A 124,899-nucleotide genomic window follows, 5' to 3' on the forward strand; every position below is an offset into this window, starting at 1 on the left:
AACGACGTTGACATGAATGAGTCCAAACTCGACTTTTCTTCTACCCCTTTCTGGATGTAGTTCATAAAAGGCTGGAACTTTTGTTCGTAGGCCTTGAGCGCCGCCGCAATGCCATCTCTGCTACCACCTCCTTTACTAGCATCTCCACCACAGTGTCTCCCGATCTCGCCAGCCAAGATATAGGCACCCACCATGGCGCCGGTAGTGCCCATTCCCGTATGTACCGACGGGCAAAAACCCGCATCTCCAAGGAGAGTTACGCGGCCGCGCGACCAGGAGTCCAGCTTAACAAGGCCCAGGTGCTCGCCATAGAAGTTATCGGTGTCTTTGAGGGACTCCACGAGCTCATCCAGCTTCCACCCGGCGCCTTTGAAAACCTCTGCCAAGGCCGCCTTTTCCTCTTCGATGCCTTCCTGACAAGCAGTCCTGAGTCGCCCTGTATCAAGCCTGCAGGCAAGGTATACCTGGATCTCATCCGAATTGCTCCGTCGAGTCAACACCCATCGGATACCAGTAGCAAGGTAGAAAGTGGCCATGTACCCCTCTCCTTCTCGCATCGGCTGAGGGATAGTGAAGTATGCGATGTATTCGCCATCGCCAATCGGGACGAACGCATCCGCAGCGCCGGGTCCGAGCATCATCCTGCGTGTTCGTGATCCCTGGCCATCGGCACCAATCAAGAGATCGTACCTGCCCGTCTTGCCGTCCGCAAACTTAACCTCAACGCCGCCTTCTGTCTCCTCAAAGCTTTCGATCGACGTCCCGAAGACATACTCGACTCGGTCCTTGGTTACATCATACATAATACGACAGAGATCGCCCCTCATTATCTCATACTCGCTAGTGAAATTCTGGTTTCCTTTGCCAGAAGTGTTTGCCGGGAAGTAGCCGCGTCGCCTGCCAGACTTGTCGACTACCTGGATGCCCTGCTCTGGAGCGGCTTTGGCACGAAAAGCCTCGTCGAGACCCATGCGTTTCAAGACCTCGATTCCGTGGCCGCGAAGATCTATCTGGAGTCCTGTGGTCCGTAGGCTCGAGAACCGTTCGACGACGGTGACGTCGTGGCCGAGCTTTGACAACCAAAAGGCTACTGCATTACCGGCAATACCGCCACCGCTGACGAGGATTTTCATAGATGCCATGGTTTGCTTGATATTATGGGCGCTTAGGTGGTAAATTGAAGCAATAATAGATATAATTTTATAACATCCGAATGTTTTGACTTAACAGGCAGCAGAGAACGCCCGAACGAAAGGTCATTTAACACAAGGACAGGCCCGAACCTCCCAATATAATGAAACAGTTTGCTTTGACTGGAGCTTGAGGAACGGTAGTACCGGAGGAAACCTTTCACAGCTTATATTATTGAGCACTCCCATGATTTGGAATTTGCTGTTACCCCCGAACCGAAAATGGGTATACTGCGTCGTAAGCTCGTTCAAGTCATCCATCTGTTATCCCAGTAAATCAAGTGGCTATACAGATAGCTGAAGACTCAATGCAGGTCTTAAATCCTTGAAGCACCACATATTGGTTGGGTAGTACGTACAGCTAAAACTTTTTAGGGGTTATTTGAGAACATAGTGGACGGAGATAAACACACGGCCTATTGGCTTCCTGTCTCGGACTTAACCATTCAAACAAGCTCAAAAGACCGACGAGACTCCTTTTAAACACCGGCGATTCCCAATCATCGGGAAATTCACACTTGTCGCACAATTTGTTGCAAAATCCTTCATGAAGAGTAACCCCAGTGTAAGGCCGCTAATCCGTAAGTGCTGCAAGATGCCACTATTTGTCGAGAGATTTCGAAGTTGCATCTGACACAAGACCAGAAAGAACCTTATCCCCGCCATGTCCGAACCCCTGAGCCCCGCCTCATCTGTGAAAAAGCGACGAAGGCCAGCTCTTTCATGTGAGCCATGCCGACGGCGGAAGGTCACCTTGTAGCCAATGTGTGCAGTCAAAAATTGCAACCCTTCCAGCTGTGTCTCGTCGCACACGCGGCGCCTACCCGGCGGCTTCCTTCCCTAGGCAATCTTCAACGGGGCTTTTAAATCGAGTACGGAGCATCCCGAGTAGCTTAAGCACTCACGCATCTTCAGTTGACGTGTCACCCAGCTCTACCCACCTCTCTACTACCACCCATCCCGGCTCATATGGCTCGCCGGTTGTGGAATCGGGTGAATCCCATCAGGAGGAAACACTTTGCCACAAAGACTTGCTCGATCGCATCGAGCAAGTCTTTGTGGCAAAGTAGCTGGCTATCGCCAAGTCAGAGGGAACGACTAATTCACCACCTCCAATTCCAAACGTAGCTCCCAAAAAGCTAAGTGGCATCATATCGAAGACACGGTTTTTGGGAGGCACTCACTAGACGTACTCGCACGGAGCTGTATGTTATCATTTTTGCCGAGTCTAGCAGCGAAGCTGACCTTTGCAGTTTGACGACATAGCTTATCTATTTGCTAAGTCTACTAGACATCCCTCGGGCTGTTCTTATACTTCCTCGGAGCAAGTAGATGATATTACAGAGATTATGCAAAAATGCAAGGCACTCGCCAAAAGTATGAAGGCAATTCCGTACTCTCAATGGCTCGCAGTAAGTTGCAACCTCCTCCTTTTACTCTTGACTACCTCTAATGCCTCTCATACACCACCTGGGGTTTAATGTATGCTAACTTACTATTCCTATTCAGAATCCATGTTTCAGAGATGCTGTTCCCGAAAAAAATTGCGGATCAGTTGGTTAATGCATACTTCAGAACCTCTGAATCTATATAGCGAATCCTTCACATCCCGTCATTTCTGAAGGAATACCAGCAGTATTGGGATCAACCCGATGTGGCGAATCCCGTATTCATCGTCAAGCTCTTACTTGTCATGTCAATAGGGGGGTGCTTTTATCAAGGCCCCGACTCTACACATTACCCAGTAGAATCAAAGAAATAGATTTTTGCCGCACCATCCTGGCTATCTACTCCTTTTGAGAAAGCAAAACTTCACATCTCTACAGTCCAAATTCAATGTCTATTAATTATAGCACGCCAATACTGTTCAATATCTGGCGATGTCGATCCTACGAACGGCTATGCAAATGGGTTTCCATCGTGACTCGGCAGGTTTGCCGAAAATAGGAATACTTCAAAGGCATGATCCAACTATCAATTGGAAGCATTTATGACCTGGGTTTAGCTCAAATCCTGAGCTCAATACTGAAAAAACCCTTCAAGCCTCAGTTACCCCTATTCAGGTCCAAGATTCAAACTTGTCCCAGATCAAGGATTTTGACCAAACTATGGACGATATATCATCTCTTATATGGATTAAACCTTTCCAACCTGTCCTAGAGATAGCAGCTACTTCAGACTTGGAGAAATCATCTCAGGAGGTCATTTTGCCTTCAGCATACCAAGACTACCAACACCTCTTTGACAAGGCAAAGGCATCAATTCTGCCAAAGCACCAGCCTTATGACCATGAGATACCACTCGCAGAAGGCTCAATGCCTCCCTATGGCCCTATCTGCTACCTGCATTACAGCTGAAAACTCTCAGAGAATACCTAGATGAGAACCTTAGTTCTGGCTTTATCAGACCTTTTCCCTCACCAGCAGGAGCTCCCATTCTCTTTGTCAAGAAGAAAGATCTCCTTGCATCTCTGTGTTGATTATAGGGGCCTAATGCAGTCACTGTTAAAAACAGATATGCTTTACCCCTTATCCCTGAGCTCATGGATAGGCTCTCTTCAGCAAAGATCTTTACCAAGTTAGATCTCAGGGGAGCTTATAACCTGATACGCATCAAGGAAGATGATGAGTGGAAGACAGCATTCAGAACACGCTATGGTCATTTTGAATACCAGGTAATGCCTTTTGGGCTTGCCAATGCACCTGCTTCTTTCCAAGCTCTCATGAATGATATTCTAAGACCTTACTTGGATATCTTTGCTGTTGTCTACTTAGACGACATTCTTATATACTCTTTAGACACTCATGAGCATGTTCTACATGTTAGACAAGTCTTAGAGAAGCTATCTCAAGCACAACTCTTTTGCAAACTTGAGAAATGTCTTTTCCATATGTCTCAAGTTGATTTCTTGGGACATAGAATTTCAACAGAAGGCATTCAGATGGACCCTGAAAAGACAAAAGCAGTACAAACGTGGCCTATTCCTTTCAGCATTAAAGAGGTTCAGTCTTTCCTTGGGTTTGCCAACTATTACAGGAGGTTTATACCAAGATATACATCCTTGGCTTTACCCCTTACTCAATTACTTCACAAGGACACTTTGTATCACTGGGATAAGACACAGCAAGATGCTTTCGATGCTCTTAAAGGAGAATTCAAAGAAGGGAAAATGTTACTACACTTTAACCCCTTGAAACCTGCCACTCTTGAAACAGATGCCTCAGATTTTGCTATTTCTGGAATCTTATACCAAGCTCCAAAGGACAAACAAGAAGAGCTACAGCCTGTGGAATTTTACTCAAGAAATCTATCAGCAGCTGAACAAAACTATCCCATTACAGACAAGGAACTGCTTGCCATAGTATGTTCTCTAAAGCATTGGAGATGCTACCTTGAAGGGGCAAACTATCCTATCACTATTTACAGTGACCATTCAAATCTCTTGACCTTTACAACCACTAAACAGCTCAATCGACGACAGGCAAGGTGGTCTGAACAACTAGGAGGTTTTGACTTTGTTATAAAACATGTCTCAGGGGCCAAGAATCAAAGAGCAGATCTCCTCTCAAGAAGACATGACTACCAAGATTCTGCTAAAACAAGCAATACAAAGGCCCTGCTAACCTCTACAAAGCTTATAGCATCTTTAAGCAACCCTCGCACTACAGAGGACTTAGAGGGAAACTTATCCCCTCAAGACCAAGTTGCCCCCATTACCTCTTCTCAGAAACCAGAGAGCTTTAAAGACTATACACCCTCAGCAACACTTCTTAAAGCATTCAAAGATGCTTACAACCACGATCCCTTTGCCAAAAGAACTTTGGAATACCTCCAGAAGAAAGGCTCCTCTCTTGAGAAAGTTGGACTACTAAATTTCTCAAAAAATCAGCAAGGACTTCTCTTATTCAAGAGCTATATCTATGTCCCAAGGGATAAACGATTACAGCTACACCTCCTACAGCAGTTCCATGATGCTCCAGCTGCAGTGTAAGGACACAGGGAATACGGCTCTCCGTAGGTGCATATGGGAGTGCGAGTCGGAGGTGATGCTGTATTCTATCCTATAGGTCTACTACGAAGGATACAAAAAAGATGAAGGTGTCACCCTGTATGGCTGTTCCCTTAAAATACCCGAAACCGCTCCGACTCAGCTAGCTCCCTGTTTGCCTAAGGCTTCCTTACGTTATGTGCCTAAGGCTGTCAGTCGCGACTGACCCGTAACGGCCCCGAGTCTCGATGGCGCCACGTGACGGCCGTAACTACCCCGAGTAAGGAGGCATCCTTACACTACCCCCCGCCTTGAGAAGGTGCTTTGTCCTCAAAGCACGCAAGCCGAGTAGCTGCCGCGACGAGCCCTTGTTTGGGTTGGTGGGTGAGGTGTGGGCGCCAAGACTAGAATGCCCTTTGTTTGTCCAGAAGGCTGATGGTGGGCGGCCGTATAGGCACTGGAAGTGGTCTGAATCCGTTTGCGCAAAGTCGCGTCTTTGTTGTGTGCGCGGCGATTAGTGTTGCGAGGGTCCGTATTGGTATCGAATAGGGTCCGCGCGGTATGTGTCGAGGGGGAAATTTCGCGCTAACCCGATTCGGACGGCTTTGTTATAAGCCAGAATATGAATTCGAGCTTCGCCCAGAACTTGTTGTTTTCTTCACAACAACGACGCTGAGCCCCCCTCCCGAGACTGGTAAGTGGCCCTTCCGATGGTACAGCTGGATGCTAACAGGTTGTTTTTAGATACAAAAACACAACGAACGATTTGGTAGGTGACGGAACCGCGCTGGCGCGGTGGTGATAACTTGGGTTGGGCTGACGGGAAATCGCAGATTTCCAATTTGAAGATGCCGGTTCCCCCTCCTCCCGGCGCCCTCACTGTGGCTTTCCGCCAGCAGTGTATGCGCTGCGTGCGCGCCAAAGGGCGCAAGAAGGACGGAGATCCCGCCGTCTCGTGTGTGTGGAGCTTGGAAAGCTCCAAGTGTGAGCGCTGCGTGGCCCAACACGCAACGTGTGTTCCGGTGGGTTCTCGTTTGGTTTTCGGTTTTGTGGTTTGTCTGTCTGCCCGTCGCTGACCTCTGGAGATAGATCTCCTGGTTTGCTGGCCCGGAGTACCAGAAGCTCCTGGCTACCGAGGCAGCAACCCCTCCCGTCCCCGCCGCCATCAAGGCCGCTGCGGCGGAGATTGGGCGTGTGGTCACATTGGCCACCGCCAATATGCCGAAGTTCCGCTCCCCGGCCGAGCTTTCGGCCTATATGGAGAGTTGCGCCCTCCGCGCCGCCGTCGAGGACGGTCTGGAGGTAAGTTTTCCGTTTCCCTTGTGTGTTTTTGGTTCTCGCGCTGACGACCGTAGCGGGTCCGCCAGGCCGTGGCCGTCGTGGGCCAGAAATCGGCCCTGATCCTGGTGAACCAGGAGAAGGAGATCGCTGCCCTTGATGGGGTGGCTTCTGCGGTGGATGCAGTGGGGGAGTTGGTGGAGAGGATCCCCGACGTCCTCGCCGCGGCGGCGAAGGTGGGCGGTGGTGGGGGGAAGAAGAGGAAGAGGGGGGCGGAGGTGGAGGAGGAGGGGGTGACCGTCGACCTTGGGTGATAGGCCCTGTGTCGGAGGGAACTCGGGCGTGGTCTTTCGCGTGGGGTCACTTCGACCCTTCGTCTCTCATGGTGGTAGCGGCTTGTTGCGACGCCGGTGAGACGTTTGGGAAGGGTGGCTTCCGCAAGGGCTACGGCTCTGAGGGTGCCCTGGCTTAGAGGGTGTTTAGTTTAGTGTCGTAGGTAGCAACGACGCTGTTTTCCTCTGCTTTGCCGTGCCTCTCGTGATCGTAGCTTGGTTTGCCTGTCTCCCATTCCGTGATCCAGCCGGGTAGGTCCTGCGGCGGTCCTGGCAGGTTTGGGTACTCCGCGTGGAACTCCCGGATTTTGTAGGGGGAGTTCTTAAAGTTTGAGGCGGGGTACCATTCCGGGTCCGGATCGTATCCGACCCAGGATACCTGGTATTGAAGTTGTTTTCGCCGGATCCTTACAGCGAGGATCTTTTCGACCTCCCACTCCTCTAGGCCGTCTACGACTTCGCTGCTTGGCTCAGGCGCTGCTTGACCGGGCAGCGGGTTATTTGGAGCCTTGATGAGTACGTCTGGAGAGAAGACATCGTGTATTTGGGAACCCTTCGGTAGGTCTAGTCGGAAGGCGTGTCCGATTTGTTCGAGTACCGTATAGGGTCCGACCCATTGTTGCCCCAGCTTACGGCTAGGGCGGTGATTTTTCAGATTCTTGGTCGATAGGTAAACCTTGTCTCCTACGTCCCAGTCAATGGCTCATCGGCGTCGATTCGCGTATTTAGACATATCCTCTTGTGCTTTGGCCATGTTCTCCTTTGCGTAAATCCATGCGGAGTGCATGCGGTTTGCTACTGCTTTGGCTTCCTTCTGGTTCATGACTTCCCTAGGGGTCGTGGCTTTCGGGGTTTCCCAGTCCCAACTGGTGCGCGGATCAGTTCCGTACTTGAGTCGGTAGGGGGTCATTCCGATCGAGGCATGGGGAAGGGTCATTTGCACCCGATCCATGATGGGAATGAGCTCGCTCCAGTTATCCTGGTAATGTGATACGAAGGGCCTCAGTCTCTGATCGATATACCTATTCATGATTTCCGTCTGCCCGTCGGTCTGCTTGTGATAGGCTGTCGACAGCTTAATCTTGACCCCTATGATTTGGCAGAACTCTCGCCAGAAAGCTGATATGAATTAGGGTCCGCGATCACTAATGATCGACTCTGGGGTGTGTCCGAATCGATATATCCATTCGATGAATAGCTGCGCCATTTGGCGGGCATCGGTGGTCTTATGACACGGTATGGACACCGAACCCTTACCGAGTCGGTCCATGAACACAAGGATGCTGTCGAATCCGTGTTTATCCTTTGGGAATTCCTTAAAGTCCATCGTTAGGTGTTGCATGGGGTATTCGGGTACCGGTAGGGGGTGTAAGAAGCCTTGCTGCTTCGTCACGCTAGTGTGAGAAAGTCGGCACGTCACGCAGTTGCGCACATATCGGAGGCAATCCGCTTCCATTCCGACCCAATGATACTTCGGGGCGAGTAACTGATAAGTTTTCCTGCCACTAGGGTGGGCTACTGATACTTGATCGTGTGCTTCCCGTATGAGTTTCGTACATAACTCGGTGTGCCGGTTTACGCACAGTCGACCTTTGTATAGCAAGAGTTGGTCCTTCATTATAAACCCGTTAGGTAGGGGGTCTTTCACGCGAGTGTCGGTAAACGACCTCCTATTATCCGCACAGAGCGCTTCTATCAGGTCAAAGGGGACCTGGGTGTTCGGGGCGTCCATCGCATTGATCGAGGCCACGTACGTTTGTGCTAATTCGGCACTGATTCGGGAGTGTAGTCGGGCTGGGCCTAACAGCACCCTCGCACGGCTGTCGAGTTTGACCTTCTGTTGCGTAATCAGGTCTTGCTCTCTTCGGCTCAGTATATCTGCCTTCTGATTGTTCTTGCCAGCAGTATACGCAATAGAGAAATTGAAGTCGGAGAGTAGCTCCATCCACCGAACCTGCTTCGCCGTGAGAACCTTCGTCGACATGAAGTATTCCAGCGATCGGTGATCTGTATAGACGTCGATTCGGTGGCGTACCGATGCTAATTCTGGCCTCCATTTTGCGAACGCTTTGACGATGGCGAACAGTTCCTTGTCGTGGATCTCCCAATTGATCTCATGCCCAGATAGGACGTGACTGTAGAAGCTTACAGGATACCATCGCTTGTCGGGGTGTTCCTGAGAAAGGACACCGGCTACGACTCCATCAGAAGAGTCTGTTTCCAGCTTCGTAGGCAATTCGGGGTTGAAGTGGTGGAGCGCCTGCACGGCTAAAAGCTGTCGGCGCATTTCTTCAAAAGCGTTCTCACATTCGTCAGTCCACAGGAACGGTTCTGAGGGGCTGGTGATAGTGGTGAGAGGCTTGGCTATTTTCCCGAAATTTCTGATAAATTGGCGGTAGAAGCCGCAGAATCCAAGGTAAGACTTCACGCCTGTGACAGTTGTTGGCCGGATCCAATTCCGGAGGGGTTCGATCTTCTCGGGATCCGCTTCGACACCGGTAGTAGTCAGGATATAGCCTAAATACTTTGTCCGGGTTACGTTGAACTCGCATTTCTTAATGTCGGCTTGTAGTCCTGCTTCTCGAAGCCGTTGGAGGACCTTATGTACGTGGTCCATGTGTTCCGCGGGGTCCTCGGAGTAGATTAGGATGTCGTCTAGGTAGGCAGTACAGAAGTCGTCCAAGTATTGCATAAGAACGTCGTTCATATACCTCTGATAGGTTGCGGGGCCGTTCGTTAGGCCAAACGGCAGCACTTTGCATTTGTAGGATCCATACCGAGTCCGGAAGGTCGTGTACTCCTCGGAGTCGGGGTCCATTCGTATACGATGGAAGGCTTGCCTAATGTCTAGCTTCGTGAAGATTTTTGCTTTCGACACCCGTCCTAGTAGTTCGTCGATACGCGGGATAGGGTAGGGGTCATTACGGGTAAGTCCGTTCAACTTCCGGTAGTCGATACAAAATCTCAGTTTGCCATCTGCCTTCTTCACGAACAGTATAGGGGAGGCAAACGGGCTATTGCTATTGACTATAAAGCCCTTCTCGAGGTTCTCTAATAGGTATTGCTTAGTCGCCTTAAGCTCTTCGGTGCTTTGTCGGTATAGTGGCGAAAAGGCATTTGGTAAAGGGGCTTCTAGTTGTATCTTGTGATCGTATATGCGATGCGGGGGAAGCTGATCAGATTCCGACTTCGAGAAGACATCGGAATAGTTGCGGTGCATATGCGGAAGCTTGTCCCGAATGAGGCAGAGCGTTTCCTCGTCCTCGGCCGCTTCCCTCTCTCGGATGATCTGGTCGATCTCGTAGATGCTTGTCGTAAAGAACTCGGAGTCGCTTCGTATCATCTCATAGTGGAAAGCGTTTGCGCCAATCTCGCAAATTTGGACCGGCGTGAAGCTGCGTACCAGGGTCTGGCGTCGGGAAAGAGAGAAGACTCCGCTCCTCCCATGATTCTTTCTCTCATATGCGGATGGTCCGTTTCTTGGAGGTTTCGCCTCCACTTGCCCTAAGGGTCCGTCTTTATAGGTTTCCATGGGCGAGGCTCGTGTCCTTGGGGTTTTGGGGTGCGGGTGGGTCGTTCCCTCGTCTCGCACCGGGCTCGGTGGGGTGATCATAATAGCGTCACGATGGGCCGTTATCACTTTCATTGGTATCGAGCGTCCGCCCTCACGTCGTCTGTCGTCATGGTCGATGGCATCGTCCCGCCGGTTCGCATCCGATTGATGGGCGGGGTGACGTATAGACAGTTCACGCGAGTGGTAGGGCAAGGTGATCTCTTTGCTCCAGCTAGGAGTAGGCGGGTACTCCTTTGGCCATACTAGCAGCTCTTTGCAGAGTCGAGTAGGATTCGGAAGCGGCTAAAAAGCTTCTTCCCAATTATCACATCTTGCGCTCCGAGATCTAGGAGCACAAAGGGGCAGTTATATATTCGGCGTCCTTCGACTGTCAAGTGTAACCGAATATACTCCGATACGTAGCTTTGGATATTTCGCTGAAATCCACGTATGGGTACAGAGTAGGGCAGTTTCCGTATGGGGCTCTGAAGCGCTTTCGACAACCGTTGCGCGAAAGCTTATTAATGACGAGGTAGCCATTTGATCCTGTGTCTGCGAGTGACTTCGTTTGCACCCCGAGTCCGTTCATACTCAGGGTTGTATCAACGAGAAATTGGGAGCCTCCCAAGAGCTCTCGTAAATCCAGTCCTTGCAGATCACATTTGCGTAGACCTAGGAAGGAGCCTTTCCCTAGGCCTCGTCGTTTTCCTCCAGGGACGCATCCGACTGGTGGGCGACTGCTTCCTCCCACTGCTCTTCGTCCTCAGGGGCTTCGCGGTCAATCTCCTTGACGGTGGGGTTGAGCGGGCATTTGTCTTGGAAATGGCCCGGCTTGCCGCACTTGAAACAGTTCCCGGACGTAGCCGGCACGGCGGTCCGCACGCGGCCTGTAATGTCCGGCTTGGGGCCGTGGGCGTAAAAGGAGTCCTCTGGAAGGAGACCAGAGGCTTCTTGTAGGCCTCAGCGGTTGGGTTCTTCCGGGCTCAGCGGGTGTGAACCTAGATGAGCTCAGACGAGCGGGTCCTCGGGAGCTCGACTCGCCGCTCTTGGACGGGAAGCTTAGCTCGTTGTTCCGGCATCGCTCCTGATCGAAGGCGGTGAGTTCTCGGACCATAGTGTGGTAGTCTCCTTCCATTGACTTTTGATAACCGCTACGCGGCTACGGAATTGAGGGTCAACTTGTTCCACATGTACCGAAACCATTCCGACTCTGTGACCTGTCCCGTAATAGCTGCACTTTGGAAGCGAGCTTTGAACTCTGAGAAAGTCTCGTTGGTATGTCCTTTCTCTCCCATTTGGAGGTCGTCGAAGAGGTTCCGGGCCTGTCCGTTTCGTTGCCAGTGAGGTAATATGAACCCAACAGGTCCATCATCTCGTCGGCACTCCGAAACCCATGTGTCGCGGATAGGTATTGGGGTTCGAGGTATTTCTTTGCCAGGCCAGTCGTAGTCCCCCATATCAACGCTCTTCTCGAGACGTCGGTAGGGTAGTGATCCTCATTGACTACGAGGCGGTCCCGAATGGACGCGCTCCATTGCATAAAGGTATGTTCTATCCCATCGCTGAGCGGCGTAATCTTCTCAGAGATGGTGGATTTCTTGTAGCGATTCGGAGGGTCTTCGGAATACATCCTCGGAATCGATGGAGAACGAGTGTTTCGAAGAGGCGGCAACTGAACTGTCTCGGGGGTGTTTCGCATAGGGGAAGTTCGTCGCTNAACGACCTCCTATTATCCGCGCAGAGCGCTTCTATCAGGTCAAAGGGGACCTGGGTGTTCGGGGCGTCCATCGCATTGATCGAGGCCACGTACGTTTGTGCTAATTCGGCACTGATTCGGGAGTGTAGTCGGGCTGGGCCTAACAGCACCCTCGCACGGCTGTCGAGTTTGACCTTCTGTTGCGTAATCAGGTCTTGCTCTCTTCAGCTCAGTATATCTGCCTTCTGATTGTTCTTGCCAGCAGTATACGCAATAGAAAAATTGAAGTCGGAGAGTAGCTCCATCCACCGAACCTGCTTCGCCGTGAGAACCTTCGTTGACATGAAGTATTCCAGCGATCGGTGATCTGTATAGACGTCGATTCGGTGGCGTACCGATGCTAATTCTGGCCTCCATTTTGCGAACGCTTTGACGATGGCGAACAGTTCCTTGTCGTGGATCTCCCAATTGATCTCATGCCCAGATAGGATGTGACTGTAGAAGCTTACAGGATACCATCGCTTGTCGGGGTGTTCCTGAGAAAGGACACCGGCTACGACTCCATCAGAAGAGTCTGTTTCCAGCTTCGTAGGCAATTCGGGGTTGAAGTGGTGGAGCGCCTGCACGGCTAAAAGCTGTCGGCGCATTTCTTCAAAAGCGTTCTCACATTCGTCAGTCCACAGGAACGGTTCTGAGGGGCTGGTGATAGTGGTGAGAGGCTTGGCTATTTTCCCGAAATTTCTGATAAATTGGCGGTAGAAGCCGCAGAATCCAAGGTAAGACTTCACGCCTGTGACAGTTGTTGGCCGGATCCAATTCCGGAGGGGTTCGATCTTCTCGGGATCCGCTTCGACACCGGTAGTAGTCAGGATATAGCCTAAATACTTTGTCCGGGTTACGTTGAACTCGCATTTCTTAATGTCGGCTTGTAGTCCTGCTTCTCGAAGCCGTTGGAGGACCTTATGTACGTGGTCCATGTGTTCCGCGGGGTCCTCGGAGTAGATTAGGATGTCGTCTAGGTAGGCAGTACAGAAGTCGTCCAAGTATTGCATAAGAACGTCGTTCATATACCTCTGATAGGTTGCGGGGCCGTTCATTAGGCCAAACGGCAGCACTTTGCATTTGTAGGATCCATACCGAGTCCGGAAGGTCGTGTACTCCTCGGAGTCGGGGTCCATTCGTATACGATGGAAGGCTTGCCTAATGTCTAGCTTCGTGAAGATTTTTGCTTTCGACACCCGTCCTAGTAGTTCGTCGATACGCGGGATAGGGTAGGGGTCGTTACGGGTAAGTCCGTTCAACTTCCGGTAGTCGATACAAAATCTCAGTTTGCCATCTGCCTTCTTCACGAACAGTATAGGGGAGGCAAACGGGCTATTGCTATTGACTATAAAGCCCTTCTCGAGGTTCTCTAATAGGTATTGCTTAGTCGCCTTAAGCTCTTCGGTGCTTTGTCGGTATAGTGGCGAAAAGGCATTTGGTAAAGGGCTTCTAGTTGTATCTTGTGATCGTATATGCGATGCGGGGGAAGCTGATCAGATTCCGACTTCGAGAAGACATCGGAATAGTTGCGGTGCATATGCGGAAGCTTGTCCCGAATGAGGCGGAGCGTTTCCTCGTCCTCGGCCGCTTCCCTCTCTCGGATGATCTGGTCGATCTCGTAGATGCTTGTCGTAAAGAACTCGGAGTCGCTTCGCATCATCTCATAGTGGAAAGCGTTTGCGCCAATCTCGCAAATTTGGACCGGCGTGAAGCTGCGTACCAGGGTCTGGCGTCGGGAAAGAGAGAAGACTCCGCTCCTCCCATGATTCTTTCTCTCATATGCGGATGGTCCGTTTCTTGGAGGTTTCGCCTCCACTTGACCTAAGGGTCTGTCTTTATAGGTTTCCACGGGCGAGGCTCGTGTCCTTGGGGTTTTGGGGTGCGGGTGGGTCGTTCCAGTGTCTCGCACCGAGCTCGGTGGGGTGATCATAATAGCGTCACGATGGGCCGTTATCACTTTCATTGGTATCGAGCGTCCGCCCTCACGTCGTCTGTCGTCATGGTCGATGGCATCGTCCCGCCGGTTCGCATCCGATTGATGGGCGGGGTGACGTATAGACAGTTCACGCGAGTGGTAGGGCAAGGTGATCTCTTTGCTCCAGCTAGGAGTAGGCGGGTACTCCTTTGGCCATACTAGCCGGCTCTTTGCAGAGTCGAGTAGGATTCGGAAGCGGCTAAAAAGCTTCTTCCCAATTATCACATCTTGCGCTCCGAGATTTAGGAGCACAAAGGGGCAGTTATATATTCGGCGTCCTTCGACTGTCAAGTGTAACCGAATATACTCCGATACGTAGCTTTGGATATTTCGCTGAAATCCACGTATGGGTACAGAGTAGGGCAGTTTCCGTATAGGGCTCTGAAGCGCTTTCGACAACCGTTGCGCGAAAGGCTTATTAATGACGAGGTAGCCATTTGCTCCTGTGTCTGCGAGTGACTTCGTTTGCACCCCGAGTCCGTTCATACTCAGGGTTGTATCAACGAGAAATTGGGAGCCTCCCAAGAGCTCTCGTAAATCCAGTCCTTGCAGATCACATTTGCGTAGACCTAGGAAGGAGCCTTTCCCTAGGCCTCGTCGTTTTCCTCCAGGGACGCATCCGACTGGTGGGCGACTGCTTCCTCCCAATTATCTTCGTCCTCAGGGGCTTCGCGGTCAATCTCCTTGACGGTGGGGTTGAGCGGGCATTTGTCTTGGAAATGGCCCGGCTTGCCGCACTTGAAACAGTTTCCGGACGTAGCCGGCACGGCGGTCCGCACGCGGCCTGTAATGTCCGGCTTGGGGGCGGTGGCTGTGAAAGGAGTCCTCTGGAAGGAAACCAGAGGGCTTCTTGTCTGCCTCGGTGGCTGGGCCTTTCCGGGGTCCACGGGCGTGAACCTGGATGAGCTCAGGCGGGCGGGTCCTCGGGAGCTCGACTCGCCGCTCTTGGACGGGAAGCTCAACTCGTTGTTCCGGCGCCGCTCCTGATCGAAGGCGGTGAGTTCTCGGACCATGGTGTGGTAGTCTCCCTTCCATTGACTTTTGATAACCGCCACGCGGCTACGGAATTGAGGGGTCAACTTGTTCCACATGTACCGAAACCATTCTGACTCGGTGACCTGTCCTGTAATAGCTGCACTTTGGAAGCGAGCTTTGAACTCTGAGAAAGTCTCGTTTGTATGTCCTTTCTCTCCCATTTGGAGGTCGTCGAAGAGGTTCCGGGCCTGTTCCGTTTCGTTGCCAGTGAGGTAATATGAACCCAACAGGTCCATCATCTCGTCGGCACTCCGAAACCCGTGTGTCGCGGATAGGTATTGGGGTTCGAGGTATTTCTTTGCCAGGCCAGTCGTAGTCCCCCATATCAACGCTCTTCTCGAGACGTCGGTAGGGTAGTGATCCTCATTGACTACGAGGCGGTCCCGAATGGACGCGCTCCATTGCATAAAGGTATGTTCTATCCCATCGCTGAGCGGCGTAATCTTCTCAGAGATGGTGGATTTCTTGTAGCGATTCGGAGGGTCTTCGGAATACATCCTCGGAATCGATGGAGAACGAGTGTTTCGAAGAGGCGGCAACTGAACTGTCTCGGGGTGTTTCGCATAGGGGAAGTTCGTCGCTTCTCAACTTCGACGGTGTCCACCGGTGGCGTGGACGGGATCCTGGTCTGGGTTGCCGCTAGGTTGGCTATCATTTCCTTGATCTCCTGCATCTGGATCTCGAGGTTTGCCATTCGATCCGGTATGTCTTCGGTGGGTGCAGCAGTCCCAGCTGCAGCAGTGGTTTGTCTCGTTGGCATTCGTGACGGTTGACAATCATTGTCTTGGGGAATGTTTGAGGTCATTTTCCTCATGTTGGTTCGGGGGTGTATCGGTGTCGATACGAAAGAGTTTGACTTCCGGTAGCTCGTAGCTATCAACACTCTTGTTCACAATTACCTCTGTGCTTGAGGGGGTTCTTAAGGATCTCGTATCCTATTCGGCGCCAACGCGTCGACGACTTTACCAGCTTGCTCTGCAGGATCAAACCCTGATCCACTGGTCGTCCGTGAGTTCTCTGGGGTCACGGCTATTTGAAGTCGTCAGGTCTCAGCTCCGTCGCAGTTTCCGAGTCGCGGTCGGTGGTGTAACGGTAGTTCTCCTGAGTCGTTCCAGTGTGGGATATTCTTTGAGTACGGCCGTCCCCGGCAGGCGTGATCTTTTTTGTATAATGTAAGGACGCAGGGCACCGTATCACGAGAAGTGGCATATGGGAGTGCGAGTCGGATATGAGTCGGTGCAATCCTATAGGTCTACTACGAAGGATACAAAAAAGATGAAGGTGTAACCCTGTATGACTGTTCCCTTAAAATACCCGAAACCGCTCCGACTCAGCTAGCTCCCTGTTTGCCTAAGGCTTCCTTACGTTATGTGCCTAAGGCTGTCAGTCGCGACTGATCCGTAACGGCCCCGAGTCTCGATGACGCCACGTGACGGCCGTAACTACCCCGAGTAAGGAGGCATCCTTACACCTTATGACTCTATCCTTGTGGTGGTAGAAAGGCTCACAAAAATGGCACACTTTGAGCCTTGCAATGAGACTATCACAGCTTCTGAACTTGCGTGGCTATTCCTCAAGGTGGTCTTTAAATATCATGGAATTCCTGGACACTAGATCTCAGATAGGGGAGCAGTTTTCACTTCAAACTTTTTTAAGGAGTTCTCTAAACTCTTAAACATGGAACAACGCTTTTCTACAGCTTATCACCCTCAAACAGATGGCCAGACAGAGAGAGTCAACTCTGTACTTGAACAATATCTAAGAATTTATACAAACTATGCTCAAGACAACTGGGCAGATCTTCTCCATCTTGCAGAATTTGCTTACAACAACACAATCTCTAACACCACAAAAGAGACACCTTTCTATGCAAACTATGGTTATCACCCTAGGTTTGAAGTGGCAGAACTTAATTGTCCTGAAAATCTCAAAAACCCTTCTGCTACTGAAAGAATCATCTACCTTAAGGGCCTCCAGGACTATCTCAAGGTCCAAATACAGCGTGCACAAGACGAGCAGGCTCAGGCCTTTAACAGGGGGGTGGTTGCACCACAATTCAAAGTTGGTGATCAAGTCTTTTTGTCTAGAAGACATATCACAACTACTAGACCATCAGACAAACTTGATACTAAAAGACTTGGACCCTTTAAGATCACAAGGACTATTGGCAAGAATGCTTTCGAGCTTGCATTACCACCTACTTGGACTATCCATAATGTCTTCCATGCATCTCTCTTGTCTAAGGCACAAGAAAGTTCCTTAAGACCACTTCAGTCTCCTCCACCTCCTGTTCTGATTTTGGATCAACCAGAATATGAAGTAGAGTCTATCCTTGACAAAAAGACACTTAGAGGTCAGGACTACTTCCTCGTTAAGTGGAAAGGCTATCCTACAAGTGACAACACTTGGGAACCTAAGAGAAATCTAAAAAATGCATCCAAGCTGATTCTAGAATTTCTTTCTAAGAAAGCCACCTGGCTAAAGGGCAAGCACACAGCTAACAAACGTCCTTAAGAGGGGTATCATGTCATACTGACATTCGTTGCACTCAGTTTGCTATCAAACTCAAGAGCAAACTTGGAAATCTCCTCCTCAAACCTACAAGTCACTATACATATTTTGGCTTATCACACCAACAACAAGAGCAATACTACTCAACGATTGCTACAACCATCTATGATTCATTACACGTCATCGCTCCTTAGTTACTGGGCCGATATTACCACATAGCATATCTCTACAACCCTCTATGATTCATTACATGACATCACTCATACTACCACATGACATATCTCTACCAACTAGAGGCCTAGGAGCATGAACGATAGCTCTAAAAGCTCCTACGAACCTCTATGATTCATTACATGTCATCGCTCTTTAGTTACCCACAAGATTGGTTAAGTTATCACATAATTTGTCTATGACATAATTTGTCTATGACATAATTTGTCTATGACATAATTTGTCTATGACATAATTTGTCTATGACATAATTTGTCTATGACATAATTTGTCTATGACATAATTTGTCTATAGGGGTACTCTGACCTTGGACCTCCTTTTACTTCCTATAGGCTACGAACCTAATAGATGGTTCTATGGGATTCTCTTATGTCGACTACAGTTACCAAGCCTGGTAAGTCATGGAAAGTCTTGGAAAATGAGAGAACTACACTCCTTTAGCATAAATAGGATTGCCCTTTCCTTAAGAAAGGGCAAGCAGACAATACAGTAAATCGACTATCACATACTTCCACGTCTTTTCCAAGCTTCCAAGCATTCATCTTGTTACTCCTTGTTTCTGAAAAGTCAGTGAGGTGTTAACCTCTGACTTACCCCTGAGTTCCCAGACTCAACATTTGTTGCAACTTGTCTGAACCACTTCACTACATCACACACCTGATTGCTGCGTTGTGGAATAGTCTAAGCTACAACCCTTTGGCTCTGTTTCCTAAGACAGTGTGTTGTCTTAGTAAATTCATCCCTTCCTTGGGTGGCTAGATTCTCACATCTGATGCACCCACCATTACAACCTTGCATAAATACAATTATTCACTCTCGGCCCTCCTTATACTTGTTCCCGCCTTCAAGCTCAATAACTATCTTGATATGGCGGGGTATTCTCTCAATCCACGCCTGGATTTGCGCTTGTGGGACGTCCTCCCAACAGCTCTCCCATGACTGTATCCCTTGCGGCCGGCTTTTTGGTGCCCCTTTTCGTGTTGTTCTTCTCTTCATCCACGGCCAACATGGTTCAATCATGTTTAAGTCAGGAGAGTTAGCACACCAGAATAGTCGATTAATGTCGTGAATTGAGAATAGCCGCTCCTGGATATATTGACTATGTGACGGTGCATTGTCTTCTTGCACGACAGTCTGTGGCCGGTCTTTTCTGCACTCTTCTGCGAATGGGAATAACTTTGGAAGGAGAATCTTCTGTTGGTAGCGATACCAGTCTATCCCGCCTCCTTTCCCTCGAGTTAATTTTCCGTTTTTTTGATTGCTGTGGTTTTGGTCCTGGTAAATTCTATAGTCCCATCCGTTGAATCCCATTTGTAATTTCCCATTGCTCACGCATAATTGGCTCTAATTCCTTATTCATCTCTTGAACTTTTAATTCTGCTTCTTCTCTTTCTCGTTTGGTTTCTGGTATCCAACAGTGGCATGGCCCCTTCTTGTCATATGAGAAACATGCCCAAAACATGAACTCAGAGTATCCCTTCCACCGTTCTCGAATGCAAGATCGTAAAAATGCCTCTTCAACTTTCCGCCAAATCCGATATCCTCCCCGTCTATGGTTTAAAACAACAGAAGTTTCATCTAACCATATGACATTTTTCCAATCCTCAAGTGTCCAATCTTCGTGGTCAAGGCACCACTTTAGCCGTTGTTCTCTCATTCTCTTCGTCAATCCAGGCTTCCTCGTCGGTTTCGTTTTCCGATATCCTGCTGTTTTCAAGATTCGCCATATGGTAGTTGAAGAAATATCGAAACCGTTGATACTAAGTTCCCCTGCAATATCAGCGCAAGTTTTCTCACGGCCATATCTATCTCTGCATACTTTCGAAACAGCCTGATTGACTGTTTCCTCTGTCTGTTGTCGAGGGCGTCCAGAGCGAGGGGCGTCTTCTAGCCATTCATCTTGGAGAGAGAATGGCATGTGGTTTGGGTCGAAACCACGCTCAATTGCCCGAGTGTAAATCCGGTTTATCTGTCGAGCAGATACTCCTGTCTTCTCAGCTACTTCAGCTGTTGTCTTCCCTCCGATAGGGGATTTTAAGGTCACGATAAGAGCCCGAGTTGAGAGACTTGTATTTGGCGCCATGATTTTAACGTTCCACGTTTACGAGTCACAAAATGAGGGGTTCATAAGATTACCATTTTATGCAAGGCTTGGCACTACTAGCTCGGACACGACTTTTGAACTTGACCTCCGTATTAACTCGAGAGACATAATACTGTATCCACAATCCCCCATCCTCGATATCGACGCCTTTCCTATCCCGCAATAACTAAAACACGGCTCGCACCCCGCAAATACTAATAATACCCGCCGACTACAGTACTGGTGTGCTACTGCCCGGTGGTGGCGGCATGCACAGGCTCAAGAAAAAAACCCAACAGCATACTTCGGAGCCACCACTAGATCTTCAAAACCTCGGCATCATCAATCATAAGCACACGACTCCCTCCCGCCACAAAGAAAAACCCCTAGAAAAAAACTACATATCGACTTACCCATGCCCCTCCAACTCCCACCACATCCCCAAGTAACAGAAACCCCCCTTCCAGCCCAAAAAAGAAATCACCCCCATAGCCGAGGATGAAACCCTCCCCACATCTGGACTCCACCGGACCCCCCTCGAGCCCGGCCCCCCCCCCCGAGACCCCCGGCCCCATTATGCGATTTTCCCCTCTTTTTCCCCTCTTTTTCCCTTCTTTTTCCCTTCTTTTTCCCCTAACTTTGGGCTGTCTCTAGGCCATCAACTGCCAACGAGTTGAATCCATAACTAGTACGGAGTACATGCGCATTATGTATCATGCACATATGTAACCCCGCAAAAAGTCACCTGATGAACACCCGTCGATCCTCCCAGCCGTGGCGGAGTCGTGTTGGTGATTGATTGAAATAACAACGAGTCCCCTCGCTCTCCCCCCAGACCGATACCGTTTTCCCCGCCCGCGCGCGTGTGTTCCAGATCCTTGCGTCGCATCTCCCGCAACGACGACACGACGCTCGCCTCAACGTGGTTAATATGCCCCATCAATATAGCCTGTACCCGACGACGAGCGCCGTGGCGATGACGATGCCGGAGCCGTTGACACCGACGAGTATCTCGACGAGGCCGAGGTCGAGTACGAGCACGAGCGCGACCGCGAGCACGAGCGCGAGCGTGAGCTTGTCGAAGGGGAGTAAGAGGGGGGGTAAGGGTAGTAAGGGGAGTGGGGGGAGGTCGGCGGCGAGGAGGGATTGGATTGAGTACGAGTATCCAGCGCCGGAAGGGATATCTTTTGGGGGGAAAGGTACGTCTGTCTATCTGAGCTGAGCTATCCCGTCTCTCCCGTCCTGTCCCTTCTATTTGTTACCACAGCTGCCGCCTATACTGCAATTGGGTTGGTTTGGTATTGTCCATTCCGGCGCGGCGGCGACCAACCGTTCATAATCTCATAATACCAACCAGATATACCCCCCCACGTCAAACACAAGCACCACAACTGACACGCACAGCAGAACGCGTCCCCCCCGCCGTCGCAGTCCTCGCCCCCGCCTTCGCAGAAGATCCACTCCTCACATACCTCCTCAACTCGCTCGACCCCGTGGCTCGGCGCGCTTACCTCCCCGCATACTTCACCGCGCTCCTCACACAAGCGACGCTGAACGGGGCATACGTCCTCGAGCACTCCAGCTGGGAAAGCTGCATGACCGTCCTCCCTCCAGGAAGGAAGCTCGAGAACCCCTTCACGCTGCTACAATCGGGATTAGTGGGTGTATTGCGAAAAGTCGGATTATTGTGTGTCACGCGGATGCTGGGCGAATTCGAAGGCGCCGTGAATAAAGCGAGGAAGCACGGGCTGGCGAAGGGGGAGGTGCCGTATTATGTCTTCTTCATTGGGACGCGGGCGGATTGCCGCGGGAGGGGGTTAGGGGCGGAGTTACTGGCTGAGGTGACGAAGAGGGCGGGGCAGGAGGGGAGGAGTGTGTGGTTGGAGGCTACGACGGAGGAGCGTAGGCGGCTGTTTTTAAGAATGGGTTTTGTGGATGTGGAGGAGGTGGTTATGGGGAGGGGGAAGGTTGGGCCGAGGGGGTATGAGATGGTTGGGGGGCCAGGGGTGAGACTGTGGTGTATGGTTTGGAGGAAGGGGGATGTGGTGGTGAAGATTGGGGATGGGGAGGATGAGGAGGGGGAGGATGATTAGGGCGTTGGTTAGAGAGGGGTTACTGTTATAGGGGTTCGGAAGGCCGGCTGGCTGTAGGGTTTCGGTAGGGATGGGCGGGTCGGAATTTGGAATTCGGGACGACTTGGTGGTTTCGGGCGTGTCTTGGGTCTCTGTTCTTTGTGGCGGACGGGTCGGCGCTGCCCTTGGAACCAATCTTTTGTTGGCAAGTTCGGCTTGCTCTGTTGTTCTATTTTCGACACCTGGGGTAGGGTGTGGGAATGTGTTTTACGATAGCTGGTGGAGTCTTGCCATTCTTTTTCTTTTCTATTTGATACCACTAAGCTGTCAATGCTACAGCCTTTTTTATTCTATTATATAGCCAATGAAGCTATTAGTTATTTTATGAAGGTCTTTCTTGGGCTCAATTGATTCTGTGTTATTATCTCTGGATACATTTGAAATGACTTACCTGTCTCTAACACTTTTCATCCATCCCGAAGAATACAGCAAACCCGCCTCACGCCTCACGCCTTGTAAGCCTCACTCTCCTAATACCAGGGCAAGACAAACAAAAGTACCTCAATCGATATCCCCCCCCTAACCCCCCACCATCCTGCACTCCCATCACACCACATCAGGGTTAGCACAAATACTCAGGAGTACTAGGTCACGTGTAAACCACGTGATTTTAAAATTAAAGAGCTTTATTAGTATAAAGGGCAAAAACTCGATATACCCAGTAAACTGGTAAGAAAACTCCATCTACCCAGTCGGCCGATAACCCTCCTTTGGAAAGGTTAACAATCCAATGAGAGGCGTACTCTCATTTGAGAGTACATTCTCTCATATGGCCTTTTTGAAGCAATTGAGCTGGCAATATACCAGCTCAATTGCATGGTAAGTCAGGGGTCAATTGAGACCCCCAAACCTCCTCCCCCTTCCCTTCCTCCCCTCCACCACAGAACCCCGCTGACACCTCCCAGGCTCCCTCCCTCCTCCGACCCCCTCGAAACCCCCCTCGGAAAGCCCTCGCGCGAGGCACAAACTCCCCCGCCTCCCCCGCCCCTGCCTCCTACGATGGCCTCGCTAGCAGAACTCGCTGCCCCTGTCGACGGTAGCGAGTTCCTCGACTTGCACGCTTGGTCCCGTGCCCTGGACGACTGGGCCGTCAAGGAGAAGTTCTCCTGTTGGCTCCAGAGGAGGGACAAAGACGGGGCAACTGCCGCTTGTCCCGAGGAGGGCTGTGCCTGGCGTGTCCGAGCCAGCACCGACGACAAGCAATGGAAGCTCATCGTCGTTTGGGGCACACACTCTTGCGTGGGGAGGGGGCAGTGGAAGTTTGCCTCCTCCTCATATGAGAAACGGGGGAAGTTTCTAGATTGGGCTTGGGCGGGTCACGTGGGATGGAACTGGGTATATAGAATTTATTTATTGTTTTACTGGGTAACGTACATGTATAGCGAAAGCGCCAAACAAGCGAAAGCGCCAAAATTATCTACCCTCACGACAAACATTGCGATAAATCTACCACAACATTAGAAATCAATTGAAACTACTCGGAGTCCTCTTCCTCAGAGGTGTCTATTACAATCTGACACGTGCGCGCATTGTGCCCAGTCTCACCACACTTGCCACAGCGACGGGCACGGGTTTCTTCCCTTGGCTTCCGACCACGGCTTGCCCTTATTTCCTGCTCTACCTGCTGCACAACATCCCTCTCATCCTGTAGCTCTTGCGCCCCTTGTTGACTAAGTGATCCTCCTTGCTGTAGTCGTGTTTTCCTAGCTCTCCGGCGCTTGCTTAGTACTTCATTTGCCTGTCGTAGGTTTTGGTTCTCTCCCTTTAGCAGTGCTAATTGATGCATTATTTGCGATGCACCCTTTGTAAACTGGTCAACAGCTGCATAGATTGAGGTTGGAGAGCTATTTTGATGGCGTGAAATCCGAGTTTTAATAAATGTAGACTGTGACATAGCTTCAATTGGGTTGTTTGGTGTCTGAGAAACCCAAGGTTGAGCAGTACCTGGGCGGGAGCTTGGAGGCGTTGGTGTCCTTAACTTAAGATCAAGTGTAGATATCACTCTCTCAGGGTCAAATGGAAGAAGCCCTGCCCCTCGGAACCCGCCTCAAATGTTACTTTCCGTCATTGTAGTGTTAAATGCAGCGTGGAAGGCAGGAAAGAAGTCATCCTTTGTAATATGAGAAATATGAGCCTGCATCATATCTTCAATTTGCCGACCATAGGCCTGCTTTAACGGGCCGAAACAGCCAACATCAAGTGGCTGGAGTAGATGAGAAGAGTGAGCAGGCATACAAAGCGTAATAATGTTGTGTTCCTTGCAGTACTCCTCAAACTCATCTGAGTGGTGGCTCTCATGACCATCAAGGACTAACAAGCGATAACCACCAACACTCCGGGCCTTTGTATGCTTCTCAAAGTGCTGAATCCAATCCATGCCTCTCTCGTTTGTAGTCCAGCCATTTTCAGTAACAGAAATCACCCAATCGCTTGAAAATCCACTATTCTCATACCAAGATGTAAGGTGGTTTTTGCCTGCAACAATGATAAATGGTGGTACTGCCCAACCTTGAGAACTAACGCCTTGGATTACTGTAACCCATTCCCGATTACCAGGCTGTACCTTCTTTGCTTTTGCCCGCCCGTCTGAGCTTGTTACAACCATAGCAGTTGAGATAACGCCCATCATAAACCCAGTCTCATCAAAGTTGTAGATATCTGCTTCATCGATACCATATTTCACAATTGTGTTACGCACAAGCTCAAACCAGCCATTAATAACTTCTGGATCTTCGCACTTAGCCCTCTGGTAGTCGTATTTGCGCTGAAAGCGTGTCTGGAGCTCTACACGCCGCTTAACAAAGTTTGAAGCCCAACGCGACCCAACGCGTGACGCGTCGCGTGTTGCAAGTAGTCGACTTGCCATATCTTCAACAACAGACAGCCGAGGAGGAAACCCTTTGGCAGCTAGGTCGAGTATATACTGAACAAGGACGGACTCCTCTAGGTTAGTTAATTTCCGTGAGTTGGCTTGGATATCGCGTCGTGAAGGTACACCTTCTAGATGACGACCTAGCTTGCGGTGGTCCACAGAATAGATCCTAGCAGCAACTCGAAGGCGTAACTTTGGGTCGCTTTGCATAGCCTGGATAGCTAGCACTAATTGGCTTTCATCGTTTTTATGGGGCATGTTTTGTTGTTGAGGAATTTAACATTTAGTTGGGGGGTTTGGTCACCGCATCATTTTGGCGCTTTCGCTTGTTTGGCGCTTTCGCTATACATGTACGTTATATGGAGTTTTTGCCCTAAGTTAATAACATTGTTTTATACTTACGGAGGTATAGTCTGGAAGTTTTGTAGGTGGGGCCCCCCACTCGCAACACTTGGCAATTCGGTTGAAGTACCATACGTGTACATCGCGTCAAATTGAATTATATTTTAAAAAGTACAGTAGATAGCTAGGAAATAGAGTAGAAAATCTAGTACTGTGTAAACAGTCCATTTGCGTCAATTACTGCTTGCATACGTGTAGGCATACTGTCCATAAGCTCATTAAGCACTATAGGTGAAATAGACTCCCATGCTGCCTTCACAGCTACCCGGAGCCGGTCATAAGACATAACTTCAGGATAATTATTGTAAGGACACAGGGCACCCAGCTCACAGTAATAGCATATGAGAGTGCGAGTCGGAGGCTAAACGGATGCTATCCTATAGGTCTACTACGAAGGATACAAAAAAGATGAAGGGGGAACCCCGTTGAGTCTGTTTCCTTAAGTACCCGAAACGGGCCCGACTCGGTTATCCCAACCCTAGCCCTGAACCTTCCACCGCAACAGGTCTGCATCAGCCCTGAACCCTATACACTTACCGTCCCCCACTATAGTGTAACTCGCTATATGCTCCTCTACTGGTTCGAAACCCCACCAAGTCGGATTCCATGCTTGTAGTGACCGTAACAGTTCTGAGACAGGTTCTTCGAGTATCTAGGTACGGAGGCATCCTTACAATTATCCTGAAGATAGTTCTTCATATAGTGCCATACTCGCTCAATTGGATTAAGGCGTTAAAAGGATACAAACAATTGAACGCGTACCCATGCTCACACAATCTTAATAGTATGCCCCACCTACAAAACTTACGAACTATACCTCCGTAGAACTACTATAATCTCAGTCGCGAGGTATGCAGGCAACGCGCATGCACGGGCCTGCCGCCGCTTTCGACTTCTATAAAAGGGCCACTCCCTCCCCCCGACTCTGTCTCTCTCCACCGCCGCTCTTCCCTCACAACTGTAAGGATGCCTCCGTACCTAGATACTCGAAGAACCTGTCTCAGAACTGTTACGGTCACTACAAGCATGAAATCCGATTCGGTGTGGTTTTGAACCAGTAGAGGAGCACATAGCGAGTTACACTATAGTGGGGGATGGTAAGGGTGTAGGGTTCAGGGTCGATGCTGACCTGTTGCGGTGGAAGGATCAGGGCTAGGGTTGGAGTAACTGAGTCGGGCCCGTTTCGGGTACTCAAGGAAACAGACTCAACGGGGTTCCTCCTTCATCTTTTTTGTATCCTTCGTAGTAGACCTATGCTCTAGAAAGAGTCAAGCTTTAGCTAAAATGGCTCATTCTCGCGCTGTTGTCGCCCTTGCTGCTTGCTCCCGCTGCATGAAAGGCACAGTAAAGCATGAGTTTGCTTGCTGCGCTATAAACACTACTGCCCACCCTGATGGCCGCTGCACCAACTGTGCCCACTTTACGGGTACAGGGTCGTGCTCTTTCCTTGGCGCTGCTGGTTCTGGTGTCGCTGCTGGTCGTCCTCCTCCTGCTGCGCCCCGCCTTGTTGTCTCTGCGCCCCACCTCATCGTTTCTGCGCCCCGCCCTGTTGGTGGTGCCTTACCAGCGTGGGGCCCAGCGAGTTTAGAAGCGAAAGATGGGGGAAATTAGGAAGATGAGGGGGATGAGGGGGATTGGGGGGAGAAGGAGGTAGAGATAGTTGGAGCTAGTGGTGAGAGACAGGCAGTTTTGGGTCTCACTTATCGTGAGGCTGAGGATGAGTGGCTTTGGGCTGGGCGTCGCCGCCTCTTTGCTCGGGAGATTGCCCTAATCCTTCGGATTAGGCGTGATATTCTTGGCACTGATGCTGGCTCATTAGATGCCTTGGCTGAGGCCCTTCAGAGTTATGAGAGAGAGTCCCGTGTTGGGGATCCTGACCTCCTCAAACCCATCCTTCCTAATGGGGATGATGATTTATTCATCATTCCTCAGAGGTCGGCTCCTCATGCTTGTCAGAGTGTAGAGGAGGTAGGGAGGATCAGAGGTTGTTACGTAGAAGAAGTTTATAGTACTATAGTACTATTAAATGTCACAAACCTAGAGTGACGCTTGTGTAGTTGGTTGTAACGCTGACTTCTAAATGATAGAAGACACAGAGGTTTCTTGCGTAAGGTTGACTTGACAGAGGAGGCAGGGGATTAGACACAAAGGCTTTTCCAAGTAACACGTTACAGTATTGTAAAGAATACTATATTGAGTTGTGCACGAAGCTCCTATCTAAGGAAATACTATCTACTTATATAGTGGCGTCGTGCCTCATGGGTAATCTGGATAGTTGGCGGATAGCTAGATATTCAGGATAGTTCGTGGATAGCTCAACTATCCAATATCCACTAGTTTCTGCAACTATCCATTAGCCCCGTCACATGGCAGCCTACCCCGCTTGCCCCCTGTGACTCACACGTCACGTTACTAGGCCCTGGTCCTGTAACCATGACGTCACGTTACCGTAGCCGTAACATTGGTGCAGTTCGTGCAGTTCGTGTAGTTAGCATCACTTGACCTGGCAAATTGACTGTGATGCCTGTCTGCGCCATAATACTGTAGACAGTAAGGTATTATGCTGTAGTATACTATATATAATAATTTAGAAACTAATAGCATTAATATAGAATGAAATAGTAATAGTACTACTCATCATCATCAATCCAAGAATTAGTCGAAAGATTTAGCCATGACTTTAAACACTCTAAGTACTCAATAGTATCAACCCCTAGTCAGTTCCTTCGATCTGTAATTGTGATCTTTGCCCCTGATAATAAATGTTTAGGCTCAGCACTCATTGCAGGTATTGATAAGATATCAAGAGCCATCTTTTGGAGGTTTGGATATGCTATCCGCTGAGCGCCTTCCATCCACCAACCCTGAGCATCACATTCAGGGGTAACTGGAGCTTGGCAGTATTTCAAATACTCATCTTGAATAGCTGGTTGACGGCGTTTTTGTGTAGCCCACTCCTCAAATGCGCTCTTCTTATTTTGAGGTTGAATTGCAGCTATAATTGATGGTTCAATTGTTGGCTTGTAATGCTCATCCCATAGTGATTGAACAGCTATCTTTGCTGGTGTTACCCAGTTAATAGGCCAATTCTCTTCGCAATACTTCCATTTTTGACTTGGAATGAGTATTCCAGCAGCAATATACGCAGAAAACCTATAAAGTGTTAGTACTAACGTGCATGTATAACGAAAGTGCCAAACAAGCGAAAGTGCCAAAATCATGCGGTGACCAACCCCCCCAACTAAATGTTAAATTCCTCCACAACAAAACATGCGCCATAAAAATGATGAAAGCAAATTAGTGCTAGCTATCCAAGCTATGCAAAGCGACCCAAATTTGCGCCTTCAAGTTGCAGCTAGGATCTATTCCGTAGACCACCGCAAGCTAAGTCACCATTTACAAGGCGTACCTTCACGACGCGATATCCAAGCCAACTTACAGAAATTAAGTAACCTAGAGGAATCAGTTCTTGTTCAGTATATACTTGACTTAGCTGCTAAAGGGTTCCCTCCTCAGTTGTCTATTGTTGAAGATATGGCAAATCGACTACTTGCAACACGCGACGCGCCACGCGTCGGGTCGCATTGGGCTTCAAACTTTGTTAAGCGCCATGTAGAGCTCCGGACACGCTTCCAGCGAAAATACGACTACCAGAGGGCTAAGTGCGAAGATCCAGAAGTCATTCGTGGCTGGTTTGAGCTTGTATGGAACACAATTCTAAAGTATGGCATCAACAATGCAGATATCTACAACTTTGATGAGACTGGGTTTATGATGGGCGTCATCTCAAGCGCAACGGTAGTAGCGAGCTCAGATGGGCGGGCAAAGGCAAAAAAGGTGCAGCCTGGCAATCGGGAATGGGTTACAGTAATCCAAGGCGTTAGTTCTCAAGGTTGGGCAGTGCCGCCATTTGTCATTGTGGCAGGTAAAAACCACCTTGCATCTTGGTATGAGAATAGCGGATTTCCAGCAGATTGGGTAATCGCTGTTACTGCAAATGGCTGGACTACAAACGAGAGAGGTATGGATTGGATTCAGCATTTTGAGAAGCACACAAAGCCCCAGAGTGTTGGTGGTTATCACTTGTTAGTCCTTGATGGTCATGAGAGCCACCACTCAGACAAGTTTGAGGAGTACTGCAAAGAACACAACATTATTACACTTTGTATGCCTGCTCACTCTTCCCATATACTCCAACCACTTGATGTTGGCTGTTTTGGCCCATTAAAGAGAGCTTACGGTCAGCAAATTGAAGATATGATGCGGGCTCATATTATTCACATTACTAAGGATGACTTCTTTCCTACCTTCCACGCTGCATTTAACATTGCAATGACAGAAAGCAATATTCAGGGAGGGTTCCGAGGTGCTGGGCTTCTTCCATTTAGCCCTGAGAGTGTAATATCTACACTTGACCTTAGGTTTAAGACACCAACACCTCCAACCTCTCACCCAAACACCGCTCAACCATGGGTTTCTCAGACACCAAATAACCCAACTGAAGCTGTATCACAGTCTACTTTCATTAAAAACCGAATTGCGCATCATCAAAATAGCTCTCCAACCTCAATCTATGCAGCTGTTGACCAGTTTACAAAGGGTGCATCGCAAATATGCATCAATTAGCATTGTTAAAAGCAGAGAACCAAAACCTGCGACAGGCAAATGAAGTGCTAAGCAAGCGCCGGAGAGCTAAAAAAACACGACTACAGCAAGGAGGATCACTTAGTCAACAGGTAGCACAGGAGCTACAGGACGAGAGGGACGTTGTGCAGCAAGTAGAGCAAGAAATAAGGGCAAGTAGTGGTCGGAAGCCAAGGGAAGAAACCCATGCACGTCGCTGTGGCAAGTGTGGTGAGACTGGACACAATGCGCGCACTTGTCAGATTGTAATAGACAGGTCTGAGGAAGAGGACTCCGAGTAGTTTTAATTAATTTATATTGTTGTGGTGGATTTATCGCAATTCTTATGGGGTAGTCGCGATATTTTGGCACTTTCGCTTGTTTGGCACTTTCGTTATACATGCACGTTATAGACTATTGATAGTACTATTACATACCGCTCAGTTAGTGCATAATACTTGTCTATAACCTTCCAAGCTGAGTTGAAACATGGGCTAAGTATTATATCGTCTTGAAATTGTTGTTTGCCTTTCTCTAATTGCTCGAGAAGGAATTCCATAGATAATAATACCTGTTCTAGTGTAGCTTCTCAGCCTTCTGTAGCTAACGTCGCTTCATGAAAGAACTGGAGGCAGTCATGGATGTGTGATAGTATTATCCAATCACTCTCTGTCAATTCGTCTTGGCTTAGGTCGTAGTACTCCTTGTGACAGTATCCATTGATAGCTTTCTTCATATTGTCATCAAGAGCATTATGAAGCATCAAGTACCATGAGTTCCATCGAGTCTTGTTATCCCGAGCAAGCCTTTTACTATACTTCTCAAACGTTGCCTGGCGTTGGGGAGAACGTTGAATATACACTTCAATATTATGTAGCTTCCCTAGGGGGCCTGCATTCCTCCATGTTTTAACTTGTACTTGTGATGCTTCTTGAGAGTTGTTATCCACAGAAAGAGCATCCCCGTATGGAAATAAGAATGCTTGTGCTGCTAGGTTGATGATATGGCCATTGCAACGAAGTGAGCATCATATTTAACACCTTGGAGTGATAGTACTATATAGTAGAAGTTAGAATTTTATAGTACTATCATTTTTTGTAATAGGACTAACGATTTGAAAGGCTTATCATCATAGTATCATTATTTGATGCATTGTCCATCATGAAATACCCAACTTTTGATAATATACCATACTCTTCAAGTACAGTATATATTAATTGGGCTTGATTGTCACCTGTATGCTGTCCTTCTAGCTCTCGTAGCGATAGTACCGACTGTCGAAGCCCTTCATTCTCCCCAATGTAGTGTGCAATTAGACCCATTAATGCCTTTGTGTTTGGTGATGTCCATAAGTCAACGGTAAGATGGATCTTCGACTGAGATGACTGCAAAGCTTGCTGAATCTTGACCCTCTCTTGCTTGTATCTTCGAACTACCCATTCTCGTATAGTACTATGGCTTCGAGGTAAAGACTCTTCACTATTAACATTTAAGAAATGTATTAAGTCTCAGAATTCAGGGCGTTGGACAATTGTGAATGATAATGAGCATCTAGCAATAAGTCGGACAAGTAGCTGCTCAAACGTTGGAGCATCAAAGTCGGTATCTCGTCGCCGTTTATATGGGTTACTTATTCCACTTGAGAAGGCGCTTGAAATACTCATCTGCATGTTCTTAACTCGTAACTCCTTTGAAGTATCTGTCGCTTGGTGTAAATCTGTCAAGTGCTTTGCTGGAGCAGCTGTACCACCCGACCCTTTGTATTGTTTAGTACAATATAAGCATTGCCAAATGCACTTGTTAGCATCCTCTATTAATGAAGGGCTCTTATTGTGTTGCCAAACCCATGAGGTTCGTACTCGTTGGGTTGTTGATGAAATTGAAGGTACTATAGTACTATCAAGATCTAGTTGTGAGGACTGTAACTGGAACACATCGGCATTGTCTTGGAAGCTGCTAGTATTAAGAGAAGATAAATTACTAGAATCTGCATTTGTTGAAGCCATAGTACTACTATATAATAGTAATAGTACTACACGTGCAGAGTTTTCAACGGCACTTATCTACTAGCTTCATAGCTATATTTAACATCATTATCATCACGTGTATTATAATAAGCGATATTGTTTATATTGTTTATATTGGCAATATAATGTGGGGCATATCATATTGCCAAGGAATGAAGGAAGGCCATATCATATTGCCAAGCATATTGTTTATATTGCCAAGACTCATATTGCAATATATATTGCAATATACTGCCAAGAACCGATATACTACTGGCAACACTGGTCGTTCTCATCCTCGTCATTCTCATCCTCATCCTCATCATCTTCATGATCCTCATTTTCTTTATAAGATGGTTTGGCGCTGTGTTGGCAGACTTGTGAGAGAGGGGCCTCAACTATGGTCTCATCTTCCACGCTAATATCCATTTATCCGCAATCCCAGTAGTAATCCCGTATCAGCACCAGTGTTGCCAGTAGTATATTGGTTCTTGGCATCACTCCTTAGTTACTGGGCTAATACTACACATGACATATCTCTATCAACTAGAGGCCTAGGAACATGAACGATAGCTCCAAAAGCTTCTACAACCGTCTATGATTCATTACACGTCATCGCTACTTAGTTACCACAAGATTGGTTAAGTTATGACATAATTTGTCTATAGGGGTACTCTGACCTTGGACCTCCTTTCACTTCCTATAGGCTAGGAACCTAGGAGATGGTTCTATGGGATTCTCTTATGTCGACTACAGTTACCAAGCCTGGTTAGTCATGGAAAGTCTTGGAAAATGAGAGAACTACACTCCTTTAGCATAAATAGGATTGCCCTTTCCTTAAGAAAGGGCAAGCAGACAGTACAGTAAATCGACTATCACATACTTCCACGTCTTTTCCAAGCTTTCAAGCATTGATCTTGTTACTCCTTGTTTCTGAAAAGTCAGTGAGGTGCTAACCTCTGACTTATCCCTGAGTTCTCAGACTCAACATTTGTTACAACTTGTCTAAACCACTCGACTACATCATACACCTGATTGCTGCATTGTGGAATAGTGTAATGGTGGGTGCACCAGATGTGAGAATCTAGCCACCCAAGGAAGGGATGATTTTACTAAGACAACACACTGTCTTAGGAAACAGAGCCAAAGGGTTGTAGCTTAGACTATTTTATAACGCAGCAATCAGGTGTGTGATGTAGTGAAGTGGTTCAGACAAGTTGCAACAAATGTTGAGTCTGGGAACTCAGGGGTAAGTGAGGTTAACACCTCACTGACTTTTCAGAAACAAGGAGTAACAAGATGAATGCTTGGAAGCTTGTAAAAGACGTGGAAGTATGTGATAGTCGATTTACTGTATTGCCTGCTTGCCCTTTCTTAAGGAAAGGGCAATCCTATTTATGCCAAAGGAGTGTAGTTCTCTCATTTTCCATGACTTTCCATGACTAACCAGGCTTGGTAAATGTATTAGAAATCAAGTGCGACCCACAACTAGCTTGCTAATCATGTAGTGAACGTAAGAGAATCCCATAGAACCATCTCTTGGGTTCCTAGCCTATAGGAAGTGAAAAGGAGGTCCAAGGTCAGAGTACCTATAGACAAATTATGTCATAACTTAACCAATCTTGTGGGTAACTAAGGAGCGATGACGTGTAATGAATCATAGAGGGTTGTAGAAGCTTCTAGAGCCATCGTTCATGTTCCTAGGCCTCTAGTTGGTAGAGATATGCCATGTGGTAGTATTGGCCCACCCCCTTAAGGAGGAGATTTTCTTAATAACTTGTTCAATGAGTGTCCAAATGATATGCTGTGATGTATGTAGCATAAACAGATGTAGTAGAAGAGTTTGCAGCAATCGTTGAGTAGTATTGCTTCTGTTGTTGGTGTGATAAGCCAAGATATGTATGGTGACTTGTAGGTTTGAGGAGGAGATTTCTAAGTTTGCTCTTGAGTTTGATAGCAAACTGAGTGCAACGAATGTCAGTATGACAAATAGTCTAAGCTACGATCCTTTGGCTCTGTTTCCTAAGACAGTGTGTTGTCTTAGTAAAATCATCCCTTCCTTGGGTGGCTAGATTCTCACATCTGGTGCACACACCATTACAGTTCTCACGTCCTTTGGAAGATTCATGAGATTCTCCATTGATTCAACGAGTTTGTATCCCTCAAGAAGTCCAGCGTAAGCATCACCTGGGATGGAGTACTTCTCACACCACATTGCCATATACATCTCAAAGTCAGTAATGGGGTTTGGTGCCCGCTTGTGTCTAACCGGTTCTGATCTGTCATCTTGAGGCTGGATAAACTCTTCGGAAAGTTCAGTGAAGTTGCGGGGCAGCGTTTCCGTCTCAGGGCGGGCTGGAGGTGGCATTTCCAACCTAGGATCATCGTCGGGAGAGGCCTCCCCAATTGGGAGGAAGTCTTCGTCCGGAACGGAGTCTTCCACTGGGAGCTTGACACTGTTTGAATTGGGATTGTCAAATTTGTCATCAGCTGGTTCCATTCACTTATCAAGGTTTAATAAACCCTGGGCGATCTGTTCTGCAACCTGCTGGATATTCGTAGGGGATAAGGGGGCTTCTCTAGAAACCCTGTTGCCATAGTCATTAGAGTCAGAATGATCTTCCCACCCACCCATATCTCTATCACTGTAGAATTCATTACTTGTATCATCTGTACTAAGAATTTGGCGCATGTGATTAAAAGTAACATTTCTGCTATCTTGCTGCTGGAGAGCAGCCTGGGGAATAGGGGTCCGATAAAGCTGCCGCATGAGATTCCCACGCTGCATTCGCTGAGATGAGTGGCGAGGAATTTTGACCCAAGGTACCTTCCGATGATTGGGCTATGGCCAGCGAGGTCGTAAAGCTCAAACTTGTGGATTTGAGCACCCGCCCAAGGTCCACTTGTTGTTACGATGGTCATAGAGATCATGATGCCAGTCCAGGAAAAGTAATCTAGATTGAATCTAAAGAGAGAAGAAGAAGAAGAAGGAAGGAAGGTGAGGCTATTCCTCATAACATACAGTTGTCTGCTTAGCGGTTGTAACCTTGGTGGCTAAGGCTACACCCGTAATCCCCATAACAACCGTAATAACCATAATAACTGTAACAACCATAACAACTGTAACAAGCTGTGAGCTGTAATCGTAACACTTGTCACTATTCGTGGATTTTAAATGGCCACACAACCTAAGCTATGCACCAGATTTTGGTCTAGCTAGGGAAGGCAGATGTTCACAAAATAAATCAATAAATTGAGGCTCAATTAAATTGATTTATCGAAGCTGGCAATGTGGGATTGTCGCATGGCAAGGACACACCTTGTACCATGATAGCTTCAAATTGGCTACCGCACCTAGTAGATCCTGGGATAATCCTAGGAGAGCCCTCCCAATACTGCGTATTCCAAGGAGGGGTATGTTCTTCTGTCAAAGTTGAAGCTCTGTAGAGGCGTGTATGTCAGCTTCATAGTGTCCAAGGCTAGGAGATATTTCTAAGGCTGCACTTACCTTCAGAGATGGCTGCAGTTCTTAAGGCTGAACACAGAGATATGTCAAGATTCCAAATACAGGCAGGTCGAGCGTATTATCTTCTGCCGAGCTGTAGAGACCTAAAGAGGGCTTTATGTCAGCTTTCTGCATGTCATAGTCGGTCAAGTTTCATGGCTGGGGGTCTTACCTTGGAGAAGATTTCTAGGCTTCGTTTCCAACACAGAGATTGTCAGAAGGTCTGCACACAAAGGCTGAAGATGATGCTTTGCTCAAGGGTATGGCGGGCTTCAACTTTATGCCTCCGTTCAACTCTATGCGCAGAGTTAAGGAGACGTCGCTGTCGTCAACATCTGAACCTTGGTGATATCTGTGATGATTCACAGAGCTACTCTAGGAAGGAGGCAGAAGAAACTGCTGAGAAGGTTTTCGAAGAGGCCCTTTGAAATCTTGAGCCAATGATTCACAGAGCACTCAATGATGACACGAAATATTTTCAATATCCAGGTGTGCCGTATGCGCTTCGAGTGCTTCCTTTTTCGTTGTGGAGTTACCCTTAGGGTATATGGACCTGTGAACTCTATTCCAAACAGTTAGTATATCTTCAGCATCATCATCTAAGCTTGACTTACCTTTTTGGCCCCGTTTGGCTCATGACCATATTCTTGCTTCACTTTTGCCATGCTCACTTTGAACTCTACAATCCAAACAGGCATCAAAATTATGAGGTAAAATGGGTTTCTTTTCGTCTACTATCTCTATATTTCATTCTTTTACTGTGCCAGAGTATTATGTTTTTTAGACCATTCTCCTGAAATTTCCGTTGTTTCTACCATGTCTCCGTTTTCTGACTCTGACGACCAGAGCTCCATATTCATAGATGATGAAACCTTGGATGTGAGTTTCTTACCATCTTATTAATTTTTTACTAAGTGTTTTCAGCTGCAGCTCCGTGACCAGCAACGCCGCGATGAAGGCCGCCGCAGCCAGAGTGGCAGCAACCAGAGCAACAACTCCCCTCCTGACCTCCACGCAGTGAATTCTCGGGCTGCTGCCCGGAAAGCCTCACTTGATACTAGACGAAAACGCAAGCGCACCCTGACCCAGTATGACAATTCCCAGGAAGATGAAGGGCCAATGCGCAGTGCCAATTTTTCCCGCCGTTATGCAGATGTGCTAGATGAGCTTGAAGGAGATCACAAGAGGCTGCACGGAAAGGACCCGGAGGCCTTCTGGGATGAGATCACGGAACGGCTTGACATAGAAACGCGCATGATGGTGCTCAGCTTTATGCGCCATGATGTACCAGGGGCGAAAGATCGAATCCTCGCAGAACTTCTCCCAGACACGCCGCCATACTCGAAGGCATTTGGAATCGCGCGGGGTATGATCATGAACAAGACAAAAGACTGGAAAAGCAAGTTAATCCGGCGGATTACAGTAAGTTACTCTGTTCTATAAATGCAAAAAGACATAGCTAACGTTTTAGGGCCATGTTCGAACTGCCCTCGCCGCAGACGCAGCAGCTGACGAATTACTCAACGGATGCACATCACTGAAAGCCCTTATTGAGGTATTCCGGAAGAGATTTACGAAGGACAACTTCTTTGAGGTTTTCTTCTTTGTGGATGGGTACCTCGACTTCGACAAAACTGCGCAGCTTGGGCAGTATTACTGCCGGGACTGTATGCTCATTTTTGTGGTCATGGCACACTCCTAGTGGATTGGGAGAACTCAAAGGACCGGGCAGTTGAGGATCCACGCTCGCAGGGCGCCTTCATGAAGATGATGATGAATTTCCCATTGAGTGAACACTTTGACGGCCTCTCTCGCGCGGAGTTCAAATTGTCAAGTTTGAAAACGTCAGTGAACCGCGAAAAGATAACTCCAAAAATATCGGACTTGGCTGTGGGTGTAGAATGTTTCTTTGCTTCAGAAGTTGCACCACCTCCAGTCAATGCTACAGTAAGGAATTCCTTTTGCTATCTGTTTTTGAATATTGACACTACCTTCGTAGGCTTGTTCCTTTCAACGATATGTAAGGAGTACTTCCAACAACTGGCCGAGACGCCTTTCGGGCATATCCTACAGTGGCGGCTCTATCTGTTCTAGGTTGGGAAAGCGGCCATTGCAAAGCACCAGGCACGGTGGCCCTTGGACGGACAGACTGTGGAGTATCGAGGGTTGGAACTGCAGATGTCCCACGTGTCGCAACTGATTGTGTCGGAATACCAGCAAGCACACTCCATTTTATATGAAGAGCTGATGTTCAAGGCAAAGAATCTGATCCCGATGCAGTCGTGGAGGTTAAAGGATGATCTCGATATGGAAGACTTTGGGGGGTCATGGCTGTCCCACCCAGGCAATGCCGAGTTTGTTGAGAAGGCTGATCGTGCTTTAATCCAGTGTATCCAGGCAAGTGCGGAGCTCCGAGCGATGTTCTTAATAGAGGCTGATGATGGGAGCATGGTGTTGTCCGTCAAAGCCATGGCTATTTATGAGGCGACTGCTCAAGAATTCCTCAAACGACTGTTAGTTCTCAAGCACATCCCACCTGGCCCACCGATCCGAGAGCCGGAACTGCTGTCTGTTACATGGCGCAATACAGCACGACAACGCCATTTGTTCCTGTGGGAGAAGCTAGTGATGATCTATACTCAATACCACAAAGGCCAGCAGCAGTCAGGGGTTTACAAGGACAACATCAGGTCCTTGCCAAAGGCGATTGGGGATCTGCTGTTAGATTACATTGCATATGCGATACCTCTACGCCAGATGTTTCTCCGTCAGCAGACGCCGAAGGCCTTGATCTCTCCGTATGTATGGGCGAAGTTGCAGGGTTCTGTGTGGCCAGACGGGACGCTCTCTAGATGTCTAAGGAAAGCGTGTGCTCGGGCCAAGGTGCCACAGTTTCATACGTCGACTGGAGACAAATATCAGCGTCTATTTGCAAGGAGAAGTTCTCTGCGAAGGATCGGGCTAATTTTGATCTTGAGGACAACGGAGTAGAGGACATGGAGGATGAGCTAGATCTGATTGCCATGGCTGAGTAAGGTACTCTATAGAATTTTGCAGCAGAGCGACGGCTAGGTTTGTTAGATTTTAGAAAGAGCCTTAATAGCTAGGACGATTCGCGCTTCTTGGGATTAACTCTCCATTGTTGGTTGTGTGCTAGTATTTCCCCGCAGGGAGTATACTCTCTTCGTGGACGTAATAGACGGCACATTTCTAAGTTTTGGGAGCTTGTAGGAGAGGAGCTAGCGATTGCAAGTCAGTGCCATGGGATGATTGATCTGGGATGATTGGATCTGGGATGCTATGGCTCAGATGGACGAACATCATCTAATTTGGACTGTTCAGCATATCCACAAGACCCTCCCAGTAGCACAGCTTCCTCAGACCCAAGACTATCTCGAGACGCATTTGGCCCCAAAAAGCTGCATCCGGTATCTTGCACAGACAGGTTTCATTCAGTCATCAAAGAACAAAATATAGGAGACGATGGCTCGGAAGAGGGTTCATATAGTCTGAAAAAGAGGGGACAGATAAGGCGCCCAAGATAATCCTCACACTCTTGAGAATCCAACCCAAATATTCGGGTTGCAACAAAAGATCCATCCAACTAACAGCCGGCGCAATAAGCGCCCCCAACTTCGCCCATCGTCATCGCTGACCTCTCCCTGCTCTGGTATCCGTCCCTGAAGCACACTTAGCCTCCCTTGTCACTCTCGGACGGGGTAAAGCTGCTAGTCATTGCTGACCACAAGGCTCTTTGACACCTTTATCTGTTAGCCTTGCCCGTCCTTACTACTTCCACCTCGTTTAGCAAATGCCGCCGTGATATTCCGCCCTACGCAAACCGCTCAGCTCGCCCACCCTCACCGTCAGCCTCAGCCTCGCTGTCATCCCCAAATTCCTTTCCAGTCCACTCCTGGCTTAGTCCAGCCATCAGCGAATCGTGCGCCAGTGTACCCATTTTTAAAATCTAACTCCGGGCATAGGCAACTGACAGGCGGACGCACTCTAATTTGCCATGTTGCCTGCTTGTTGCTTATGCGGATATCAAACGAACAAAAATCATTCCGGATCCAAGAAAACATCTTCCACATCCTTATCCCTATCCTCGCGGTATTCTACACCCCTACACTGGTCACACACATATGCACCCCCAAACTCCGGCTTTCCCGGTATCCCCTCTCTAGACTCTTTCTCGGCCTTGTTATAGTCGCAACAGTATAATGAGGGGTCACTTGGACGGCGGCTTCGAATCCACGTCTGCGTATCCAGATCCGACTGTTCGAGGTTTTTGGGTGAGCTCACACTCGGCAGAGAAGTATCTGTATATGTCAACAGGGTGTGAGCTGGGGTGCCTTGTCGACTAGTGCCCCCAAATCTATCATCAAGGCAAAATCGCTTCGTTGTGTGCTGTCCTCCATCGGAAATGGTCATCTGGCGCTTTCTGGGACTGACGCTTCGACTCCTCGACAGAGATTGCGCTTTTATCTCCTCGAAGGTAACCTGTTTCGCCATTTCTTGGCCGTCGGGAAGACGAACCAGCAATGCCCTCGTGATGTGTGCGTTGAGAAATGATGATAGGAAAGGGAAGATTGTCCATGCAAAGCGGGCGTATAAGAATTCGGGGGAGATGCCTTTGAGATAAATATGTGTGTTGTGAAAATCGTCCCCGAGACTGTTTGTGTGACCCATGAATTGAACAACCCATTTCGACTGTTTTGGAACAATAACAAACTTCCGGTCGTCAAACGCGATATGGATATCACTCCGCAGGGCGATTGCGTTGCGGACATCGTCGAGCATCCAATCCCCTAGTAGCGTTTGGCTCAGATTATATTCTCCCATCCCATTTGCCGCAAACCAACCTGACTCCGAGCGAGGAACCAGGTGGGCGCTTTCGAAATAGTCGGTGCCTCTCTTTACCGATACTCGACAACTTTTATCTCGAGCTCCGACAAATGCGGCCAAGCCGGACGCAGAGGGTGGTGCATTATCGATAGATGTACCTTCTGCGTCCATAGCAGACCACTGGGGCGGAAGATTATCGTGCGGGAAGCTCCAGTCTCTAAAGGACTTGCATACAGGGTACATCGGATCCTCGATATCGGGATTGTAAAAGTAATACATCTTGTGTCTTAAAAGTTCATCAAATTGTATCTCAATCTTTGGACCACCGCGCTGGCGTGTAAAAAACCCATTCTGACAGTTTCCTGCCACTATCTGACATGCTGTGAAGGCTGTCCCGAAATGCAAACCGCCGCCTTCTCGATCAAATGCTTGAAGGCGCAATAGCACGCTCTGCTTGGAACTATCGCTATATCCTGGATGGAGGAAGGTGATATGGTTGTCTGCGTGGCCGGCGTACTCTGCCTTCTCCGTCGGTTCGAGGGAGCTTCGTAATGTCGATGGATTGAATGCGAGGCATTGTGGCGGGGACTGGGGCACAGGCGCAATCGCAGGCGCGTCCATCAACGCAGGTCGTGTTGAGGAAGGATGAACGTTCAAAATATAGTAGGACGTTGCAAAAACTGTGTATGCAAGGGAATTGTATATAGGGCAGTGATGTGGTGTTGTGTTTTGTTTTGTGACAACAATAGAGCAGCTCTGGGAGAGGCTTCTGGTCTTCCCGGATTAACTATTGTTCCGATAGGTCATGGACAAATCCGAAGAACTTGATAGATATTCTCCACCAGCAACTCTGCCAATTGGATGCTTAACGAATGCGTGCCCATACAAGCACTTAAGCTCCAAACGAACCTCTCGCTGCTGAGTAGTGCAAGGAGAAGTTTTGCATCACGCCAAAGGGTTCGAATCAAAAGGGTTCACTACCCTTCTGATTGTGGTAATCGTCGGTGTAAGCGAGTCGGGAGCAGGAAGCAAATAACATGGTATTTTTACGTAGTAAATTGTAAAGACAGAGTCCCCCCTCCAACAAACTCTCTGTCGCGGACCCAGTCCATTCCCTTCGCAAAAACAGCCTCCCAGCAATGCATAGGCAATCAAAAAAAAAGGGGGGGGGGGACAACGTCTCTGCGCTTCCCCGTGCGTACGTATGTGTACTGTGTACTCGTATTGTCTCTTATTAGAAACTCTGCTAGAACGGACTGTCCTACATCGCCATCTCAACCTGCAACTTGCTTCATTGCCTGTCCGGCCTTCTCCATCGCCGCTAGCGTCTCGCGGTTGATATTGGCCGCTTCGACCGAGTAGATCTGCTGCTCCAGCGTTGAGATCTGAGCGACCGTCTGAACGAGCGTGTGTTCATGCTGTTTCTTGCACTTTAACGCTGCTCTCGCCGCTGCATACACGATTTATTGGCATCGGCTGTCACAACCGTCGCCCACAGCGAGGGGGTAAGCAGGCTGCCTCACTATTCTTATTACTCGCAATAATCTTCCTCGCAATCCCTCCAGCACATGAGGGAGTTATCGGAAATGAGAAGGCACACAAATGGGCCCAGATGGCAACTAAGAAAAGCGCGCAACCAACTGGAAGTATGTTCCAGCAATTGAAATCTAGTTAATCCAAGGCCAAACCATAGATAAGTTTGATAGAATGAGATTTGGACGTTTTACCCCCGCAACCTTGACAAAGCACTCCCAGGGACACACATGCGAGCAATCTACAACCAACTTCGAGCTTCTGAGGCAAGGATCCTTGTTCAGCTTAGAACCAATCACTCACCCTTAAACGAATACTTGCACAGTATTAGAGTAAGGGACTCTGGAACATGCTCATGTGGAATGGCAGTAGAGACAGCACAACACTTCCTCTTTGAATGCCGAAACTGGACGCAAGATAGAGAGGAGTTGAGGGCCGCAATGGGAGAGAGATGGGCTGACCTATCCTATGCACTAGAAGAAGCATTGGTGTTGTTTTTGGTCTCCTATCCGTTAGGATAGGTAGGAGAGGTATGTTGCCACCGGGAGCTTCGTAACGGAGTCGAACCGTTGTTCCATCACTCTTCTGTTTGGTATTTCGGGGTTGGGGGTTCTCATTTGTATGGGTAAAGAGAGGCCCGTCGTCGCCCTTTATAATTCAATCATATGTGGAGTGTAGCATTTGGTGATATCGGTGGAGTGTCCCACTGTCCCTCTTCAGGCGTTTGAGTTGGGGCAATGGGGTCCGTTGTGAGGGTATTCGTAGTCTGTAGTTGACTTAGGTCGTAGTGTAAATGTGAAGGGAGATTGTGGAGGCATTGCAGTCCCTTAAGGATGCGGATATCTCGCGGGTTCTCATTCCAGACTTTTGTAAAGCTGGTCTCGTTGTAGACAGCGTTTCGGTATATTTCTTTGGTGCTTAGCACCCTTTCCGAAAGGATGCGCTGGAGCATCATTGCATGGTAGGCTTTGCAGGCGCTTTCTTCTGTCCAGAGGTAAATTGGGTTTTCGAAGGAGTGTGAGAGGTATGCTTTCCACAAGCTCCAAATTGCTGTGCGGCCGATGGATTGCCATTGGCGCGGTGCGATGCGATCGTGAGATGGCCCAAAGGCCATGAGGGCCTTGAGTTCATTCATTGATCGAGGGATTAGGGCAGGGAGGTCAGAGACCTGCTGCCATATTGTTGCCACGATAGCCCAAACGGCTTGTGCCACAGTGCAGGAAATCCAGATATGATCGGTTGTGAAATCGCAGTGGTGGATGGGGCACAGTTGAAGTGATTCAGGGATCCATTCCAGAGATTTTCCGGTTTGGACTTTGTTATATAGGAGGCGCCAGAGGAGGTCGCCGGCTTTATTATAGCTGTGGCTGTTGCGGACGGATTTCCAGAGGGTGGCGGCAGAATATGATATTCCTGTGCGTGCTCGGTATGCCGTGAGGACATTCGTAGCAGCCTCTGAGAAGTTGACTTTCTGGAGCCTTCTTATTCGTAGTACTTTGTACGCTGTGGTAAACTTTAGGTTGTAGAGGGGGATGAGTGTTTTCTCATATTGTACGAAGTATTCATTATGCGGTGGGTCTGAAGGATCGTAGGTTAAGAAGGCGGTGGTGTGAAGGACAGCTTTCCATGCTTGAGAAATTTCTGCAATGAGGCGTTCTATTGCACGGCGGGCTTCTGATGACTTCTGTGGTGTAAGGGAGGGTGGAGTGATCGGCTGGTTGATATCTGGATCCCAGATGTCGCCGAACATGGAGGCCCCTGATTCCGTAAGTGTTTTCCAGATGCCGCTACCCATCGTCTCGCTCCTGCCCCAGAGTGGTTTCCTAATAGTAGGTGATACCATATGGGGGTTCGGAGGAGCTCGAGGTTCGACTTAGGGGGGGCAATTGTGATAACTCCATCAGTGATGTTCTTATGGTATAGTTTGCGCCACCGTATCCAGACAGCATTGAGTTCTGGGGGGACTTTGTGAACAGCGGATATCCATTGTATCCAAGGCTGGTTTATAGCGCTTGGAATTAGGGAATTGGTTGAGGGCTGTTGATTTTGATTTCTCGGGCGAGTTGTGCCCATGGTAGTTCAGGATGTTTCATTGCTCGGGCTACTGTGGAGAGGACTGTAGCGTTTAGAACGCTTTCCATATCAATACAACCAATGCCGCCTTGAGAGAGCGGGCAGCATGTTTGTAGATTGAGGATGGTTTTGTGCCTTTGATCGTCCCATACTAGTCGGTAATACTCTGCGTCGAGTTCTTTCTTGAATTGTAGTGGGACGTCAAGGAAGCAGAATAAATATCTTGGGAGGGACATCATGAGGGAATTGGCGATGAGTACTCTGCCTTTGATCGACAGGTAACTTTAGCCATCGGTTTGAGACCTTCTTGAATTTTTGTAGGATGGTATCCCAGTGGTTTCGTACTTGGTCCTCGATATCAGTGCCGACTGGGACCCCTAGGTGGACATAGGGATTGTCTGGGCTGATTCGTTGGACGAGTGGAATATTGATCTCAGGGGAGTCCCCTACTAGGAGTAGGTATGATTTCCCCCAGTTGATACGGGATCCTGAAGCGTAGGCGTAGTCCTCTAGGATTTGGCTTACATGGTCGGCTTCTTGGGATCGGATGATAATTGCAGTATCGTCTGCGTACATGGAGCAGACGATTTTTTGTGTGCCGGCGTACACCCCTTGCAGTAATGGGTCTTGAGCGAGGAGTTGAGCTAAACTCTCAATTACTGCAATGAAAAGAGGGCAGCTTATGGGGTTGCCTTGTCGGACCCCACAGCTGATTCTTATTTCAGGGCTGAAGTGGCCGTTGATGAAGACTCGCACTGTGGCATCTTTGTAGAGAGTTTTGATCCAGTTGACGAAGCAGGTTGGTACTCCAAGTCTGTCTAGAGATGCCCATAGGAATATGTGGCTCACTCTATCGTAGGCTTTCTCCTGGTCGAGGAATAGGATGGCGATCCCAGTTTCTCCTAGTCGGTGGTGCTTGCCGATGAGGTATTGTATGGTTCTTATATTGTCGTCGATGAGTCGGCCAGGAAGGAAGGCGGTTTGGTGTGGTCCGAGGGCAGAGCCAAGGGCTTTGATAAGGCGTTTCATGAGGATTTCAGTGAATATTTTGTAGTTGGCATTCATGATTGACAGAGGGCGGTAGTTCTTGAGGTCTGCTACGTCGCCTTTGTCTTTATATAGAAGGGTGAGAACTCCATCGGTCCAGTGCTTAGTGATTCCGCCATCGTTGAGAATGGTGTTAAAGAGTCCATGTAGGTGAGTTAGGATAAGAGGCTCGGTATCGTTGGTGCGTAGGAGTAGAGCTTTGTAGAACTCTGAGTGTAGTCCATCGATTCCCGGGGACTTTCCCAGGGCCGCTCCGCAGATCAAAGCTAAGATCTTTGTGTTTGTTGATCGACTTTATGAGTTGTGCCGCCTGCGCATTAGATATTTAGTTAGGTAAGGCAGCGATGGCCAAGATCCTTCAACTTCGTCAACAACAGCGCTTGTTTCGTTCCCGTGCTAAGGGCATGCTTCGTCGTGGTCTAAAAACCATGGATGAGCTAGATGAAGCGGAGAAAAAGGAGCGTAGGGAGGCAGAGGCCAAAGGGACTCTTGCACACCCCTCCCACTACTGTCTCTGAGGGCGTAGCCCCTGACCAAGACTTCTTCGCAGTCCTGTCTCCTGGCTTCTTTGAATGTTGGGGTGTCAACGGTGAAATGCCTCCAGCAGCTCTGGACAGCTAAGGTTTCCTACCGTTTCCCATGAATTGTCTGTAGGTTCATAACCTTTCCATTTGATCAAAAACTCTTCTTTGCGTCCTACTAACCATCTGTCTAGGATCGCTTCGACTTCATATTTAATGATCTCATTTTCTGGTTGGAGTTCTGTATCGGTCGCAATCGGGGTGTTTCCTCTTGCTGGTTCCAATAGTGAGACATGAAATACCGGATGTAGTCTAGACTTCTTGGGTAGCTGCAGTCTGTAATTAACTGAGCTGACTTTGTTCAATATTTTGAATGGTCCCAATTTCTTGAAGTCCAACTCCGTACTTGGTCGTTTCGTTTTGATGTGTTTCAGGAGTAGATATACTTTATCCCCCTCCTTGAAGGCAGGTTCCATACTGCGCTTCTTGTTTGCATACGCAGCAGATCGTTCATTTAAGAATGGGATGTCTGCCGCAAGTTGTTCATGGAACGATTTGAGTTGTTCCACAGCGATCATAGCTTGTTCTGTTTTTGATTCATCCGGTCGTGGTTGTCTATATGTGTTACGGCTAAGTGCTAGTGCTATGGCTAGCACTTATGGCTGCAACCTCACGTGATGGATAACATTGGATATCATGGATATTATGTTATCCATGTTATCCACGGAACGGAATGTTATGTGATGGATAACATTGGATATCTTGGATATTATGTTATCCATGTTATCCATGGATATCCCTTTGGCACGGCATCACTATATAAGTAGATAGTATTTCCTTAGATAGGAGCTTCGTGCTCAACTCATATAGTATTCTTTACAATACTGTAACGTGTTACTTGGAAAGCCTTTGTGTCTAATCCCCTGCCTCCTCTGTCAAGTCAACCTTCCGCAAGAAACCTCTGTGTCTTCTATCGTTTAGAAGTTAGCGTTACATTAATACTCAAGACTTGTTATCTGTTGCTCTTACTGCAAAGCATAGCAGACTTATCCTTAAAGTCGTAATAGATCCATTAGCTAGAGAGCACAGAGCGCTTAGCTTTAACAATCCTAATGACGAGGATATACTAGATGATTCTGTAGAAGAAAGGCAAAGTGAGAACAGCGCTAAGAGTGTTCACTCTATAGACTCAACAATCCCCTAAAAACACCAACCCTAATACTAACACCAATGCTAGTACTACAAGGAACTTCAGCTCCTTGTGGCTAGTTAAGTAGTCAAGGAAGACGCCTTCGTAGACGGCTCTGAACTTTGTCACCATCTTAGACTCAATTGCTCCTTAAAGGGCGATTGAATACACAGGCTGCTGACTAGTATTATCTGCCTTTGAGTCATTTATAAGTATGGTAAGGATCAGTATAGGCAGAGTAATGCAACAGGGTAGGGAGGGCAGCAGGAAAGTGAGAACAGGAACATTAATAATCCTGTAATTACCTTGCAGTTCTAGCAAGTCAATCATCAGATCTAGGAACTATAGGAAGGCTAAGCTGAATTAAAGCAAGGCTAGACTACAATGATATCTCTTCTTTAGCAGGCTTTACACAGGCCTACCTAACAAAGCGTTCCAATCGAAAGTACAGGTAGTAGCAAAGAATATGACAGGTAGAGGGTTGGATAGAGTTGAGTAATATGTCATACTGACATTCGTTGCACTCAGTTTGCTATCAAACTCAAGAGCAAACTTGGAAATCTCCTCCTCAAACCTACAAGTCACTATACATATTTTGGCTTATCACACCAACAACAAGAGCAATACTACTCAACGATTGCTACAACCATCTATGATTCATTACACGTCATCGCTCCTTAGTTACTGCGCCGATATTACCACATAGCATATCTCTACAACCCTCTATGATTCATTACATGACATCACTCATACTACCACATGACATATCTCTACCAACTAGAGGCCTAGGAGCATGAACGATAGCTCTAAAAGCTCCTACGAACCTCTATGATTCATTACATGTCATCGATCTTTAGTTACCCACAAGATTGGTTAAGTTATGACATAATTTGTCTATGACATAATTTGTCTATGACATAATTTGTCTATAGGGGTACTCTGACCTTGGACCTCCTTTTACTTCCTATAGGCTACGAACCTAAGAGATGGTTCTATGGGATTCTCTTACGTCGACTACAGTTACCAAGCCTGGTAAGTCATGGAAAGTCTTAGAAAATGAGAGAACTACACTCCTTTAGCATAAATAGGATTGCCCTTTCCTTAAGAAAGGGCAAGCAGACAATACAGTAAATCGACTATCACATACTTCCACGTCTTTTCCAAGCTTCCAAGCATTCATCTTGTTACTCCTTGTTTCTGAAAAGTCAGTGAGGTGTTAACCTCTGACTTACCCCTGAGTTCCCAGACTCAACATTTGTTGCAACTTGTCTGAACCACTTCACTACATCACACACCTGATTGCTGCGTTGTGGAATAGTCTAAGCTACAACCCTTTGGCTCTGTTTCCTAAGACAGTGTGTTGTCTTAGTAAAATCATCCCTTCCTTGGGTGGCTAGATTCTCACATCTGGTGCACCCACCATTACATAATACATATATATCCTAGCTAGTTGTAATGGTGGGTGCCCCAGATGTGAGAATCTAGCCACCCAAGGAAGGGATGATTTTACTAAGACAACACACTGTCTTAGAAAACAGAGCCAAAGGGTCGTAGCTTAGACCATTCCACATTGCAGCAATCAGGTGTATGATGTAGTGGAGTGGTTTAGACAAGTTGTAACAAATGTTGAGTCTGAGGACTCAGGGATAAGTCAGAGGTTAGCACCTCACTGACTTTTCAGAAACAAGGAGTAACAAGATTAATGCATGGAAGCTTGGAAAAGACGTGGAAGTATGTGATAGTCGATTTACTGTATTGTCTGCTTGCCCTTTCTTAAGGAAAGGGCAATCCTATTTATGCTAAAGGAGTGTAGTTCTCTCATTTTCCAAGACTTTCCATGACTAACCAGGCTTGGTAACTGTAGTCGATGTAAGAGAATCCCATAGAACCATCTCCTAGGTTCCTAGCCTATAAGAAGTGAAAGGAGGTCCAAGGTCAGAGTACCCCTATAGACAAATTATGTCATAACTTAACCAACATGTAATGGTGGGTGCACCAGATATGAGAATCTAGCCACCCAAGGAAGGGATGAATTTACTAAGACAACACACTGTCTTAGGAAACAGAGCCAAAGGGTTGTAGCTTAGACTATTCCACAACGCAGCAATCAGGTGTATGATGTGGTGAAGTGGTTTAGACAAGTTGCAACAAATGTTGAGTTTGAGAACTCAGGGGTAAGTCAGAGGTTAGCACCTCACTGACTTTTCAGAAACAAGGAGTAATAAGATGAATGCTTGGAAGCTTGTAAAAGACGGGGAAGTATGTGATAGTCGATTTACTGTATTGCCTGCTTGGGATTTTTCAAGTTTTTCAGGAATAGCAGTTGTGACTGTGTCTGAGGCTGCTATATGTTTTGAATCAGCACTCCCCCGTGCTGAATAGCACTCCTGAATTCTGTGTCCCCCTTTGCCACAGTATAAACAAAGGTTGTTGTCCATTCTGTGTTTTCTTTCTGTCATACTGACATTCGTTGCACTCAGTTTGCTATCAAACTCAAGAGCAAACTTAGAAATCTCCTCCTCAAACCTACAAGTCACCATACATATCTTGGCTTATCACACCAACAACAGAAGCAATACTACTCAATGATTGCTGCAAACTCTTCTACTACATCTGTTTATGCTACATACATCACGGCATATCATTTGGACACTCATTGAACAAGTTATTAAGAAAATCTCCTCCTTAAGGGGGTGGGTCAATACTACCACATGGCATATCTCTACCAACTAGAGGCCTAGGAACATGAACGATAGCTCTAGAAGCTTCTACAACCCTCTATGATTCATTACACGTCATCGCTCCTTAGTTACCCACAAGATTGGTTAAGTTATGACATAATTTGTCTATAGGTACTCTGACCTTGGACCTCCTTTTCACTTCCTATAGGCTAGGAACCCAAGAGATGGTTCTATGGGATTCTCTTACGTTCACTACATGATTAGCAAGCTAGTTGTGGGTCGCACTTGATTTCTAATACATTTACCAAGCCTGGTTAGTCATGGAAAGTCATGGAAAATAAGAGAACTACACTCCTTTGGCATAAATAGGATTGCCCTTTCCTTAAGAAAGGGCAAGCAGGCAATACAGTAAATCGACTAGCACATACTTCTACGTCTTTTCCAAGCTTCCAAGCATTGATCTTGTTATTCTCTGTTTTTGAAAAGTCAGTGAGGTGCTAACCTCTGACTTACCCCTGAGTTCCCAGACTCAACATTTGTTGCAACTTGTCTAACCCACTTCACCACATCATACACCTGATTGCTGCGTTGTGGAATAGTCTAAGCTACAACCCTTTGGCTCTGTTTCCTAAGACAGTGTGTTGTCTTAGTAAATTCATCCCTTCCTTGGGTGGCTAGATTCTCATATCTGGTGCACCCACCATTACACTTTCTTGAGGGGTAAGTTTACCCCTTTTCAGTTTTTGAGGGTATCCTGTAGGCTGAGGTGCTGGATTTGCTGTAGATCTCTTTATAGAGGCGTCTAAGTCCATAGGTTCAGGTGCTGAGTCCTTAGCAGTTGGTGTAGAGGTGTAATTGTTGAAATTTCTTGTTGGATGCCAGTCTTGGTTCTTCTCCTTTCTTCTTTCAAAAAGCCTATCATCAAGTCTGACAGCTTTCTCTATAAGCGTTTGAAGTGTTGTAGGGCGTTCTTCTTTGCTGAGTTCATCCTTAATAGAGCTCCTGAGCCCTTGGTAGTAAGTGAAGACTAAGGCTTCTTCATTCCAAGTCAAGTGAGAAGTGATTCTCCTAAATTCTGTTGTATACTGAGCAGCAGAGGTCTTTTGACATAGCTTCTGTAGCTCTCTTTCTGCTGTAGCAGTTTCGTTGATGTCTCCAAAGGTCCTGGTAAGTTCCTCTTGAAACTGGTCATAAGAGGTAATCAAAGGTGTAGTGGTATTTTGGTTGTTGCCACTAAGTCTTCTAAGATATGGCTCAAAGAAGTTGAATGCAGATCCACGGAGGTAGCTGGCAGCGAAATAGATCTTCTGAATGTCTGAGGTGAACTGATGAGGCCTGAGGGTGAAGTAGATGTCCAGTTGCATAAGAAATCCCTTCAACTTCCTCCTGTCTCCATGGTATAAATCTGGTGTTTGCACTTTAGGAAGTGCACCTGGGGTACTCGAAATATCCAGAGGAGCTGTGGGAAGCTCTGTATGATGTGTCTGAGTTGAAGATTGTGTTGCTGAAGTGTTGGCTTGAAAGGTGTTTTCCAAATTCTCAAGTTTGTTTGCTATAGTTTGTATAAAGGCAAACAGTTGTTGCATCTGCTGTTCAGCAGTAGTTGTAGGAGCTTGGTCGTCCTCCATTGTAGTATCGAAGTGCTGCTATAGAAATAGTTGAAGCTTGAAGCAGACAAGGTGTAATGGTGGGTGCACCAGATATGAGAATCTAGCCACCCAAGGAAGGGATGAATTTACTAAGACAACACACTGTCTTAGGAAACAGAGCCAAAGGGTTGTAGCTTAGACTCTTCCACAATGCAGCAATCAGGTGTATGATGTGGTGAAGTGGTTTAGACAAGTTGCAACAAATGTTGAGTCTGAGAACTCAGGGGTAAGTCAGAGGTTAGCACCTCACTGACTTTTCAAAAACAGATAATAACAAGATCAATGCTTGGAAGCTTGGAAAAGACGTAGAAGTATGTGCTAGTCGATTTACTGTATTGTCTGCTTGCCCTTTCTTAAGGAAAGGGCAATCCTATTTATGCCAAAGGAGTGTAGTTCTCTCATTTTCCATGACTTTCCATGACTAACCAGGCTTGGTAAATGTATTAGAAATCAAGTGCGACCCACAACTAGCTTGCTAATCATGTAGTGAACGTAAGAGAATCCCATAGAACCATCTCTTGGGTTCCTAGCCTATAGGAAGTGAAAAGGAGGTCCAAGGTCAGAGTACCTATAGACAAATTATGTCATAACTTAACCAATCTTGTGGGTAACTAAGGAGCGATGACGTGTAATGAATCATAGAGGGTTGTAGAAGCTTCTAGAGCTATCGTTCATGTTCCTAGGCCTCTAGTTGGTAGAGATATGCCATGTGGTAGTATTGGCCCACCCCCTTAAGGAGGAGATTTTCTTAATAACTTGTTCAATGAGTGTCCAAATGATATGCCGTGATGTATGTAGCATAAACAGATGTAGTAGAAGAGTTTGCAGCAATCATTGAGTAGTATTGCTTCTGTTGTTGGTGTGATAAGCCAAGATATGTATGGTGACTTGTAGGTTTGAGGAGGAGATTTCTAAGTTTGCTCTTGAGTTTGATAGCAAACTGAGTGCAACGAATGTCAGTATGACAAGACTCAACATTTGTTGCAACTTGTCTGAACCACTTCACTACATCACACACCTGATTGCTGCGTTGTGGAATAGTCTAAGCTACAACCCTTTGGCTCTGTTTCCTAAGACAGTGTGTTGTCTTAGTAAAATCATCCCTTCCTTGGGTGGCTAGATTCTCACATCTGGTGCAGCCATCATTACAGTCAGCCTTGACTGATGGTTCAGCATTGAGCAGCGTACGCAATGCTCGCTGGGGATTAAAAGGAAACAAGCCAGCGCCACGGTATGCTGACTCAATGTTCTGATGGTTGCATACATCAAGCCGTGCCTGGATGTATGCCTCCATCCATTCATACTTCTGTATGCGCGCAAGTTGCGCTTGGTTGAGTGGGGAGAGCGCTGCTGTCAGACGCTTTTTTAGCGGGCCAAATATCGCAACATCCAGTGGTTGTAGTAAGTGCGATGTATGAGGGGGAAGTATCAGTAATACAATATGGTTCTGCATGCAATGCGCAATGAAACTCCCGCTAATGTGTGAGTCATGGCCATCACATATAAGAAGCCGGTGCTGACCATCTGCTTTTGTACATGTTGTTGGCTCGAAGATGCGTTTTAACCACTCCAACCCATGGAGGTTGCTTGTCCAGCCTTTTGTATTCGCAGAGAAGAACCACTGGTCGATGACTGCGGGCGGAATCCATGATTGGAGAACATTCTTGCCCTTAAAGATCCCGAGGGGTGGGAGGATGGTTCCGTCTGCGCAGATGCACTCGACCATCGAAACCCATTCCTGACGGCCAGGATGCGCTTGATGCTTCGTACGAAGCGTTGAATCAAGTATAATTCGAGTAGATTCCATTGTCCCAATCGAAAATCTGGATTCATCCATGTTATATGTGTTCTCTTGCGTGATTCCAAACTCTTGAACCACCTTGGTGTATGCGTTAAACCATGCCGTAAGCACTGGTTTTGTTGCACCGTCCATGCGTACAGTTTCGATCCGTCGCCCAATAGCGACCTGTAGATGGGGATGTCGTTGTATGAATCGTGGTACCCAGTCGTGACTGAGGGAAAATCGTGGTTGGGGTAGAAGTAAGTTTGGCGTCGCGTCGTCAAAATTGAGTGACCAGTGCGACCGGAGTTCTTCAGCTATTTCCTTCAACAACCGATGCCCTGGAGAATAACCGCTGATTGTTAGGTTTTTAATCCACTTTAGAAGTATCTGTTCTTGCGCGCCTGATAAATTCTGCTGTTTCTGGCGGGCTTGGGAGCGTGTCAAACCTCCATTGACGCGTCGCGTCACTGAACTCTTCGGCAGCCCCAGAACTTTCTCAGCATGATATGCACTCTTATACTTCTTAGATTGGACGTCTAATACTGCCTGGGCTATTAAAGTTTCACGCTCAGCAACACCCAGGCTTTTACAGCGAACCATTGTTGAGTTATTCACAGTTATCAGAAGTCGGCGGGGTAAATTCCCCACGTTACGCCATCCCCCGCGTTACGCCATGACTTACATTACTTATATGCATCGTGGGGCACGAGGGAAAAGAGCAGTACTTATGAAGAAGGACATTGATATTGCTCGTTTATGGCGAGAAAACAATAATAGAAGTGTACAGTGGTGGCATACCTTCTAGTATATAGTAGACTATAGGCTATATAGAGCAATTTACTTCCGAAAAATGATATTTATATAGGCTATATATCAAAATTCTCGTTGGAAACGAGGAATCACCTGCGCATGCGCAGGTGATTTTTCACTAGTTTGCCGAATTCACAGGTGAAAAAATACGATGCGCAATGCGCAAGTGATTTCTCCAAAACTCAAATTTTCCCTCACCTATGGCGACCCCATTTTTTAAAAAAAGTTGCCGACGTAGACGTAGTAGACATAGTAGACGTGTATTACTATATAAGACGTTAATTTACATGGAAGCTCGTCGTTACCCTATACTATATCTCCAAAACTCGGTGGAAACGAGCCTTCTGTTGAGTAATATGCGTGTGTATTCCTGTCTATCTATTGCTGCCTGAAATTGCGGGGAAGTGGTGCTGAGATCATGTGACATATTACAACACACCCCCCCATGTATCCCAGTACCGCATACTAAGTAGGAAGGCTCACAGGCAAATCCGTATGGGTCTGAATTTGGAGTTCTGGGCCAACAACCTTTTTCTACCTCCACCCCCGCCACTACCAAGCACCAACTTTCCACTCTCGCACAGCTCCGTACGTGACTCACAATGACTGTTATTGGTGAAATCAAGCCTCAAGACATGGCTCTGGTTGAGATCAGGGCTGACCTCCATGATGACTTGCCGGAGTATGAGAGGGTCAAAATACCATCCCTACCCCCAATTGTGGTTGGCGTGGAATTGGCCCGTCCGTACGGTGTTGCTGGTGTGGTGGAGTCTGACCACCCACAACAGACAACGGCTTGGTACATCCAGGCTGTAGGAGACATGGATGCTGGCTGTGACCAGTGTGTACACGATTGGGGCAGTGCTCGGGCTCGTCCCTTCTTCTCTGCCTGCCGTCACTATGGCGAGCTGCAGGAAGGAGCCTGTGGTAACTGTGCAATGAAGCACAAGTCAGCTGCTTGTTCCTTGAGTAAGTTTGTACCTTTCTGTTGATTCCTATGCTGCGTACGACACTAACACATAGTAGGCCACAAGAAAACTTGGAGACCTGCCACGCCACCACCTCCGCCATCTCCCAAAGCTGGGAAAAGATCTGGCACCCGTGCCTTCGCCCGACAGAAAGCTATTGATGAAGAAGCTGCTGCTCAGCTTCGTGGGTAATCTCCGTACGCCTCACTTCTAGTGCTCTCAGTGTTCTGGTGCTCTCGGTTGTGAATGAGGCCTAAATGACAGTGGATTTCTCTGCAATTTTAATGTGACAGGTCCGTACGTAGTTGTGAGTGTGGGAAAATGGGTGATTCTCCTGTTTTTGTATAGTAAAAGTCAGGGATTTCTCCTGTTTTCATCTTTCTTCCCCCTTTTTTTTGAAATGGAATTAAAATTTCGAAAAATGACTGTGAAATATTGGTGCATAGTGTAGTATCTGTATCGTACGGAGTACTACTTGTGCAAAAATGAGTGTTAGAAGGTTTCCCTTCGAAATATCTTCATGAGAAACTTGACGATTTTATGAAATAAGAATGCGTAGTAAGACGTAGCGTATGGTAATAGGGGCTGCTGATTTGGAGAGTACTAGCTTCGTATGGAGCTATATAGCTTCGAGTACTCGAGTTGTCCTAATACCTGCCGACTGAAATAGATTTGTAGATCTAGCTAGTTGATAGCGATCTAGAGGGCTGCTGTCCGAGTTTAGAAGGTTGCCAATGCTTCGTACGGAGTTGTTTTCATAGTAGCACACTCCTAAAGGAGGTGCTTAATGTCCACTAGGTTAAGATGCTTAATGAACTCCTTATGCTTCTGGTGTGGTAGGGCTTTGGTGAATCCATCTGCTGGCATTTCGTACGTAGCTATCCATTTGATATTGAGGTTCCGATGCTCAACCTCCTGTCTTAACCAATGTGAGTGGACGTCAATATGCTTCAGCTTTGTAACTAGCTTTGGAGACTCCTTAAGTAAGATCCGTACGGTCTGCAAATTATCACAATTAAGTGAGTATTGCTCGTTTAGATCGAGTTTGATTGTGTTGAAGAAATGCTGCCACCAATAGAGCTGTTTCGCACTGTGGGACAAAGCTAGAAGCTCTGCCTCTGTTGTAGAGGTTGACACAGTCTTCTGCTTTGAGCAGCGCCAGTCTATTGCCCCTCCAAATAAGATAAACCAATAACCCTCTGTGCTCTTTCTTGTTGATTCGCAGTCTGCGTACGAAGCGTCACTAGAGCATTGAAAGCGAGCCTCTTGAATATTAGGTCCAAACTGAAGAGCTAGGGTCTTAGTATCCTTAAGGTAGAGTAGAAGTCTGTCGACTGCAGCCATGTGGTCTGGGCCTGGATTGATGAGAAATTCAGATAGTTTCTGTGTCGTACGGGCTATATCAGGTCTCGTTACGACTGCTGCGTAGTTTGCTGATCCTACTTTCTGTTGGTAAAGATGGATTTGTTGCTTATCTGCCTGGCCGTCAAATTGGGTTAGGTTGTCTGTAACCATTGGCGTTCGGGTGGATCGAATAGAGGCTACTCCGTACGTAGTTGTGATCTTGTCGATATAGGAGTCCTGGCACAGCCATAGGGTTTTCTGGGTGCGGTCCCTCACAATTCTTATGCCTAAGAACCATTGAAGTTCTCCTATTTCTCGAAACTCATACGCTTCCATCAGTCTCGTACGGAACTCTGTTGCCTCCATTTTGTGGCTAGGATGGCTAAGGATGCAAATATCGTCAACATAGAAGAAGACAATAATCTTTGAAGATACAAAGAGGCACTGTGCTTCTGGGACCTGTACGAGGCCTAGAGCCTTGAGTGTCTCTGAGAAGTCTCGAAACCAGAGTAAGGGGGACCTTCAAAGTCCATAGAGTGCCCTGTTAAGTTTGCAGCATTTTCCTTGCTCCTGGTAGCCGTCTGCACACCGTACGTAGACCTCCTCGTCAATACGGCTGTTTGTGAATGCGTTTATAGCATCTAATTGTTGTGTATCCAAATCAAAGTAGGCTGTGATTGCCATTAAGGCTCGGAAGGTTTTCGAAGCAAGCGTAGCTGCGTACATCTCATCATGGATAGAATAGCGTTGTAGGTCACCTCTTACAACAAGTCTAGCCTTATATTTAAGAAGGTAGCCATTGTCATTGAATTTGTATGTGAAAACCCACATAAGGGGTATCACAAAGTTCCGTACGGAGCTGTCGTTGACAGATGTGAACGTTCCTTGCTTTCGAAGGTCTCCTATTTCCTTTGCAGCTGCAGCTTGGAATCCTATTTGATGTGGATGAGTTTGGAGTTGATTCCAGAACTTTGGAGCAGCTGGTAGGTCCGTACGGTGTATGCTCTGTCGATTGAACTCCGTTCCTACTAGGAAAGCTTGGTGTAAGCTTAGCTTTGCTTCTGGTATCGCTATTGTAGCTAGGTAGATGTCGTGTCTTCGTACAGTGTCCTCAGGGCGTTCCGGTGTCATTTCAGGCGTTTGAAGTTGTTCCTGTAGCTCTGTAGCTCCGTGGTCCTTCTGAGTAGGCGGCTCTTCTTGAGGAGAGGAGGTGTTTGTTGCCTCTGATTCGTACGGAATTGTTGTCCCGTTCTGAGGCTGTTGTTCCCCCTCAAACTCCTCATCTTCTTGATCTTGAATATCTGGTATTTCAATGACCTGAACTGTCTTTTCGAGCTCTGTTTGGACAAGCTGAGCCTCGTACGAAGGGTCATAAGCCTTTGTCTCATCAAAGGTAACGTCTCTTGTAACTATAACCCTTTTAAGTTGCGGAACCCAAATGCGGAATATGTTTGTAGAGTTATAGCCAACTAGGTAGCCTATTTGGGCGTTCCTCTGTATCCTCTCAAGCTTTGGCTTGTTTAGAATAAGGGCATAGGCTCTACAGCCATAAGCGCGAATATGAGAGAGTAATGGCTTAAGTAGCTCTGGCTTTTGGCTCTCTGTAGGTAAGGACTGGAGTAGAAGTCCGTACGGGGTTTCATCGTTTATGACTGACGATGGTGAGCGGTTTATGAGGTACCCTGCTGTTTTGAAAATCTCAGGCCACATTCCTTCTGGTAAGTTGGCTGATTCTTTAAGTGCGCGTGATCGTGTGATTATCGTACGGCCTGACCTCTCTATTCCTCCATTCGGCTCTGCTGTATAGGGTGGAGAGATGTGGATTTCATATCCTTCGTCCTTAATCCAACCCTCCCATTCATTTCCAAGTGAGGCTTCACCATCTAGGTGGAATATGCGGATTTGGAACCCCCATCTTCTCCGTACGTAGCTCACAAAGTCCTTAATCGTCTGTAGGAGCGTTCCTTGTGTTTTATCCTTAATAGTATAGACGTGGTTCATGCGGCAATTATCACATAGGAAGTGTAAGGCTTGTGTGCTGCCATCGTACGCCTCTGGCATTTGGATTAGGTTAAGGTGGACCTTCTCATATGGCACTTTTGAGCGTGGTGTAGATCTTCTAGAAATCTGCCTTGTAGCATGCGTAAGTCGGCATACTTCGCACTGAGTATCGTACGAGTCTAGGTCTGTGACGATAACTCCAGCGGTCTTCTCTTGGAGTTTTCTAATGGCGTTTTGGTTTAGGTGTCCCATGCAGTTATGCCATTCCTTTGCAGTGCCTTTTAGGTCCTTACGAGGTCCATACGAAGATAGGACAACGTTGTCCTGTTGATCCTGAGTGCTATAAACAGCTCGGGTAGGCTCATTTTTGATGTATTCAAGAACCCATTGTCCATGAAGCATTGGAGTGTTGCAGAACGGTTGATCTCCGTACGTAAGTCCTTGTGCAGCGGTATTCCAATGAACTCCCTTTTGGATGTCTAAGAGAAGCGACTGAAGTGTGGAAGGATGAAACGAGAGCTGTATCTGTAAGGGTGATAGTCCGTGGAGACTTCTTATCCTCCCCGTTTTGGACTGTAATATCTACAGACCCAAATGCTTCAATCTTCACCCTTTGGTCTCCAGCTAAGAGGTAGCTATTATCTTGACATTCTTGGATATTGTAGAACCTCGTACGGTCGTTGCAGACGTGAATTGTAGCTCCAGAGTTGAGAATTATGCTTTTAGAGAGCTCATAGGCTGAGGTTTTCAGCTTTAGTCCTTGGGAGACTTGGAGGACTGTAGTGAAAGACATAGGTGGATCTGTATTCGTACGGGATTGTACTCCATTCGGGTTGTTGAAATTGTTCTGTTCTGCCTTTTGGATAACGTACTGGAATCCTGGTTTGTCACTTATATAGGCCTCTACTTTAGCTTCAATCTCTTTATTTGGGCGCCATTGCCTCGTATGCTTTGACTTCATCACATAGAGGCAGTCCCGCCACTTGTGTGTTGTTCCGCAAGGGCAGTCTAGTCGAGCCTGATTTTTCTGTTTTCTGCCTCTCTGACCTTGCTGACCTTGTTGTAGGTTGTTCGTACGGCCTTGGAGCATTGGCTGTAGGTCGCTATTGTCATCCTTTTGTAGTGCGAAAACTCCATGTTCCCCCCTAGGTTTCTGGGTGAATCTCTCTTGCCTACGGTTGGTTCTATACTGTCGTAGGACCTCCTCAAATTCGTACGACTTTGTCTGCTTCTCTAGCTTGTGTTTCCATGGTCCTCGGAATTCGCAAGGTCCTATTGCATCAAGGAAGGTATAGATAGCGTCGTGAGGGTCGATAACCTCTGTTGCCTGTAGCGTACGGCCTTGAGTGTATAGATTCTCCCAGTTTAGGAGCCAGTCTTCAAGGTCCTTGCCTCTTTGCATTTTCGCAGCCTTTTGCCATTCTAGTCTCCATTCTCCGATTCTAGCTCTTTGAGTAGGTGCAAATCGGTCTCGTAGCTTTCTAAGCATATCGTACGGAGTATCGCAATTGTAGGTATAGGGTAGGAAGTCGCGTTTGATGGTTTCTTGGATCTTAGAGCGAAGCCCCTGAATTGCTTCCTCCTGCTTTTCCCACACCTTGCGCTCATATTGGAAATCAGCTTGTAGGTTTCGAAGCTGTTCCTTCCGATCTTCTGTAAGAGATGCGTACGTAATTGGCGTTAATTGCTGTTGGCCTTCTACTGAAGGTTGGATGGTCTGGCTACCTGAAGCTCTTGTTGACACTCCAGGTCTTGTTTGAGCAGTAACACCACCACCAGCTTGCGTGGCACTCCGTACGAACTCAGGAATAGGTCGAACGGGCTGTAGGAGTGTAGGAGGGTCCTCGATTGATGGATCGATATACCCCCATACTCCTGCCTTCATTGAAGCAGTTTTGATAGTCTCTATCCACTCGTCCCAGTCTCTAGGGCTTGTGAGGACCACCCCCGCCTTCTGTAGGGTCGCCATAATGATGGTTTTTTCGACTCCAGGACACAGGACTTGATTTTGGTCCGTTCGGGTTTCTATAGGCTTCAAAATGCGTCTTGGAGTTGCTCCGGGCTCATAACTGTTGAGTAATATGCGTGTGTATTCCTGTCTATCTATTGCTGCCTGAAATTGCGGGGAAGTGGTGCTGAGATCATGTGACATATTACAACACCTTCTGAGGCCTCGCGAGCGCGTTGATGGGGTGGCTACAGGGGGGTTGGGGCCAGCCCACTTGGTGGCCCCTTGGCAGCCAAACCCAAAGGGGTGCGCATCGTATTTTTTCCGACAATAATCCCCCATTCTAGTAAGCTTTTGAATTTGTGTACCAAGTAACCCATTATGTCGTCAAAGACTATTGAAAGCCATGCCTAAGACTGTCTCAAAAGGTCAACATAGGTTGTCTAACGCCCTAGATACGCAAGACAGGCCAAGACTATGTAAAGAGCAGTCTCTAGGTCTAGGTTTACCCACCTGCTCTAGACTATTGTACTAGAATTTATAAGCTACCAGTCTAGGAGTATGGCTACCCTAGGCCTGTAAGCTCTAGTTTTACTTATAATACTCATAAGTAAGTCGGGTCTAGGGGTGTTAAGTTGTGTATAACTGCCGTAATCGCCACCGATGGTCTCCATGGTGGCGATTACGCGGAATAACCAGAACAGTAGCACATTAGTTCTAGGTCTTTGGTATTAATTACTATAACTATCTCTGAATTGAAGTAATATAGTAGCTACGTGGTAAAGATAAGTTATAAGTAAAGTGGAGGTCGGAAAAGGGGTAATAGGCGTAAGCACTCTACTTCATCCGATCACTCAAACCTAGGGCAGGGACTTAGCCCGCTTTTGTTCTACCATACAAAATAAGCGGAATAGCAAATCAGTCAAGGTCAATCGATCCCGACTCATTTTATATTGCCTATTTAGGTTTTCCAGTAAAACTACAGTAAGCACTAAACAGGGTTACGTACGTCTAATGCTAATATATTCTAGGTCGGCTTGGCATGGCCTGATCAGGAATGTAAAGCCGGAGCGTGTCGGAGACGGGTAAAACGTCATGGCGTCTAAGACGGGCACTCACCCCATCTTGCCATTTTCAGGTATCCCACCTTGGACCTGCGCACCCACGTTCGTGTTTACCTTGCATGCATCCCTAGCGTGTCATCATTGCACCACTCGGGGCCGGTCGATTTGTGTTTCCTCATCACACGGGCTTGTGACGGGCCGGAGGGGGACCGCGTGTGGACCGAGTGTGCCCGGGGCGGGGGAATTACTGGATAGGGATGAAAGGGAGGGGAATGGCGGAGGAGGGGGAGGATGGGTTGTGCGACTGTGACACGGCGCGCGGCGACGTGATGGGAGACGCGCGGATTGGGGGGTGGAATGGGCGTGCGTAGTGATTCCGTGGTTGAGTGGTGGAGGATAGGTCACTCTACTTCACCCTGTGGCTGAACGCCTCTTTCGTCGCGTAACTTCGGCGGGGGGGAGATAGGAGAAGTCTCAGCGTGGGGGGGATAGGAGAAGTCTCAGCGGGGTGGAGATGGGAGAAGTCTCAGCGGGGTGGGTTGGACCGTTGTGCGTGGAGAAGGAATTTCCCCTTTCTTGGCCGGGGGGGGGGGTGGCCAATGGAGTGGGAGGGAGAGGGATAAGGGGGACGGAGACTCGGTACGGAGGCATGGGATGAGGCGTTGGGCGTATACTCTACTGTATGGAGGCATGGGATGAGGCGTTGGGCGTATACTCTACTGGAGGGATTGATGGGATGTATGGAGGCATGGGATGAGACGTTGGGCGTATACTCTACTGTATGGAGGCATGGGATGAGGCGTTGGGCGTATACTCTACTGTATGGAGGCATGAAATGAGGCGGTGGGCGTCTACTCTACTGGTCAGTATAGACTACAATAACCACCGACCGACGACGCCGACACGACGACGGCCACGCGACGACGGCGACCTTCCTCGGCTTCACCCCAGGTTGTGCCCCCCCGCCGCTCTGCCGTGCCTGAGCCGTGCCTGCGTTTCTCGCTACCAAGCCGCCTTGGTGTCTCCTTGGTGAGACTACGACCCCGCCCGCCGAGTGCCCAACAGTCCCATCCTGCCCGCTACTGCCATCGCTGCCCTGCACTCGCGCACGACCAGTCGCACGCACCCGTTGCATGCACGTCCAACGTTCGCACGCATCCAGCCAACCAACCAACCAACCAACCGACCAACTAACCTACAGTCCCACTACCCCTACCACTAAACACCCACCCCACCACGCCACACTACCACCACACTTGCTCCCAAACCTACCAGAGTGACCTCCTTTCTCAGGGACCACCAACCAAACCGCCTTATCTATTCCTCATCCCGTCTCCTCCGCCTTCCCCCCCCCAACGACAGAAACACAACACATTCCCATTCGACCGAGGGGAGATAGACGACACTCTGCCATTCCCATTCGACCGAGGGGAGATAGACGACACTCTGCCATTCCCATTCGACCGAGGGGAGATAGACGACACTCTGCCATTCCCATTCGACCGAGGGGAGATAGACGACACTCTGCCATTCCCTGCCATTCCCATTCGACCGAGGAGATAGACGACACTCTGCCATTCCCTGCCATTCCCATTCGACCGAGGAGATAGACGACACTCTGCCATTCCCATTCGACCCAGGAGATAGACGACACTCTGCCATTCCCATTCGACCCAGGAGATAGACGACACTCTGCCATTCCCATTCGACCCAGGAGATAGACGACACTCTGCCATTCTCTAGCAGACAGACTCTTCATTTCTGGGAAGATACTGCGGATTTAGTGCGACAACTGGGCCTCCATTTTCACCGGGCCGCACCGCATATCCACGTGCATCGACGAGGTAGGTTGAGCGCACTCTACTGCTTTTGATCCACCCTGGACTGCGGATTCAGCGCCGACACGAGGATTCGCGCACATTCATGGTGGATTTCATGCGATTTTCCCGTTTGCTGTCATACTTTGCCGCATATACCACACATCTGCCCGCCTGAAGTGAGCCGAATCCAAACATACACTATGGCGGCATCCATACCACGACCTTCGCGGCCGTCCTATGGGCCCCCGACATCCGCCTTGCCCGCAATCCCAACGACGAAGACGAGAAGGAGCACTGGTGCCATACCCACATTCACTGACTCGTACGACCTCACAATACCCCTCCCCAAGACCGGGCTTCGATCGCAGTCAGGCGGCCCGCCCGAGACAGGTCTCGCCTTGCCCAAGACACTGCCAAAACTGAGGACTCTCCCCGCCGGGACGAGTTCGCAGCGCAAGACGATAAGGAAGACGATCAGCATTCATTCCTTCCCACAGCCGCCGCGGGGCACGCGCACATCCAGTCTACCACCGAGTCCACTCTCTGCAGGCGCAGGAGCGGCGTCAAATCGAGACTCGATGGAGAGCAGCCCTCTGACACCTTCGGGCTCAAAGCCGTTGCGGCAGAAACCGAAGACCTCGCTTGGACCTGGCACGCAACTGGCTTATGCGGGGAACTCCACGCCCAGTCTGCTCAACGGCAGCGGAACTACAAAATCTATATCGAGCGGGCCAGGCGCGCGAGGATCGGATTGCCTCCTCAGCCTCCCTTCACCGCCACAGAGCCGGAGCTCTTCGGCGCAGGACATGGAGTCCACGGCGAGTACATACGAAGACGGCCTGGATGCCGGGAGGGGCAGGCAGACCTCGGCGGAGCTGGCTAATGGCGACTCGAAGTCGGCAGAGGGGAAGGGGAATGTCATTGTGAGCGTGCGTGTGAGGCCGGATGCAGGTGGCGATGCGCCGGGCGCAAGCAAGACTGATGGGGAGTGGATGGTGGATGGGAGGCGCTCGCTCGTTGCGTACAAGGGGCCAGCGGGTGGCGACCATTATTATGGTGAGACTGCTACATTAAGAATCTATGGACTATGCTAATATCACACAGATAATGTATTTGCGACACACGACACGAATTCCCGCGTTTACGACGGCTCGGCCAAGCGATTAGTACGACGAGTCATGGAGGGCTATCACGGAACGGTCTTCGCATACGGAATGACGGGTACGGGAAAGACATTCTCGATGCAGGGCACGGCGACAAACCCTGGTGTCATTCCCCTCGCCATCACCGACATCTTCTCCTACATTCGCGAAACCCCATCACGCGAGTTCCTCTTGCGCGTTAGCTACCTCGAAATCTACAATGAAAAGATCCACGATCTGCTCAACCCCCCACCGGCAAACGCTCTTGGCGCAAATGCACCCGTCCAGGAGGAAATCAAGCTCCGCGAGGACGCAAAGCGAGGCGTTTACGCCAGTCCCCTCAAGGAGGAGATCGTGCAGAGCCCGACACAACTTCTTCGTGTTATTGCCCGTGGTGACCACGCCAGAAGGACATCCAGCACGCAGTTCAACGCCCGCAGTTCTCGCAGTCACGCCGTCGTGCAGATTGTCGTCGAGAGTCGAGAGCGACTTCCCGGCAACGGTGCTATGTCGGATAACAAGCGCTCTGGGCTCGTCCCCGGTGGTGTCAGAGTCTCAACTCTGAGTCTGATCGATCTTGCTGGTTCGGAACGTGCAGCGGAGACGAAGGAGCGCCGCGAGGAGGGCTCGCATATTAACAAGAGTCTTCTCACGCTCGGAACGGTCATCGCGAGGCTGTCAGGCGACAAGGATAAAGAGGGCAGGCCGATGGATAAGAACGGCAAGCATCTCCCTTACCGTGACAGCAAGCTCACGCGCCTGCTGCAGGGCGCACTCTCGGGTGACTCCCTCGTCAGTATCCTCTGCACCATCCAAATCGGCTCTGTCGGGTCCGCGGCCGCGGCGAACACGCACACCGGCGAGACCCTGAATACGCTCAAGTTCGCGTCGCGCGCGAAGAACAACATCGTCTCGCACGCCAAGAAAGCAGAAGAAGCTCTCGGTGCCGGCGGCGATGGTGGCGCCCGCGTGCTCCTAGAGCGATACCGTCTCGAGATCCAAGATCTACGCGGCCAACTCGACGGACAAGCCAGGTCCAAAGACGACGAAGAAGAAAGCAAGCGCGAGAAGGAAGCCGAGCTGCGCCACGAAGAGCAGATGCTCGAGATGCAACTCGCGCGCACCGCGCTCAAGGAGCGCATCGAGCACCTCAACCGCCTGATCATCTCGAGTAAGTCAACGGGCGTCAACTCCGGGTCCTTCTCGTCGATGGGGAATCACCCCCGCCTATCGACCATGACGTCCAACACCAACCTCGCGTCGGCGCGCTCGTCGTACGCGCCCTCCCTCACGGCGGATTTGAGGAAGTCCCTTGAAAGGTCGCCGAGTATGGCGAGTCACTCGACGCTGGGGCAGCTGCCGGCGTCGGATAAGGGGGGGGGAGGGTCGAGTACCCCGCATCTTCATGAGGGGCATGATGATGAGGATAGTCTTGGGGAGTATGGTGATGGGACGGCGTCGCTTGCGGCGCAGAATCGGGCGTTGCAGGCGGATGTGGCGGATAAGAACCGGTATATCAGTACCCTCGAGAAGCGGCTCCTTCAAGCTCGCCGATCTAGCCATTCCCGCGCTAGTATTGGGTTTAACGGCGGCAAGAGCGGGGTGGCGGCCGGGGCGGTTGCGGGGGGTGAGGATACCGGCGTCTCTGCGTTGTTGCGCGATAAGGATGCTGAGATCTTGGATCTGAGAGCGAGGCTGGATGATAAAGATCACATGCTCACCGCGCTCCGTTCAGCAGCTCGATCACGCGATGCTGCGGAGCGAAGCGGCGAGGCTACGGGACGTACTAGCGTGTTGACGGCGGAGAATCTCGCCAGTGCTGCTGCGGCGCTCGGGAGGGGGGAGGTTGGACTTGGTCTCGGGATGGGGTCAGCGGGGAACCACGTCAGTATTGCGTCTGCGCCTGCTGGTGCTGCGCCGCGGACGGGAGCGGTGACGGCACCTGCTACCCCGGCGGCGGGGGCGGTGGTGGCGGATCCGATGGCGGCGTCGATGCCGACGTCGATGCCGATGAGTCCGGTGCCGACGAGCCCGACGAGTAAGGGGGGGAAGAGGAAGAGTGTGGATGAGATGAGTAGGATGCTTGATGAGATGATTCAGGATCGGGTTGAGAGGGGGGAGATTGTGAAGGGGGCGAGGGGGAGTGTGAGGCTTGTTGGGGGGGAGAGGAAGGAGGAGGGTGTTGCTATTGTTGCCTAAGGGAGCGGGGTTCACAGGCATGCGGGTTTTGAGGATGATTTGCTGGGGATTGGATGAGTGTCGTGTGGGATTTTGTATTTGTGTGTTTTGTGGCTTTTGACTTTCTTTTCGTTATACCCCCCCCCCGTTCTTTCGCTTCATTGTCCACCTTTTATACACACACTCGTTGGGGTTTGTGAGATATACTTTGTTTCGATTTGGCATAACTCGAGGGATGGGATTTTTACAAGGAAATGAAAGATGGAAAGACGGGGGAAGAAAGAGAGTATAGATGATGGCGGCGACGCCGGTGGATGGGATGGGATGGGATAGTGAAGAAAGGAAAGAAGGGAAGGGGGAGCGCGGCGTTAAGGACCAGGAGTCCGGAAGGAGCCTGTAGCGGCTGGAGGGTGTATGAGTATGTCGTATGAGTATGTCGTACCATGAGCAATGAGAAAGTTTTGTCTGTAGTCGGTAATACAGGGGTGTGAAGACCCGATTCAAATACCAAGATCACAACTACGTGCCCGCCATCGATGACGCGAGGATATCTCTGCGGCTCATTACATGCGTACCCCCCTCCAACCCGGCTGGTCTGGCAAGTCCACTGAATTGACCGCCACACAGTAAGAACTACCCCATCCCCTAGGGCGTCATAAAACCCCTTACATTAAAGAACCACAACCCCATACTAAGCTAGTCGTGGTTTAGAGCGGCAGCCAATGCTTAATCTTAGTTTCCGTACGGGTCTGTGCTTTGCCCATACCAACTGACGCTCGTACGGAAACTTTTGGCGCCGTACGGTAAAGTGAGTGTGCCAAGCCACGTCAGCCACACGTCGTCGCCCGTGCCGCGCCACGAATGGCGTCGAGGCCGTAAATTATGTGTATGTGGCGCTCTCTGGCTTACGGCTTACGGATGTATGTATGCTTTGGGGATACTGCGCCTTTGTGGTTGGAGGGGTTGTGGAAATATGGATGGGTTTCCAGTGTGGTGGGAGGAATAATAATCACCATCACATCTATTAGCCGCTGAGTTATCACATCTTAGCCGCCGAGGTATCACGCCTATTAGCCGCTGAGGTATCACAGCCCAACCACCCCCTTCCAATCCCGTGACGCCACGGCTTCAAAAGAACAACACCCAGTCTATTTCCATCTGTAACTCTATAACGCGCCACCTTTACCCCAAGTCTACCGCCGCAAAACAACTGGCGCCATGCGCTCTTTACCGCCGCATTTCCTGCACAGACAGGCATTGTTTGTTGGTGGTCGCCTATCATTGATTGTTGGCCCCTGATCCAGCAGCCCCTGAAATACATTACAAGCCATAATCCCACGGCACGACAGGGTATTAACAGACTACTATGTATATCTCATCCGCATATAGCATATGATAAAACATAGCCCGCGTAGAGTCCTCCAATGCTGGGGCAGATCAGCGTATTTTGTCGGCCAAGTCTCTTTTCATTTCGTTTGTATATTGTGATGGGCGGTTGTTTGTTACAGGCTCTCTCAATACCGCCTCCCGCCTCCTCCTTCTTCTCCGCATGCGAATGCATATTCCCTTGTCGTGCGGGTACAGCGTGTCCTATCGGCGTTCTGTCCATCATTCCTTCCATTTATACTTAGAATAAATATTTGGAGCCTTGCAGTGAGAATACAACGCTGACCGTGTGAATGTATTCATACTGTAACACACTGTATAAGTAGTTGGCCCCACGTATCTTTGTCGTCCCACATAACCTCACTCTGTATTTCTTCAACCTCACTCTGCTTTCATTCACACCGCCACTCCCATTCCTGCCCGCCCTGAGATTGGATACCTGTAATATCAATCTATGTCAGCCATTTGATCTAGCAGGTACGTTGGTTTGCCCGACTCGGACGCTGTGAGACGGCTGTATCACGCCTTCTCGTTTGTTTACACTGCACAACTTCACCTCGAAATTACTTGCCGACGAGAATTCCTCCCTTGCTTCCTCACTTACATTTCACCTCCCCTTCCGGCCTTCACAACCACTTTCTCTCCTCTTTAAAGAGCTCGCAACTTCCTTGCTCCTTCACATTTCAAACGCACACGGACTTACCACCCACCTCCCTTTAGAACAGCCTCTATCACTCACCAACACAACCTCAACCAGTTCACCAACCGACACCATGCGTTCCACACTCATGCTCGCTGTCGCATCAGCCCTTGTGGCCACCTCCGTAAGAGACCTCAACCCCTACCACCCCAATTGACCCCAGCTAACCACCCCCTAGGCCGCCTCCGACGCCCCCAAGGTCACCGGCAACCCAACAGACGTGACCTACAAAGCCCAGATCGCCCCCGACAACAAGAACGGCGTCTCGGGCTTTGTTGAGATCGCTGCTGGCCCTCAGGGCAACGGCGCCAGCATCAAGTACCAATTCGACCTTCCCAAGGAGGGCGGACCTTTCAGTATGTCCCACTTACCCCCCCCCTCCACCCCCACCAACTAACACACCCCCTAGCCTTCCACATCCACGAGAACCCCGTCAACGCCACCGGCCTCTGCGCCTCCACCAGCGCCCACCTTGACCCCTACCACGCCGGCGAGAAGCCCGCCTGCGACACCAGCAAGCTCTCCGCCTGCCAAGTCGGCGACCTCTCCGGCAAGATCGGCGACAAGCTCCCCAGCGGCGCCATCGTAGGCGAACTCGATGACGCGTTCACCAGCCTCGTTGTTGGCGCTCCGGCGTTTATCGGCAATAGGAGCATTGTTGTGCATGCTTCTGATAAGACGAGGATTGCCTGTGCTAACTTTGCGTTGGTGAACTCCGCCGGCGGCTCGAGAGGTGGGAGTGCGAGCCCTACTGGTGGTGCTGGGGGTGGTGGATCGGCTAGGAATGGAACTGGTGCTACGCGCCCGAGTGTCACGCCGACTGCTACGCATACTGGTGCCGCTGCGGTGGTGTCGGGGAGCGTGTTGGGATTGTTGGGCGTTTTGGCTGTGGGAGCTGCGCTTTTGTAAGGGGATGATGGGGTGATTGACTGGCTTTGGCTTATAGAGGCAGTGGTGGTGGGGGGTTTATTCTTGTGTGATTGATTTGGGGGTGGGTTTATATCTGCGGATTGTGGGTTGGTTGGTGGGGGACTTAATAGTACGTGGGTTGGGTTGGTGGGGGGACTTAATAGTATGTGGAGAGGGGTTGATAGATGGGGGTGAGAGATGCTGATGTGATTATTGGGAGAGTAGGAATTACTTCCGATATGATGCGAGGGTTTTGAGGGGGTGTGAGGGTGCTTGTGAGATGTGATGTGACATGGAGGAGGGTGTAAGGAGTAGGAAGTTGAATAGTGGTATTCATAAAATGCAGTGGAGATGTGATGAATACCCCGCAGAGAAGTGATGCGAGAAGTAACTGTAGCAATACCGAGCCAGCAAAACAGCAACGCAAGAAGCTGCGTTGTATTTCTTCTGATGGTTGGATTGCACGGTACAGAACAGAAAATGGACGTTGAAATGTATTTTTTTGCTCCTGGTATATCATAGATATCTATGCCCCCGAACTCGCCTCTCAGATGGCAACTCTCCACCGCAGAGCGACTGATCAACGATTTCAATGCTCCATTGGTGCAGAAACGCATCAGTGTGCACCTACACATGGCGATGCATCGTCGTCACCTCCCTCTCTAATCATGTATCGTCCGTGGTTGTGGAAGACCCGTAGATGGCGGGACTCGACGCTCTTCTCCCCCCAGCTCCCCCACTCCCCGCTACCCTCATCTCATCTATCCGCCCTCTCCTCTCGCCAGCTCCTCATATAGTACCGCCCTACCCAGCCCAGGCAGGTCTCGAAATCAGTCGGCGGAGATGTACATCACTAAACCCAGTCAGTTCAATCCTCACACACACACACTATCTCCCCCCGCACTCCCACACCCCCACATCCCCACACCAACCCCATAGTCCACAGCGCACAACCCACACCAGCTCAAAAAACCCCGAAATCGCAAAGAGCCGCAAAGTAAGAAGCGGACTCACCATTGTTCCCGCGGATAAACGCGTCACCGTAGCTGCGCCGCCGCGCGCCGTCAACGTGCTCGGTGCAGTTCTCGAGGGCGATGTTCATGTATCCGTCGACGGACTGGAGGGAGCCTTTGGGGGGTTGTTAGTTTCATGGCAGGTAGTTTGGGGGGGGGACAGCGGTGGGGGGTTGGAGGGAGGTCGCGACAGGATAGGCTATGGGCTAGGGCACCTGGACGATGGGGGTGGAGGGTGGATGGGGGTTAATATAACGCAGACACGCACCTTTATACACGACCCCAGAGTTCAACTTGACAGTCACAGCGCTATTGATGATCTCCCCCAAGAACCCGCTCGGGTCCTTCCCCTCCCCCTGCTGTGGTGCGCCTCCATTCTCCATCTTTGCTCGTTCTATCTTCCGTATTCTGTCCGGCGTAGAAGCTTCGTTGATCTCGCTGTTCAATTGCTAGCAGGAGTCGGTGAGTTGCTGCTGTGTTGGCGGTACAGAAGAAAGGCTCAACGTCGCTGGTCTCGCGGGGCGAGCTTTCTTAGTGTCGGCTGTTGGCGCACGTACTGACCGATCGATCTACCGCAAGGCTGGCTGCTAAACTAACAGGCAGGTACCTCCCCACCCGCGCCCAAGAGCAACGAGCACTCACGCACGAAGCCGCGGGGATTTACGATACGGACGTACTGCGCGGCTACTTGCACTGCTTCATCGAATATACTGCGTTTTTATAATACCAACGGCAAACCAAACGAGCGCACACGCAGCCACAATGTCGACACCCGACCCCTCCTCCCCCTTCGCCTCCCCCTTCGCCTCCCCCTTCGCCTCCCCCACCAGCGCCGCTCCAGCGCCAGCGCCCGCGCCCGCTCCAGCAGTGCGGAAACCGCTATTCAAGAACCGGAACCGGGGTGGTGCAGCGGCGGCGACGACGACGGATGCGATTGGCTTTTTCTCGCGGGCGAAGGATGTTTTCGCTGAGAATGTGGAGGTGCAGCGACGGGAGAGGGAGAGGGAGCGGGAGAGGGAAAGGGAAAGGGAGAGGGAGGTGCAAAGGGAGATGGAGGTGGAGAGGGTGAGGGAGCTGGAAAGGGCGAGGAGGGAGAAGAGGGAGAGGGTTGTTGGCGGGGAGGTGGGGGGTGGGGAGGGAGGTGAGGAGGTGGATAGTGAGAATGAGAGGAGGAGGAAGAGGAGTGGCAGGTATGTGTATTCCTACATTGTTATCGAACGACTTGATCTAATAGTAACAGTGAGGACAGAAGCAACACACCAGCTGGAGAATCCGAGTACGGCGACGAAGAAGCACCGATAGAGAGAGAGGGCAGCACACACCCCACCTACGGCAACTCCGTCGCCTCACCAGGCCCAAGCCAACGAAACACACGAAGTCAAGCACAGATAATCTCTCTCAGCTCCGACGACGAAGACGATAAACCCGCCCCCTCACCCCGTCCAACCTACCCCTCCGCCTTCTCCTCTCCACCGCCCAAACCCGTCTCCACCAACCCGGAGCCAATCGCCATCCCCTCTTCTCCACCCGCCAACCCCCCTTCAGACGACGACGAACTGTACGCCGACCTCATCGCTGCCGCGCGTCGCCAACCAGCCACCACAGCAGCCGCACCCTCTAACGCCCCCGACCCAACACTCACGATCCTCATCACCTCGCCCCTCCCTAACACCACCCCCCTTCTCATCCGGCGTCGCCTCTCCCAGCGTCTAAAGGACGTGCGTCTAGCGTGGTGCCAAAGGCAGCCTCCCCACGCCGGCACAGCTGCAACTAGTATCTTCCTTACTTACCGCGGGCTGAGAGTGTGGGATACTAGTACGTGCGGGAGTATGGGGGTGAAGATTAGTCGCGCGGGTGGTGTGCTTGATGATGGCGGGGGAGGGGAGGCAGGGGACGTGCATCTTGAAGCTTGGACGAGGGAGGCGTTTGAGGCGTACAAGGCTGCTGAGGAAGCAAAGGCGCGGAATGCGCATCTTGGTCTCGAGAATGACAACAATGGTATTAGTGGCGGCTCAGCAACTGAGACAGCGCCATCGCAACAACAGCCGCAAGAGGAGAAACTTCGGATTATCCTGCGGGCGAAGGATATGCCAGAGGTGAAGTTGAGGGTTAAAGCCACGACGAAGATAGCAGATCTCGTGGCTGCGTTTCGGGCGCAGAGGGAGGCGGAGGTGGGGGGGAGGAGCGTGGAGTTGTGGTTTGATGGTGATAGGATGGAGGAGGATGATTGTGTGGGGGATGCGGATTTGGAGGATTTGAGTGGGGTGGATGTTGTGGTTAGGTTGTAGGGGGTGGGAATGGGGGATTGGTTTGGGGAGTTGGTTTGGGTTTGGCGTTTGGGTGGTTGTTATGAAGACGTATCTAATACAAAGAACTATTTTAAATACAAATCTACCCCTAATGGTGGAACGGCTACCTAGAGAGAGAAGGAACGATTTTTAAATACAAATCTACCCCTAATGGAAGGAGCGGCTACCTAGAGAGAGAAGGAACGACCAACTAATAGGGGAAAGAGCGACTGGCCCCAAGCAAGGGGGAAGAGCTGAGCTTTGTTTACCGTCCACACTATAACCTGTGGCCCTAGGTACCAGGTTACCAGAAGGTTGCCAGAACTCATCTGACCTTCATTCCTGGGTGAGAGACATTTCCATCGATTAAGCCCACAGCTCCATGATTAAACATCATATCCCGCAAACGCTGAACCAATATCATATCCTTTGCCTGGATTGTCACTCTCTTCGCATGAATAGCGAGGAGGTTTGTCACTATAACTGTTGGTATGTCCCTGTCACTATGTTTAAACATCATACTCTCAAATTCTCGAATGAGGAAGCATTCAGCAGCTTCCTGAAGAGCTAGGATAGCAGATTGCTGGAAGCGAAGATTGGACTTGAAGCCTTCTGCGATTTCCCTAACAAGATGCTGGAATGGGAGCTTTGGGATAATTAGGCTAGTATCAAGTTGCTGTCTTCGATATCGCGGAGAGCCTTGGTGCCTATATGTTTATTAGGGAGTTCTGGTAATCCTCTGGTAATCCTCTTACCAGACTTTGCGCGGCGCGTGGCCTTCTGAGCATGATTGTTGCTAGCTTGAGATGAGCGAACTGGAGCTTTTCTTGCTGTGCCCACGGCCTTTTTCTTTTCCTTTCCACCAAGCCCAGAGCCAGCCCATAATCCAAGTGGCATCCTTGGTGCTATGCCGCCAGTTGATCTCCTAGCAGTTTGCTTGGTACGAGCCATTTGCTAATATCAAGGTGAGTTAGTGAAGTAAACACAAGACAAAGAAGTAGATCAAAAGATAGTTGTACTTACAGTGAGTTTTGTTACGATATCAAGTGCGCCTTGCAGCTCGAGTAGGGGTTCAGGGGTGTGGGGAGCTTTCCGGGGTTGGAGCGAAGTTTTCAGTTGTGGAGTGAATTCTCAGAACTGGTCTCGCTAAAGAGAATTCACTCCACAACAACATAGCTGTATATAGATTGAGCCACTGCTCGAGTGCTCATCTTCTCTTTCCTTCCTTCTCTAGATTGAGTTTAATTCATAATACCCAACTGGCACCCTATGCCTTGGTGAACCGTGACAAGTTTGTAGGAAGAATATTGCAGAAGAAGAGTATAGAAAAGAGGTAGAGGTTGAAAGGTGAAGGTGCGCATTGTGGTGTTGTTTTTGGAACAGTAATTCTTTGTAGGTGAATATTCCTTGATGAATATTTTTGTTTTCAACTTTAAAATAACAATGACCTTAGAACCCAACCTTCCTTGGTTACTCTCCGATCTACCCATTCTTCTTCCCTTTTGCACCTTTACCTCTTCACTAGGACTTAAAGTAAGTTTATTATCTTGATTCTATAGCCAGAACTTCTGGCGATCTTCTGCTAATAACGTGTTTAGTATGGCGAAACGCAAGGCACCTGAAGAACTCTCCACTAATGCGAATACTATCAAAGCTCGCAACTGCGTCTCCAACCTTACTGAAGATGAGAAGGCTGTTCACTTAGCACTCAAGGCTGACCATGCTGATCTGAGCTACTACTTAAAGAAGTTATATAAGTCTGCAAAGTATATTGCTGCCTCTACTGAAGACAAGACATGTCTACAGAATGAATTGAAGGTTGAGCGTATTCGTGTTCAGTAAGTTCCTTCTGGTAATCTCTGGTAGCCTCAATCTAACTATAAACAGGACTGAGAAGGGTACCCATGCATCTTGCATTGTGAATCAGAAAGTCAAGAATATTAGCGCCTCTTCTTCTTCTCCACAAGCCCCACCATCTACTCCGCCACAACTTCTGTCTGAGCTTGCTGCATTTGGGGGTATCTCAAGTATCCCAATCGATGACGATCATAACAGTGAATGGGAGGATACTGAGGTTGAAGACGATTTGGCGTTGGAGCTTATGTTACGGCGCGACGATATTTTAAATGACGAGGCTGTTCTACCAGATGAGCTTTCTGATGAAGAGATCACTAGCATCCAGGCTCTCTTAACTCAAGCGCGCATTGATGTATGCTACCTCATAATCTGGTAATCTTCTGGTGATACTAATAGTTGATAGGCCCATGAAGAGTCCAATTTCCGCAAGTGGCAACATTTCTGGGATAGCTGTATCCACTCATATACGAGAAAGGCTGGAAAGCTGACAAAGAAGCCTGAGCGTCTCTTTGAGTATATGCCGTAGATTGATCTAGAGGAAGGGTACGTCTCTGATCATCCTAGCAATATTCTGGCAATACTAATTGTTTATTATAGCACTTTTCACGAGGTTATTGTAACGCTGACTTCTAAACAATAGAAGACACAGAGGTTTCTTGCGTAAGGTTGACTTGATAGAGGAGGCAGGGGAGTAGACACAAAGGCTTTCCAAGTAACATGTTACAGTATTGTAAAGAATACTATATTGAGTTGAGCACGAAGCTCCTATCTAAGGAAATACTATCTACTTATATAGTGGCGTCATGCCTCATGGGTAATCTGGATAGTTGGCGGATAGCTAGATATTCAGGATAGTTTGTGGATAGCTCAACTATTCAATATCCACTAGTTTCTGCAACTATCCATTAGCCCCGTCACATGGCAGCCTACCCCGCTTGCCCCCTGTGACTCACACGTCACGTTACTAGGCCCTGGTCCTGTAACCATGATGTCATGTTACCATAGCCATAACAGTTATCCCACCACATAAATATTTCTGTTTGTACGAGCAGGCAGTTTGGACAAACTTTACTTGGAAGTTTGGATAAGTGGGCCCAATTACCAGGACCTGCGCAGTGGTACCCAAAGTCTTACAATCATGTCGACAATGGATGGTTGCAAGTATCCACTCATAGTTCTAGGTTCAAAGAGGCATTCTTACTTGTCTACTCTAAGAAGTTTGATAAGGAAAAGTGGGCTAAGGTATCAGCTGCACAGGATATGTTGTTCCTGGAGCTAGATTAGAGGAGAACTTGAGTTGCTAAAGTTATAGCGCCGGAGTATCTGGTTTTCCAACACGAATAGGGGCTATAGAGAAATTTAAGTACTTCATTGTAGCCAGACTTCTGGTAACCTTCCGATAATTGAGCAATTTGCCAAATGTCATCTCAATACTCAAGAGTTGTTTGATTCTGACAATCCTATTGCAGATGTATTCTCAGACTTTTTTCTGTCTTCTCAACGACTATCCTCATTAAATCAAGTCCCTCCAGGCCTTGAGTATATTGGCAAATTAAACCAATTCGTCAAATGGACTAAGGATACACATCATATATTCATTGAGTGGTGGAAGCTATCATGATGATATGAACAACACTCAGAACAACACTCTGATCATACTACAAAACTCCTTACGAAGATTGCATGGGATTCAACCAACCGGAGTTCTCAATACTGGAGAAGTTATCACCAAGGAGCAGACCGGCTTTCTGGAGAACCATGTGTCATTTGTACTTATTGTTCGAAGGCCCTTACGCATCCTGCAATCAAGTCTGCTGGCCCAAAGTCTATGGCAACACATCTTGCATTGTAAGGACACAGGGCACCCAGCTCACAGTAATAGCATATGAGAGTGCGAGTCGGAGGCTAAACGGATGCTATCCTATAGGTCTACTACGAAGGATACAAAAAAGATGAAGAGAGGAACCCCCGTTGGGTCAATCTCCTCAAGTACCTGAAACGGGTCCAACTCGGCTAACCTGCCTTCACCCTCACCACGTGACTGTGACTTGTCCGACTCAGATACCTTCCGTCACTGAGGGAGAGGAACCCCCGTTGGGTCAATCCCCTTAAGTACCCGAAACGGGTCCGACTCGGCTAACCTGCCTTAACTCTTATCATGTGACCATAACCTGCCTGACTCAGATCCTTTCCATCACTGAGGGACAGGCATCCTTACATGCATCAGACATTTGCAAAAAGAAGTCACGGATGGGTAAGGATAGTCTCTATCAAAATCAATCAAATGCGACCTCAACAAGTAAGGATTACCAGATTATTACCAGAATCATGTAGGTTAATACCTATAATAGGATCATATTCTCACACAAGAGACATTTTATGAACAAGTTCTATACACAGTTATCTCGACTCATAGCTCGTTCCGCTCAGTTGAGGATCCTTGTCAAGACCCTATAAATACTTTAGGTATTAGTAGGTCTGGCCGGCCTCATCAAGCAAGGTGGAGGGATGTTCTTAAGCATATATAATAGATAATAGCGTTCTGATAATCATGGTACTTAGATAGAGGAATATACATGATTCATTCTCACAGCTTACTGGAGATGGCGAGAGTGATGCTGATAGATGTAATACTTTAACTTAACCATAAAACAGTATTAATCGTATGAGGGACTGTTCACATGATGCATAAATCTTACACGTGATAGCCGAGTACTCACTGGGTTTTTACAGAGTAACTGAGTTTTGACCTCACTCACCGAGTCGAGTAAAAGGTTCAGCTACTCACCCAGCTGAGTAACCCACTGGGCGAGTGAGCCGAGTATTGAGCGAGTAGTGCGCAGCCTACCTAGCAGGGGTACGTTGCGAGCGAGAATCTGCAATCCTTCAGCTAGAGTTCCCTTCTTGCAAAGCAGGATATTCGTTGAGGCAAATCCTTGGATAGCATATAGGATATTTCATAGCATCTAGGGCTGCCTGTTAGCTTGATATCATGGTACGTCTATCTACAGCTCATTGCCAATTGGCTCCCTGGCCATGTGATTATAACAAGTCGCAATCGAGAAGCCAGTCGCTTAGGCACAGCGATACAGGTCAGCGAGATGGAATTGCCAGAGTCTACTGAGCTTTTGCTACTTAGTATTCGGCAGACATGTCAAGATGAGACTACTAAAGAGCTAGCAAGTAGACTCGCCACTAGACTTGGGAATCTTCCTTTGGCTATGTCAATGGATGAGTATTTACTCCTGCTATAGGAAGAGCAAGCCTATCTTAGGTATCACAGACGATATTTCCTACTCAATCCCAGCAACAGAGAGCGAGCTCTAGACCAAATGTTGGATATTGTGGAGTGAACCTCGATAATGGCCTTTGTTATCTGGGAAAGGTTGAGAATAGGACATCAACAATATGGGAATGGAGTTATGGAGTTATGGCGTCTTGATCAATGAAGTCGCGCCCCGTTTTTAACATAAGTAATGGCTAATCAAACATGTGATATAACTGAGTTGCCAAGACCCATACTAGGTACTCAGCAAGTGAGTAATCTTGCGCACTGGGTACTCACGAGTCGAGTAGTAGAATTTTTACTCACCCAGCTGAGTTACTCACTCATGTCCCGAGTATTGTCGAATGACCTACTGCTAGGTGAGGCTGCACCCCATATAGAGAAGCTCGCCCTCGCAAAGATGGTCGCAAACTGCCTTGCGCAATTCACGGCCAGGAATAAAGAGTTGAGAGCAAGATGAAGTTCATGAATCAGGAAAGGAAACGAGGCTGGGGAGGGGTACTAAGGAAAATACCAGCAGGGTAACATTAGGTAACATGGGTGTCGCAAAGCATTTTCCTTTCGTAGACTGACAATTGATAATGTTTAGCTATCGTTAACTCGCCTGGCTTCTATTAATTCTAGAGGGATTTATCAATGCCTTTATTTTGCCTATCATATAGTCTATCTGGCTTCTAATTTAATGCAACAAAGGCATATTCTCCAAAAGGAAACCCATCTAGCTCGTAATTCAGCGCAGGAATGCACATTGACACAGCGCTTTCCAGATGCCATATCATACCAATGCCACCTCAAACCAAACCCCTCTCATCATCCTCACGATGCAACCTTCACCACGCTCGCGCCTTGCGCGCAATAGCTAACACCCACCCTCAAGAACCCTGCATGCGATACAACTGCAACAACCTTCTCCTTCCGCCCCCTCAACCACCTCCTCGCCTCCACCCCTCTCCGCGTCAACGCCTCCTTCAAAAACTCATACAGCCCCGTCTTGGCCGGGAAAACAGGATCAACCTCGCTCCAATCGAACGCCGGCCACTCTGCCACCATGGCCGTGGAGTCAGAACAAGTGTCGCACGGCTTCGCGGAGTTCTCTTGGAACCCCGCGAGGGCGATTGCGGGGCAGCCTTCCGCCATGCGCCAGCCTAGGGCGTTGGTGGTGGTTTGGAGGGTGCGCCGCATGGGGCTGGAGACGATGAGGTCAATTTCTAGGGGGAGCTGCTTGAGGGCAGTGCGGAGAGTGTCACATTGCAGACTGGCGCCGAGGATGGTGAGGGCGGGGTCGGGGATGGAGTAGTCCTGTGGGGGGTGTTAGGTTAGGAGAGGAATAGATAGGAATAGGGTGTTTGTAGTGTTGGGGTGACTTATTGGTAGCATCTGACGGGTGGTTAATATATTGTTTCCATTTCTGGCGGGGGGGTGATGGGTGATACGTGCTATGCTCAGCCTGTGCATGGCGGATTAAAATGACAGTTGGCGGCATTGTGATTTATCCTCTAAATTCTCTCGATTTTTGGCTCGGATTTATACGAAAACAATCAATTGGTTTCTCTTTATGTGAGTTATTAGGCAGAAGTGGCTGCCTGTAAGAGAGCCTTGGCTGGACAGGGCAGTGGGAAGTCGCGTTGTGGATAGGCCCTCGGCCTTGTGTTGTAAAATGGTCACATGACCTCAGTATGACCTCACTAAAATGTCAGGCAGCTAGATACTTGGACAGGACAATACACACGTTACTTAACAGTTATGAGCCTAGAACAGCTCTAATACGCATTTTTGAACGTCTTCGAACATTGTACGGACCTCAAACCCCTCCTAGGAGTCGATTACCATCATAATGGCAACCTACAGAAGGTGGGGGTGGTCCTCACTAACCCAAAAGACTAGGACGAGTGGCTAGAGACGATTTAAGACAGCTTTAATGAAGACAGGAGTGTGGGGTTATATTAATGTAACACATAGTCACTGGAGGTTTGGAAGTGTTGATTGGTAGACAAGTTGTTGATTGATTGAAGTTCTAAGAGTCTACAGTTGAGGTAATCTAAGAACTATTTTCGTGGGGTTGCTCAGGGCTCCGGCTATGCCAATCCTGCGCTAGTCATATGATGCCACTCCTACAATTCATGCAACAATTAATCTAGCATTAGATGACCCCCCTATCCTCGTACCACCCGTTGGTGTAATGGTGGGTGCACCAGATGTGAGAATCTAGCCACCCAAGGAAGGGATGAATTTACTAAGACAACACACTGTCTTAGAAAACAGAGCCAAAGGGTCGTAGCTTAGACTATTCCACAACGCAGCAATCAGGTGTGTGATGTAGTGAAGTGGTTCAGACAAGTTGCAACAAATGTTGAGTCTGGGAACTCAGGGGTAAGTCAGAGGTTAACACCTCACTGACTTTTCAGAAACAAGGAGTAACAAGATGAATGCTTGGAAGCGTGGAAAAGACGTGGAAGTATGTGATAGTCGATTTACTGTATTGTCTGCTTGCCCTTTCTTAAGGAAAGGGCAATCCTATTTATGCTAAAGGAGTGTAGTTCTCTCATTTTCCAAGACTTTCCATGACTTACCAGGCTTGGTAACTGTAGTCGACGTAAGAGAATCCCATAGAACCATCTCTTAGGTTCGTAGCCTATAGGAAGTAAAAGGAGGTCCAAGGTCAGAGTACCCCTATAGACAAATTATGTCATAGACAAATTATGTCATAACTTAACCAATCTTGTGGGTAACTAAAGAGCGATGACATGTAATGAATCATAGAGGGTTGTAGAGATATGCTATGTGGTAATATCGGCCCAGTAACTAAGGAGCGATGACGTGTAATGAATCATAGATGGTTGTAGCAATCGTTGAGTAGTATTGCTCTTGTTGTTGGTGTGATAAGCCAAAATATGTATAGTGACTTGTAGGTTTGAGGAGGAGATTTCCAAGTTTGCTCTTGAGTTTGATAGCAAACTGAGTGCAACGAATGTCAGTATGACAGTTAGGCCAGTTCCTAACTTCATACGGACTGTAGCATAGGTGTAAAGACACAGGGCACCCAGCTCACAGTAATAGCATATGAGAGTGTGAGTCGGAGGCTAAACGGATGCTATCCTATAGGTCTACTACGAAGGATACAAAAAAGATAAAGGGGGAACCCCGTGAGTCGATTGTCTCAAGTACCCGAAACCCATCCGACTCGGTTATCCCAACCCTAGCCCTGAACCTTCCACCGCAACAGGTCTGCATTGACCCTGAACCCTACACCCTTACCGTCCCCCACTATAGTGTAACTCGCTATGTGTTCCTCTACTGGTTCGAAACCCCACCGAGTCGGATTCCATGCTTGTAGTGACCGTAACAGTTCTGAGACAGGTTCTTTGAGTATCTAGGTACGGAGGCATCCTTACATTCTCGTCGTCGCTTGACAAGATTTGCGACAAGACGGGCTAAGGTCGTATGATCTTGGCCAGTCTCTTCGCAAAGGTCTTTCTGGACCTTCTTCCAGAAGGTCTTCCGGGAGGCCCGGGAGTAGAGCTCTGCATCTCTTATACAGAGGCGCAGAAGCAAAATTCTCATCGTAGTATCGAGACGAGCGTGGAGAGTTTCGGCAGGCTGGCAGCGGCTTGGGCGGGCAGCCCGCAGAGGAGGATTGGCAGCAGCAGTGGTGGGTAGAGGGGGAGGGCTATTGACGATATTGACGTCGTCGATATCGTCAAAAGGGTCACAAATAGTGGTAGGAGAGGGTGGGAGGAAGTTGTTGGGGCCTGTTATTTGGCCCCAGTTTATAGTATTTGTAGTCATATTGAGTATATAGATAATATACTCAATATCCTACGTTGTCAGAGTAGAGCCTTTGCCAAGGGCTCTACTTCTACAGTCTAAACTAAATGTGGGCATGCTCATGTATGCATTGGGTTTGGCGCCAGTGAGGTGGCGGCAGCTAGTATGGGGGTTTTACAAGGGTTTTACAGGGGGTGTCGCAGATCGTACTGCTTACGGCATGCAATCATGCCATGCAATTCTGGCTGAAACCCTCTAATGCTAACAACGTTTGCTATTTCGGGCGGCGTAGGTGATAAACCCCTTCCACCCCTAGGGGTGGCGAGAGGCCCTGTTGATGGTCTAGTGGGTGGGGTGCTATTGCGCCGCCGACGCCGAGACATGCGTCCGGAGGGTATGGGGATGGGAATGGAGGCCCCATGTTCGCGGCGTTGATGCCACCGCAGACGCCGCAGCGGAGCCCGAGGAAGGGGGGACGGTGAGGGGACGGGGTGGGTTTGCCGTAGTGTAGCAGGTGCGGGTATCCCTCTGCGGTGTCCTCCCCTTTCTGTCGTCACTTGCAGAGGTTAGTCGGGCTGTTTCGGCCACAGCCTCTGGTTTTAGGCGTACAAACCCGCCGGAACACCCCCAACAGATTGGAGTCCGTACGTGACAGTGGTCGTGACGCTGCCTTTTGAGTCAAATATTCACCCCACATAATTGGCTCGGTATGAAATGGCAGGTATGAGGCTGGATTAAAGTTTACCCACCCGCCGAACATCCCCGCCACTTCTGGCGCATACAGGCACCTGAGTGGCTGTGCACGGCTGTCTTGAAGAATCTCCACAAACCACGACTCATTGCCTCCGTTTAAACCTTCTTCTCTGCTGTCGATTACATTTCTTTCATTCTCACCCATGATACCCGCAGCTGTGTTGCTTCACATTACATGCCTTTATCCCCCGTGAACCACCAGCACCAGCACCGCAAAATGTCCTTCCAAACCACCGCCGCGCACTCCAGCCGCATCAAGAAATCCAACCCCGCCAGCGCCCGCCGCCCCTCCTCCGCCTCCGCCTTCTCCTCCCTCCCCCGCCGCAAACCCATCGCATGCGGCGCATCCAAACTCCAATCCCAATCCCAGGACTCCGACGATGACACCCCCTACTCCTCCAACCCAACAACCCGCCTCCCCGACGCAGGTCTAATCCACACCCTCCTCACCGACCTCGCCCTCCGCGACGTCCCCCAAGCAATCCTCCATATCACCACCCACACGTTCACACCCATCCCCCCCACGCGCTCCGGCCTCAGCTCCACCCGCACCGCCGAGATCCTGAACTACCGCCGTGCACTCCCCCCCGTCGCCACAGTATCGCACGTCCAAGCGCTTCTCCATGCCCCTACCGCCGTGGCGCGTGAGATCGCGGAGTTGACTGGAAAGGGAACGATTCGGAAACTCCTCATCCCCGGCCGTGGGGGCGCGGGGGAATTGCTGATCCTAACGCGCGATCTGGAGGGGCTGGTGAACTCCTCCACTCTCCTCGACGAGGGCGTTAAAGTAGCTTACATTAAGTTACTGCGAGAGCAACCTACGGCGCTCAAACTCCCACGCTCGAGCTTGTCGCAAGACGCGGCGAGGCAGCTCATGCAAGCTGGTTTCATCACAGCCGCGACTCCGACATGGACAGCTGCTGATGTCTTCTCCGCCCCTGGACAAGGGGCACGGGGGACGTTGGCGAGTTTAACTAGTATCGCCTCCGCTGCGCGCGGGGGCGTAGGGAAAGTCGGCAGCGAGGGGGTTGTACACGCCGCTGGCGGGAGCGGAGGCCGCGCCGGCGCCGCAGGGGGTGGGATGGGTGATTACAGCGTCTCTGTCCCGAATGTGGGTGCTTATCTCAAACTCCTCACTTCAGCGCGAACACAGTTAGTCGGAGTACTGCAGAAAACTCGGTTCAGAGAGATGACGGAGGAAGGGTTGAGGGAGCGGTGGGAGGGCGGGGTGGAGGGGGGGGGAGGGGGAGGACGAGGTGGTGGAGGGTGTTTTGGGGGGTGGAGTTTGGGTGGGTGGTGAGGGAGTGTGTGGGGGCGGGGATGGTGGAGGTTTTTGAGACGGGGAGTGTGGGGAGGGGGGTTAGGGTTATTTGAGGATGGTGGTGTACGATTATTTGGGGAGGTGGTGGAAGGTGGTGGGCTTGGGGGGGGGGGGATATATGTCCTGGTATGCTCTGTTTGGCAGCAAGGAGATGTGATGTCTTTCAAGACTGATCTTGCTCTGCATGGTATCAGAGAGGCCGTCGTCCCTGACTGAAGATAGCAAGGGCGACACGAGTCCGCCGTCCTTCCTACACGTCCACGTCCACCTCAGCTCCCCAGCAACGTGGCTGAGCACTCTGAGAACGTCAGCACAGTCTGGGGAGTGAGGCTGATGCGAGGGTGGCTGTGAGACTGATGGGAGTGAGGCTGATGCGAGGGTGGCTGTGATACTGATGGGAGTGAGGCTGATGAGGCTGATGCGAGTGTGGCTAGTAGTAGAGCAACTAGAGCAACTAGAGCACTAGAATGTCCATGTGGTACCATTCTAGCTATTATCTTCGCCTCGTCACTCTAGACGTTTAGTGAAGCCAGAGCTGACTGTAGATACTATACTCCTAGTTGTTGCGTAAGTACCTCTGCACTGTAGACTGTATGTGATGGTACTTCTAGTAAGACTAGTCAGCCATATCACCCTTCTTCTCTCGAAAACGCGCTAGTGCCGATGTGTGGCGCAGCGACGAATGGGAAACAGCCCTCACTACTCCGTACTCTCATCTTCAACTCTTCCTCAATCTCGACAATTGTACGATACTCTGTACAATTACACAATTACTACTTAGAGACACAAGAGATATACACCAGCCATACATACACCCAGACACCCATACGCCAATACACCACAAACACCCCCCAGCGCCTTTTCACCTGGCCTTGCCTTGCCTTGCCTTGCCTTGCCTCGCCTCGCCTTGCCTTGCCTGGTTAACCTGACCGTAGCTGACCCCGTCCACCAAGCAGGCTTGCAACGAACACACACTCCCTCCCCCCATCACGACCCCAAACAAAACAAAACCGACACCCACATTCCCCAAACAAACCCTCACCAGCGACTCCACCGGCCGGAACTAGAAGCGACATCCGCACCTTTGCGCCCGCTTGTACCACCACCTACCCACGCCGCGCCTGCCTCGTCTCGCAATTGGCAACCTCGAGCTCTCCACGAGGGAGCCAGACAATGAAGCGTTGAGCCATCTATCTAGTTCGGATGCCCCTCAAGCGCGACCTATACCCATCCAATCACACCCATCCACGGCATTGGCCCTCATGGAGTCCTCCGACCAAGGATCCGCTCCCACAGTCCCTACAGCGCTCATGAGGAACAGCATCCCCGACTCCGCGCCGCCGCTGCTCGCGCCCAGCACACCCCCCACCCCCGACCAATCCACAACGCGCCCATTGAAGCGCAGCCGCATCGACTCGTCGCCCAATCCCGCCACCGTAGCTGCCATCGCTGACGCGGGCCTCACCGCCTCGCCACTAGCTAAATCGCCTCGTTTCGGCACGAGTGTGTCGCCGCGAGCCTCGCCTGGTGGGGCGGCCATAGACGACGAGCGCGAGCGCCTCCGACGATCGGAGCAGGCGAAGGCGGTAGCGTCGGGGAAGGCGCCAGGCAAGAACCCAGGCCATAAAGTCATATCAGCGCTCATCTCGGGGTCAGGCGGGCGACAGGACGCACCGGCGGCGACGACGACGGTGAGCGAAGGGATGGAGGTGGCGGCGACCGCGATCTCGATCCCGAGCCCGCTGCACTTTGAGGATAAATCGCAGAACAGCCCCGCGAGCGTGACGAGCCTCGGGAGCATGGCGAGCACGGCGCAGACGGCCACGGCAAGCACGACGGGCATTACGAGTCCGTCGAATATGATGAATAATCCGGGAGAAGGGGGGGAGCATCGAGATAACGGAACGAACGGTGGCGGCGAGCCGCAGAGCGATAACCCGTCAGCCCGCGCATTCACATTCCCCGGCAACGCCCTCGTTCGCCCCGAAGGCTTGCGCGACCCAATGCGCGGCCTCTCCCTCCCCATGTCCGGTCTAAACCAGCACCTCGCCCCCCGCTCGCCCTCACACAAGAAACACAAATGCCCCTACTGCGACACGGAATTCACGCGCCACCACAACCTCAAATCTCACCTCCTCACGCACAGCCAGGAGAAGCCCTACGTCTGCAACACGTGCCAGATGCGCTTTCGCCGGCTGCACGACCTCAAGCGCCACTCTAAACTGCATACCGGCGAACGACCCCATATCTGCCCCAAGTGCGATCGCAAGTTCGCGCGGGGCGACGCGCTGGCGCGGCACGCGAAGGGGCAGGGGGGGTGTGCGGGCAGGCGAGCGAGTATGGGCAGTTTTGGCGGGGATGAGGAGTATGACGACCCGCACCTCGGGGAGGATGGGGGGATGGAGGGGGTTCTCTACGCGGAGCCCGTGGAGGGGGATGCGGAGGAGGAGGAGAGACGGTATAGTTTACCGAGTATCAAGGCGCAGCATGTTCATGGCGGCGGTGGCGGGGGGCAGGATCCGTATGCGCCCCTCATGCGAAGCACGCCGAATACGTATGCGCCTTCTGGACCGGGGAGGGGACAGTCGGGGCCTACGCCTTTTCATCACCTCGCGCAGGGGGAACATGGGAGTGGGAGTAGGGCCGGTTCGGGGGTGATGAGTTTGGTGGGGGGGTTGGGTTCACATACAACCATGTCTACCGCGCCTAGCACGGGCAGCGTCGCGGGGGGCAACAATAATAACGGGGGAAACAACAATCCCATGCTCTTCGCACAAACACCCATGACAGAATCACCCAAACCAATCAGCCCAGGCGCCATGTCCTCTCTCCAACTCGGCCACGACCCGGCCTCCACCGCCTCATCATCGTTAAACCGCCAACGCTCACCTAGTCTAGCTACACAGGTCCAACAACGGGATTTTGGACGCAGACAGCAGCAGGGCGGGGGGGATAGGATGGGATCGACGGGGGGACAGGGACCGAAATTACCCGCGCTGAGCGGTCTAGCCCCGCCCGAGGCACGGTTTATGGTTCCTAGCCAAGCTGGCGCGAATGGCACTTCTACCTCTACCTCTTCCTCCACCGCATTCCGGGGGGCTCTACAGCAACAGCAACAAGGAGGGCCGGACGCTAGTAACAACCTCTTCTCCTCTGAACGGGGGGTGTGGACGTATATTCAGAGTTTGGAGGAGAAGGTTGATAGGTTGACGGAGAGGGTGGTGGGGATGGAGGGGGTGGAGAGGCGGCAGGAGGAACGGATTAGGAAGTTGGTGGAGGAGGTGGAGGGGTTGAGGGGGGGAAGGCCGGGGTTGAATAGGACGGGGTGATTGCGTGTGGTGGCATTACTATGGTGAAGGGAAGGGGGTGAAAGGGGCGAAAGAGAGGTGAAGGAATCTATGATGGGGATTGTGGCGTTTTCTGGGGGGGGGTTAAGATCAAAGGATGGGGATGGGGATGGGGATTATATGTTATGTTTTAAATTGGAGTGCACGAACTGGCCGGCACGGGAACTGGCCACGACAGGAACGGGGCAAGACAAGGAGATGCGGTCTGGGGAACAGCTCTTCCCGCGCGTGTGGTTGTGGTTTTTGATGATGACAAATTTTAACAATTTTTAGAACGGATCAGCTTATTGATTTTCTGCTCTGGTTGGGGAAAGGGTGCGGAAAAGGGGGGGTGTTCTTATAGATTTTACTTTTATTTGTTATTTGTTAATGATAGGAGCGAGCGGATTGGCCTGGGGGGGGTTGGAAATATTTTGGGGAAAGGGAAGGGGGGAGTGAGTCGTAGGAATGAAAAGATATTGTTTGAAATGTTTCATTGGCTATGCTGTGAACGGTGGTGGTACCTGCTGCACAGTACATTCATCTTCCTAACCCCGCACGCAGTACCCATCTCATATCAATACCATTGTCCGCCGCATCCATCCTTCCCTTATCCGCTTCATCCTCATCCGTAACTTAACGGAATCTACGCTCCGCCCTGCGCCGGCGAAGGGCACACGTCATAGCTCGTGCGGACTGCACAGCCGAGCTCCCAGCTCCCACCACCGAGCCCAGTTGCACTGGACTTTCCTTGGCAGGATCGACGACGTAGCGCAGTAGGAACAAGGTCAGCTTTGTTGTAGGGTTATCGAATCGTTGATGGGGTTTTTTGCTGAGACACGGATACGATAACTGCGGTTTTTGAGCTGGACTGGATAGACGACTGGACGACTGGACGACTGGACGACTGGACGACCGGATTCAAGGATAGGAAGACAGGATAGGATAGGAAGACAGGATAAGATAGGAAGACAGGATAGGATAGGAAGACAGGATAGGAAAGGAAGATCGCCAAGGATAGCTCGCAACTCATAGGAGGAACAGGAAACCAGCTCGGGGACGAGAAAAGGACAATCTGGACTGGACGGATTACTTCGTCGGCCTGACGGCGGAACTGGGCGGTGCGCCGTACGAACCGAAAGGTCCTACCGAATACACCACTACCTCTCCTACCACTACACCGCCGCAGCGCACGAGACCACCACCGAAAGGACGAGAGAGACTCGACAAACGCACAAAGCCGATGACGACGATGGCGATGGAGAATGGGATACCTACTGTTGCGGAGCTGGAGACGGTGAGGCAGGAGGTGAGGGAGGAGTTAGACCTTCCGCCCAAGAGCTTCGCTGATGCTGTGGTGGAGGGGGAGGAGGAGTTGAATGGGGTGAAAGAGGGGGAGACGGTGCTGCCGAATAGTTTTGCGGAGGTTGTGGTTGAGGGGGCTAAGGAGGGGGCGGATGAGGGGGAGAGGGTTGGTGGAGAGGGGAATAGGGAGACGAATGGGGATAAAAAGGAACAGAGGAATGGCGACAAGAAAGCACGGAGAGAGCAAGCAAACAACCACACAAACGACGACGGAGGCAAGAGCTACGCCGCAGCTGTAAGTCCTCCCCCAACACCCTCCCCTCACAACCCCCAAACTAACCCCCCCCTCCAGCTCCTCCAACCCCCCAAACCCATCACTCGCCAGCGCCGCTCCAAACCCTCCACCCGCGCCCCCCCCCTTTCCCACCACACCTCCATCCACAGCGCCGAGCTCTACTCAGACACGGAATTCGAAGACTCGGATATCTTCACCAATTATCCGCCCACACCCTCCCCGTCCCACTCTACTGAGCATCTTGTTTCTATCAAGACCCCCTCCCGCGCTTCATCCCCGGGGCCCCAGGATGGCGACCCAAACCGTACTGGCAGCCGCACCCTTACCTCCGGCCGCGAAGCGGGGAAAAACTGGCACGCCTCGCGCATCCGGTTCGCGCCTCTCAATATTCCGCTGCAGAGACGTCTACAGACTGCAATGGTGCTCGCACACACCCTCTGCATCGCGGTGCTAATCGGGACATTCCTCTTCGCCTGCGCGATTCCCCTGCTGTGGCCCTTGATCGTGCCATACATGGTGTATATCATGTTTTCCAAAGCCGGCTATAGCGGGGAGCTGAGCATGCGGTCGCCGAGGTTGAGGGGGAGCAAGTTGTGGTCCCTTTTTGCGGGGTACTTTCCTGCGCGGCTGCATCGCACGGTGGAGCTTAGCCCGACGAGGAAGTATATCTTTGGGTATCATCCGCATGGGATCATTAGCCATGGCGCGTTCGCGGCGTTCGCGACGGAGGCGTTGGGGTTTGCGCAGCTGTTTCCGGGGATTACGAATTCCCTGCTCACGCTGGATAGTAACTTCCGCATACCGTTTTATAGGGAGTACATACTCGCCCTGGGGCTCGCGAGCGTGAGCAGACAGAGCTGCGAGAATTTACTTAGTAGGGGGGGGTTGAATGGGGAGGGGATGGGGAGGGCGATTACAATCGTCGTTGGCGGCGCCCGGGAGTCCCTCGACGCGCGTCCAGGTACGTTGAGGCTCGTACTGCGCCGGCGGTACGGCTTCGTCAAGATGGCTCTCCGCACGGGGGCTGATCTGGTCCCCGTCCTCGGGTTCGGAGAGAACGAACTCTACGACCAATTCAGCGTGGAAGGCCGCCCGTGGATCCGGCGGGGGCAGGATTTGCTCAAGCGCACGCTGGGTTGGACGCTGCCGCTGTTTCATGCGAGGGGGGTGTTTAATTATGATGTTGGACTGGTGTCGTATAGGCGCGCGGTGAATGTGGTGGTGGGGAGGCCGATTCCGGTGAGGCAGAATAGGATGCCGAGTGTGGAGGAGGTGGAGGAGTTGCACGAGAGGTACTGTGAGGAGTTGGTGAGGTTGTGGGAGACGTGGAAGGATGATTTTGCCCAGGGGAGGGCGGAGGAGATGAGGATTGGTGATTAAGGGGTTGTTCTGGAGGGAGAGGTGGGATTGAGGATGAACATTTCTTGGGGAAATGGATGGAGGAGACATGGAGCGAGTATTGGGAGGATGATTGCTTGAGGATTACTCGAGGAGTTGATGAGCTGAAGGGAGGTACATAAGTTACCATATAATCATATGGGACTCAATATTTATATACCATAGCTAGAGTGTATTTCCGAATTAACTGGCGTTCAACTGGACAATAGAGGGTGGATGAAGCGTGAAAAAGAAAGGGGGCAGAAAGCTTACATGTACGGAGCTAGCCACCCAAGGAAGGGATGATTTTACTAAGACAACACACTGTCTTAGGAAACAGAGCCAAAGGGTTGTAGCTTAGACTATTCCACAATGCAGCAATCAGGTGTACAATGTAGTGAAGTGGTTCAGACAAGTTGTAACAAATGTTGAGTCTGAGAACTCAGGGGTAAGTCAGAGGTTAGCACCTCACTGACTTTTCAGAAACAAAGAATAACAAGATCAATGCTTGGAAGCTTGGAAAAGACATAGAAGTATGTGCTAGTCGATTTACTGTATTGTCTGCTTGAGATAGCTTCCCTAAGTCTTGTCTAACATGTAGAACATGCTCTTGAGTGTCTAAAGAGTATATAAGAATGTCGTCTAAGTAGACAACAACAAAGATATCCAAGTAAGGTCTTAGAATATCATTCATGAGAGCTTGGAAAGTGTAAGGACACAGGGCACCCAGCTCACAGTAATAGCATATGAGAGTGCGAGTCGGAGGCTAAAATCCTATAGGTCTACTATGAAGGATACAAAAAAGATGATGAGGAACCCCCTTGGGTCAATTTCCTCAAGTACCCGAAACAGGTCCGACTCGGCTAACCTGCCCTTACTCTCCCCACGTGACCGTAACCTGCCCGACTCTGATCCCTTCCGTCACTGAGGGTGGAGGCATCCTTACAGAAAGAAGCAGGTGCATTGGCAAGCCCAAAAGGCATTACCTGGTATTCAAAATGACCATAGCGTGTTCTGAATGATTCCACTCATTACCTTCCTTGATGCATATCAGGTTATAAGCTCCCCTGAGATCTAACTTAGTAAAGAACCTTGCTGAAGAGAGCCTATCTATGAGCTCAGGGATAAGGGGTAAAGCATATCTGTTTTTAACAGTGACTGCATTAAGGCCCCTATAATAAACACGAGACGCAAGGAGCCATCTTTCTTCTTGACAAAGAGAATGGGCGCTCCTGCTGGTGAGGAAGAAGGTCTGATAAAGCCAGAACTAAGGTTCTCATCTAGGTATTCTGTAAGGATGCCTGTCCCTCAGTGACGGAAAGGATCTGAGTTGGGCAGGTTACGATCACATGATAAGAGTAAAGGCAGGTTAGCCGAGTCGGACCCGTTTCGGGTACTTGAGGAGATTGACCCAACGGGGGTTCCTCTCTTCATCTTTTTTGTATCCTTCGTAGTAGACCTATAGGATAGCATCCGTTTAGCCTCCGACTTGCACTCTCATATGCTATTACTGTGAGCTGGGTGCCCTGTGTCCTTACATATTCTCCGAGAGTTTTCAGCTCTAATTCAGATAGAGAGTAGATAGGGCCATAGGGAGGCCTTGAGCCTTCTGCAAGTGGTATCTCATGGTCATAAGGCTGGTGCTTTGGCAAAATTGATGCCTTTGCCTTGTCAAAAAGGTGTTTTGTAGTCTTGGTATGCTAAAGGCAAAATGACCTCCTGAGATGATTTCTCCAAATCTGAAGTAGCTGCTATCTCCAGGACAGGTTGGAAAGGTTTAACCCATATCAGAGATGATATATCGTCCATAGTGTCATACTGACATTCGTTGCACTCAGTTTGCTATCAAACTCAAGAGCAAACTTAGAAATCTCCTCCTCAAACCTACAAGTCACTATGATTGTCACACCAACAACAAGAGCAATACTACTTAACGATTGCTACAACCCTCTATGATTCATTACATGTCATTGCTCCTTAGTTACTGGGCCGATATGACCACATAGCATATCTCTACAACCCTCTATGATTCATTACATGTCATTGCTCCTTAGTTACTGGGCTAATACTACACATGACATATCTGTCATACTGACATTCGTTGCACTCAGTTTGCTATCAAACTCAAGAGCAAACTTGGAAATCTCCTCCTCAAACCTACAAGTCACTATACATATTTTGGCTTATCACACCAACAACAATAGCAATACTACTCAACGATTGCTACAACCATCTATGATTCATTACACGTCATCGCTCCTTAGTTACTGGGCCGATATTGTAATGGTGGGTGCACCAGATTGTAATGGTGGGTGCACCAGATGTGAGAATCTAGCCACCCAAGGAAGGGATGAATTTACTAAGACAACACACTGTCTTAGAAAACAGAGCCAAAGGGTTGTAGCTTAGACTATTCCACAATGCAGCAATCAGGTGTATGATGTAGTGGAGTGGTTTAGACAAGTTGTAACAAATGTTGAGTCTGAGAACTCAGGGATAAGTCAGAGGTTAGCACCTCACTGACTTTTCAGAAACAAGGAGTAACAAGATGAATGCTTGGAAGCTTGTAAAAGACGTGGAAGTATGTGATAGTCGATTTACTGTATTGCCTGCTTGCCCTTTCTTAAGGAAAGGGCAATCCTATTTATGCCAAAGGAGTGTACTTCTCTCATTTTCCATGACTTTCCATGACTAACCAGGCTTGGTAAATGTATTAGAAATCAAGTGCGACCCACAACTAGCTTGCTAATCATGTAGTGAACGTAAGAGAATCCCATAGAACCATCTCTTGGGTTCCTAGCCTATAGGAAGTGAAAAGGAGGTCCAAGGTCAGAGTACCTATAGACAAATTATGTCATAACTTAACCAATATTGTGGGTAACTAAGGAGCGATGACGTGTAATGAATCATAGAGGGTTGTAGAAGCTTCTAGAGCCATCGTTCATGTTCCTAGGCCTCTAGTTGGTAGAGATATGCCATGTGGTAGTATTGGCCCACCCCCTTAAGGAGGAGATTTTCTTAATAACTTGTTCAATGAGTGTCCAAATGATATGCCGTGATGTATGTAGCATAAACAGATGTAGTAGAAGAGTTTGCAGCAATCGTTGAGTAGTATTGCTTCTGTTGTTGGTGTGATAAGCCAAGATATGTATGGTGACTTGTAGGTTTGAGGAGGAGATTTCTAAGTTTGCTCTTGAGTTTGATAGCAAACTGAGTGCAACGAATGTCAGTATGACAGATATTACCACATAGCATATCTCTACAACCCTCTATGATTCATTACATGACATCACTCATACTACCACATGACATATCTCTACCAACTAGAGGCCTAGGAGCATGAACGATAGCTCTAAAAGCTCCTACGAACCTCTATGATTCATTACATGTCATCGCTCCTTAGTTACCCACAAGATTGGTTAAGTTATGACATAATTTGTCTATAGGGGTACTCTGACCTTGGACCTCCTTTTACTTCGTATAGGCTAGGAACCTAGGAGATAGTTCTATGGGATTCTCTTACGTCGACTACAGTTACCAAGCCTGGTTAGTCATGGAAAGTCTTGGAAAATGAGAGAACTACACTCCTTTGGCATAAATAGGATTGCCCTTTCCTTAAGAAAGGGCAAGCAGGCAATACAGTAAATCGACTATCACATACTTCCACGTCTTTTACAAGCTTCCAAGCATTCATCTTGTTACTCCTTGTTTCTGAAAAGTCAGTGAGGTGCTAACCTCTGACTTATCCCTGAGTTCTCAGACTCAACATTTGTTACAACTTGTCTAAACCACTCCACTACATCATACACCTGATTGCTGCATTGTGGAATAGTCTAAGCTACGACCCTTTGGCTCTGTTTGCTAAGACAGTGTGTTGTCTTAGTAAATTCATCCCTTCCTTGGGTGGCTAGATTCTCACATCTGGTGCACCCACCATTACAAGTATAAACAAAGGTTGTTGTCCATTCTGTGTTTTCTTACTTGAGGAGTAAGTTTACCCCTTTTCAGTTTTTGAGGGTTTCCTGTAGGCTGAGGTGCTGGATTTGGATATCTTTATAGAGGCGTCTAAGTCCATAGGTTCAGGTGCTGAGTCCTTAGCAGTTGGTGTAGAGGTGTGATTGTTGAAATTTCTTGTTAGATGCCAGTCTTGGTTCTTCTCCTTTCTTCTTTCAAAAAGCCTATCATCAAGTCTGACAGCTTTCTCTATAAGCGTTTGAAGTGTTGTAGGGCGTTCTTCTTTGCTGAGTTCATCCTTAATAGAGCTCTTGAGTCCTTGGTAGTAAGTGAAGACCAAGGCTTCTTCATTCCAAGTCAAGTGAGAAGTGATTCTCCTAAATTCTGTTGTATACTGAGCAGCAGAGGTCTTTTGACATAGTTTCTGTAGCTCTCTTTCTGCTGTAGCAGTTTCGTTGATGTCTCCAAAGGTCCTGGTAAGTTCCTCTTGAAACTGGTCATAAGAGGTAATCAAAGGTGTAGTGGTATTTTGGCTGTTGTACCCTAACCTCGCACCGTGCCCCAAAATCGGTACGTACCTCATCCCATTCCAAAGTCGGCCATCACCACAACTCCACACATGACATCGCATAGCATGGAATTGGAGGAATTATTGGAGGGGGAGCTTTAGGAAATTTGAGTTCCAATACCAAGTCCAATTGCAATTCCAATTCCAGATCCCCCATCCAGACGCTCCCCGCTCCCAAATATCGCCGCCCGCGCCGGCATCGCCGGATGCGGCACAGAACCAACCAACCCCCATCCATCCCCAAGCGAACCCCACCTCACCTCACAGAACAGAACAGGCAAAAAGCTCCGCGCGGGAACGAAACCTGCATGCAGGCACGCACGCGGCGAGGGCAGGAAGAAACAAAGGTATCCTGTCTTGGGCGGAGATTGCGATGGTTGGGGTGCTGACGTTGATGGGCCCACGGATGTACAGTATGTACAGTGTCGAAGGGTGGAGTGGTGGGCAAGCGGCGGCGATCGGTGGCATGTGAAGCGGCGGCGGCGGCGGCGGTGTGGGCTATCTGGCGCTGGGATGGACCTCACGAACGGCCGGAGGAGCCGCCGTTACCAAACAAAGCGCGTCCTCTCCAGGCTCCGGGCTGGTTTAGCGCCTACGATGGATGGACTTATCCGCGCCGGACTTCCGGTTCGACAGCGCTACGCTACGGCGTAGGTACGTCAGGGGTCGGCTAGCATCGAGCGTCGTGGTGGACGAGAACGTGGGCGCTGGTGTGGGTGGGTGTGGTTCGTTCGGCGAGAGGGGGCTACATGGGGGGGAGAGTGGCGTGTGGGTTTGGGGCTATTGGGGGGCTATGGGGGGGATGGGGATGGACGGGCTATGGGGGGGGATGGACGGGCTATGGGGTGCTGGGAGGGGTGGGGATGTTCAGCTTTTCAGGGGGGGAAGGGGGGGGAGGGGAGGGGGAGGGGGATGGGGATGGGGATGGGGATGGGGAGTATATATATGAGAGAGTATATATATGAGAGTATATATGAGAGAGCATATATACGCATATATATACTCATATACACCCACAAGCCATGAGTCGTAAGCTCACACCCAGCAACTCGTCAAGTCTGGTTGACAGCGGGTGACAGCTCTCTCCAGCTCTCTCCAGCTCTCTCCAGCTCCCTGACAGTGAACAGCTGCACCGACGGTTTAGGTGCTAAAGACGGTCTCAGTCACCATCTCAGACCCGTCTGAGATGGTGACGGGGAAGATATGGAAGACATGACGATCGGCCCCCTCCTATTTGCGAGGCTAGTTCATGGTTCATTTGTTAGTAATTCAGGGGACTTTCTCTTCTCACTGTAAACATCTCAGATCGGATCTTAGACAGCCTGGAATAAGGTGGTGGAATAAGGGAAATAAGGGAAGAACTGCAGCCGTTTTCCCCTTTACATACTGGAACTGTGCTGTTGCTGTAACTGTATTGTAACTGTAACTGTGCTGTTTGTAACTGTACTGTAACTGTACTGTAACTGTAACTGTACTGTCACAATTGGGACTTACTGTCAACCGCCAATTTATACTGCAGTTCCATGTACTTCTGTACTTACCACCATACCATACCTCATGCAAAATATCTGACCGACGACCCAACCACCAAAACCTTCAACCAACCTCCTCCTCCACCTCCTCCACCTCCTCCTCCTCCCCAAAAAACCATCACCGCCGACCACCGCCAGCGACACACCGGAAACTTCACCTCCACCTCCACCTCGTCTTCCACCTCGTCCTCCACCTCGTCCTCACCCCTCCACGTCCTTTTCCCTTCCCCCCTCTTCCCCCCTCTTCCCCCAGCGATAATCTTCTTGCCTGCTCTGCTTGCTCTCTCTTTCGTTAAACTGCTTCTTCACGACCTAATCCTCTCGTTACCTTGCTACTTTCTTCCTTGTCCATATTACAAGTCTTCCTGCATCCGACCAATCTCTTTCCTTCCATCTCCCTCCGAAAAGGCAACAACACAGACTCCCCTGCCACCTATTCGGACTGTCGCTACACACGATTCTCTCGACCTTCTACACAATCATTCCCGAACTTTATACGCATCTCAGCGTCTAGCAGTCGTTTCTAGCGAGCCCTGATATCCATCCTATACGACCTTCACGCTTCCGATCTCCTCGAGTCTAGGTTTTGGATATACTGCGCTGCACACAAGCACAGCACAGCACAGCACAGCACCATCAAAGAACCGTCGTACAAAACACAACATCTCCGCCGTCCCGATCTACTGCGATACTCAAATCTACATATAGCCTCACTACACTGCATACCCAGCACATAAACATACACACATATCCCGTACAGCCAGCCTCGCTTCATGCCCAGCGCAGCTTAGCCGCTCTTCCCACCGCGACTACCCACCACCCCCATGCCGAAGCTCCCCAAGGCCTTCGCACGGCGCAAGTCGGCCGCCAATGTCCTCGATGAGCCTCTCGCCGACGTCCCGCCGAACCAGCAGACATTCAGGGTCTTCGACCGCGCCAACACTACCAACCTCGATGGCGGCAAGCCGAGGCTAAACGATGGCAGCGGCAACATCATCAGTGGCAGGCCCAGCACCGATCCAGAGAGGGATGATAATATATTCTCAGGGTTCAGCAACCGGTATGTTCAAGTCCCCGCGGCTCCTATATGTGTTTTGCTATTTTTATTTTTATTTTTATTTTTATTTTTATTTTTATTTTGTTTTTATTTTTATTTTTGGGCATACATGGACAGGCCCACCTTGGCATTGGCTGCTAGGGTAGCCTCATCCTTTTTCCAGAGGTGTAAATAATTCCTGTGGCACAGCCGCCCATCATCTTTATTTCCCTTCTCCTTTCCAATCCTCACCCTACCCACAAACGCCTCCTGCCAGTCAGCTGCTGACAACTGTGAAGCGGCAGCGGGACCTCTAATTCAAACACCGTTTCAACGGCTGACAATTCCTCGAGGCGTAGTGCTGTCTCATCCGCGTCTTCCGACCCGAAAGACACCACCGCCGCCAACGGGAAGAACAACAGCGCGCCCCTCCCCGCCACGCTCAAGGGCACATCGAAGTTCTCCCTGATATCAACGGGCAAGGCCTTCTCCTTCGGACGGAAGCACTCCCCGGGCTCGACGCCGCCAAACACGACCCAAGAGGACCTCTCGAAACCGCTCACGCCGGCAAAGGATGACGCAACCCGCTCAAGCACTCTGACCGACAGCACGAGGAGTGATTACTCGAGCACGAACGCTTCACTGAAGCTGGATAGCAGGCTTAGTCTCGGTGGTGACTTCGCAGCCATGTTTATGGGAACTGGGGACCGCAAGAGCGCGGTGTTGGATGCTGAGAATAGGCGGACTCAGTCGGTGAGCCCGGCGGTAAGTGCACATTCGCACACCGGTCAATTGGAGCATGTCTAACGTTGCACAGGAGGGATCTACATCGACCGCGAGGCAGTCCGGCGTTTCAAGGAAACCGCTCGGGAATGTCAGCAACGAGCGGTCCCTAACAGGGGATACATCGTCATATCCATGGGGGGCACAAAAGTCGGCAGAGAAGCAGCGGCTCATGTTTAGCACGAGCCCTGGGCCCTCACCGTCAGCGACGCCGCCGCCTGTACCGGAGCATGACACGAATGGCAGTAACAACACAAACAGTTCGGGTGTAGGATTAAGGAGGAGCAGTGCTGTGAGGAAGCAGTCGCTGATGGCCATTGGAGATGGAGAGGATGAGGACGCAAAGCTGATGAGGGAGTCTATTAATGCGATGAGGCAGCTTAATGTGGATGAGACACCCAGGGCGAGGGATAGCTGGATCAACCCATCCGCAGTAGATGCGTATAACGTTGCCAACACCCCAAAGCCCACAGCACCGAGCTCCAACAACACCACTCCCCGTGCTCGCTACCCCGCCACCGAGCCCCAAGAAGATGGCCTCTTCGACCAACAGACCGCCGCCTCCGCGAACCTCGCCCTTCAATGGGGCGAGAAGCCGATCACACCCCAGTCCTCCGCACCAAAGAACAAAGTCATGACAACTGCACAGTTTGAGCGCTACCGCCAAGAGCAGGAGCGACAGAAGCGACACAGTCAGGGCAAGTTCCCCGACGCCAAAGCCGACGATGACGACGACGCCGCAGACGACACCTACGAAGACGAAGATGACGACGAAGAGGAGCGCCGCAAGGAACAGGCCAAGCAGCGCCGCAAGCAAGAGGCACACATGACCGTCTACCGCCAACAGATGATGAAAATCACCGGCGAGACAGCCAACCCCGGCGCGCGCCTCTCCGCCGTCACCTCCCAAAGCACACCCAACCTCCAACTCTACGCCGACAGCCCCGGTGCCGACGAGGAAGAAGACGAAGATATCCCCCTTGCCATCCTCGTCGCCCACGGCTTCCCTAACCGCGGCCGTGCCCCCGGCCAACTCGGCGGTATGGCCTCAAACCCTAACCTCCGCGCCGCCAGCCAGATGAGCGGCGCGTACCCCCCACCTCCCCGCTCCGTCACCGGCGGCGCTGGTGAGCGCGCCAGCGCCCTCCCTGCGTTTGCTCGTCGCCTCCCGCAGGATCCGTACTTCGGCGCTGGCCTCGTTAACTCTTCCAACCGCGAGTCGCTCGCTCTAGGTAGCGGCTCGCAGTACGGCGGTACTGGCGGCGGCCCGCGCGCGCAGCCAGGCGGACTAGTAGGCGTCATCGCATCGGAAGAACGTTCGCGCGCCATGAGACGCGGAAGCACCAACCCCGCCGGCGAATACCCAGCCATGCCAGCTGGTATGGGCCTAGGCTACTCGGGCGGTGCCCGCACCCCAGGTGCAATGCCCCAGGACCCCGTGGTAATGCAGGCCCAGATCGCGGCGATGCAAGCTCAACTGCAGCAGAGCATGGAGATGCAATTCCAGTTCTTCCAGATGATGGCTGGGGCCGCCCCACCAATGCAAGCGCCTCCGGGAGTGCAGATGGTGCCCGGCATGATGCCGCAGGGTATGATTCCCCCACAGGGCATGCCGGCGCAAGGTGCGCCGCAGCTAGGGGGTATGGGTATGGGCCGCACGAGTATCATAGGGAGCAGTCTTGGTTTCGGCGGTGCGTTCCCAGCCGGACCGCGCAGTGTCGCCGGTATGCAACGCCCAATATCCATGTTGGATCCGAGGGGTGCTCCGTATGCGGCTTCGATTGCCCCGAGCGAGAGGAGTAATGTCGGGATGCCGGGCCGTTACAGACCCGTCAGCCACATGCCTGCGGAGAACGCGAACGGCGTCGCGGCACCGCGAATGAGTGTCCTTGCTGTTGGCGGCAGGGGGCCGACTGTCACGGTGAGGCCGGTGGAGGGGGGAGAGGAGGACGAGGATGATGCGTGGGAGGAGATGAAGAGGCAGAAGGAGAAGAAGAAGAGTATTTGGAGGATGAAGAGGGAGAAGAAGGGGGTGCTTGTTGAGGAGGTGGGGGAGATGGCTATGTTTACTAGTTAGGTTTGAGGGGGGTTGAAGTATGCGGAGAGAATGGTAGGGGAGCATTGCGTGGGCGTTCTTGTTTTATACTTTGGGTGGTGTGGTGGGAAGTGCGCCGGAAACTATGATCTCTTTGAGGGGATTTTTGTTTGTTTTTATAGGGGTAGAGAGGTGGCCCCTCCAGTGAAATGGGCACATGTTGCGGCTTGGGATGACATACAGATGGATAAGCTGATGGAAGGCCGGAGGGTAGATTACCTTATAGTACCTTAATAATGGATGCCGATGTACTTTTATAAAATGAGCTGTTTGGTGCGAGGTGTGATGATGTGAGGTCCCGCCAAATCCTTGGAATATATAAATATAATAGGATATATGGTTGTTCTGGGCACCCGTACCCACCACGTGCCTTCAGAAAGCAGGAACTTTCTACTGTTCTACTATTACGAATCGAACAGTTCGTGCTTGAAGCATTTCCTGTTATTTCCATATGCAATACCACTACCTTACCACCTCAACCCATCGGATATCCAATTAATATCGGGGCCTATATTGTTACTAGGCCCCTGTGCTATTAATAGCGGCACTATCTGCCGCGCCAAGGCGGCGTTGTTGCTTCAGCTCCCCCATACAGGATCGGGGTAAGCGCGCCCTTCCACCACCAACGACCGCCACGACCGCCACGACCGTCACGATACAAGATCCCAAATCCTCCTCAAAGGGCTCTGGACAGCGTCGACTCTATATCGATTTAGCCGGCAAACTGACCCTGTGGCTAGTTAAATCTAGGTTTCACGTCGCCGCCCGTGTGAGATTGCGACTTCAGCTGTCCGTTATCGAACCTTTGCGACCCCCACAACTCCCACCTCAGTAATCTCGGCTCTATCGTGCTAGATAGTATCGCCTTGGGCGCAACAGTGAGGAGGCCGGCAATAATATATTCTTACACGACAAGCCTGCCCCGACGCTCGAGTCTCCCGTGCTGCGAAATTACGGGGTTATCTGACTTTGTGGGCATTTACCCCCCCCCCCGGCCTATGCGACCATTTCCACCATCTCGACACACGACAGTACGACGGCAGAGAGGAACAACAAACATTAAGAGGCAAACTTATACACTGCATACATACTATAAACGCAATTAGCGCCGGGAGTTGTTCTGGGTGCGCTTTTTTGCTGTTCGCCTCAGCGTCCCTGTACAGCCTCGAGGCTGAGGTGCCGCCCGCTTGAACGATACACGCCGCTGCGACGTCAGATACAGTGACAGCAGCATAAATACATTTAGCATCATGGATCACCAAGGGAATTCCCCGACTGGGGAGAACCCAAACCATTTAAAGCAGGAGCAGTCGCCGCAGCCAAGTAGCTATCAAGACGATATCAACCCCGCCAACCTCGGGCTCGCTATCAACAACGGCAATCTTCAAGAACAATATTCCAGTGGACAATTTTTGCAAGGCCAGACTTTTCCAGTATTTGAGACGAACGTCGAACAGAACCAGCAGTTCTCGCAGGGAAATATTGTAGAAGCTCTTTACGCGTTGAGCCAAAACCAGATCGCCCAGCCAGAGTTCCAGCAACAGTTCGACGGCAACCAGCAGTTCCAGAACCAGCAATTCAACTACGACGATAGCTTCCTCGGAGTAAACAACTATAACGGCGGAGACTTCTCACTATATCCGAATCCTCCGACCCAGAACGATATCTACGATCCCTCTTTATACATTAACGACTCGCCTCCACAATCTGTCAACCCGGCGGATCTAATTGGTGATATATCGTCACCCCCACAACACACACCAACACCACCCCAAATGCTCACAGCAGAGCTTCCGCAGACGTCGTCTGCTCAGCAGCACCAATTCCCACTGTCACCTGGGCACTCGAGAACCGCCTCGTTGCAGCCAGAGAGCGCCCAGTTCCCGAATGCCCAGCTCCCGACAGACTGGGGCATGATCCCACAGCAATTCAAGACTCATCGGAAGACCCCCTCGGAATACTCTGATGTCTCTGCATCTTCCCTAGCGCCATCGCCGAATTTGGGACTGCATGATAGCTTTGACACATCGGACCAGCGCCATTCTCCGCTGGTGCACCCGCAGGATCAAGGTATCTACCAGGACCTGGGAGCGATGGGGAAGTTCTCGCTATCAGATCATCATCATGGGAACAGCCCTTTGAATATCAGGAGCCCGGCTCATTCACCCCAGCCATCACCACGACTCGATCCGCAGCAGATAGGCCAAATGAACCAGCAGAGCCCGTTTATGCTGAGTATGAATATGCCGAATAACGGATACATCCAACAGCCTACCCTGGACATGTATGGCCAGCAGCATTTCAAGCAGGATAATTTTGCCGAGATGGGCCAGGAACAGCAGGGTCAGGGACAACAGATGCCGCCGCCTGATATTAATATCGAGTTTGCGCCGGCCTCGAGGCAAAACAGCTTCCCGGTGAAAGCACCGTTAGATCAAGATGCCCTGACTCCACCACAACGAGGTAAGACGCTTTCTATCAGCCTAGGGTATGAACTTTGATACTAACATGAACAGGACGACGACCCAGAGCTAGCTCCGATATTACTGGTAATGGACCCTCGCAGTTTTCCCGCCCAGGAACTCCGAGCAACCTCGGCCCCGGTTCAGATCGTGGATCATCTCCACCAGGTCGATCCTTGTCTCCTCTGGATAGGGCCGGTGCGTCCACCCCGGGCCACCGACGCCGGCAGTCAACATCCGCGATTCCAAACCAGCGCGATTATATCCTCGGCCTCGCAGACCCCGAGTATCAAGCAGTGTCTGGCAGTGCGGAAAACGGCAACCCGAAGCGCGTTCAGAAACACCCTGCCACTTTCCAGTGTACACTCTGCCCCAAGCGATTCACCCGTGCCTACAACCTGCGCTCCCATCTCAGAACACACACGGATGAGAGGCCCTTCGTCTGTACCGTATGCAGCAAGGCCTTCGCGCGGCAACACGACCGGAAACGGCACGAAGGCCTGCACTCAGGCGAGAAGAAGTTCGTCTGCAAGGGCGAGCTGAAGCAAGGCGGACAATGGGGTTGTGGTAGGCGCTTCGCTCGCGCCGATGCCCTCGGTCGCCATTTCCGCTCCGAGGCGGGCAGAATTTGCATCAAGCCGCTGCTGGATGAAGAGCACACCGAGCGGCAGCGGCTGTGGCATGAGCAGCATATGGCGCAGAATATCCAGCAGCCGCCGCCACAGACTATGGATGCAAACGGCTTCCCCATGGATGCCAGCGGGAACTACACACTCCCCGCCGCGCTGCTGGCGCAGTACCCCGCGCTGGCAGGACTGAGCTGGGCAGACTTACCTCAGGGTGACGCTATGGAGGATGATGTGAGTGGGAGGAGCAGCTTCGATGCTAGTGGGAGCGAGTACTACGACGAAGGGGACGAGACGGGGTATGTGAGTGGTCCTGGGACGGGGTTCACGCAGGGCCAGATGCCGGATGGGTATCGTGTTGATTATGCGAGTGATTATGGCGGGAGGTGAGAGAGGGGGGGGGTTAGCACGTGATCAGCACGGACGGGGTGGTTTGGTTTACATTCTTTTTCATGGCTTGGCTTGGGGGGGAACTGATAGAAGGGGGTGAGATATTACCATGGATGAAATACGGCGTCTTTATTTTTCGACATATGGGGCATTATGTAACGGCCTATCGGTGGGGTCTTGTCTTGTCTGGCTGATTCTTGGTATTTATTCTTCTGGACGGCTTCTACGTTTTTATTTTCTAGTCGCGATACCTTTTTTGTTTTGGTTGTCACGATACCCTTTGATCGGATTAGACTAGCTGCAGCCTTTTTGCAGCCTTTTATTAGAGTAGGTAGTCGGTTATGAAACTTTTTTGGATGTGGATGGACAGGGCCGATGAGATTTGAAGGGTTCCCAATTCCCAATTCCCAATTCCCAATTCCCAATTCCCAATTCCCAATTCCCAATTCCATCCCAGCCTTAGCACCCTCATACATACATCTTCATCCTCCCCCTTCAGCCCTTCCTCCCCTTCATCCTCCCCCTTATACCACTTCTCCCCCTTCCATCCCTCCTACGCTACACAACCATCATGCACCTCATGGCACCACACTCGACACACACATCCCTCCCACTCCAGCCACAACCACAGCCACAACCACAGCCACACTTTGCCGCGGAGGCCAGCGAGTCACAGTGCGCGCTGGGGCGTGAGCTGTGAGGCGCGTGGGATAAGGGCATACATACAACCACCTCCTCACAGCGACTGATACATGAAAGATTTCGGAAATCAGAAACACCCAGCACCCGCCAGCGCCCGCCAGCGCCCGCCAGTGTCAAATCCCGCAGGAACTGACAGGGAACCCGCTGGAACCTCCTCCACTATTCCCTCCACCTCCTCCACTATTCCCTCCACCTCCTCCACTATTCCCTCCACCTCCTCCACTATTCCCTCCACCTCCTCCACTATTTCCTCCGCCTCCCTCCACTTGGGTTGCCTTGGGTTGTCTTGGGTTGTCCTTGGCTGTCCGCTACTCGACGGCTTTTTTGGTCTACCAAGCTTGTATTGGTTGGTCCATCCGGTATACAAACTGGGCGATACCTTGCATACTCCCCAGCCTTTTCTTTTTGCCTCTCCACCCAATAACCGCCTGGCATTCGGATGATTTTATCGTTGTGAGTGAAGGTCCCAGAAGGAGACATTTTTACAGTAAGTAGTACAACTGACATAGTACACTGATATAGTACGAGTACAACATTCCCGAACGAAAAAGTACCGAGTACAAACCTGCCAGAATTCCTCCCTTGTGGTGTCCTGCTGTCGCGCGGCGGCTGCTTCTTTATCCCGACTACATCCGTCCCTCGTCCCTCGTCCTTCTTTACCTCTTGTCATCTCATCCCAAAAATCGAACGGTACCATCTGTATAGTCGGATCGAGTATACTCCTCCGGCCCCCCACGACTCTCTCTCCACCCGCCATTAAAAAAAAGCGTCGCAGGCGTCCCACGATCACTCCTCGCTCGCGCACCTTCCGCCACATAGCTTCGATGAGTCTGACACCTCTCTGCGATCCCACGACCTCGAATACACATAATGGCTGCGGCCGAGGTTTCTCAGTCCTTCGGAAGTCATCCAAGGAGCGACCTTGGATGTACAAGGGAGCCTTGGACGATTGGGTGGGATGAGGACGACACACGTATCCGGCTCCAGCACATTGCGCTGGCATGGGTCGCGTCGCGCCGCTCTCACGATGCCTACTACCACGGCCCGCCTATGCTTGGTGCACCACGATGGGTATGCGCTGCCTGAACCCTCTTTCTAAAAAAAAAAAAACTTCAATTATTTCCCTGTTGTTGTTGCCAATTTTTCATGTGTTGTCACGGCTGTTCGTGCAGTAGCGGGATGGGCTGCAGCAGCAGCATGGGCAAGACAGGGAGGGCGGTGTGGACCGAGAACGGGCTGATCTAACGATGCATACAGGAGAATACGGTGGCTCTTGCGCTGGGTATCCAACAGCCTAAAGCAGTAACCTTGAGGCCATTGCGGCTTTTCGTCACATCGCTTCCGAAGCGCCATATCGCTTCCCCCAACGACCCGGACGACGACGATGATAGTAGCTGCGACCTCGACGCACCCCTCACCGACCCCTCCGACTCCTCCGACGCTCTCGCTACGGAGCACAACCGCGACGCGGCCGCACACTTCGATACCCCGCTCCCACTCCGCAAACCGCCGACTGAGCGGATCTTCGCCGACCCCGCTATGGCTGCCGCGGCTGTTGACTGGACTTCCCAGGACGGCTTCAAGACGACTGCTAAGAAGAAGACGAAGCAGGCTGCGAAGGCGGCTGCGCAGTCGAAGTGGGAAGATGACGATGATGAGAAGAAGAAAGAGGAGGGAGAGGGAAGTGCCGGCGGTGACGGCGGTGCGGGCGGTGGAGATGCTGGCGACGCTGGATCTGGTGATAAGAAAGGTAATGATGATGGCGATAAGAAGGAAGACGCTCCGGAAGAAGACAACTGGAGAGGATTTGAACCTGGGAAGTCTAAGAAGAAGGGCAAGAAGAGCAAGGCTGCAGACCCGGAACCCGAACCCGAACCAGCGAAGGCCCCCGTGTTCGACGCTTTCCAAGAGATAAAACTGGATGATGGGGGCACGCTAAATCTCAGCTTCGATAAACCCGCGGCGACGACTGGGTTGGGTTTTGGCTCGTGGGGGAGTAGCTGGAATACAGGCACGAAGGGGGCGGCTACGACGGGGAGCAGTTGGGATTTCTCAGCTACGGATGGGGCGGCGGCTACGGAGGGGAAGAAGGAGGAGGAGGGCGGGGATAATCCGTGGAGTGTGAATCGCGGCAAGCCGATTACGAAGAAGAAGAAGGGAGGTTTCAGCTTCGGGTTGGACGACGAGGAGACCAAGGAGCCGGAGCCGGAGCCGTCGAAGGAGGAGAAGAATAAGGAGGAGGACGACGGGGTCAGCGGCCTCGTGTCGAAGAAGGATAAGAAGAAGAAGAAGGGCGCTGTGTTCTCCTTCGATGATCGCACCGCCGAAGAGCCCGTCGTCGTCCCGGAACCGGAGGCGGTGCCGCCTCCTGCAGAGGACGACTGGGGCGCGAGCAGCTGGGGCACGACTACGACGAAGAAGAAGAAGGGGAGGAAGGGCGCTATTGCTGAGGTCATCTCCGAGCCGGTCGTGGAGGAGCCGCCTAAGGAGGAACCTAAGGAGGAGCCGCCCGCAGACAATGCGTGGTCGTTTGGAGCCTCTAAGAAGGATAAGAAGAAGAAGGGTAAGAATGCCATCGAGGAGGTCCCCAAGGAGCCTGAACCCGAATCGGAGCCCGAGAAAGCGGAGGAGTCGTCGTGGGGCGTGTGGGGTGCTGTGGGGAAGAAGGATAAGAAGAATGGCAAGAACGCGGTGGAGGAGAAGGAGCCGACGCCTGAACCGGTACCGGAGCCTGAGCCGGTGCTGGAGAAGGTTGGGGAAGACTTTTGGGCTGGTGGCTGGGCCGCTGCTACGAGCAAGAAGGATAAGAAGAAGAAGAAGGGTGCGGTTGTTGAGGAGGTCATACCGGAACCGGAACCGGAACCTGTTCCTGAACCTGAACCGGAAAAGGAAAAGGAAAAGGAAAAGGAAAAGGAAAAGGAAAAGGAAAAGGAAAAGGAAAAGGAAAAGGAAAAGGAAAAGGAAAAGGAAAAGGAAAAGGAAAAGGAAAAGGAGAAGGTTGAGGAAGACTCCTGGGGCGGCGGCTGGGGCGCGGCTACGAGTAAGAAGGATAGGAAGAAGAAGAAGGGTGGTGTTATCGAGGAAGTCATCCCTGAGCCTGAACCTGTACCCGAACCCGAGCTAGAGAAGGTCGTCGAAGAAGACGCTTTCGCGTCATGGGCATCTGCTACGACTAAGAAAAAGGGTAAGAAGGGCAGCAAGGTTGTTGAGGAGACTAAGGAGGTCGTTAAGGAACCTACACTCGAGCCTGAGAAGGAGATAGAGGAAGAGACTTCTGGGACTTCTGGCTGGGGAGGGGGATGGGGCACGACTACGACTAAGAAGGGCAAGAAGGATAAGGCTAAGGAGCCGGAACCTGAGCCTATAGTCGAGGCTGATACGATCTCCAAGGCTTTCGAACCTGCTGGCGACGACTGGATGAGCTTCGGCAAGAAGGACAAGAAGGGTAGCAAGACCTCTAAGGCCCTTGTTGAAGTCAAGGTCGAGGAGCCCGCGCCGCCTCCACCACCCGCTGCACCCGAAGTCGGTGACATAGCTACCGCTGACGATTTTAGCGGCTGGGGCGCTGCTTCGAGTAAGAAGAAGAAGGGGAAGAAGGGCGCAGCTGCTGCACCTGTTGTCGAGGAGGAGCCGATCAAACCTGATGTCGTCGAAGAGCCAAAGACAGATTACATCTGGGGTAGTGTTGGTGCTGGCAAGAAGGACAAGAAGAAGAAGGGCAGCAAGGCTCCTGTTGAGGTCATCGAGGAGGTCGTCTCTGAAGCTGACCTTATCGATCTTGACTTCGGGACTAAGGATAAGGAGCCCGAAGCCGATACGTGGGGGGGTACGTGGGGGGCTGCTACGAGTAAGAAGGATAAGAAGAAGAAGGGCGGTCTTGATGCGCCGCCGCCTGCGCCGACGCCGCCTTCGATGGATCTTACCGAGCCTGAGCCTGAGGAGCCTGCTAAGCCGGCTAAGAAACTCTCCAAGTCTGAGCAGCGCAAGGCTGATAAGGAGGCTGCGAAGGCTAAGGAGAAGGCAGAGCAAGATGAGCACGATGCTGCTGCCGAGGCTGAGCGGGTAGCTGCTGAGGAGGCGGAGAAGGCGGAGAAGGCGGAGAAGGCGGAGGCTGATGCTGCTGCTGCTGAAGCTGAAGCTGAAGCTGAAGCGAAAGCCAAGGAGGAGGAGGAGGCTGCTGCTGCTGCTGAAGCTGAAGCGAAAGCCAAGGAGGAGGAGGAGGCTGCTGCTGCTGCTGCTGAAGCTGAAGCGAAAGCCAAGGAGGAGGAGGAGGCTGCTGCCGCCGCCGCCGCTGCCAAGAAACCGAAACTTACCAAGAAGCAGCAGGAGAAGGCCGATAAGGAGGCTGCTCTTGCTAAGAAGAAGGCGGAGAAGGAAGCAAAGGCCGCTGCGGATGCTGCTGCAGAGGCAGAGGCTGAGGCTAAGCGGATTGAAGAGGAGGAGGCAGCTGCGCAGGCCGCTGCGCAGGCCGCAAAGGAAGCTGAGGAGCAGGCGGCCAAGGACAAGGAGATCCAGGACGCGCTCGATGCGAAGAAGGCGAAAGAGGATGCGAAAAAGGCCAAAGAGGATGCGAAAAAGGCCAAAGAGGATGCGAAAAAGGCTAAAGAGGAAGCCAAGCTCGCCGCCAAGAAGGGTGGGAAGTCGAAGACGAAGAAAGCCGTAGAACAGGAACCGGAACCAGAGCCGGAACCAGAGCCGGAACCAGAGCCGGAACCAGCGCCGGAGCCAGAAGTTGTAGACGTAGTTGACGACGAGGCGGCCGAATCGCTGGAGAAGGAGCTAGCAGCCAAGACGACGGCAGGGGCCTTTAGCTTCTGGGGTGCGAGCAAGAAGACTAGCAAGGGTACTGAGGCTGCCAAAAAGGAGTCGTCGGCTAAGGAGGCAATTACGGGTGCTGACAAAGCAGGGATGCTGGAAGGTGCCACCTTAAGAGACACCACCGCGACGGCGAAGCTCGCATCGTCCTCATCAATGAAAGCATCGGCGCTGAGCAAGAAACCAGTAGGCGGAAAGATTGCTGATAGGTTACGCGCGTTCGAGACGGCCGAGGTTGCGCCCCCGCCGCCACCACCGGAGGAGCCTGCGTCGCCGCCAGCGAAGGATGATACGAAGAAGTCCAAGTCATCGCGCAAGAAGGACGAGGTTGTCGAAGTCGAGGATTCCCCGAAGAAAGCTGTGCCCGGTAGCTTCCCTGTAGATATCATTGACGATGAAATAGTGGAGATTATTGATATGGCGCCTGCGAAGAAAGAGAAGAAATCAAAGAAGTCTAGCAAAGCACCTGTAGAGGTCGTCCCGCCTCCACCACCACCACCACCACCACCACCACCATCGCCGCCTGCGCAGGAGTTTACACCACCGCCAGAGCCGAAGGAAGCGAAGCCCGCTAAGAAGGAGCGCGCAAAGGTTGTGCGCGACGGCGGCGCGTCGTGGGGTACGTGGGGTGCAGCGACTAAGAAGGACGAGAAGAAGTCGAGCAAATCGAAGGAGGTGAAGCTCGAGAATTCACCGCCGGCCGAGAAGAAGAAGCGATCATCGGGAGCGAAGGCGTCTAAGTCAAGGAAGACTCAAAAGGAGGATAGAGGCTCTGGGACGGAGAAGTCCTCCGACAAGGAGAAGTCATTGAAGACGCCGAAACCGAAGTCGAAGGGTCTGTCGAGCATGTTCGCATCTACACCACCCATCTCGAGGTCCATGTCTACGCGCGATAAGAGGTCGAGCAGCGGCGCGCGCACGAGTTCGCGTCGCCAGTCGCTGGATACTGGGATGATGTCGCCTCCTCCGGAGATGTCGTCTAAGGCGGCGAGGATGCTTGGAGTTACACCTGGCAACCCTAGGAGCAAGTCGGATCGTAAGATCAAGTCACGAGGTATGTCTGAGCTTGATGAATCATTTCGTCCCAGTGCTAACTATGATAAAGAAGTAGATGACGACGACATCGTGATGGTCGATAAAGCCAGCGACGAATCCGGCGGTCGCAAAAGAAAATCAAAGGTACCTAGACAACCCGATGAGGAAGCCGTTCCTCCACCGCCGCCCTTCGTTCCGATGGCTCCCGGAAGCGATGACCTACCTCATAGGCCGAGGCACAAGAGAAGATCCATGACTGACCGATCCAATAAGCAGGCTGTTGATGACGATATAGTCATGGTGGATGCGAACGGACCCGCCGACGACCGCGAGGGCCGCAGCAGAGGACTGAAGCGCTCCGAATCCTCGGCGAGGAAATCCGGCTTCGGCGGCATGTTTGGCGGGTTCCTGGGGAAGTCGACGAGCGCCAAACCGGAAAGCAGACGGAGGAGCTCGGTCCGGCCAGATGAGGGCGGCGAGTCGCGACGACGCGATAGCCATAAGACGAGGTCGACCGACGACGCCGACGTCATCAGCGCCGATAACCCCGTTATGAGCGGCGGCGCGTCGGAAGAAGACCACGAAGCGCGGAGGGCTGCGCGACGAGCAAGGCGCGCTGAGCGCGAAGCCCAAGAGCGCGCGGCTGACGAAGCTCGGCGGGCTAAAGACGAAGAGCGCCGCGAGCGCCGCCGCAAGGCTGATGAGGCGGAAGAGGCGCGCAGGCAGGAAGAGCGCGAGGCGAGACGCGCTGCGAGACGTGAGAAGAGGGCTGCAGAGGAGAAGGATGGTGAGCGCGCTGAGCGACACCGTCTTCGTAGGGAAGAGCGTGCTACGTTGGAGCGGTATAATAATGATACTGATGTGCCTCGCGCGAAGCGATCGGAGCGCCGCAGGTCGACTATGGATGGGGCTCCCACCGACGATGAGGAGCGCCGACGCCGGCACGCTGAACGACGCGCTGCGAAAGAGAGCGGGACGGCGCCGAAGCTGAGTCGTCGCGCCACCGAGCCACCAGATGCCTACTTCGAGCCTCGCAGTGGTGAAAAGTCCCGCCACGCCACCGACGACGAGCGTCGGCCGCACAAGAGCTCGCGACGCAAGGAGAAGAAGCCCGGCTGGCCGCACTCCCGCACCGACAGCTGGGTGAAGGAGCACAGTGACGCGCCGCCGCCGCCCGAGGACGAAGAGCCCGACCACGACGAGAAGGTCGATGATCCCATCTCCGACGAGGTGGAGCGCAAGAAGACCCGCCGCTCGAGCCGGTATGATGACCTCACCCCCGAGGAGGCGGAGGCGAAGCGCCGTCGTCGCGAGAATAGGCGCGCGGAGCGCGCGGAGAGGGAGAAGGGACGGAGTCGGCCGAGTAGTGCGGGGGATGAGAGGAGGTATCTCCCCGATATTAAGGGGGGGAGGGAGAGGGAGAGGGAGAGGGAGAGGCCGAGGGAGGTGAGTGGGGGGAGTTGGTGGAAGAAGATTACGCAGGCTGTGTGATGGGGGAGACACTGGATGGCTTCAGGGTGGTGGGGGGGTTATGACGTCTTTGTGAGGTCGTTTAATGGCAATTTTTAGGGGCCGGTGGGAAGCGGGGGGGGGAGGGGTTGGCTTGAGGAGCAACTGGGTTTGGGGGAACTTTTTTAGATACCTTGTGAGCGTTTTTTTTGAGCGGTTTGGAGCTTTTGGGATGTTTGGAGGGGGTGGGTGGGATATGATATTATGAGTCCGGTGTGTGTGGGTGTGGGTCTGACGTGGCTGCGTTGAGGTGGTGGATGCTCAGGCTGAGTGGAAGGGTTGATCCCCGTTTATTCGTGGATGGGGGAGATGATATATGTGTGTCTTGTAATGTATTGGACACTGCAAAGCAAATCAAAGCAAAGCATGTCAACTATCGTATTTTGTGATCTGAAATGCTATTGCTGTGAGTCTGCCTGTGAATCTACCGCTGGTGATGTGAGAACGTGCCTCGCCTGTTTGTGGCGCGAGCGGTGATACCCGGCGCTCCTCCTCCCCGCGTGCCTTTGAATAACTTCGGACGAACGTATATCCGCTCTGGCCGAATGCAAAGCGGCTCGGTCGGCTCGGCACGGTACGGCTTGTGGGTTTCCTCTCCGTACGGAGGTGGAGATAAGAGGGAAACAGTTCTCAACTGTATTTTATATTATATGAGCACGCTTTGTCGGGGGTACTCTTTGTTAGAGTATGGATCCTTATCGAAGCAATAATGATAAGGAATTCACTTGCGTGTTTATTGTTCTTTAGCTTGGTAAAGTTGCAACTTTCTCACCTTGCAACTCATCCACACAACCAAAGAACACTTCCACACAACACGATCATGTCTACCAACTTAAAGGAGGAGGAGGAAAAGGTAAGAAGTTTATTTATCATATTCTTAATACGACGCTCATACTGACACACTTTAGGTCATACTGACACACTTTAGGTCATACTGACACACTTTAGGTCATACTGACACACTTTAGGCCGCGCTGATCGACACGTCGGTGCGTGCTTGGACCTTGGAACATTTCGGCGAATGTGGGAACGTGAAGCACAGGTTCAAGCGTAAGCTTACCCGTCCCAAACACTTCATATTTCTGTACTAACCAAATAGGTGATCATCCCGGAGTCAAAGACTATACCGATGAAGATATGAATCAGCGCTTCCTTCTCTGTTCGACAAGTGTATGCCGAATTATGTATCTCGTCGCTATACCGACATTGCTAGCTATGTCCGGTCCTGACAATGCATAGTTCAAGAAGATGCTTATTCGCAGGATGATGAAACATTATGACGATGGCATCTGTATCTCAGATAGAGATTATAATGTGTTGGCTAGCGACGGCACTACGGATGGCTACGGCACTACGGATGGCTACGGCACTACGGACAGCGACGACACTACGGATAGTGGTGATGAGGAGGAGGACGACGACGACGAAGAGGAGGTGGATGACGACGATGTTGAGCAAAATGACGAGACTAAGGAACAGGCACGTCTTCTTAGATCGATAAATGCAATTTTTACTAACTTCATCTAACAGGAGGAGAAGGTCGAGTCAGAGAGAGACACTCACTGAATAAATGGAAAGCATGGGTCCCGAGGTGAGGGGCAATGAGAACTAGTATCTTGGGTCTCGGAATGCCTCGGAATAAGCTTATGTGTAAGATAGACTGCCTGCAGTACCTCCTAGAATGCATCTACAGGTTCAGCCATTCACATTCTCAAACCTGGCAGCTACTGAAAAACATCCATTGTGAAGTGTGGAACATAAAGATAAAGTGAATCGTGACCTCGTCAACATCTGTCACCCCACAGTCACGCTCTTTGCCGCCTTTATTCGGCCTGGCTAAGAATACCAACTCCTCCTCAGCACGAAACCCCCAACCACGCCTTATCAACCTTGGCAAATATGAGCGTATTGCCCTGGCCCTCATAAAAGATCCCAAACGTATCACCACCAAGCGCAGTGATAGTCGAGTAGCTCATCGCACCAGCCTGGAACACACGGCCAGCGGACCACGTCGTCCCATCATTGCACGAATACCGGGCTTTCCCTTGAACCCTGCTAGTCTGGCTATTCGCATTGGTAAATAGCAGGATCTTTGCATTTGCCGAGCCCTCCGCGGCATCAGGGTACATTCTAATGATAGCACCGTTGTTCGCCGGGTCTGGCAACTGTGTTTCACTCTTCGGGGTAGAGTATGTGATGCCGCCATCAGTCGAAATAGCGACCTTGCGGTAACCACTGCCATCGCTTGGACGGGAATTCAGCATGACGTTGCCGTTGGACAGCTCAACGACTTTGTTCTCATCCATACCAACCCCCACAGGCGATCCCATGTGCCATGTGCTGCCGCCGTCATCACTGTAGACACTGTAGGCTTGGTATATGATGTTACCACTAGGCTGGATGACCCGACCGACAAATTGCTGGATGAGGCGTCCGGCGTGGGCACCGTACCGGAGCTGAATACCTTCCCCTGATGCTGCGAACTTGTCGATCACTCCACCAACATTGGCTACACCATTGACCGTATGGCCCAGAGGCTTGACTACCTTGGTAATAAGACTCGAAGCCGCCGGTGGCAAGCTAGGTTGATTCTGGGGGTCCGTGGACCAGCTCACGCCCCCATCAGTCGAAACCGACACCTCCGAGCTAATTACATTTAGATTCGCATCGTCGTTTCCGATCACGCTGCTTCCAAACCCCACGTTCTTGGAGAAGACGTGGAAGTTGAATATCTTGCCAGTGTCTTGGTCGACGACATAGCTTGGGTCGCTGAAGCCGTACTTCTGCACGCCCGTGGACCCAGGCTGGCCTTGTGCAATATAGGTTGGTGCGCCCCATGTGTCGCCGCCGTCTGTGCTGCGGCGTTGTATGATGGAATTTGGGGCTGGGGAATCGGATCCATCAGGTCGTCCGTCGTAGGCGGCGAGAATAACGCCGTTGCCTAGATTTGCGAGAGCTACGATGCGGTAGTATGGGGCTGGGCCGACTCCATTGGTGGCTAAAACTTGCTGGCTGAAGAGTTCTCTTGAGTGGACTGTGGATGGCGCCGGTGCAGCTTGGACGGGAGTGAGAACGCTTGATAATGCACACAAGCTGATGACGCTGATGGCGTACCGGAGCATGCTTTGTGATGCGTAGAGCATTTTGGAAAGGGATTTTTTGGATTAATAACGTGGAGGAGACAGGCAGCTGAGAAACATATTGTGGAGAATAGAAGATAATGACGATTCCCGAGAAACTTAAGGGGAAAGGCGTCTGGGACCCAGACATATGTAGATTCATATACCCTGAGCTTTAATAGAAGATTTATATACCTTGCTGCCGCCTTCGGTTTCCTCCGTCCATTGACCCTGATGTTCCATTTGACACCGCTGCTCCAAGCATACTCGTGAAAGCGCCCTACTCATGCGGGCACCAGCAGCTTCTCATATTGTGGCCCTGCTCCCCACAAGTAGAGCAGCGCCCAACACCAGAAGCTCCCTCTCCCCCCCAACTCTCCTCCGTGGGTCCTCCTTCTAGAACCTTTCCTTTTTTGGCCTCCGCTGTGGGACCTATAGGCGGGAAACATGGTTGGCTACAGTGAGGCATGGGGCCAGCGATGCTGACTAAATGCGGCAGAATCTATTGATAGTTAGCGTTGGGTATATAGATCTTTACAGGGGTGGTGCAGGGTATATAGATCTTTTGCCCATTATTGTAAGTTGGAATGAGAAGTATAAATTGCCTAATTAGGCAAGCAAAACGCAATCGCCGCCAATGCACGGCAGAGTCCGTCGTGGGGCTTAGGTGCTTCGTGTATTACACACCTTAGGGGGGTTGGCCCATTTTTCGATTCCATTGGACAGGATTTATCGTAAAAAATGGTCTAATACCAATATACACCATGCTACGCAGCCAATCTATTGGCTGCGTAAGCTGTACCTAGCTACATATTCTATTGCCAAGCCTATTGTGCCACTATTCCCACTTGGCACTATTCCAACAGCCAATCATAATATATAAAGGAACACGCTTACACAATAAGGTAGTAGTAGACACTATGCTAGGAATAGTATTGAAACCAGGGTTACACTAACAGCGTTAATAAATAGACACCTGTATAAGAGACAATTGTCAGAGTTAAATAATCCCAAAAATAAACACGTGACACATTGGCAAAATACACGTGATATATGGTCAACTCTATTATTACGAGGGTATAATTAAGGAGACAGTGTTTATATTATACTAATGAAGCAAATACTATATTATTATAACCCCTCCTCGAATACGTCTTGTAAACTACGTCTACTGCTATAAGCACCGTTGGTATCGTCGTCGTAGTGGTCATCGTCATCGTCATCGTCATTCTCATCATCCATAAATTGCTCAGGCCTGTCGTTACTACTTCCATCCTCGTCTGCCGAACCCCAGTCAATGTCATCCTTTAGTGTTCCAATAGATTGCTGTGCAATCTGGTCGTCTATAAGGGGCATTTTCCTCCGTCGTCCATACATATCCTTGAACTTCAATCGTTTTGGGCCGATATTAGTATGCTGGTTTCTTGGGTAGGCATCAAACCAGTTGAGGAGCACCTGTCTGGGTACCCCATTCCGAACACCATGGTTCTGTTCGAAGTCAAGGTGGAGCTTTACCTTTACAGCTAGTGACACAAACCAGTCTAATATAGTTAGCACAAAACAGTAACCACTTATAAACAACGTACATTTAATCCAGAACGGGCCTGGAGCAATTGACGCTGTTCCGTTAGGACGCAGTTCACTTGACTCAATCTTCTCGTAGAACAGTATATATCGACTTGCCCAGCAAAAGACACTCTCTGCATCAACAACGCTGTAAATAGACTCGAACACTTCAAAGAGTCGAGATAGGTCTTGTTCATTCAGCAGAAACGACATGGATGGTTTTGTAAGGGTTTTACCAACACATTCCTGTACATGTTCAGACAAGCTACTATATTTTGGGTTGGAGGGTCATACCATCATGCAGGTAATAGTCCGGTGCTTCCAGGTATTTGTATTGCCTCTTGCTTTATAGAGAGCCTTGTCTCGAAGCGCAAAGTTCTCATCGAAGTCAACAGATAGTGTAACGTCATTTACTATAGCCTCAAGCTCCTTGTCTGTTGCTCGCCCATATCGGAGGGTAAGTCGTCGTATTTCAGGATCCAACTTCTTCCTGATTTGTTTCCACGCATTGTTGTCAAAGAGCTTCGTCTGGCTAGCTGACCGTTGAAACGGTCCCATAGTGCTATTATGGGAACTGTGGGTGTATTGCTTAGTATGCTTTGCAGTAGGTCGACAGGCTAGTAATGAGTTGGTAGATCCAGTAGAATTACTACTTCTACTACTCTGTTGAAGCGTAGATGCAACAGTGTTTCGACAGTTGTTGTTCGACCGAAGCTGTTGAGTCAGGTCCAAATGACCATTCTCAAAGGATAGCGTAGTATCTGGCTGGGTAGGGAGTTGAGAGGAGGCCGCATTCATTAACCCCCCCTGGACACGCTCAGTTTGAGACATTGAGGGGCTAGTTGTATTGGGTGTATCGTGTTGTAGTAACTGCAAGATAGGTGAATTCATTGATGTCAACGGGGCTCCTTGAACAACCGAGTCTGGAGAATGCTGGCTTTGGGACAACCCTGGACTATTTGAGTCGCGTGGAAGGAGGTGGCCTAATCCATATGGGTATTGAGACCCAGAATTCCGAGCATTCTGTAGCTGGGAGTTTCCGTAGTTGTAATCCTCTTGGCTGTGGGCTTGCACTGCACCCTTAGCAATGCGTCTTGGTCGACGTGATGTCTTTGGCATAGTAAGGAACCTACAACCCAAGAATTAGCCTATCTTCTGTACATGTTCAGAGGGGGGCACAAACACTGATTGTATATTCTTATACACTCTGTAATTATACCATAATATATAGTAGTTTGAGAACACAGTATTGTGGTTGTACGTGTATATTTCCAAACACTCTATTACGCGTGTGTGGAGCAAATATATGTGAGCACGTGACCCAAGATGACTAACACAGTAGTATTATCCAACTCTGTATGCGGCTCTTACTATAATATAACCCCCGTATTCAACAGGAGGTCTTCAAGCAACATATAGTGAATCATAATGGACTTAAGCCCAGATACAACATATACAGCTGAGGATTTTGGCAATCCAAATCGTCGGCGAAGGCGCAAGTGGCCAACTTATAGTGCAAACCTTCGAAGACATGTTGCACATCGGACTACACAAATAGGCCAGGCAGAGGCTGTACGGAGATGACACCTGCAGCTTCCTATTCCTAATAATGAAACAAGTAGCATCCAAACCTGTATAATACCTCCCTCGCTAACATTAAACCAGCCAGAAGACTACTACACAATGTATGATAGTGACAGCAATAGTAGTCCTGCCTTTATCTCCAACGATCAACCGGCCAACACAGGATCTAATATGCCAATTATGGAGCCAGGCTCTTCCTATACATGTTCAAAGGACGCTCTTTATTGTGACGATTATAATAGCATGGCTATGGGGGACAACAGCTCGGATAGTAACTCTGTAGAGAGTGAAAACACTCCCAAGATTCATTTTACAAGCAATGAGGTCATTGATCTATCTGCACTGAACCCTCGCTCAGCGCCAGTATCTGACTTTACAATGGCATTCGGACTCTGGTGCGATACACACCGGGTTACCCGGCAGACTTATAAGGCTTTACTCCAAGTTTTACGACTTCTTCCAAATGAGGAGTTTCGACAGCTCCCAGAAAACCTTGCAACACTCCAAAAGTGGTGCCGTCGTCGCCTTCCTTTACTACCGCTCCAAAGATCAGTTGTTGATGTCCGGATGGATAAACAGCCATCAGGCAATGCAGCAACGTCCCAAAGCTATATATACTTCTTTGACCCGCGGGTTATCGCTGCCACTATACTATCATCAACACTCGGTCAGCCAATACACCAAGGAATGGCCGAGATTGTAGACAATCCATCCGAGTTTTACCATTCCCGTGCATGGGGCTCTTCAATTCGGACCTGTGGCAGCGACTTTGCCCTATATAAAGGTGGAGAGCCAATATTTCCCTCAGACTTTGTCCAGTATAAGTGCAAAAGTCAGACCTGTTGTAGCTCCACCTCCAAGCATACAGGGCAGGTAGTGTTTGTTGGGCGTGATAGACGGGAACTGTCTACTACTATCAATACAGTACTCCTTCATATCAGGCCTTTATTGCATCGGAACGACATACTATACCAGTCCCGTGGACTACAGGAGGAAATTAGAAAGCTGTCAACAAGTGAGCGCATTATTGACAACGAGGGTTTAGTCTGGGTCCAGCCAAACCAGGTATTACACCGTCGACCCGATATTAGCATCCAGTGGGGTGATGGTACTATACGGACACCCTGGGCAGTTACTAAGATCTTTACCAAGGCCCATGGCATCGTTGATATCCAGAAGAGTACACCAATACGTGGGGGGCTAGAGATTAAGCAATACGGCCGAGAGTACCTTATGGCTACAGTTATGGCAGGAGTACTGTCACTGCCCCTCATTATGTTTATTGACGATTTTGGACTATACCGCAACATGTACCGCTCAGTTACTGGAGTATATATGATGCCAGCTGGGCTTGGTATTGAGCAGCGACAAAGGAGCATGAATAGTCATACTCTAACCCTTGGGCCCCATGGTTCTCAGCTTGATGCTACAGTATCGGTCCTCCGAACATGTATAGGGGCCCTTGAGCGTGGAAGCCCAATGGTTATTAGAGGAGTAAAGACAGTAGTATGGGCCCCGTTCATTACTATTCTAGGTGATATGAAAGGGCAACAACAGTCAGCTGGTTTTCTTTCCCCAAGGGCTAACCTCTGCTGTCGGTTCTGTGATGCAAGCCTTGATACAAGGGCTGATCTCAGAAGAGATATTGCACGCCATGGTCGGTTCCACTACCAAGTACAGGACCTACGCATGCAGATGGATAAACTTACCTCAAAGTCAACTCGGTTACAATTTGGTCGCCGACATGGGTTAGCTGACCAGCCATCTGCCTTACAGTCTGTAATACCAGCACTTGACATTATTATAAGCCGCCCCCCCGATCCAGCACACAGTGAGTTCCTTGGTATCGTTCGGAGACTATATCCAATATTATATGGGCCATTGCTAACTCCAGTTGCCCAGGTTGAGTTTACTAAACAGTTCCAGACATATACGTTCCCGCCTGGCTGGAGTCGAATCCAATCGCCAGAGAAGCACATACGGTCCTGGTCAATGAGCGAGTGTGGGAAGGCGTCAATTATCGTGCCATTAATACTTCGCGGTTGGCTAAAGACTATCCATATACGGCATACGTTCCAGCTAGCCCTTGCCCGCGAATGTCCAGTGACACACCGGCCTATACATACCAGAACTGATGTAGATTTCATTGTCCGTGCCTTTGGTCATATTGCACGGAGTAATTCCTTCGTGTCCTCAACTAGCCTCACGAGTAAGGAGCGGCTAGAATTCCACAATGTCATATTGGAGGGGAGAGCTAGTTTTTTATGTCTTATGAAAGCTGCAGCGAAGTCGTCAGAGAGTGTAGAAACTAGACAACCTTCTCGTAGTAGGAGAAGCCCTGCGCTGTCTATCCCTCTATACTCGAATAGTTACGTCCAAAGTGGTTCCGATACTGAGACAAGTACGGACGACCAAGGCAACAATACTCAAGATAGTTCTTGTATTCCTGGTTATGCAGGCAGACTTCCGAATTACCATATTGCATTACATTTTAACCAAATGATGGAGGAGTACGGGGTTGTCTGGAATACAAATGTGTTCTGGGGAGAGGATAAGCACAAGTTTTTCAAGGAGGCAGTTACTCGGACAAATCATAGACGACCCGAGCGTGACTTACTTATCCAGGAGTGTATATTCTCAACGCTACGGTATACTCTGTGTGGTGCCTTCCTCCACACATGTATAGAGATCTCTGCTCAGATTATGAGGATTCGGGACAGCTGCCCAGCTGTATTCGAAACCCTACTAACTGTTGCTGACAGGCGAGTATTAACATCACAGTCAGGGGTTCACCAGAATATACATTCTAACAACTTGCATATTGATGCCCGAGTACAGGGTGAGTTATCAAGCAAAGCATGCGTCCTACAGGAACTGCCTATCAAAGCTCGACAGTTTACCATACCCTTTTTAAATATGTTCGAAGGAACCCTTACTAAATATGGCTACCACTCGGTATTGTTTGGTAATACCCGTTTCCGCTGGTATGAGAAATTGACATATTCTATTATAGATAGTTCCCGACGGCGAACACTACAGCAGAATGATATAGTGCTAACTATTGACAGCACGTTTGGCAGGATAATTGGCTTGTTTACTTATGCCCCTAGTCCTGATCAGTTGCCCCACGTCTTCATTCTTATAAATAAGTTGGTTCAGAATAGTAACTTAGATACAATGCTTAACCTTCCTATATTTACCCAAACCTCAGCCCGTCAAATTGTCACCCTGCCGCAACTTAAGGCAGATGAGATATATATGGTACCCTCTCCAAATAGCGAACTCTATCCAAATCAGTATATTCGTTGTACTTGGGACGTACGCTTCCAGTAGTAAGCGGATTGTCAAGCGCCCTCTATACATGTTCCATCACTTTGGTGGGGTCTATTGGCCAAATCAACCTCCGGATATCAACTCTCAACTTCTTCCTTCAACCACCACCACCAACAACAACAACAACAACAACAACAACATGTGCTGTCTGGCTGTTCTTTGGCCCTTGGAATAGCTTCGAGTAAGTGCAACTATCTATTACTTTGTTTATTTCCTTTTACATTCATCTTACTGACCAAACGAAGCTATCTACAAGCTGGTGTGAGGCCAACTGGCCAAACCTGGCCAAATATCGAAGAGCATCATTGCCAATACTCAAATTCACTCACTCCAACACCAACACACTGTGCGACCAACTTGTTTTACCTCATTTCCACACCAACAACCTCACTGGCGCTGTTTTGAAATTCACCCGGGTGAATTGAAGGTGAGAACCCTAGAATATCCCGAACATGTACAGAGGCATGGTTCTAATACCTCTAGAACAATTACTATGTCGACCACACCCCTTCCAAACGCGCAAAGACGCATGGCATTCCTCAGAAATCCGAACCAAAGGCTCAAAAGGATCCAAACCCATCCGGAAGCAGCTCTGCAAAGAATGAGGTAAGGTGCCCCTCTCTGAACATGTACACGGGACTAATACAGCAATAGACTTCAAGGAAGCGCGCTGCAGCCTTGCAGTATCAGGTGACAAAGTGGGCACCGGGGAACCCACTCAACGACATGTCAAGGCTGGCCGAATCGTCAGTTGCTGGATACCTTGGCTATACCGACACCATCCACTTACGCCACCTGAAATGGTCATGGCCTGTAATGAAGGGAGCAATGGTATTCGAAACCACTCTGAAGAACAAGCTACAGACCAATGCAACTTCCATATTGGAGGCTTCAATCGACGATGCTGGATGCATATGAATTTGAGGCCAATATCGACACTCTTATTTCAGCTTTCGATGCTCGAACCGAAGAGGACAACGCAGATACGGAGAACACAACCCGAGCACTTACACTGCTATTTGCTGGGATTATACACCACGTTGCCAATGCCCTTGAAGATATGGACCTATTGACCCATGACGACCCTGAGCTAAAGGCGCAGTTTACCAATCTACGCGTTCATCAGTCAGGTGTGAAGGGGTTCTTTGTCCCAGCGTTCGACATGAAGGCAGTGCTTGCCCCTACACTTGGCCCGCTTGTTTTACATAGCGAGCATGCCATGGAGCGGTATTCAAGAGCTTATACGTGTATTCGCTACCTACTTTATTATACTACAACGTCGAAGTTTGCTACGATCAAAGGCGAACTTACAAAGGGCACCTATTTCGAATCTGGAAGTGTACTTCAAGACAGGCTCCCATCTTGGATGGGCAGTGATACTGTGGTTGAGATTCCTGGAGCGACTTCCATCATTGGTCTTATGAACCAAGACAAGCACATCCCACTCCAGGTTACCCTCCAGTTTGTCCATGAGGAGGGAACAGACGATAATGAGGATCTTCTGCGTCATATGAATTCATACCTGAAGCGAAAGAAGATCCGATTGTTGAAGGACAGCGTTGACTACAAGCATGAGATTCGAGACTTCGAGATCGCACCCCAGTGGCGTGATCACCTACGCCATGAGCTTCTGCTCCCGCGGCTCAGATGCGACTTCAGCACCCTTACCTTGGTCTCAACTACTCTCCTGATACAGACTGCGGCCCTGTACATGTTCCAGAGGAGGGCTCATGGATCATCTACGACAATGACAATCTGATGTTGTTATACCATGGACTGATGTGCTCGACATCCTTCAATCTGGTACCTGTTTCCGCATCGACTATTCCCTCAAAGTTGTTGATGCAGATGAGGATGGGCCGTATCCTTATGAGTTCGATGGGGGCCCTATCCAGGTTTGTAGCATCAACGAGAGCACAATAGCTACAGTCAATAACGCATCTACTGGAGAGACTACTACCGGAGAAGATTTTACAGCCGTTGTAGGCCCTTCGCCTCCACTCCCTCCCACTCAACATGACATAAAGGGGAAAGGCCCTGAGGTCCCAACAGGTCCACACACAGCGAAGATGATGCGCGATAAACCTGCACTATCATACTTGGAAGGGGTCCTTTCAGGATCAAACCATCACGGGATCCGTGGCATGGTAACTCCTACGAAATTGTTTGGTGATTGCAACTCTGCAGAATCGCAAGCATGGCACCTTGGTGTCGACGTATCAACCCCAGCTGGCATTGAGGCATTTATCCGAAAGGTTATCGGTACTCTACGTGTTGCTAATGTTGCGCCAAAGAAGGCCCTAAACTTGGCTGGCCTGCCTTCAATTGTTCAGCAAGAGATTCAGAGTGGAATGGCTGCTGCCACTTCTACAACTCTAAATGCAGACGTAAGCATCCAACTCTGTACATGTACAGAGACACCACTAACGCTAATTGCGATATAGCTTCCAGTAACAAGCGAGGATGCAACAAGTATGGAAGACTTTTATAAGATGCAAAAGCTCTTCACGGGGGATGAGTCCCAGACAGGCCCTCCTCTCGATGCCTGCCTTATAATCGCAGACGCTCATTTCGACACATGGCATGATAAGGAGCACACTCTTGCCAAATATGTTCTACGGTCACTCCCAACAGTACAAATCCGGCCTCTTGGCCACCAGGTTACCGGGTTCTTGTGGATGATCCTCAAAGCTTACGGTTATACACACGCTCCAACAAAGGAAGGGCAACTTCAAGCCGACGAACTTCAAACAGCTCGCACATATGGCGGGGTACTTGTCGATAATATGGGCTTGGGGAAAACCTACACCTCATGTTTGTATCTCGAGTGGGTCATCCAGTTCTTTACACCAGAGACGCCAGGTAATTACAGACCGCACTTGATATTGGCGCCAGCTGGGCCGGTGATAGAGCAATGGAGGCTCGACATAACAAAGAACTTCAAGGGAATCAACCTGATCCTTGCATACGGGGACTCGCCACCAGACGGAGCTTCCTCATTACGGTGGATTTCATCCAAGGCAATGCGAAGCCACCCCCATAGTCCGAAGAAGTTTCCGGCCGGTCTCCGTTTTATATTTGACCAAAACAACCGAATGGCTGCCAAGACAGTAATCCTTACGTCTTATGACACGCTTGCCGCTCGAACACTTCAGAAACCGCGTCGACAGCCTGGCGATACTACCCAGTTTAAGCCGTCAGAATGGATTGGAAGATGGAAGGGTGTCTTTCACACCGTTATTATGGATGAAGGCCACAAAGTGCGAAATCCTCTAACTAACATCCATGTGGCAGTTGCAAGGTTGAACGCGCGGCATCATTGGTTTATTACTGGTACACCAATTCAGAATCAGAGCTCTGTAAGTCAGACCACTCCTGTACATGTACAGAGCTAGGCTAATTGATAAAAGGATATTCTTGGACCTCTCAACATTCTATGGCCTCAGATATCAAAGTCCCTCTCTTCGACAGAGGAGAGATCTACATGGGTAGATTCACTCAACGGCAATTACAAGGACTTCGAGCTCCTACTTCTGCCAGATGTACTGCACACGTCGTGGAAGAACCTCATCGCTACAGACCCTTATCGTGTCCGAACACTTATCAACAGTAAGGACAAGACAACTATAAACAAGTTGTACAGATGCTTGGAGCAATTGCTTCTCCTTCGTCGGTCAACTGCAACATCAATCCCTACGGACTGCCACGGAGGACGTTTGTCGCTGAAGAATCTGATGCCGCCGTACGAAATTACCACTGTCCAGCTCCGAATGAACTCAGCTGAAGCTGCTGAGTACCAGATGTTTCATCAGTCCTTTGTAAAGGATTACGAAGAAGGTCTTGCGCTGTGGACAGAACAGAAACAGAGCCGTATTGATCCATCGTCAGAGATCAAGAGCTTTCCTTGTGTGACTGGCCCATTGAGGAAGATGACAGTTAATGCAGTTTCGACTATGCTAAGTCGATTTCACGACACCCTGGAGAATACAACGGTACGAAAGAAGCGACTCGATGATACAGTGGCAACCATCAATATACTTCGTACACAGGGCTTTACAGGTTTACAACTGGCGCACGCTACTCTGCGAGCTGGCGATCGGTTAATCAAGGACGCTACTGACCTTCTTCGCCACCTTACCTTTGGTAGTCCGAAGCTGCG

At 50.1% G+C, this 124,899-nt stretch overlaps 23 protein-coding genes across 23 annotated transcripts in view; 14 read left to right on the plus strand and 9 right to left on the minus strand.

The window, feature by feature from the left end:
- VC83_08486 (uncharacterized protein) overlaps window positions 1-1,142 on the minus strand; it is a gene marked incomplete at both ends in the record, with an annotated part of 1,272 nt that extends 130 nt beyond the window's left edge. Inside the window, one exon of the mRNA XM_024472035.1 lies at window positions 1-1,142. This exon is cut by the window's left edge and continues 130 nt beyond it. Within this exon, the coding sequence (XP_024320421.1) occupies window positions 1-1,142 (1,142 nt within the window).
- A 9,889-nt stretch (window positions 1,143-11,031) lies between these two features.
- On the minus strand, window positions 11,032-12,040 carry VC83_08487 (uncharacterized protein; the record flags this gene model as incomplete). Its single annotated transcript, XM_024472036.1, has 2 exons — window positions 11,032-11,291; window positions 11,536-12,040. 2 exons carry the CDS (start codon window positions 12,038-12,040, stop codon window positions 11,032-11,034), a joined length of 765 nt encoding a protein of 254 aa, XP_024320420.1.
- Window positions 12,041-20,482: 8,442 nt separating this feature from the next.
- On the plus strand, window positions 20,483-22,369 carry VC83_08488 (uncharacterized protein). The gene is made up of 2 exons (XM_024472037.1): window positions 20,483-21,113; window positions 21,322-22,369. The coding sequence occupies exons 1-2, from the start codon at window positions 20,846-20,848 to the stop codon at window positions 22,005-22,007; spliced, it is 954 nt and encodes a 317-aa protein (XP_024320428.1). The 5' UTR covers window positions 20,483-20,845; the 3' UTR covers window positions 22,008-22,369.
- A 446-nt stretch (window positions 22,370-22,815) lies between these two features.
- On the plus strand, window positions 22,816-23,937 carry VC83_08489 (uncharacterized protein; the record flags this gene model as incomplete). Its single annotated transcript, XM_024472038.1, has 3 exons — window positions 22,816-22,865; window positions 22,952-23,305; window positions 23,931-23,937. 3 exons carry the CDS (start codon window positions 22,816-22,818, stop codon window positions 23,935-23,937), a joined length of 411 nt encoding a protein of 136 aa, XP_024320427.1.
- Window positions 23,938-34,017: 10,080 nt separating this feature from the next.
- On the minus strand, window positions 34,018-34,880 carry VC83_08490 (uncharacterized protein; the record flags this gene model as incomplete). Its single annotated transcript, XM_024472039.1, has 2 exons — window positions 34,018-34,405; window positions 34,777-34,880. The coding sequence occupies 2 exons, from the start codon at window positions 34,878-34,880 to the stop codon at window positions 34,018-34,020; spliced, it is 492 nt and encodes a 163-aa protein (XP_024320488.1).
- Window positions 34,881-36,270: 1,390 nt separating this feature from the next.
- On the plus strand, window positions 36,271-38,489 carry VC83_08491 (uncharacterized protein; the record flags this gene model as incomplete). Its single annotated transcript, XM_024472040.1, has 6 exons — window positions 36,271-36,333; window positions 36,379-36,876; window positions 36,926-37,121; window positions 37,187-37,401; window positions 37,549-38,256; window positions 38,307-38,489. 6 exons carry the CDS (start codon window positions 36,271-36,273, stop codon window positions 38,487-38,489), a joined length of 1,863 nt encoding a protein of 620 aa, XP_024320489.1.
- Window positions 38,490-39,513: 1,024 nt separating this feature from the next.
- Window positions 39,514-40,920, minus strand: VC83_08492 (uncharacterized protein; the record flags this gene model as incomplete). Its single annotated transcript, XM_024472041.1, has 1 exon — window positions 39,514-40,920. One exon carries the CDS (start codon window positions 40,918-40,920, stop codon window positions 39,514-39,516), a length of 1,407 nt encoding a protein of 468 aa, XP_024320487.1.
- Window positions 40,921-62,062: 21,142 nt separating this feature from the next.
- Window positions 62,063-62,572, minus strand: VC83_08493 (uncharacterized protein; the record flags this gene model as incomplete). The annotated part of the gene is made up of 1 exon (XM_024472042.1): window positions 62,063-62,572. One exon carries the CDS (start codon window positions 62,570-62,572, stop codon window positions 62,228-62,230), a length of 345 nt encoding a protein of 114 aa, XP_024320407.1. The 3' UTR covers window positions 62,063-62,227.
- On the plus strand, window positions 62,515-66,565 carry VC83_08494 (uncharacterized protein). The gene is made up of 2 exons (XM_024472043.1): window positions 62,515-63,786; window positions 63,835-66,565. The coding sequence occupies exons 1-2, from the start codon at window positions 62,931-62,933 to the stop codon at window positions 66,069-66,071; spliced, it is 3,093 nt and encodes a 1,030-aa protein (XP_024320486.1). The 5' UTR covers window positions 62,515-62,930; the 3' UTR covers window positions 66,072-66,565.
- Window positions 66,566-67,798: 1,233 nt separating this feature from the next.
- Window positions 67,799-69,532, plus strand: VC83_08495 (uncharacterized protein). The gene is made up of 4 exons (XM_024472044.1): window positions 67,799-67,913; window positions 68,157-68,260; window positions 68,315-68,492; window positions 68,546-69,532. Exons 2-4 carry the CDS (start codon window positions 68,210-68,212, stop codon window positions 69,043-69,045), a joined length of 729 nt encoding a protein of 242 aa, XP_024320406.1. The 5' UTR covers window positions 67,799-67,913; window positions 68,157-68,209; the 3' UTR covers window positions 69,046-69,532.
- LSM6 (U4/U6-U5 snRNP complex subunit lsm6) lies at window positions 69,533-70,883 on the minus strand. The gene is made up of 3 exons (XM_024472045.1): window positions 70,327-70,883; window positions 70,060-70,173; window positions 69,533-69,898 (listed from the first exon to the last, which is right to left on the minus strand). The coding sequence occupies exons 1-3, from the start codon at window positions 70,439-70,441 to the stop codon at window positions 69,876-69,878; spliced, it is 252 nt and encodes an 83-aa protein (XP_024320484.1). The 5' UTR covers window positions 70,442-70,883; the 3' UTR covers window positions 69,533-69,875.
- On the plus strand, window positions 70,821-72,346 carry VC83_08497 (uncharacterized protein; the record flags this gene model as incomplete). Its single annotated transcript, XM_024472046.1, has 2 exons — window positions 70,821-71,248; window positions 71,299-72,346. 2 exons carry the CDS (start codon window positions 70,821-70,823, stop codon window positions 72,344-72,346), a joined length of 1,476 nt encoding a protein of 491 aa, XP_024320485.1.
- Window positions 72,347-73,945: 1,599 nt separating this feature from the next.
- VC83_08498 (uncharacterized protein) lies at window positions 73,946-74,729 on the plus strand (the record flags this gene model as incomplete). Its single annotated transcript, XM_024472047.1, has 3 exons — window positions 73,946-74,184; window positions 74,234-74,555; window positions 74,607-74,729. The coding sequence occupies 3 exons, from the start codon at window positions 73,946-73,948 to the stop codon at window positions 74,727-74,729; spliced, it is 684 nt and encodes a 227-aa protein (XP_024320490.1).
- A 3,576-nt stretch (window positions 74,730-78,305) lies between these two features.
- Window positions 78,306-81,275, minus strand: VC83_08499 (uncharacterized protein; the record flags this gene model as incomplete). Its single annotated transcript, XM_024472048.1, has 2 exons — window positions 78,306-78,788; window positions 80,868-81,275. 2 exons carry the CDS (start codon window positions 81,273-81,275, stop codon window positions 78,306-78,308), a joined length of 891 nt encoding a protein of 296 aa, XP_024320408.1.
- Window positions 81,276-81,906: 631 nt separating this feature from the next.
- On the plus strand, window positions 81,907-83,307 carry VC83_08500 (uncharacterized protein; the record flags this gene model as incomplete). Its single annotated transcript, XM_024472049.1, has 1 exon — window positions 81,907-83,307. The coding sequence occupies exon 1, from the start codon at window positions 82,183-82,185 to the stop codon at window positions 83,305-83,307; it is 1,125 nt and encodes a 374-aa protein (XP_024320461.1). The 5' UTR covers window positions 81,907-82,182.
- A 140-nt stretch (window positions 83,308-83,447) lies between these two features.
- Window positions 83,448-86,657, plus strand: VC83_08501 (uncharacterized protein; the record flags this gene model as incomplete). Its single annotated transcript, XM_024472050.1, has 1 exon — window positions 83,448-86,657. Exon 1 carries the CDS (start codon window positions 84,591-84,593, stop codon window positions 86,655-86,657), a length of 2,067 nt encoding a protein of 688 aa, XP_024320462.1. The 5' UTR covers window positions 83,448-84,590.
- A 556-nt stretch (window positions 86,658-87,213) lies between these two features.
- Window positions 87,214-89,936, plus strand: DGA1 (diacylglycerol O-acyltransferase 1). Its single transcript, XM_024472051.1, has 2 exons — window positions 87,214-88,254; window positions 88,312-89,936. The coding sequence occupies exons 1-2, from the start codon at window positions 87,898-87,900 to the stop codon at window positions 89,632-89,634; spliced, it is 1,680 nt and encodes a 559-aa protein (XP_024320463.1). The 5' UTR covers window positions 87,214-87,897; the 3' UTR covers window positions 89,635-89,936.
- A 5,748-nt stretch (window positions 89,937-95,684) lies between these two features.
- Window positions 95,685-100,008, plus strand: VC83_08503 (uncharacterized protein). The gene is made up of 3 exons (XM_024472052.1): window positions 95,685-96,745; window positions 97,021-97,486; window positions 97,539-100,008. Exons 1-3 carry the CDS (start codon window positions 96,510-96,512, stop codon window positions 99,579-99,581), a joined length of 2,745 nt encoding a protein of 914 aa, XP_024320464.1. The 5' UTR covers window positions 95,685-96,509; the 3' UTR covers window positions 99,582-100,008.
- Window positions 100,009-100,017: 9 nt separating this feature from the next.
- Window positions 100,018-103,077, plus strand: CRZ1 (DNA-binding transcription factor; the record flags this gene model as incomplete). Its single annotated transcript, XM_024472053.1, has 2 exons — window positions 100,018-102,062; window positions 102,116-103,077. Exons 1-2 carry the CDS (start codon window positions 100,850-100,852, stop codon window positions 103,075-103,077), a joined length of 2,175 nt encoding a protein of 724 aa, XP_024320458.1. The 5' UTR covers window positions 100,018-100,849.
- Window positions 103,078-103,624: 547 nt separating this feature from the next.
- Window positions 103,625-104,259, minus strand: VC83_08505 (uncharacterized protein; the record flags this gene model as incomplete). Its single annotated transcript, XM_024472054.1, has 2 exons — window positions 103,625-104,108; window positions 104,168-104,259. 2 exons carry the CDS (start codon window positions 104,257-104,259, stop codon window positions 103,847-103,849), a joined length of 354 nt encoding a protein of 117 aa, XP_024320459.1. The 3' UTR covers window positions 103,625-103,846.
- Window positions 104,030-111,120, plus strand: VC83_08506 (uncharacterized protein; the record flags this gene model as incomplete). Its single annotated transcript, XM_024472055.1, has 3 exons — window positions 104,030-104,850; window positions 105,037-109,648; window positions 109,700-111,120. Exons 1-3 carry the CDS (start codon window positions 104,650-104,652, stop codon window positions 111,118-111,120), a joined length of 6,234 nt encoding a protein of 2,077 aa, XP_024320410.1. The 5' UTR covers window positions 104,030-104,649.
- Window positions 111,121-111,958: 838 nt separating this feature from the next.
- On the plus strand, window positions 111,959-112,704 carry VC83_08507 (uncharacterized protein; the record flags this gene model as incomplete). The annotated part of the gene is made up of 5 exons (XM_024472056.1): window positions 111,959-111,991; window positions 112,107-112,188; window positions 112,238-112,308; window positions 112,378-112,617; window positions 112,669-112,704. 5 exons carry the CDS (start codon window positions 111,959-111,961, stop codon window positions 112,702-112,704), a joined length of 462 nt encoding a protein of 153 aa, XP_024320460.1.
- A 290-nt stretch (window positions 112,705-112,994) lies between these two features.
- VC83_08508 (uncharacterized protein) lies at window positions 112,995-114,281 on the minus strand (the record flags this gene model as incomplete). Its single annotated transcript, XM_024472057.1, has 1 exon — window positions 112,995-114,281. The coding sequence occupies one exon, from the start codon at window positions 114,279-114,281 to the stop codon at window positions 112,995-112,997; it is 1,287 nt and encodes a 428-aa protein (XP_024320409.1).
- Window positions 114,282-124,899: the final 10,618 nt, after the last annotated feature.

Source organism: Pseudogymnoascus destructans (assembly GCF_001641265.1).
Source record: "Pseudogymnoascus destructans isolate 20631-21 unplaced genomic scaffold scaffold_26, whole genome shotgun sequence".
NCBI lineage: Eukaryota > Fungi > Ascomycota > Leotiomycetes > Thelebolales > Thelebolaceae > Pseudogymnoascus > Pseudogymnoascus destructans.

What these genes read in the sequence shown, in the direction of transcription:
- VC83_08488 (XM_024472037.1), top strand. Translation starts at nt 20,846, where the DNA reads ATGCCCCATCAATATAGCCTGTACCCGACGACGAGCGCCGTGGCGATG. An exon ending in GATATCTTTTGGGGGGAAAG is followed by an intron (nt 21,114 to 21,321) that starts GTACGTCTGTCT and finishes CACGCACAGCAG; the next exon opens with AACGCGTCCCCCCCGCCGTC.
- VC83_08494 (XM_024472043.1), top strand. Translation starts at nt 62,931, where the DNA reads ATGGCGGCATCCATACCACGACCTTCGCGGCCGTCCTATGGGCCCCCG. An exon ending in GGGTGGCGACCATTATTATG is followed by an intron (nt 63,787 to 63,834) that starts GTGAGACTGCTA and finishes AATATCACACAG; the next exon opens with ATAATGTATTTGCGACACAC.
- VC83_08495 (XM_024472044.1), top strand. Translation starts at nt 68,210, where the DNA reads ATGCGTTCCACACTCATGCTCGCTGTCGCATCAGCCCTTGTGGCCACC. An exon ending in CAGCCCTTGTGGCCACCTCC is followed by an intron (nt 68,261 to 68,314) that starts GTAAGAGACCTC and finishes ACCACCCCCTAG; the next exon opens with GCCGCCTCCGACGCCCCCAA. An exon ending in CAAGGAGGGCGGACCTTTCA is followed by an intron (nt 68,493 to 68,545) that starts GTATGTCCCACT and finishes CACACCCCCTAG; the next exon opens with CCTTCCACATCCACGAGAAC.
- LSM6 (XM_024472045.1), bottom strand. Translation starts at nt 70,441, where the DNA reads ATGGAGAATGGAGGCGCACCACAGCAGGGGGAGGGGAAGGACCCGAGC. An exon ending in CTCTGGGGTCGTGTATAAAG is followed by an intron (nt 70,174 to 70,326) that starts GTGCGTGTCTGC and finishes AACCCCCCAAAG; the next exon opens with GCTCCCTCCAGTCCGTCGAC. An exon ending in GTTTATCCGCGGGAACAATG is followed by an intron (nt 69,899 to 70,059) that starts GTGAGTCCGCTT and finishes GACTGGGTTTAG; the next exon opens with TGATGTACATCTCCGCCGAC.
- DGA1 (XM_024472051.1), top strand. Translation starts at nt 87,898, where the DNA reads ATGACGACGATGGCGATGGAGAATGGGATACCTACTGTTGCGGAGCTG. An exon ending in GCAAGAGCTACGCCGCAGCT is followed by an intron (nt 88,255 to 88,311) that starts GTAAGTCCTCCC and finishes CCCCCCCTCCAG; the next exon opens with CTCCTCCAACCCCCCAAACC.
- VC83_08503 (XM_024472052.1), top strand. Translation starts at nt 96,510, where the DNA reads ATGCCGAAGCTCCCCAAGGCCTTCGCACGGCGCAAGTCGGCCGCCAAT. An exon ending in TTCTCAGGGTTCAGCAACCG is followed by an intron (nt 96,746 to 97,020) that starts GTATGTTCAAGT and finishes ACAACTGTGAAG; the next exon opens with CGGCAGCGGGACCTCTAATT. An exon ending in CTCAGTCGGTGAGCCCGGCG is followed by an intron (nt 97,487 to 97,538) that starts GTAAGTGCACAT and finishes AACGTTGCACAG; the next exon opens with GAGGGATCTACATCGACCGC.